The following is a 142,155-nucleotide window of genomic DNA, read 5'->3' as shown; positions in this document are numbered from 1 at the left end:
GGGATTTCTTTTCGTTCTCCAGCTAATGGAGAATCCTGTAGCCCCTCTCCATTCCCAGGCCCCTCCCTCTGTCCATGCACAGGTTGCCCAGACATTACCCCAACATCTGCACACAGTACCTTGGCATGTCCAGAGAGTTCCAGGGGGCCCTTCCAGGTATTCTCGGTAGGGGCATAATAGGCAACAAGAGTGCCTAGATCAGCACACAAAAAAACAGGTGTGGGAATTTTATCCAAGACCCCCACCTCCCTCATTCCCCTTCCCGCACCCCAGTCTATGAATACCTTGGCACAGGGTATGCGTGAACGGGTCCCCCCAACTCCTGTGAGGGTAATGAACTTTCATGGGATGAGGTTCCTTTGCTCAATCACCTAGTGAAGCATGCTTCTCACATCCTCTAGAACTTTGAAGGTCAGTAGCCAGGTTTTAACCTAGCAGCTCTCCCCCCACTTTGTGTCTTTTTGCCCCATGTTGGCATTGTGTCCACAGTAGCATTTGCTTTTGGTAGAGTAGGGTTTGGCCAGAAAGGTTTAGTTTGACGCAGTTGGCCAGCTTAAACATGTATTGCAATATGTGTGAACTAAAAATCTCTATGTTTATGGCAAAGTTTGCTGGAAAGGATATATAGCAGTGTGCAGAGGGTTCTGCCTGGATCTTCCCATGTCTGTGTGGAGCACAAAGGTGCCATTTTACAAGTGTGACAACGGTTGCACTGTAGGCCCTAGTGGAGCTCTGACAGAGTCCTCTTTGGGCTACTTGTTGGGATTTCTTGAAGGTGAGAGTCAAGCTTTCACCTGTAGCCTCTAGAGGTTCTCTAAAGGTTGGATGTTTCTGTGGATAATCTGTTGTAGAGAGGAGAAGAGCTTGGTACCAAAGCCAATGTCTGAGACAGGGAACCAGCTCAGCACCAGTGTCCTAGACAGTAGCGTCCGAGGCCCTGAAATAGGGGATGAACTCCACGCTAATGTTGGAGGCTCTACAAGACAAGTGTGAGAGGCCCTGAAACAGGGGATAAACTCCACTCTAATGTCGGAGGCTCCGCAGAGACACAGGAGTGCAAAGCCCTGAACATGGGGTACGAGCCTAGTATCTGGTCCAGATTAATGGCAAACTGAGCGGCCATGAGCTGCAGCCAAAGAGCGCGGGATGCCCTAGTGAAGCATGCTTCTCACATCCTCTAGAGCTTTGAAGGTCAGTAGCCAGGTTTTAACCTAGCAGCTCTCCCCCCACTTTGTGTCTTTTTGCCCCATGTTGGCATTGTGTCCACAGTAGCATTTGCTTTTGGTAGAGTAGGGTTTGGCCAGAAAGGTTTAGTTTGACGCAGTTGGCCAGCTTAAACATGTATTGCAATATGTGTGAACTAAAAATCTCTATGTTTATGGCAAAGTTTGCTGGAAAGGATATATAGCAGTGTGCAGAGGGTTCTGCCTGGATCTTCCCATGTCTGTGTGGAGCACAAAGGTGCCATTTTACAAATGTGACAACAGTTGCACTGTAGGCCCTAGTGGAGCTCTGACAGAGTCCTCTTTGGGCTACTTGTTGGGATTTCTTGAAGGTGAAAGTCAAGCTTTCGCCTGTAGCCTCTAGAGGTTCTCTAAAGGTTGGATGTTTCTCTGGATAATCTGTTGTAGGGAGGAGGAGAGCTTGGTACCAAAGCCAATGTCTGAGACAGGGAACCAGCTCAGCACCAGTGTCCTAGACAGTAGCGTCCGAGGCCCTGAAATAGGGGATGAACTCCGCGCTAATGTTGGAGGTTCTACAAGACAAGTGTGAGAAGCCCTGAAACGGGATAAACTCCACTCTAATGTCGGAGGCTCCGCAGAGAGAGGAGTGCAAAGCCCTGAATATGGGGTACGAGCCTAGTATCTGGTCCAGATTAATGGCAAACTGAGCAGCCATGAGCTGCAGCCAAAGAGCGCAGGACACCTCCAGCACTGGGGCAGGGGGGGACACCTCCAATACTCGGACAGTGGGGACATCTCCAGCACTGGGGCAGGGGGGACACCTTCAGCACGGGGGATACCTCCAGCACTGGGGCAGGGGGTACACCTCCAATACTCGGACAGTGGGGACATCTCCAGCACTGGGGCAGGGGGGACACCTTCAGCACAGGGGATACCTCCAGCACTGGGGCAGGGGGGACACCTCCAATACTCGGAAAGTGGGGACATCTCCAGCACTGGGGCAGGGGGGGCACCTGACACCTCCAGCAGGGTGGATACCTCCAGCACTAGGGCAGGGGGTACACCTCCAATACTCGGACAGTGGAGACATCTCCAGCACTGGGGCTGGGGGGGCACAGTTAATACCAGGGGCCACTCCAGTACTGGGGGGGGCAGCGGCCACCTCCAATGCTGCAAAAGGGGTGGACACTGCCAAATCTAGGACAGAGGGGATATGTCGGGGATCGTCGCGCCGCTGGGCTCGGCGCAGGCGCAGTACACCTCCCTGTACGCGAGCGCCGGGACTTGGCCGACCGCGGCAATCAGGTTCGCGCATGCACAGTAGTGACCGCGGGCGCGCGCCTGGCACCAATGACAGCGCAGGGCGGGATATTTAAACGGCCCTGAGCTGTCATTCAGTGCCTTTTGGTCTTTTGTATCCTGTGAACCTGTGAACCTGTTTGAAGTAAGTTGCTGACCCGGATTGTGCCCTGACCTTGCTGTTTTGTCCTGTTTTGACCCTTGCTTGCCTGACCTCTCTCCTGAATGCCCCCTATTGGATCTGACCTGCTGTTGCTGACCTGGCGTGTGACCCGACTATTCTCTGCCCGCTGCTCTGTACCGCACCGTCCCCATAGTTACCGACCCGGCTTGTATGACCCTGCTCCTGCTCAGCCATCCATCCATCCATCCATCCGTCCCTCTCTACGGGGTCTCCAGACCTCCTCATACCTGGCTCTCTCCCGTGGGAGCCCCTGGCGAATACCCCTACCACTGACGGGTGTCCTCAGTAGTCACGACCTGGTCCTGGGGTACTCCAAGTCCATCCCCACCATCAGGGGCCCTGGTGAACAAGTACTCTGGGGCTTAGACTCCGTGCGCTGGGAACATCCGATCAGTGGAGTGCTAGTGGTACCGCCGGGCGGTCCCTTACAGTACCAAAAGGCCATGACTGAGCCTAGAGGAGGGCCCTCCCCGCTAGAGGAAATTTGCAGGCACCTAGCTAATTTGACGCAGGCCGTAACGGTCCTGCAGGACAGATGCATGCAGCTGGAGAATCGCATCCAGACTGGCTCTATTTCTGCCCCTGCCCCACAGGCCCCGGTTTCTGCACCCCCGGCCCTGGTAGCTCAGGAGCCAGTCTCAGGGGCTTCCGCCCCGCTCCCTATGGCAGAACCCCGAGTACCCCTACCGGAGCGTTTTCACGGGGACCGCACACGCTTCCGGTCATTCCGCGATTCCTGTCTCTTGTTCTTTGAGCTACAACCCCGTACCTTCCTGACCGAAAACGTGAAGGTAGGATTCATTATTTCACTACTACAGGGTGAACCCCAGGATTGGGCCCACCGGCTAAGGGGAAACAATGATCCTCACCTGGGATCGGTCAATAGTTTCTTTGAAGCAATGGCCATCTTGTATGATGACCCACAGCGGGCAGCCTCTGCCGAAGCGACCTTATATGCGCTCCGACAGGGCCGGCGGGCGGCAGAGGAATACGCCTCTGATTTCAGGCGGTGGATGGGGGACACACGCTGGAATGAGTTCGCTCTATTACACCAGTTCCGTATGGGGCTCTCCGATCCCTTGAAAGATGAGCTGGCCCGGGTGGAGGTTCCCGAATCTCTAGAAGACCTTATTGCCCTGACAATTAAGATTGACCGAAGACTGCGGGAACGCAGGCTTGAGAGGTCCGGCCAGGGTCGCGGAAATACCTGGGGTCCATTCCTAGGCCCCAGCCCACCAACCCGACAAAGCATCCAGAACCCACCACCAGGAGATGTTCCGGAACCTATGCAGCTAGGTCTGGCACGGCCTAAACTATCACCGGAGGAACGCCAGCGCAGACGAGCCCAGAACCTCTGCCTTTACTGCGGTGAAGCTGGTCATATGGTGCGATCCTGCCCTCAGAAAATGAGTAAGTGCACCCGTTTTTCTTCCTTGTCTATTAGCAATACCTGTCCTTCGCAATACTTAGTAGTGCCCCTCTCCTTTCAGCTTCCAGGAAAGATCGTGGAGGTGACAGCCATAGTTGATTCGGGGGCATGCAGCTGTTTCCTGGATCTAGAGTTTGCTCACCAACAGGGTATCCCTCTCCAACACAGACAGAAGGGCTTCAACATCTTTTTGGCTGATGGTTCCCAGATAAAATCGGGGGTAGTTAATCAGGAAACTCCCCCCATTGCCACTATCATTGCCAACCAGCACCAGGAGTTCCTCCGCCTGGACGCTATTGCATCACCTCTTTTCCCAGTCATTCTGGGGCTCCCATGGTTACGGGCCCATAACCCCCAGATTGACTTGGAGACCGGGTCAATCTCGTTCCCTTCCCCATACTGTCGGGAACATTGTCGCACTTCGGGCCCCGCTGGGCCCCGAGTTCTCCTTTGCTCCGAAGGAGACTCCGACTTGAAACAGGTTATTCCCGCAGCCTATCATGGGTTCCTGGACGTGTTCAGTAAGCGGGGAGCCGACACTCTGCCCCCCCACCGCCCGTATGACTGTCCAATCGACCTGTTACCAGGCTCTGAAATCCCTTTTGGGCGTATTTTCCCCCTATCTGAGCTTGAATTGGGGGCCCTGAAGGAATATATCGAGGACAGCCTCCAGAAGGGATTCATCCGCCCCTCCACTTCTCCAGCAGGAGCGGGAATCTTCTTCGTGGAGAAAAAAGACAAAACCCTGAGACCTTGTATTGACTACCGGGAGCTGAACAGGGTCACGATAAAAAATCGTTACCCATTACCATTGGTACCAGAACTGTTTCAGAGCCTAAAGGCTGCGGTTATTTTCACAAAGCTTGATTTAAGGGGGGCCTATAACCTGGTACGCATAAGAGAGGGGGACGAGTGGAAAACTGCCTTCCGTACCCGGTTTGGCCACTTTGAATACTTGGTCATGCCATTTGGGCTGTGCAATGCACCAGCCACCTTCCAACACTTTGTGAACGACATCTTCAGGGATTTTTTGGATGTCTTCGTTATCGTCTACTTGGACGACATACTAATTTTTTCACCCTCTCTAGAGGATCATAGGATACATGTGGCAAAAGTTTTGGGGCGATTGCGGCAGCATGGGTTATATGCTAAGGCGGAGAAATGTTGCTTTGAGCAATCTAGCATCACGTTTCTAGGCCTGATTATCTCCACTGCGGGGGTCGCGATGGACCCCCAGAAGGTCTCTGCAATTTTAGATTGGCCTGAACCCACGGACAAAAAAGGTGTCCAACGGTTTATAGGGTTCGCGAACTTTTATCGGAAGTTCATCAAAAACTTCTCGGGTCTGGTCTCCCCCATTACCCAACTAACCAAACTTGGAACCCGGTTCAAATGGACACCAGAGGCTCAAAGAGCTTTCGAAGCTCTGAAAAGGCTGTTTACCTCGGCACCCATCCTGGGCCACCCGGACGCGGCCCTGCCCTACATCTTGGAGGTAGATGCATCGGAGAATGCGGTAGGATCCATCCTGTCTCAGCTGAAAGGCACCAAAGAGTTACTCCATCCCGTAGCATTCTTCTCGAGGAAACTCACCCCAGCAGAGAAGAATTACGATATTGGGGATCGAGAGCTGCTGGCTATCAAAGCAGCGCTAGAAGAATGGAGATACCTGCTGGAAGGTGCCTCACACCCTATATTGATCTTCACAGACCACAAGAATCTGGAATATCTGAGGACTGCCAAGCGTCTACGCCCACGGCAGGCAAGATGGGCCCTGTTCTTTTCCAGATTCAATTTTCATATTACTTACAGGCCCGGATCTAAAAATACGAAGCCTGACGCGCTATCTCGTATGTTTGAGGACTCCGAAGAAGAATTGGTACCCGACACTATCTTGTCCTCAGGGAACTTCTTGGCGCTCCAGACGGACCTTCGCTCCAAGTTAATAGAAGCATCTACGGCCACACCAACCCCAGTTGGGGTATCCCTCCAGAACAAAGGGGGACTCCTGTGGAAGGGGGATTCTATCGTGGTACCTGAGGAAGTCCGGACCCTGGTTTTGGGGCATTGCCACGATCACCCGCTGGCAGGTCACTTTGGCCCAGTCAAGACTCTGGAGCTTCTCCGGCGCTCGTTTTGGTGGCCAAACATGGCTAAGGATTGCAAGCGCTACGTGAGATCCTGTACCATCTGCCAGAGGAGCAAACCGTCAAGGAGCAAAGCCTGGGGGCTGTTGCGACCTTTGCCGATTCCCGAACGGCCTTGGCAGAAGATCGCGATGGACTTCATAGTCGAGCTCCCACCGTCACAAGACCACACAGCAATTCTGGTGGTCATTGATCGCCTATCCAAGATGGCTCACTTCGTGCCACTAAGGAAGACTCCGTCAGCAACCGAGACGGCGCGAATATTCATCCGGGAGATCGTTAGACTTCATGGAGTACCCGAGGACATCGTCTCTGATCGAGGGGTCCAATTTACTTCTAAGTTTTGGAGGGCTCTGTGCAAGGCCCTGGACATAAAGTTGTCCCTCTCCTCCGCGTTCCACCCTCAGACCAACGGTCAGACCGAGAGGACGAACCAGACCCTGGAGCAATACTTGCGTTGCTACACGTCTTTCCTGCAGGATGATTGGCTGTCTCTTTTACCCCTGGCGGAGTTCGCTTATAACAACGCAAGCCATTCGACAACGGGGCAGTCCCCATTCTTTTCGAATTATGGGTTTCACCCTGTCTTTCTCCCTGATTTGGTCTCTGAATGCCCAGTTCCAGCAACGCAGGATGCATTGACCTTCTTCTCCGTCAATAACAAATTACTCCAGGAAGCCATCGCTCAGGCCCAAGAGGACAATAAGAAGGAGTTTAACAGGAAACGAAGAGGGGATTTGGCGTTGCGGCCTGGGCAGAAGGTGTGGTTGGCCACAACCAACTTAAAGATGCTTTGTCCCTCGAAAAAATTGGGACCTAAATTTGTGGGGCCTTTTCAGGTAAAGCGGATGGTCAACGAAGTGGCATATGAGCTGATCCTTCCGGCCACGTTCAGAATTCATCCAGTCTTCCATGTATCTCTGCTGAAGCCAGTGATCCCAGATGCCTTCCCAGAACGAGAATCCAGACCCCCAGAGGCCATAACGGTCGAAGGACAAGAGGAATTTGAGGTGGAAACGATCCTTAAGTGCCGAAGAAGGGGGGGCCAGACCCAATTCCTAATTAAGTGGAAGGGCTATGGTCCTGAGGACAATTCCTGGGAACCGGCTCATAATGTCCACGCACCTAGACTAGTCCGGGAGTTTCTTCGTGATCACCCGTGGTGGAGAGATCGGGTGGGCATCCGGAGGTTGCCCGTAGGGGGGGAGCAATGTCGGGGATCGTCGCGCCGCTGGGCTCGGCGCAGGCGCAGTACACCTCCCTGTACGCGAGCGCCGGGACTTGGCCGACCGCGGCAATCAGGTTCGCGCATGCGCAGTAGTGACCGCGGGCGCGCGCCTGGCACCAATGACAGCGCAGGGCGGGATATTTAAACGGCCCTGAGCTGTCATTCAGTGCCTTTTGGTCTTTTGTATCCTGTGAACCTGTGAACCTGTTTGAAGTAAGTTGCTGACCCGGATTGTGCCCTGACCTTGCTGTTTTCTCCTGTTTTGACCCTTGCTTGCCTGACCTCTCTCCTGAATGCCCCCTATTGGATCTGACCTGCTGTTGCTGACCTGGCGTGTGACCCGACTATTCTCTGCCCGCTGCTCTGTACCGCACCGTCCCCATAGTTACCGACCCGGCTTGTATGACCCTGCTCCTGCTCAGCCATCCATCCATCCATCCGTCCCTCTCTACGGGGTCTCCAGACCTCCTCATACCTGGCTCTCTCCCGTGGGAGCCCCTGGCGAATACCCCTACCACTGACGGGTGTCCTCAGTAGTCACGACCTGGTCCTGGGGTACTCCAAGTCCATCCCCACCATCAGGGGCCCTGGTGAACAAGTACTCTGGGGCTTAGACTCCGTGCGCTGGGAACATCCGATCAGTGGAGTGCTAGTGGTACCGCCGGGCGGTCCCTTACAGGATACCTTCAATATGGGGAAAGAGGGGACACCTTCAATACTGGGAAGGGGGGGGACATGGAACATCTGACAGCTCTAATACCAGGACACATCCAATACCAGGGGCCACCTCTCCAGTACACCAGGATGGGGGGGACACTTGACACCTCCACAACCAGGACACGGGGCAGGTCCCCTCCAGTACACGGGGGCGATATCGGACACCTGAGATAATAGGACAAGGAGAACATCTCCAATACCAGGGTGGAGGGGGACCTGACGTCTCTTAATACTGCAATGGTGGGGGGGTGGAGGAACATCCAACACCAGGGAGACAACACTTCCAATACTGGGATGGAGGGGACACCTCCAATACTGGGGCAGGGTAGAAAAGTGATAACTCTAATACCAGGGGGATACCACCATTATTGGGACGGGGGCATCTGATACATCCAGTAATGGAATGGGGGAGGGGGCGGCATTTTAAATATCACAGAGACACTGCCATTTCTTGGGTGGGAGGTTCCCCACCAATACCTGGATGGGGGAAGGGGGTACACCACCAATACCAGCAACTCTCTAACACCAGGGAGACACCTCCAGTACTAGGATGGAGGGGACACCTAACACTAGGGGCACACTTCTAATACTAGGATCCCTCCAACACCAGGGAGACACCTCCAATACAAGGACAAATGGGACACTGCCAACACCAGGACAAGGGGTAGGGACACCTGACACCTTCAGTACCTGGATACGGGGTAATATCTGACACCTCCAATACAAAGGGGACCCCTATAGGACTGCTACTAATGATTGTTTTCATAATCGATTAGTTGGCCAATTATTGCTTTGATTAATCAGATAAAAAAAACCTTAACAAAAGTGTGGTGTGTAATTTAGTTAGTATGTAAAGTTTAAAATAGACAATTTCTTGGATATCAATATGCAGTGGTAAATATAAATAACCAGCTATGTGGTTAAGGAACAAGATATCTTATCCACTCTGAGAATGACAGAAGAGACTTATATACTATTAGAGGTTGAATCTGGTACATATCAGACTCAATTTTTATTTAACCACTTCAAGTCCGGACACTTTTGCCCCCTTCCTGTCCAGGCCAATTTTCAGCTTTCAGTGCTATCATATTTTGAATGACAACTGCGTGGTCATGCAACACTGTACCCATATGAATGTTTTTTAGGATTTTTTGGAGACCAATAAAGCTTTATTTTGGTGGTATTTATTCACCACTGGGATTTTTTTTGTTTTGCTATGTAAATGAAAAAGTCCAAAAATTTTGAGTGTTTTTCTTATAAAATTTTTCAAATAAATATTTCATCATAAATCTTGGCCGAAATTTATTCTGTTATCTTTTTTTTTTTTTACATACTGTCACTCTAGCAGTACAGTGTCACCATGGTGACACTGTACTACTTGTGGGGGATGATTTTTTATTTTTTTTTTACACTGATTGTTTTTACAGCCTTTATGGGTATAAAAGCAATCATTTCTCCTTCTCTCTGACTACATTCTTGCATCCATTGAGAACTACTGTGTGAGCTGTGATTGGTCCCAGCTTGTCACATGGTACAAGGCTGTTCACAACAGCCTTGTACCATGTGATCTCTGTGATCATTCACAGATTTCACACGTAGTAAGCAATGTTGTCAGAAGTGACATCTTACTTACTCCTAGATTATTAGCTCCGAGGAGCAGGGCCCTCGAACCCCTCGTGTATTGCATTGTATTGTTACTGTACCCCACTATAATGTACAGCGCTGAGCATACTCTTGGCGCTATATAAATACTGTATAGTAATAATACTTTGCATGTGATCACTGATTGGCCAATCAGTGATCACATAATCAGGACCTCGCACAGAGGTTCTGTCAAGGTCCTACCTTTTCCCAGAGGTTATGTTACTCCATGTGCTAGCATCCATCTTGGATTTCTGCTGAGCATGATGGGAATCTTTTATGCCTTCAGGTCTCTGAGGTCCATCCCCCAGAGGGGTGTGGCTGAGTACATATAAGCCTGGGATCTGCACATGCTCTTTGCACTTGTGTCTTGTGTCTTTGTCTTGCTACAGCTCTGTGTATACGCTCGTGACTCTTCTGGTATTCTGACTCGGCTTGTGACTAAGACCATTCTCTGCGTTTCCCTTTGATCTGACCTTCTGTTGCTGAACCCGGCCCGTGACCTGTGATTCTCTGTCTACTGTTCTGTACTGTTTTGTCCTGTTGTTATTGACCCGGCTTGTCTGACTACGCTATTGTCATTCTCACCAACTACACGCCATTGGCGGCGGCCATTACCGCAGCTGGGGTGTCTCGGGGGCCGCGACCTGGTCCCTGGTTGCGTCAAGTCCATCCCCACCATCAGGGGCCCTGGTGAAGGGCAGCCTGGGACTTAGACTCCGCGCCCTGAGGGACTTCAGTCTGTTGGTGGTGGTTGTCGTCAGCCAGTGCGTTACCCTGCCACTAGGCCTACCTGTCCGTTCCACAGCCCTGCCCTGACATTACACAAGTGCCATGAATCCTGACGGTGCAGGTACGCCTTCACTTCCTATGTTGGTTGCCAGACTGGATCAACAGGATCTCCTGTTGGATCAGTTCGCTCAGGCGTTGCAAACTCTGCTGGCACGCACCGCGCACCTTACTCCTGGTGTTATTAGGCCGGTTGTCACTCCGGTGGTCGCTCCCGCTGCTGTTCCGCTTGCTGTGCCTACCGCCGCGGCTGATGCGGCACCCGCGGTGTCCAGAGGTATGACCGGTTCAGCCCCTCTTCCACAGCGCTTTGGGGGGAGCCGAGTCAGTGTCGTGGGTTCCTTAACCAGGTGGGGATTTACTTTGAATTAATCCCCTACGCTTTTCCGACTGAGAGGTCAAAGGTGGGTTTCCTCATCTCACTACTCTCAGACAAGGCCTTGGCCTGGGCGAATCCCTTATGGGAGAGGAATGACCCCGTGATTCACGAGTTTTCCGGTTTTGTCGATGCCTTCCGTAGGGTATTCGATGTACCGGCTCGCTCCGCCTCGGCTGCCAAGCTGCTCATGTCTATGCATCAGGGTTCACGGACCGTGGCCGAGTACGCCATAGAGTTTCGTACCCTGGCAGCAGAGGTGGGTTGGAACAATGAGGCTCTGGTGGCTGCGTTTTCTCAGGGTCTTTCTGATGCATTGAAGGACGAGATCGCAGCCAAGGAATTGCCTGTGGAGCTGGAAGCACTAATTTCCTTCCTGATCCTGATTGATACCAGGCTCAGGGAGAGGCCTTCACTCAAGGAACGCCTGCGGAGGCCTTCCAATCGACTGGCACCTGCGTTTTCTATCCCACCCATTCCTCCCTCTCCTCCCACGCCTCCTGGGGATAGATTGTCTGGTGGTGAGCCCATGCAGCTGGGGTTTGCTCGCCTTTCCGAGGGGGAGCGGGCCGCTCGGCGTCGGGAGGGTCGCTGCCTGTACTGTGGTCTTGGTGGGCACTTTCGGCAGTCCTGTCCGGTCCGTCCGGGAAACGCTCGCACCTGAGATCCTGTCGGGGACAGATCTTGGGTGGAGTCTCCTCGTCCCCGGCGTTCCGCAGAGATAAGCCACTGATCACCGTTGTCCTCTCTTGGGCGGAGGGCTCGGTGACGGCCCAGGCGTTGGTAGATTCTGGGGCTGGCGGGTTGTTTATGGACAGCTCGTTTGCTGCCCAGCACTCCATTCCCCTGCAGGCTCGAGTTACCCCATTGGTTCTCGAGGCGATAGATGGCAGGCCCCTGCAACCACCGCAGGTTACCCACGAGACTATGCCAGTTGAGGTAGCTATTGGGGCTGTTCACAGGGAGTTGGCCTGTTTCCAGGTGATTTCTTCTCCGCACTATTCGGTGGTTTTGGGGTATCCCTGGCTCCAGATGCACAATCCAACCTTCAATTGGCAAACTGCCGAGATTCTCTCGTGGTCTTCACAGTGTGGGGCCGGGTGCATCCGTGGGCCGGTTAAGGTGTTGTGTGCCTCCTCAGACTCTGCGTTGCCCACTGATTATGGGGAGTACCAGGACGTGTTTGATAAGGTACGCGCTGGTGCCTTACCTGCTCATCGTCCTTACGACTGCGCCATATCCTTGCAACCCGGTGCCACTCCTCCGCGTGGCAGGGTGTATCCTCTCTCGGTTGCGGAGAATAAGGCCATGGAGGAGTACGTTGCGGATGCGCTTTCCCGGGGGCACATTCGTAAGTCTACTTCCCCAGCAGGAGCGGGCTTTTTCTTTGTAAAGAAGAAGGGTGGTGAATTGAGGCCTTGCATCGATTATAGGGGTCTCAATCGAATCACCACTAAGAATGCCTACCCGATTCCCTTGATTACTGAGTTGTTCGACCGCCTTAAGGGGGCAACAGTCTTTACCAAACTTGACCTTAGGGCGGCGTACAACCTCGTACGGATCAAACAGGGGGATGAGTGGAAGACCGCGTTTAACACCAGAACCGGTCACTACGAATACCTGGTGATGCCCTTCGGGTTGTGTAACGCGCCCGCAGTTTTTCAGGAATTCATAAATGATGTCCTTCGTGACTTGTTGCAGCAGTGCGTGGTAGTTTACTTGGATGACATCCTGGTTTACTCTGCCTCCATGGAGTCCCATATCCAGGATGTCAAGCAGGTGCTGCAACGATTACGTGAGAACGAACTTTTTTGTAAACTTGAGAAGTGCGAATTCCATCGATCCCAAGTTGCCTTTTTAGGCTACATCATTTCTGCGGAGGGATTCTCCATGGACCCTCAGAAGGTTTCGGCAGTTCTGCAGTGGCCTCGTCCCAATGGCCTTCGGCCCATTCAGCGCTTTTTAGGTTTTGCCAACTACTATCGGAAATTCATCAGAAATTTCTCCACGCTGGCAAAACCTCTCTCAGACCTAACCAAGAAGGGCAGCAATCCTCACGAGTGGCCATCCGAGGCCATCGTAGCTTTTGAGGCTCTGAAATCCGCCTTCGCTTCGGCTCCGATACTGTCTCATCCCAATCCTGGATTGCCTTTCGTCCTTGAGGTTGATGCATCCGAGACAGGAGTAGGCGCTCTCCTGTCTCAACGTCGGTCGCCCGATGGACCCCTACTTCCCTGTGGGTTCTACTCCAGGAAGCTTTCCTCTGCAGAGTGCAACTACCAGATTGGAGATAGGGAGTTGTTGGCAATCATTCTGGCTCTCAAGGAATGGAGGCACCTGCTCGAGGGCTCCGCAGTTCCGGTCCTCATTCTTACCGATCATAAGAACCTGACTTATCTTTCGGAGGCCAAAAGATTGACACCCCGTCAAGCCAGATGGGCCTTGTTCTTGTCGCGGTTCAACTATGTGGTCTCCTATTTGCCTGGTTCCAAGAATGTCAGGGCTGATGCATTATCGCGGCAATACTCTGAGTTGTCCAGGGAGGACTCTGAGCCAACCTCGGTCATACCTCCGGATCATATCCTGGCTGCCATTCGTACCAGTCTGACTTCTCCCCTTGGGGAGCAGATTTTGGCGGCTCAAACTGACGCTCCTCCCGAGAGACCGGAGGGTAGATGTTTTGTACCCGAGGGGTTGCGCACCCGTCTGCTGCGTACCTACCATAACTCCAAAACTGCCGGGCATCCGGGGAGGAACCAGTTGTCTTGGGTCGTCTCTCGGTTGTTCTGGTGGCCAACTCTCCGTGCCGACATCGCCTCTTATGTAGCGGCATGTTCGATCTGTGCCCAGAATAAATCTCCACGGCATCTTCCAATGGGTCTTCTGCAACCCATTCCCAATGGGGAGCGTCCTTGGTCACACCTGGGCATGGACTTTATTGTAGACCTCCCTGTGTCTCGGGGTCATACGGTCATCCTCATGGTCGTCGATCGTTTTTCCAAAATGTGCCATTGTATTCCACTCAGGAAATTACCAACAGCGCAAGAACTGGCCACGGTCTTTTCCAGGGAGATTTTTCGCCTGCATGGGTTGCCCAAGGTGATTGTCTCGGACCGCGGGAGTCAGTTCGTGTCCAGATTCTGGCGCGCCTTCTGCTCCCAGTTGGGCATTAGTCTCTCCTTTTCTTCAGCCTACCACCCGCAGTCCAATGGGGCTGCGGAGCGTTCCAATCAGGCCTTAGAACAATTCCTTCGGTGTTATATCTCGGACCATCAGGACGATTGGGCCGATCTCCTGCCTTGGGCTGAGTTTGCCAGGAACTCAGCGGTCAACTCCTCCTCCGGGATGTCCCCCTTCATGGCCAACTATGGGTACCAACCCGCGGTATTACCTGAGAGGTTCTCACCACAGGACATTCCGGCTGTGGAGAACCATCTTGCTGCCCTGCGTTCTTCATGGGGGCAGATCAAGAGGGCTTTGAGGGACTCGGCTCAGCGTCAGAAGTTCCAGGCTGATCGCAGACGGTTGCCCGCTCCTTCATACCAGGTCGGCGATCGGGTGTGGTTGTCTACTCGTAACCTCAATCTTCGGGTGCCCACACCCAAACTAGCTCCCCGTTTTGTCGGTCCTTTTCGCATTCTCCGCAAGGTGAATCCGGTGGCCTATGCCCTTGCCCTTCCACCTGGGATGCGGATCTCCAATATCTTTCATGTATCACTGTTGAAACCTCTGATCTGCAATCGCTTCACTACCTCTCTGCCTCGGCCCCGTCCCATTCGGGTTGACGGTCATGAGGAGTATGAGGTGAGCCGGATCCTGGACTCTCGATTGGTGCGCGGCCGATTACAGTTCCTGGTTCATTGGCGCGGTTATGGTCCCGAGGAGCGTTCCTGGGTTCCTTCCGCGGATGTCCATGCTCCTGCCCTCCTCCGCGCGTTTCATACCCGCTTTCCTCGGAAACCTTTTGTTGAGCCGCGGAGGGGGAGGGGCCCTTGAGGAGGAGGTACTGTCAAGGTCCTACCTTTTCCCAGAGGTTATGTTACTCCATGTGCTAGCATCCATCTTGGATTTCTGCTGAGCATGATGGGAATCTTTTATGCCTTCAGGTCTCTGAGGTCCATCCCCCAGAGGGGTGTGGCTGAGTACATATAAGCCTGGGATCTGCACATGCTCTTTGCACTTGTGTCTTGTGTCTTTGTCTTGCTACAGCTCTGTGTATACGCTCGTGACTCTTCTGGTATTCTGACTCGGCTTGTGACTAAGACCATTCTCTGCGTTTCCCTTTGATCTGACCTTCTGTTGCTGAACCCGGCCCGTGACCTGTGATTCTCTGTCTACTGTTCTGTACTGTTTTGTCCTGTTGTTATTGACCCGGCTTGTCTGACTACGCTATTGTCATTCTCACCAACTACACGCCATTGGCGGCGGCCATTACCGCAGCTGGGGTGTCTCGGGGGCCGCGACCTGGTCCCTGGTTGCGTCAAGTCCATCCCCACCATCAGGGGCCCTGGTGAAGGGCAGCCTGGGACTTAGACTCCGCGCCCTGAGGGACTTCAGTCTGTTGGTGGTGGTTGTCGTCAGCCAGTGCGTTACCCTGCCACTAGGCCTACCTGTCCGTTCCACAGCCCTGCCCTGACAGGTTCCGTATGACGATCGGTGTTTCACTGTGTCCGGAGGACACAGCGGGCACCGGATCGTGGTGCTGTGCGATCCCAGGGAGCACGCAAAAGCAGGGGGCGGGGAGGCCGTTTATAACCGGCCGCTCGACCTTGCACTGCCACAGTCCGGCCATTTATATACAACGGCCGGACGGGAGGTGGTTCAAGAAATGAACAGATCTAAAACACTGTTGCAGATTTTCAGACAGGACTGTACATGGCAGATTCCCTTGTCATAGGCAGGTAGCTTGATACAAGTTACCTGCTCCTGCTTTCACTTATGTTGGCCATAGACAAACACATTTTTCATTCGAAAATTTTTGTCCTAAGAATTTCTTTTCAATTTTTTAATTGTCAGTGGGGTCAAATTGATGTTTGTGGGGTCAAACAAATTTTTGGACAGTGCATGTGGTTTTCGTTCAGAAATTACTGTCATTGTAATATTGGTAAAAGCAAGTGCAATTATCGAACAACATCCTTCCGCTCATCTAATGTACAAATAATTTTTGTACGAATATTCTCGCCCAAAAATTACATGTGTACATCCAGCAGCACTTAGCAGCATGCTTTTATTTTCTTTCTTTTTTTTTATCACCTATCATGATGAGGTTAAAAAAGGCCTTTTATAGTACAAAATAGTAAATAATCACTATTAAGGGTTAAACTGTGTACTGAGCTGTATGTGTGCTGCACTGTACTGCCAATACATGGATGGAGGTGGCACCTCCAATAACAAGGCAAGGGGGGACAGGGGGTTCGGAGGAGACAACTAATATCGGGACACCTCCAATACCAGGGGACAGCTCCAGTACCAGAGGGGCACCTACAATACGGGGGGGGGAGGGGGGGTTGAAGGACTCCTGGCACCTCCAATACCTGGATAGGTGACACCTCCAATACCAGGGGGACTCCACCAATACCTGGATAGGGGCTAACATCTGACACTTCCAATACAAAGGGGACACCAGTAATACATGGATGGGGGGGGGGGTGTCCAATGCCAGGTTAGGACAGTAATCCTATAGATTGGCTGCTATTTCAGCAGTCAATGTCTCTGATCATTCACCACAGAATAACTACTGCATTGTTCTGGTGACAGTGATCCTTAGTAGTGCCTGCTGAGCTCAATGTGGTGAAATTCCTGCTGCAGCATGTGTACTTCCCTGACTGCTGCCCTCCCAGCTAAAGGGGGAAGAGTTGAGAGGTGGTAAAAATTTGACTCAACCGTAGCATTCCCCCACCCCCCCAGTTTAAATCACTATCTGCATTTGGGGCTGTACACCTGCAAGGATGTCAGATTGGGAGCAGGAGTTCTGTGCATCCCCATGCAGGCAGTCCTATTCGTTTGGGCGTTTCTGCTGTCCTTGTTCTCCAGGGCCTACATAAATGAGAGAGGTAGTGAGGAAATGAGATGCCTAATTTACACCCTTATAAAGCTTGAAGGTTCTACTTTGATTTTGCCCCCCCCCCCCCCCCATGTGGGTAAATTGTGAAAACGTCTCATGCATGTGCTATCCCCATACTAAGGAGGAGAAGCAGAATGTGTTGAGGTGTAATTGTAAGTGTGCCCATGCTGCTTATGTGAAAAAACTTTTTAAAATGACAACTTGGGGAAATGTTTTTTTTGTTTGTGTTTTTTTCTTTCATTTTCTGAACAATTACAACTTCAAAAATGTTACTATGCCTCTTACTAAATACCTTGGACTGTCTGATTTAAAATGAAAAAAAAGGGTAATTTGGGGGGTATTTGTACTGTCCTAGCATTTTAGGACCTCAAGAAATGAGTTGGGCAGTCAGTACATCAGAATTGATCATTTTATGGATATACAGTATATACCATAGTTTGTATGTAGTAGAATGTATTTTGGCCCACATTTATGAAGAAATATTATTGGCAAAACTTTACAGACCGGAAATGAAGAAATGGCAAAAAACTTTTTTCCATTTTATATAGTGCAAAAAACAAAACAAAAAAAAACAGTTGTGACTAAATGACTTAATACCACCAAAAGAAAGCTCTATCTGTCTCACAGATTGATATAAATTTCATATGGGTACAGTGTTGCATGACTGAGTAATTGTCATTCAAAGTACGACAGCGCTGAAATCAGAAAAATGGCCTGGGCAGGAAGGGGGTGAAACAGTCTGGTGTTCAAGCAGATAAAAAGTGTAACGTTTTGTATCTATAGTTGCTGCACTAAGCAAAAAAACTGTAAGATATAGAAACACAATTTATTTCCTACTGTAGCAAACCACTGGGCTGATTATTTTAAGTGACTTCTTATTTCTTTGCAGCTTTTTGGGAATATGGCTGCTAATCCTGAAAACGCTCAACTCTTGCCTTTACTAGAAACCTTGGAAGACACATCTACCTCACATACAGAACAGACAGATGCTTATCTTGCAATTGCAAAGTGAGTACAATTGCATTTTGGAGCTAGAAACATTCCAGATTGTTGCGGTGCAGAATATTGCAGTGGATGCAGGAATTGATTTACTAAGGAATACCTAGCCAATAAATGTTAGTGAACAAGGGGAGCTGTTTTCACTCAATACCAACTTTTCTAGTTGAACAGCCTATTCTTAAAGTGCATCTAAGCCACATAAAAATGAATATATTGCAGCTTTCTAGTCCTTAGATGTGGTGGCTGCACTAGTTTTCTTCCTTTATTTTTTCCCCTGATGATTCTCCAGTAACAAAACTGCCGTAGGATGACAATGCCTACTCTTCCTTTTGTATCAGCAGAAACAAGACAGGACTACAGAATGCTGTCCTTCTCTTATTGTACATACCGGAGGGGAGTGCTTCTGTACACCTTAGAGATAATAGTTAGCAGAGTGCACAGTAAGTTATCAGCTCACCAGATTTCTAACAAGATCAACAGGTATTTTTTGCACTTATCAAGCAGATATAACAAAACCCTTTCAGGCTGAATTCACACTAGAGCGGACAGCTGCCAGAGTGCTTTACCTCTTTGGCAAGCAAATTCAGCTAAAACAACCCCATGGTGTATAATCTTCCATTCTGATCTTTAGAACTATTTAGTGGTGAATATTCCTCCAAGTAGAACATTATATTCCACAATAAAATATTTAGGGTAATGTATATCAGTTTGTGTGTAATAATTTGACATTTGTCCTCTTTGTAGCCGTCTTAGTGGAGAAGATGGGAACGTTTTCAATGTCTTGGTTGGAAAGCAGTTCTCTCGTCTCTTTGAAGTTTTTAAGGTGAGAAGGAAAAAAGTCTTACCTTTTGTGTATGATTTATCTTAACATAAAATGTGTGATTATTGGGGATGAGCTATTAAAGCTGATCTCCGGGTTTTAGTGAACTTTGAATAGTTTGGACCAAGCTAGTCCAAATGTACTGTTTACATCATTAACAGATGCAGCACCTCTATAAACTGTATGTAGCATCAGCCACATATGCGTTGCTGTGTTCAGGCTATGGGACTATGAATGAATACAAAGGTTCCTCAGGCTGAGGTGGAGACTGTGAGGGCACCCAACCGCCTGTGAATGGCTGAGCAGCACTCAATCCAATTTGACAGCTGCTGGAACACAGTGCTGTATGTGGCTGAGACGACATACCTGTTTATACAGCGCTCACATCCACTTCATCTGTTAAGTGAAGTAAATTTGTTTATGCCAGCTTGGTCCAAATGACTTAAGTTCACTGAAATCTGCAGTTAGATTTGAATTCACCTACAGTTGACACCCATACATTTTTTCAGAAAATCTCTCATGCAAGAATGGGGATCGTACTTGAGATTGGTAGTCATAGGTTTAATTTCTGGCTAACTGCATTCATAGTACATTTTAAGGTCTTAACAGGCGTAGGGTAACATGCATGCATCAGCAATCATTGGAAAATAGACATCTAAATGTCTGACCAGCATTTGTGCTGCCTTAATGTTATCTAGTGCTTCACCTTGCAAATAAGCCCTATAATTGAAGAAACTACATTTCCCAGCAGGCAATGCAGCATTTCTGCATAGTGGGTGTGTCTCATGGGCGTGTCCTTGTTTTTGTGAGCAAACTGTCTGCATGTGATCTGCTCTGATGGGCAGGGATTGGAGTGCAGAGAGGGTCTGTTGTCGTGACATACGACACTGTCGTGTTCTCAGGGTATTCTGGGGAAGCAGAAGTGTAGTCATTGCACTCAAATCCTGAAAAAAAAAAAACAGGTTTTAATAGTACAGCGGGTAAAATAAGTATTGAAAACGTCACCGTTTTTCTAGATAAATATATTTCTAAAGGTGCTATTGACATAAAATTTTCCCGAGTCATCTTCTAGGACAGCTTCACTTGAGAGATAGGGCTCCTCCCAGGAAACACCCGCTCCACCTTTTCCCCTTTATAAGTATCCTCTCTCCCAGTGGGCCCTCGGTATTAGTGTTTCCTCCGGCCAGGACGGAGCTCTGCCCGGTTTGTTATTTTTTCCCGGCTGTCTGGCGAGGTACAGAGGGCCTCTGGCTGAGGGCCTCTGGCTGAGGCCCCCCCTTTCTCCTTTCTCTAAGGAAGGCAGGGGCCTTGTGGGGGGGTTTTCAGCCAGGCTCATCCTATTCATCCTATGGACAGACCCTTCGGGGTGGGGGTGACAGACCCCGGATGGTCCCAGCGGGGCTCTCCAGGGGGGTAGAGCCCGCTCCGCCAACCTGGGCAGTGGTGCCTTTCCCTGGGGGGGCTGAGGTAAGTCCTACCTGTTCCAGGATCCCGGCAGCATGGCCAGGGGGTGAGGCTGTCGGGGTCAGGACGCCGCAAACATGTCACTTCCAGCGCAGGAGGCATGGAGCGGCGGCCGCTATGTTGGAAATGGGCGGCGGACCGCGGAACGAGCCCACACCACGGCCGCTTCTCCACCTGCGGCCGTGAGAGGAAGGTCGGCGCGCAGGGACCCCAGGGAGGGGGCAGAGCCTGCCAAACCCTGAAAAACCGCCGCACTGAGGAGGAGTTCGCGGCAGGATGGAGGCAGATCTGTCTGGGCCGGGGGAGGCCTGCGGCAAGGTAAGGGCCTCCTTTTGCCGCCACTCACCCCCTCCCCCTTCCCCCCCTCCCCCCTCTGGGACCCTTGGGCACCCCCACACTCATCTCCCCCCCCCACTGCTGACTTTTTAGGGTGTTGGGGGAGTGCACGGGGGGGGCAATCCCTGGGGGGGGAGCCTCCGCGGTTAATGAATACCTATGTCTCCTTGTCCTCAGATGGGCCCACAGGAGGAGGATAGAGGGGAAAGAGAAGCTCCTTGCGAGCTGAAAAAGAAATGCGCCACTTGCAGAAAGAGGCTGGCGAGTTCCTGGTGGAAGCAGCTCTGCCAAGACTGCATAGATAAGCTTATCAAAAAGGAGTCTGGGTCCCTCTTTAAGGATTTCTTACAGAACATGATGCAAGAGATGTCCAAGACTTTTCAGAGCTTTAGGGAGCAGAAGCAGGGACAGGCCCAGGACGAGCCCCAACCGGGCACTTCAGGCAATGCCCAGGGGGGGGAAAAGAGGAAACAGGACCAGGTAACTGTCGCAAGGGGAGCCGAACCTTCGAGTACTTCAGACTCGGAGGAAGGCGAGGTCGAGGATCATGACCCAAAAGCACAAAGATTCCTTTTTCAGGCAGAAGACACGGAGGGCCTCTGAAAGTGATCTACGAGACTCTGGATCTGGAGGAGGAACAGCAGGACCTCTCTCTCCATGACCAGCTGTACGCAGGGCTACAAAGAGCAGTCGCACATTCCCAGTGCACTCTGCCCTATGGTCCACTATCAGGAGGGAATGGGAAGAGCCGGAGAAAAAGGCTTTCTTTCCCAAGAACCTTAAGAGGCGATTCCCGTTCAAGGAAGAAGACGCTTCCGTGTGGGAAATCTGCCCGAAGCCAGATGCCTACCTTTCTAGAATCTCGAAAGCGACGGACCTGTCCTTCGAAGACAGCGGGTCCCTGAATGACCCAATGGACCGGAAAGCGGATACATTCCTGAGGAGAGCATGGGAAGCGTCCACGGTGAATTTCAAGCCAGCAGTTGCGACGACGTGTGTCTCCAGAACTTTGGATGTATGGTTGGGGCAGCTCCGCTCACACCTGGAACAAGGCACCCCGGCGAAGGAAATCCTGAAGTCGCTGCTGGTACTGGAAAAAGCGGTGGCTTTTATTGCAGACGCATCAGCAGAAACTATCAGATTCTTAGCTAGATCAACGGCGCTCATAAATTCCGCGAGAAGAGCTATCTGGCTAAAGTCTTGGCAGGGGGACCTTGCCTCTAAGTCCAAACTCTGCGGTCTGCCCTTCGAGGGAAAACTCCTCTTTGGGCCGGAACTAACTTCGGTCATGGAAAGGTCGGCCGATAAAAAAAGAAGAGCTTTCCAGTCCTCAGCAGGCAAGTAGGACGAAAGGGGTTTCTCTTCAACAGGCAGTACACGACGATTTCAAAGCCAGCGCACAGGCTGGGGCGCAAGGAGGGGCAGGAACGAGTCAAGGGGCAGGGGAGGTTTCCTCTTCAACCCCAACCAGAATAGACCCAGCCCAAGTGACTGGAGAAGCCAGGTGGGAGGAAGGCTGGGGCACTTCCACACACAATGGCTGAAGATCACCCAGAACACTTACATTCTAGAGGCCATTCGCAGAGGTTACAAAATAGAGTTTTTAAGGCCCCCCCCCCCTCAAAGATTCTTCGCAACACCCCTTCCAAGGGACAGGGAGAAGGCAGATGCATTGGTGGAACTCCTGGAAGGGATGCTCAGGCAGAATGTGATTTGCCATCTGGAGGAGGAAGAAAAGGGAAGTGGGTTCTTCTCCCATTTCTTCCTAAGGAAGAAGTCGTCCGGTACCTACAGGATGATACTAAATCTGAAGAAAGTAAACAAGTTTGTGAGACCCAAGAAGTTCTGCATGGAGACCTTATACACGGTAAAAGAACTCTTGTCGCCAGGAGCATTCATGGCCTCAATAGATTTGAAAGATGCATATCTGCACGTCCCGATAAGGGAGGAATCGAGGAAGTTCCTGAGGTTTGCGCTGGAAGGCGCAAAAAGAGCGATTCTGTTTCAGTTCAATGCACTCCCCTTTGGCCTGTCATCAGCTCCAAGGATATTTACCAAGATCCTGGCGGAACCCCTAAGAGTCTTGAGGCTGGAAGGAATAAATATCATCCCCTACTTGGACGACCTGCTTCTATTTTCAGATACAGAAAGAGGCCTGGGGTCCCACGTCAAACGCACGATATCTTTTCTAGAGAGCTTGGGGTGGTTGATGAACGAGGAAAAATCACAGCTAGTACCCTCCAGGAGGATCATGTACTTGGGGTACGTCCTGGACTCACGCAAATGCTTGCTCATACCTGACAACGGAAAAAGCTCTCAAACTGCAGCAAGACACGAGAGCCTTCCGTAGGATGTCGACCTGCACAGTAAGGACCACAATGAAGCTAGTCGGGAGCATGACAGCCGCAATGCCAGGGGTGCAATGGGCACAGCTCCACTCCAGGGTACTACAGAATCACACCCTCTCCCACTGGGATGGCAGCCAAGCAGGTCTGAATTCCAGGATCTGCCTCACGCACAAGGTGAGGGAATCACTAAGGTGGTGGGGGAACATCCACACCTTGGAGGCGGGAAGGAAATGGAAGCAAGCCAGCCCAGTGAGGATCACCACGGATGCAAGCATGACCAGGTGTGGGGTGCTCATATGGGAGACTGCCTAGCCCAGGGCAGATGGGATGCAGAAAATTCAAGGAAATCATCGAACTACAAGGAGCTGTCGGCAATCTTCAAAGCGCTTACGGCTTTTCAGGAGAGGATAGAGGGGAGAGAAGTCCAGATTCTATCCAACAACACAACGGCAGTAGCATACTTGAACAGGCAGGGGGGCACGAGGTCCCCGAGGCTGATGGAATTGGCAGGAACCCTCCTGACCTGGGCAGAGAGGAACCTAGAGTCCATCACTGCGGTGCATCTAAAAGGGAATCTGAACCAGTTGGCGGACCAGTTGAGTCGGAAAGAGGTCACCCAGACAGAATGGTGCCTCAGCTGTCCAGCATTCAATCAAATATGCGCCAGATGGGGCACCCCCTCTATGGATCTCTTCGCCAACAGCCAAAATGTGAAGCTGGAGAGATACTTCTGCCTGCAGAAGGACCCCAGGAGTGCAGGGATAGACGCGCTAGCCCAGCATTGGGAAGGAAACCTCCTCTATGCCTTTCCTCCGTTCAGATTATTACCAAAGGTGGTACAGAAGATCCAGTCATCTCAAGCCACGGTCATCCTGATTGCACCATTTTGGCCCAAAAGATCATGGTTCTCCCGGCTGAGGGAACTAAGCTTAACAGACCAATGGATGATACACCTTCACACGATTTACTTGCCCAAGGGGGAGTGCTACATCCTCACCCAGAAAGGCTGTCCCTAGCAGCGTGGCTTCTGAACGGGACAGGCTAGTGGAGAAGGGACTGTCTGAAAGAGTGGTCGCCACCATCTTGGACGGAAGGAAGAAATCAACAAACGCCATATATGATAAAGTCTGGAAGAAATTTTCCGCCTGGAAGGACAGGAACGAGGAACCCGGGGCTCTCATCTTGCATACAGTGCTTGAATTCCTCCAAGCCGGGGCGGATAAGAATCTGGCCGCTAATACCCTTAAAGTGCAGGTAGCGGCTTTGTCAAGCTTTCTGGAGTTGAGGTTGGCGGTAGACCCGTTGATAATCAGGTTCCTGAGGGCTATCTCCAGGCGCTGAGCCCCGTCCACATCGAAGTACCATGGGACCTGGGCACGGTCCTGAAGAGCTTTCAGCAAGGGCCTTTCGAACCGCTGGAGGAATGTTCCCTCAGATTTCTAACTCTGAAAACTACCCTCCTTATAGCATTAGTTTCCGCCCGCAGAGTCAGCGAATTGCAGGCTCTATCAGTGATCGAACCATACTGCACGGTCCTGTCATCCTCTGCACAGATGCATGGAGACGTTCGTCCCGTCTTTTCATCCTATTCCAGGGTCCAAAGAAGGGGGACAGTGCCTCCAAAGGCACCATCGCAAGGTGGATAAGGGAGGCAATCTCAGAAGGTTATAGAACTGCGGCCCTGTCACCGCCGGCCGGCCCAAAAGCACACTCGACAAGGGCCACCGCGGCCTCCTGGGCGGAAAAGGCAGGGGCCTCCCCCATACAGATCTGCAGAGCCGCAACGTGGTCCAGTTTCACCACCTTTGCTAAGCACTACAGATTGGATCTGATTGGCAGCAATGACCAGGCGTTCGGCAGGAAGGTCCTACAAGCAAGGGGCCCTCCCTAATGTATGTATTTCTATTCAACTCCTCTCAAGTGAAGCTGTCCTAGAAGATGACACGGGAAAACGCAGTTATTTACCTATTAACTGTATTTCCAGGAATCTTCTAGGACAGCATAACTCCCTCCCGATTGCTGTGTGATTATGTACTGATGTCTAGGTATGTTATGAACCTGTGATGGGTTGTCTCTATTACCGTTTTTATTTTATGCTTTCTCCTAGGCCTTCGGTCATATTCTTATACTGAGGGCCCACTGGGAGAGAGGATACTTATAAAGGGGAAAAGGTGGAGCGGGTGTTTCCTGGGAGGAGCCCTATCTCTCAAGTGAAGCTGTCCTAGAAGATTCCTGGAAATACAGTTAACAGGTAAATAACTGCGTTTTCACCACATGTCAGTAATAATCCGTGCATACAAAAAAAAATAAATACTTCATCCAAAATCCTTGTTGGTAATGACAGCTTCAAGATGCCTCCTATATGGAGAAACTAGTCGCATTGCATTGCTCAGGTGTGATTTTTGGCCCATTCTTCCACACAAACGGGCTTCTAATCCTGAAGGTTCTGTGGGCCTCTTCTGTGAACTCTGATCTTTAGTTCTTTCCATAGATTTCCATAGGACTGTGTGTGTAAATCGCACACGTTCCCGCAGCCGCACAAAAAGTGTGTTGCTTTAAGGAAAGTGGTGTCAAAGCACCATGTGATTTCTGTGTGTCCAGCATTCCTAGTGCACAGTGTGGACACGGTCTATGCCTCGGACATTCCCGTTCTGTGGGGGTTCTCAGGTGGGTGAACGCATTGATAGGAAGAGCCAGCACATAAAAGGCTCTCGGTAGTTCGATTGGCTGAGGTGTCCGATGTGGTAGTTCATAATAATAATAAAAAAATGTATTTGGTGAAATAAAGTAATTGGATGTTCTACTAAAGCAGACGACTCCTGCCTATCCTTTGAACAACCACATTGGGTGTCTCTGCAAATCAAACTACTGATGGGCATTTTTTGCACTGACTTTCTGCCAATATCTTATTGTAGTCTTCTTTTGGATCTACCAATTATGTAATGCAAGGGCTTGATTGAATACAAACTGACTGGAATGTTTAGGAAGGTTCTCCTATTATGTTTTGATGTATTGCAGTCAGATTGTAACATGTATGGTGACCCCTAGAGTATTGGCGTATTTCATGAGGTTTTTTTTTCAGTTACTTCACCATAACTAATCCTTGCTTGCTTTACAGACCTGCCTGAAGCATCTGCCACAGCACCTGTGGAATCTGCAGCCACCCTAGACCTTGCTGCACAGATTAGTACACTTTCTTTGTTGGTGACTACAGAGGAGCTTGGAAAATATTCTGGAAGCCAGCTTTTTGAAATGCAGGAAAAACTTGGGACGATATCGAACAGCATTCTTCGGCATCTGCAGTCACGATGGAGTTCACCACCTCACGACAGCTCTGTTTAGTTCAGCTCCACGTGTCCTGTGAAATTGCCATTTATCAGGACGCTTTTACTTCCTTCTGATGAAGCATTTTTAATACAAAGACTGCCTACATTTGTAAGAGATCCATCATGTTTTGTTCCTCTTTGAGTTGTACCACTCTATACACTGCTTCAACTAGATGTTTAAACATATTGATTCATTATTGTAGGTTTAAGACAAAGAATGAAAGTGTTATGTAAAACAAGTCTTTATTGTATAGAGCAGTTCCAGGACACAATGCTGACATTTCTATATCCCTGGTAGCTCTGTGATTGGTCACCCTTTGGGAGAGGATTATCTGGACGTGAAAGAAAAGATATTAATTTGCATGCCCAAAGCAACCAGCCAGATGTCACCTGAAGTTTTCAAGGTTCAAAGGTGAAACTTGTGGGCAGTATGTTAATTTGTTTCTTCCCTTCAGTTTTATGAAATTGTAGTGTACAATGCTATTTTTAAATGTTCACCTTGGTATTCTGCTTATGTACCTAATATTGTAAATTTACTTTGGTGACATGTTTTCTTGTGGACTGGAAAGAGTATTTTTGGTAGCTTTTTGCTTCTGAAAGCTTTATTCGATACAAGTCTCAGAATACCACAGTATGCTAATTTTCATGTTGCCTTTGTTGTACTGATACACTTTGTCCTTTTTTTCTTTTTTGTAAATTCTGTAAATAGCCTCACTGAAGGTTACTAGTTTTGATAGTAATCCTCTCTGTACATATAATTTAAACAGTTGGTTCCAGCAGAATTCTTAATATTCACTTGCTGCATGTGTTCTCTTTTAGATCTAAAATGTAAAATTAAAACTTAATTTTAAAACTAATTAAAGTACTTTCTCAAGTTTGCAGTAATAGTTTTTTCCTTATGAACTGTTATGCATTTGTGGTATTTGTAAATGGGTGGCTTTGGAACTGCATTTTTTTTAATTGAACAATGCTGTATACAGATTCCATGTGAATGGGAACTGGGGATATCATTGGGGGAAAAAAAAACTTTTATATAAAAATACAAATCAACCTGAAGTCTTTATAATAACAGACCAACAGAGAGGCTCCAAACCTGGCCAAATTAGACTTTAACCACTTGATCTCCAGAAGGTTTTAACCCCTTCATGATCATGGCACTTTTTTGCTTTTCAGCACTGCAGCTTTAACTAGCAATTTCTTGGTCATGCAACACTGTACACAAATGAAATGTATATAAATTTCCCCCCCCCCCGGTTGTCTTCCAGGACAGACCTTGAACAATTGAGCTCCTTCAACCAGGACAGGAAACACATTGCTTCAAGCTTCTTAAGATGGTCCTACAGGAACATGGCCATTTTGTGTTTACTCTGTCTGGAAAAAGCATGTTGACTAGAAGAACTGCTTTTTAAGCAGCAAGCCATGTCTCAAGGGCTGCCCAGGAAATGTGCCCTCACCTGCAGTTCTTTACTTTTTGGCCTCAAGTCCCCTCTGCATCGGTGTAGGAATGTACCCGCTTCTACCTCTTTCCAGTGCCAGTGAAGGAGCTGGTTAGAATGGCATCCATCCTTGGCGCGTTTAGGTCAGGCAGTGCCTTCCTGGAGGCCGGATGTGACGCAGCTAGCCTGGAAGATGCTGGGTGTCATGATTCTGGGGGATGTGATGTCCTCTCTGCACCAGAGGCTTCTGGTTTCGGCCTCAGAGGCGTAAGAGAAAGGGCAGGGCTGATGCTTATTGCTGGACGCCGACAGCATGGGCCAAAGGGTGCTGGGTGCTAAAGAATGCAGGGGACATCATGGAGGCTTCCTCCTAGGCTCCTGCTATAAAACCGGTAGAAAAGCAGGCTATATACAGTATATTACCAAAAGTATTGGGACACCTGCCTTTACACGCACACTGGCATCCCAGTCTTAGTTCGTAGGGTTCAGTACTGAGTTGGCCCACCCTTTGCAGCTATAACAGCTTCAACTCTTCTGGGAAGGCTATCCATAAAGTTTAGGAGTGTCTATGGCAGCAATGGGCAAACTACGGCCCGCGGACCTTTTAATTCGGCCCGCGGAGCTAGGCTCCTCTCACAGTCCGCCTTGAAGACCGGTGTAGCATGAAAATCCGTCTCCTATGAGGATCTGTCCCCCTTGACGTATCTGCACATGTGCCGGAGATCGCCGATCGGCTGCTAATGCCTGAAACTGGCACATGCGCAGATACGTCGAGGGGGACAGATCCTCATAGGAGACAGATTTTCATGCTACACCGGAACGGCGAGAGGAACGCGCGGAGCAAAGGTAAGTGAATTGACACAGGGGGGACTTGGGGACTTAATATGGGGGATGAATTACTATTTGGGGGATGAATTACTATGGGGGATGAATTACTATATGGGGGATGAATTACTATGGGGGGGATGAATTACTATGGGGGGGATGAATTACTATATGGGGGATTAATTACTATGGGGGATGAATTACTATATGGCAGATTAATTACTATGCTTACTATGGGGGAATATTACTATACTTACTATGGATGACACATACACATCATTCATCTACTCTTGGTCCGGCCCCCGGGTCCAATATATGAACCCATTGCGGCCCTCAAGTCAAAAAGTTTGCCCACCCCTGGTCTATGGGAAGGTTTGACCATTCTTCCAGAAGTGCATTTGTGAGGTCAGACACTGATGTCAGACGAGAAGGCCTGGCTTGCAGTCTTCAATCTAATTCATCCCAAAGGTGTTCTATCAGGTTGAAATCAGGACTCTGTGCAGGCCAGCGAGATTCCTCCACCCCCATAATTTTATGGATCTTGCTTTGTGAACTTGTACACAGTCAGGTTGGAACATGAAGGGGCCATCCCCAAACTGTTCCCACAAAGTTGGGAGCATAGAATTGTCCAAAATGTCTTGGTTTGCTGATGCCTTAAGAGTTCCTTTCACTGGAACTAAAGCCAAGCTCAACCCCTGAAAACCACCACACCATAATCCCCCCTCCACCAAACTTTACACTTGGCATAATGCAGTCAAGCAAGTACCGTTCTCCTGGCAACTGCTAAACCGGGACACGTCCATCGAATTTTCAGATAGAGAAGGTGAAAAGTCCTCCATAGAACATGTGTCTACTGCTCTAAAGTCTGGTGGCGGCATGCTTTACACCACTGCATCCGATGCTTTGCATTGCACTTGGTGATGTAAGGCTTGGATGCAGCTACATGGCCATGGAAGCCCATTCCATGAAGCTCAATATGCACTGTTGCTGTGCTAATCTGAAGGCCACGTGAAGTTTGGAGGTCTTTTGCTATCGACTCTGCAGACAGTTGGCAACATCTGTACACTGTGCGCTTCAGCTTGCACTGACCCCGCTCTACCATTTTACCTGGCCTACCACTTGGCTGAGTTGCTGTTCCCACTTGCTTCCACTTTATCATAATACCACTCACAGTTGACCATGGAATATTCAATAACAAGGAAATTTCACGGATGGACTTATTGCACAGGTGGTGACCTATCACGGTACCACGCTTGAATTCACTGATCTCCTGATAGCGACCCATTCTTTCACAAATGTATGTAGAAGCAGTCTGCAAGCCTAGGTGCTTGATTCTATACACCTGTGGCCATGGAGGTGATTTTAACACCTAAATCCAATGACTTGGAGGGGTGTCCCAAATGTTTTAGTAATATAGTATATGTGCTGTGTGCTTTTGGTGGAGGTGGTTGGTACTTCTGGGGTTCCTTGAGGGGTGTCTCAAGCAGTCTTCTAGACATTTGTTTTTTTGACATAGGCAGCACTGGGTGCAGGGGTGGTGCTCCTGACCTAATAAGGACCTGGCTTTTAACTTGGAGCCCTCCTCCCCTCTCTTTTTGTCTTAGGCTAAAGAGGATAAGTTCACCTCTAAAAGAAAATGTGCTAACTGGAGCACTAAATTATCTTCTAATTATAACAAGTCTTTTGCTGCAGTGTATTTCTAACTTCTTGAAAGCAGAAGCTGAATCTCCTTATGCAAAGTTTCTAAGTTCCTTTTAGAGAGCAGGTGCAGTGCACCTTTCAGGCATCTCTGATGTCAAATGGCCTACCACTTCTTCCAGTCAGCCTGATCATGTGCAATACTCCCTACTTCCAGGGGCTTCTGGCTCAGCAGAGTCAGCTGGTGTAGGGTATGCAGCCCAGGGATAGGTGACCCAGATTTCTGACTCAGATTCGGGACTGGAAGAAGGTCATGTGGAAGCGACTAAAGTGGCAAAGTTTAGGCACTCTCTAGAGGAAGTCTGACATTTTTGGGGATTCATTTATTCTGTATGAGACCTTTTGAGATTCAGGATGGGGTAGCTCCGCTCTCCAAACATGATTTAATGTACCAAGGCTTAAACAAAAAAAGTCTAAAGTTTCTCCTTTCCAGTCATGGCAGACATGATTATGAAGGAATGGTCAGAATCATGGGGGAGAGGCCCTGAAATGGGATAAACTCCACGCTAATGTCGGAGGCCCGCAGAGACAGAGGAGTGCAAATCCCTGAATATGGGGTACGAGCCCAGTATCTGTTCCAGATTAATGGCAAACTGACCGGCCATGAGCTGCAGCCAAAGAGCGCGGGATGCCCTAGCGAAGCATGCTTCTCACATCCTCTACAGCTTTGAAGGTCAGTAGCCAGGTTTTAACCTAGCAGCTCTCCCCCCACTTTGTGTCTTTTTGCCCCATGTTGGCATTGTGTCCACAGTAGCATTTGCTTTTGGTAGAGTAGGACTGGCCAGAAAGGTTTAGTTTGACGCAGTTGGCCAGCTTAAACATGTATCGCAATATGTGTGAACTAAAAATGTCTATGTTTATGGCAGTTTGCTGGAAAGGATATATAGCAGTGTGCAGAGGGTTGTTCCTGGATCTTCCCATGTCTGTGTGGAGCACAAAGGTGCCATTTTACAAATGTAAGAGCGGTTGCACAAGTCCAGATGAATACTAGTACTAGCCATGCTGTAACCCGGATAAATAAGAACCTTCACAGACGGTAATCATGGAAGAATTGATTATTTTATTATACAGTCACAGGAACAACACAGATGGATCTTGTATCAGGCCCTTGTTACATACAGGCCACTACACAACTTACTGGCCATTTTGATGGCAACAAATCCTTTGTAGGCAGCCCGTACCACGCCTTCATTTCCCCAGCTCTCCGCCATCTGCACAGACTGTTCATCGTCCCCTGTAAGTAGATGATGGGACAGGAAAAAAAAAAACAGAAAAGGACTGCTCTCTCGGTCCCTGTCCCCTCTTCTCTCAGTCCCCCTCTCCAAGTCCCTGGTCTTCGGTCTCTCCGATCTCCAGGGCTGCTGATAAAATGGTAGAGCCGGCCCTCCTGTATCGGGCCTGACCAGCTCAACAGGGGGCCCCGCCACCTGACAGGAGGGCTGGCTGTACTGCCTTATCACTGAAACCGATTCCACTGTGTCTTGGCCTGCAGCACAGCGAGCAGCTCCTCCTCCAGACAGCTTTTAGTTGCTGCAGGGAGCCACGGGAGGATCAGTTCCAGTATCTGCACCCCCTCTGGCAGTTCCGATCACTCTGTGTGTTCCCATCCCCCCAAGTCAAGTCCCCCAACCAATCATCCTTTGTGTGCTGACTCCAGAGGTGAGGGAGTTGGGGACGGGGAGAGCTGTGACCGAACCTTACCTAATGCCCATCCCCCAATCATAGAGCTCTGCCAGTCTGTCTACCTTACATTCCAGCTTCCTGCCCGGTTCATCCTCACACTGCTGTCTGCCTGCTATCCTACTAACTACACCTTCCTGTAGCCTGCTATCCTACTAACTATCCCTCCCTTTACCCTGCTATTCAACTAACTACCCCTCCCTGTATCTTGCCACTGAATGCTGCTATCCTACTAACTACCCCACCCTGCCACTGAGTGAACGCTATCCTAACTACCCCTCCCTATACCCCACCACTGTGTGCCTGCTATCCTACTAACTACCCTCCCTGTACCCTGCTATCCTACTAACTACCCCTTCCTGCCACTGTGGAGGGAGGGGGGTCTCTGTAACAGCAGCCCAGCCTTCCTGTCAGTCTGGCCCCCTTGTGTCTCTTAAGTTGTCCCGGAAGTCCACAGGAGGTCCATGCTGAGACTTGCAGTCCCCCCGCCGAGTCCCGGGCTCCTCCTCACCCCCTGAAGACGGAGCTCATCTCTCTGGCCAAGGCTCTATCCTCCGGGAGAGAAGCACAGCATGTCCCCGGTCTGGTAACCTCCCGCCCTCACAGCACTTCTGGGAACAGGGTAAGCCACGCCCCTGCATGAAAAGGGGGCAGAGCTCCAGCAGAGGCAGCTGCGCACACAGAACCTCCATGTCACCCCATCCCCCCACCAGTTTCGATCGCCCTGTGTGACCCCATACCCCCCCCCCAGTTTTAATTGCCCTGTGTGACCCCATACCACCCCCCACCCAGTCATAGAGCTCTGCCAGTCTGACTACCTTACATTCCAGCTTCCTGCATTCTGCCCGGGTCATCCTCACACTGCTGTCTGCCTGCTATCCTACTAACTACACCTCCCTGTACCCTGCGGCTGAGTGTCTGCTATCCTACTAACTACACCTCCCTGTACCCTGCCGCTGAATGTCTGCTATCCTACTAACTACACCTCCCTGTACCCTGCGGCTGAGTGTCTGCTATCCTACTAACTACACCTCCCTGTACCCTGCCGCTGAATGTCTGCTATCCTACTAACTACACCTTCCTGTACCCTGCCGCTGAATGTCTGCTATCCTACTAACTACACCTTCCTGTACCCTGCGGCTGAGTGTCTGCTATCCTACTAACTACACCTCCCTATACCCCGCCACCGAGTGCCTGCTATCTTTACTAGCCCTACCTGGACCCAGTGGTGTATTTTGGTTTTGTGCTGCCCTAGGCAAGACGGCGGACAGGATACAGGAGACGGTCAGAGACTGCTGACATACTAAAGGAGATAGTCAGAGACTATGGACAGGATACAGGGGATGGTCCGAGATTGTAGACATGATACAGGAGATGATCAGCGTCTGCTGACATACTATAGGAGATGGTCGGAGACGGTGGACAGGATATGATCAGGGACGGCGGACAAGAGACGGTCAGAGACTGCTGACATACTAAAGGAGACAGTCAAGAGACTGCGGACAGGATACAGCAGACGGTCAAGAGACTGCGGACAGGATACAGCAGACGGTCAAGAGACTGCGGACAGGATACAGCAGACGGTCAAGAGACTGCGGACAGGATACAGCAGACGGTCAAGAGACTGCGGACAGGATACAGCAGACGGTCAAGAGACTGCGGACAGGATACAGCAGACGGTCAAGAGACTGCGGACAGGATACAGCAGACGGTCAAGAGACTGCGGACAGGATACAGCAGACGGTCAAGAGACTGCGGACAGGATACAGCAGACGGTCAAGAGACTGCGGACAGGATACAGCAGACGGTCAAGAGACTGCGGACAGGATACAGCAGACGGTCAAGAGACTGCGGACAGGATACAGCAGACGGTCAAGAGACTGCGGACAGGATACAGCAGACGGTCAAGAGACTGCGGACAGGATACAGCAGACGGTCAAGAGACTGCGGACAGGATACAGCAGACGGTCAAGAGACTGCGGACAGGATACAGCAGACGGTCAAGAGACTGCGGACAGGATACAGCAGACGGTCAAGAGACTGCGGACAGGATACAGCAGACGGTCAAGAGACTGCGGACAGGATACAGCAGACGGTCAAGAGACTGAGGACAGGATACAGCAGACGGTCAAGAGACTGCGGACAGGATACAGCAGACGGTCAAGAGACTGCGGACAGGATACAGCAGACGGTCAGAGACTGCGGACAGGATACAGCAGACGGGCAAGAGACTGCGGACAGGAGACGGTCAGAGGCTGCGGACAGGATACAGCAGCCGGTCAGAGGCTGCGGACAGAATACAGCAGCCGGTCAGAGGCTGCGGACAGGATACAGCAGACGGTCAGAGGCTGCGGACAGGATACAGCAGACGGTCAGAGACTGCGGACAGGATACAGCAGACGGTCAGAGACTGCGGACAGGATACAGCAGACGGTCAGAGACTGCGGACAGGATACAGCAGCCGGTCAGAGGCTGCGGACAGAATACAGCAGACGGTCAGAGGCTGCGGACAGGATACAGCAGACGGTCAGAGGCTGCGGACAGGATACAGCAGACGGTCAGAGACTGCGGACGGGATACAGCAGACGGTCAGAGACTGTGAACCAGCTGGAGAGGCCCGGTCTATACCACGAACTATAGATATCTGGTTTGCCTACACGCATTAGATGGGTGCTGCACAACCTGTTAGACCCTGAAGCCACTCAAAGGTCTAGTCTACATCAAGCTTTCACCAATATAGTTAAACATCCAGCACCTCAGAGAAGACTCACATACTGCACCTCCTAGTAAAACGAGTAGAACCTCGAGATCCTGATAGACGTTGTGCCCTTTATTGGTCATGGCCAGGCCAGGACTGGGACAAAAAATAAGCCCGGGCACTTTGGACTGAGTAGCCCAAAGCCCAGGGACCCTTTCCTCAGAGCCTGGTGGTGGAACGCAAGGATCTGGTCGCAAGAGCGGCCTTTGCAAACCTGGTAGTTTCGCCACTAGTGTCAAGAGAGAGAAGAGAGATGGGGAGGGGGGAGAGAGAAGAGAGATGGGGAGGGGGGAGAGAGAAGAGAGATGGGGGGGGGGAGAGAGAAGAGAGATGGGGGGGGAGAGAGAAGAGAGATGGGGGGGGGAGGAGAAGAGAGATGGGGGGTGGAGGAGAAGAGAGATGGGGGGGGGAGGAGAAGAGGAGAGAGATGGGGGGGGGGAGGAGAAGAGGAGAGAGATGGGGGGGGGAGGAGAAGAGGAGAGAGATGGGGGGAGGAGAAGAGGAGAGAGATGGGGGGGAGAAGAGGAGAGAGATGGGGGGGGAGAAGAGGAGAGAGATGGGGGGAAGGGAGAAGAGGAGAGAGATGGGGGGGGGGAGAAGAGGAGAGAGATGGGGGGGGAGAAGAGGAGAGAGATGAGGGGGGGGGAGGAGAAGAGGAAAGAGATGGGGGGGGGAGAAGAGGAGAGAGATGGGGGGGGGGGAGAAGAGGAGAGAGATGGGGGGGAGGAGAAGAGGAGAGAGATGGGGGGGGGGAGGAGAAGAGGAGAGAGATGGGGGGGGGAGGAGAAGAGGAGAGAGATGGGGGGGGGGGGAGGAGAAGAGGAGAGAGATGGGGGGGGGGGGAGGAGAAGAGGAGAGAGATGGGGGGGAGGAGAAGAGGAGAGAGTGGGGGGGAGAGGAGAGCGATGGGGGGGGAGAGAAGAGGAGAGCGATGGGGGGGGGGGGAGAGAAGAGGAGAGCGATGGGGGGGGAGAGAAGAGGAGAGCGATGGGGGGGGAGAGAAGAGGAGAGCGATGGGGGGGGGGAGAGAAGAGGAGAGCGATGGGGGGGGCGGAGAAGAGCGATGGGGGGGGGAGAGAAGAGGAGAGCGAATTGGGGGGGGGGAGAGAAGAGGAGAGCGATGGGGGGGGGGGGAGAAGAGGAGAGCCGATGGGGGGGGGGGAGAAGAGGAGAGCGATGGGGGGGGGGGAGAAGAGGAGAGCGATGGGGGGGGAGGAGAAGAGGAGAGCGATGGGGGGGGAGGAGAAGAGGAGAGCGATGGGGGGGGGAGGAGAAGAGGAGAGCGATGGGGGGGGGGGGGGAGAAGAGGAGAGCGATGGGGGGGGGGAGAAGAGGAGAGCGATGGGGGGGGGAGAGAAGAGGAGAGCGATGGGGGGGGGGAGAGAAGAGGAGAGCGATGGGGGGGGGAGAGAAGAGGAGAGCGATTGGGGGGGGGAGAGAAGAGGAGAGCGATGGGGGGGGGAGAGAAGAGGAGAGCGATGGGGGGGGGGGGAGAGAAGAGGAGAGCGATGGGGGGGGGGGGGAGAGAAGAGGAGAGCGATGGGGGGGGAGAGAAGAGGAGAGAGATGGGGGGGAGGAGAGGAGAGAGATGGGGGGGAGAAGAGGAGAGCGATGGGGGGGGGGAGAAGAGGAGAGCGATGGGGGGGGGGGAGAAGAGGAGAGCGATGGGGGGGGGGAGAAGAGGAGAGCGATGGGGGGGGGGAGAAGAGGAGAGCGATGGGGGGGGGGGAGAAGAGGAGAGCGATGGGGGGGGGGGGGAGAAGAGGAGAGCGATGGGGGGGGGGGGAGAAGAGGAGAGCGATGGGGGGGGGGGGAGAAGAGGAGAGCGATGGGGGGGAGAAGAGGAGAGCGATGGGGGGGGGAGAAGAGGAGAGCAATGGGGGGGGGGAGAAGAGGAGAGCGATGGGGGGGGGGAGAAGAGGAGAGCGATGGGGGGGGGAGAAGAGGAGAGCGACGGGGGGGGGGGAGAAGAGGAGAGCGATGGGGGGGGGAGAGAAGAGGAGAGCGATGGGGGGGAGGAGAGAAGAGGAGAGGAGAGCGATGGGGGGGAGGGAGAAGAGGAGAGCGATGGGGGGGGGGGGAGAAGAGGAGAGCGATGGGGGGAGGGAGAAGAGGAGAGCGATGGGGGGGAGGGAGAAGAGGAGAGCGATGGGGGGGGGGGGAGAAGAGGAGAGCGATGGGGGGGGGAGAAGAGGAGAGCGATGGGGGGGGGGGAAGAAGAGGAGAGGGGGGGGGGAAGAAGAGGAGAGAGGTGGGGGGGAAGAAGAGGAGAGGTGTGGGGGGGGAGAGGAGAGGGGGGGAAGCATACACAAGGCTGGCTGGAAGTGTGGGCAGGGGAGACACAGGAGGAGGAGAGGCAGCTTACTCTCTGCTCTCCCGCCTGTATATGGGGGGAGGGGGGGGGAAGTGAGGAGAGGGGGGGAGAGAGGAGAGGGGGGATAGGATATAGATGGGGGGGAGAAGAGGAGAGAGATGGGGGGGAGAAGAGGAGAGAGATGGGGGGGAGAAGAGGAGAGAGATGGGGGGGAGAAGAGGGGGGAGAGAGAAAGAGGGGGGGGGAAGAGAGGGGAGAGAGAAAGAGGGGGGGAAGAGGGAGGGGGAGTGAAGAGAGAGAGGGGGGAGAAGAGGAGAGAGATGGGGGGGGGAAGAGGAGAGAGATGAGGGAGAGGAGAGGGGGGAGAAATGGAGAGAGAAAGAGGGGGGGAGGGGAAAGAGGGGGGGGGAGAGGGGGGGGGAGAGAGGGGGGGAAAGAGGGGGGGAGGGGAGAGAGAGGGAGGGGGAAGCATACACAAGGCTGGCTGGAAGTGTGGGCAGGGGAGACATAGGAGGAGGAGAGGCAGCTTTCTCTCTGCTCTCCCGCCTGTATGTGGGGGGAGGGGGGGGACTGTCAGCACTGGGGAGTGAATATGCTGACAGATCCCCTGCAGTGCTGGAGGGGGGGCCGTGGGGGTGCATGCAGGAGATGGATAGCGGAGGCACATAGAGCAAACAAGAAATGCACAGTCCTCTATGTGCCACCCGTCTCCCTCTCCAGCCGGCTCCATGGCTGACAGGTTCTCTGTCTCCTCACCACCTGTTAAGTTGTCCCGGAGGTCCAAGTTGAGACTTGCAGTCCCCCCGGGCTCCTCCTCACCCCCAGAAGACGGAGCTCAGCTGTCTGGCCGAAGCTCTATCCTCCGGAAGAGAATCACAGCATGTCCCCAATCTTGTAACCACCCGGCTTCACAGCACTTCCGGGAACGGGGCAAGCCACGCCCCCGCACGAAAAAGGGGCGGAGTTCTAGCAGAGGCACCTGCGCACAACAGAACTGCGCACACAGGACCTCAGTCAGAGCCGGGATTTGCTGAGAGGAGGACGCAGACTGGAGAGCGGGAGGAGGCGGAGTCCGGAGGAGGAGCGGCACACCCCCGGCCATTACCTTCTATCCAATACATGTAAATATTGTGCCACAGATTCACCGCCAATCACCGGATGTCCGGGAACGGGTAACGCTACACCCCGAGAACTCACTGAACAGGGGCGGAGTCCACTAACAGGCACACCCACTTGTTGCCATGGTGACAGACGCTGTCCTTTATTTCTCCCCCAGAACAGATCCTTCCTCACCAATGGACGGGAGTTCTGTTTGGGAAGTTTGCTGGTCATGTGTGCCGTCCAATCACATCTCTCCCATCTCCGATGACGAGCCCCCTATAAGTACTACAAGTCCCAGCATGCCCACCTTAGTCAAGAAGAGGACTTCTGCCGCTGGATGGATCCTCCCTCCCAATGTCCGTATACAGCGCCGTCCTCTGAGAGCCGGGCTGAGGGGAGGACGGAGAGCCAGAGTTGCCTGAGCCAGGAGCGGGGAGCCCGGTAAGAAATCCCCTTCTATCTCCTATTATTCTTCTGTCTGTGATTGGGGGGATTTTATTATTGTCTGTTATTAGCGATTCTGTCTACTGCTAATATTTGATTATTGTTTATATCTATTATTCTTCATTATATGTAATACTATTCTATTTATTGTTTATTAATATTGATTATAGCAATAACTGCTATTTATATAATAAATAAAACAACAATATAGATTTAAACAAGAAATAGAGATTAAACAATACATAAAATAATACGATATAAATAGTAATAATAATATTGATTATACTTATGATTATTTTATTATTATCTAATATTAATATCATTGATGAGATCTGGTATTGTTATTTTATTATTGATTTATTGTATTTTTATTATTTATTATTGACTATTTATATCTTTTTTTTTAATTATAAAGCATAAAAATAAGTTAACAATAGTACATATAGACATAATCAATATCTAGCTTATTGATCAATATTTATTGCATTATCTATTTTATTAATTATCAATTATTATTGATTATATCTGCTATTATTATTATTATTGACTTTTGTATTATCTTTTATTATTATTGATTATATCTATTAATATAGTACTGATTACAGTTAAATTACTATTATATCTATCTGTTCTTTATTGTCTTAGTTTATTGATTATATCTGTTGTTAATATGGTATTATTAATATTGTTCATTATTGATTATCTTTTATTGTTTTATTTATTTTTAGATTTTTTTTTTGTATTTTACCTATAATTTTTATTGATGCAGTAAACCGCTTGCCGCCCTGCCACTGTATATATATACGTGTGCAGGGCGGCACTCAGGCACAAAACCACGTTTTAAAACGGGTTCTGCGCTCCCTACGTTTTCACCGGCAGGGGGCGCGCGCGCATGCTCCCGCCGACCCGCGGGTGACACCATTCGATCCCGGAGGGATCAATCATTAGATTTCAGCCAGTTATGTCTGGCTGAAATCAGATGATCGGTCCCTGTCCTATCCTGTCCTGTGTTGAAGTTTACACAGGACAGGATATGATGTCATTCTTCTCTGCCTGGGCACATTCGTCCCAGACAGAGAAGAAGACACAGTAAAAGTGAGTAAAACAGCACATACCCACAGTCAGAACACACCTAGGTCACATTTAACCCCTTGATCGCCCCCCCCAGTTAACCCCTTCACTGCCCTATCACTAGTGTCACTGATCAATGAACCGATTTTTACTGATCACTGTATCAGTGTCGCTGGTGACTTCCGATAGTGTTAGCGCCCCTCCCAGGTAGCGCCAGTTTGCCCGCCACTACACCAGTAATCCTGTTTAACCCCTTAATCCCCCCCCCAGTTAACCCCTTCACTGCCCTGTCACCAGTGTCCTTGATTACAGTGAACAGATTTTTACTGATCACTGTATTAGTGTCACTGGCGACTTCCGATATTGTTTGCGCCCCTCCCATATAGCGCCAGTTTGCCCGCTAATGCACAGGATTTTTTTTTTACCAAAAACATGTAGCAGAATACATTTTGGTTTATATTTATGACTAACTGAGTTTACAATATATTTTTTATAGCTGAAAGTAGAAAATATAGTTTTTTTTTCAAAATTTTTGTGTTTTTTTTTGTTTATAGCGCAAAAAAATAAAAGCGCACAGGTGATAAAATACCACCAAAAGAAAGCTCTATTTGTGTGAAAAAAGGACGTAAATTTAGTTTGGGTACAGCATTGCATGACCGCGCAATTATCATTTGAATTAGTGTAGTGCCAAACAGCAAAAAAAGGCCTGGTCATTAAGGGGGGTAAATCCTCAGGATCTCAAGTGGTTAATATTTTATGTATTATCTATTATTTGATTGCTTGTTATATCTATTATGGATCTCTCATGGATGTCACATATGGAGTAGCTGCTGTGTCCCAACTGACATCAATTGGACTGCCTGCATGGGGATGCATGGAACATCTGTGCATCCCCAAGCAGGTTAAAACAGCTTCTCATGGGTATTTGCTGTGGGATGCCCCATGTGAATATGGCCATTTTTTTTTGTGTTGCAATTAGGGTCAAATTTATTTATTTATTTTTTAGGCTAGCTGGTAAGCGTGCTGGGAAATTTCAGTTTGCTTATATTGTGCAATGCCCTCCCATGTGCACCTTACTTCAAAAGCTAGTTATTAATTGAGGTGGTTAAAATGCCTGTATAGCTTGTTCGCTGGATTTGGTGTGGGGGGACACCTTTAACCCTTTCACTGCCAGGTCTGTGGATGGGGGCGTCTGTATATCTGACAAGTATACCAGTATGGCCGGGAAAGACTGTAATGCAGTGCGATCTGGACTGGATTCCATTAAGTGGAGCACAGGGGAAATATCAGATGTTACATGAAAGAGTATGTGTCACCAGAAAAATCACCACATTAGGGGACGTTTTGTCCACTGTGAAAAAAAAAAAGTAAAAAAAAAAGTTTTCAATTGTAAAAAATGTAAATTTACACCCAAGCATCCCCCCCCCCCACATGCAAAGTCAGGGGTGCCTACGCATAAAACGTTGATTGTGCTACACGTTACGTATCCCGGCCCACGCCGGGAGTGAGAGCAGTCATTCTAACACCAGACTCTGACGAATGCGGCGTCAGACCCCTGACCTCCTCACCAAACTCAAGACCGAAGGACTTGCCAATCTAAAACCGCGATGTCACGTGCGTAACAATGCCAAGCCCAGCTGCACTCTGCACAACAATTTTCCAGCTAATTGGACCACAATCTGTGTACCGGCAGCCTGGGAGCGATTGTTACTGGGTCAAGTTAATTACGCAGTTAACCCTTCACACTGCCACCACCTCCTTTTTTGTACAGAGAATGAGGAAACTCGATGATATCAGCTATAACACTATAATGGTTGAGATAATCGTCTGTATAACACGGTCACCGCAGGCCGGTTATACAGAGGGTCAAACAAACAGAGTAGCGCTCTTTTTAGAGGCAGGAATTTGTAAATTGCAATAAAGAGCTATACAAACAGTTCAACGCTTTCAGAAGGAAAGATTTATTACTAAAAGGTCAAAAGGGTGCAATAAAAATATTTAGAGAAAAGATGTAACTAATATATATACAAAAATATACAGAGAACAACAGCACAGCAAAGGGATAACAGAGAGAAGTTAGAGGGTTAAAGTACTTGCCAAAGTCCTGGGTTAGCAGATCAAGTTTCAGAGCGATAGGGCATGGGTCTCCCCAGGTGGTTCTGATGTTAAAAGGGAGAATTCTTCAACTTCCTTTCTTAGGATTGACAGCCCATTTTGTTGTTCCCTAGCAAGGGGTGTCTCTGAAGTCAAGGACCAATACCTCGTTTACGGAGGGAAGGTCTGGGCGTAGACCTAAACTAGAGCCAAAATCTCTTATAGTTCAAATTTTGGCTCATAACTTTCTCTATGCAGAAGTGACATTCCACCCGCGGGTAAATTATTATGCAGACACATCTGAGGAGCGGGTAGATATGAAATATGAAATACATATTTGAAGGGTTCCAGAGATGTAGTTTTCTGCTTCCCTAGGTATTCCAGACAGGGAGTGTGACCTATCAAACTGTTTGTCTCCTCTGAAGATATGCCTGGTTTTTATGTAGGTCAGGTCCATAAATATTGGGACATCGACACAATTCTAACATTTGTGGCTCTATACACCACCACAATGGATTTGAAATGAAACGAACAAGAGGTGCTTTAACTGCAGACTGTCAGCTTTATTTAAGGGTATTTACATCCAAATCAGGTGAACGGTGTAGGAATTACAACAGTTTGCATTGTCTTGGAAATTTGTTTTCAACAAATTTTTCCTTACCGTGAGTAGCTCTTTTGAGATGTGGGGAAAAATGGAGCTCCCGTGACCCAGGAAAAATCAGATGATACTCTCAGGTTGGAGGTTGAATTCACTCTGTCTCTGGCTCTAACCCCAGACTCTTGTTTTATTAAAAGCACACACACGCCCCCCCACACGGGGGGTCAGGTCAATCCCCTCCCACAGAACAATGTATAGGGGGTGTCCAAACACGAGAATGTCCATCCTGCTTGGAGTGTAGTATTTCCTCTTATCTATACTGAAAACCAGTTAAACCAGTCCTCCCCTCCCCCATAAGCTCTCTGGAGAGCAAGTTTCCCATCCTTTACATGCTATCAGCTCCTAGTAGTATGTTCACTCTCTGTACAAGCATCCCCTAGATTAAACCGTGTCAGTCTGTATCTGAATGGGCCCGATACGATCTTTATTAAAACACATCCATCCAGATACAGTTCAGGTCGGTAGTGGCTTGTAAGATATACATGAGCCTACACGCGGTGTTCGCACTGCCCGGCGCCTGGCCATACGAAGTCCATGTGGTACTATGCTGCTGATATGTGGATACAGGCCCGCGGCATTCGCATCGAATGCCGTGGTGGCATACACGCCAGTCTATAAGCGCAGATCTGCCATCTCATCCATTACCGAGCTGAGTACTGTAATATATACATTGTAAATGCGCATGGCCTAATTGCAGCTGTTAGGAATGGACTGGCCAGCAATGGTGGGACTCACCTGCCTTTTGATCTGCAGTACCAGGGCTGGCCAGCGGGTGCTCCCAGCAATCAGAGACTCAACCTTTCAGCCAGCTAACACCTGGAACTGATGATACTGGTGTATTTAAGGGATGGCCAGACTTGCAGACTCTGCCTTGGTGTTGTGTTTGTCCTGGGCCCTGTATCTGTCCTGCATCCTGTTTCTGTTCCTTTGCTGACTTCTCCTGCTCTGATCCTGGCTTGTGACCCTGACCATCCCTCTGTCTGACCCTCTGTACTACGCTGCTTGCTACCTGTTCTGATCCCTGGCTTGTGACCCGGACCATCCCTCTGCCTGACCCTCTGTACTACGCTGCTTGCTACCTGCTGAACCTGGCCTGTGACCCCGACCATTCTCCGCTTGCTCCCCCTGTACCTACCTGCCCAATTGATATTGACCCGGCCTGCCTGACGACGCTTGCTTGTATATACTGTTATCTGTGGGTGGTTTGGTTTGGTTTGTTTGCACCGTATTATGTTTTAGTATTGCACTGCGTTTATGTTTGTACTGTTAGTGTTAATAAATTATATTGTTTATAACATATCTGAGGTCTGCGTTTCCCTGCTTCAGTCACACACCTCTGGTCATACCTGGGAGCCCTGACAGCAGCCTTCAGAGCTTTAATTAAGCCACACAAGAGACATATGAATAACACTAATATATGACACATTTAAAGTTCAACCTGTAATACAAAATTTCCATGACAGCACATGTGCCTCCCACTTGTTAAGGGACCAAAAGTAATTTGACAGAATAATAATTATAAATCAAACTTTCACTTTTTAATACTTGGTTACAAATCCTTTGCAGTCAATTACAGCCTGAAGTCTGGAATGCATAGACATCACCAGACGCTGGGTTTCATCCCTGGTGATGCTCTGCCAGGCCTCTACTGCAACTGTCTTCAGTTCCTGCTATTTATTGGGGCATTTTCCCTTCAGTTTTGTCTTCAGCAAGTGAAATGCATGCTCAATCGGATTCAGGTCAGGTGATTGACTTGGCCATTGCATAACATTCCACTTCTTTCCCTTAAAAAACTCTTTGGCTGCTTTTGCAGTATGCTTTGGGTCATCGTCCATCTGCATTGTGAAGCGGCGTCCAAGGAGTTCTGAAGCATTTGGCTGCATATGAGCAGATAATATTGCCCGAAACACTTCAGAATTCATCCTGCTGCTTTTGTCAGCAGTCACATCATCAATAAACACAAGAGAACCAGTTCCATTGGCAGCCATACATGCCCACGCCATGACACTACCACCACCATGCTTCACTGATGAGGTGGTATGCTTAGGATCATGAGCAGTTCCTTTCCTTCTCCATACTCTTCTCTTCCCATCACTCTGGTACAAGTTGATCTTGGTCTCATCTGTCCATAGGATGTTGTTCCAGAACTGTGAAGGCTTTTTTAGATGTCGTTTGGCAAACTCTAATCTGGCCTTCCTGTTTTTGAGGCTCACCAATGGTTTACATCTTGTGGTGAACCCTCTGTATTCACTCTGGTGAAGTCTTCTCTTGATTATTGACTTTGACACACATACACCTACCTCCTGGAGAGTGTTCTTGATCTGGCCAACTGTTGTGAAGGGTGTTTTCTTCACCAGGGAAAGAATTCTTCGCTCATCCACCACAGTTGTTTTCCGTGGTCTTCAGGGTCTTTTGGTGTTGCTGAGCTCACCGGTGCGTTCCTTCTTTTTAAGAATGTTCCAAACAGTTGTTTTTGGCCACGTCTAATGTTTTTGCTATCTCTCTAATAGGTTTGTTTTGTTTTTTCAGCCTAATGATGGCTTGCTTCACTGATAGGAACAGCTCTTTGGATCTCATCTTGAGAGTAGCACACTTGAAATGAACTCTGGACCTTTTATCTGCTCATTGTAATTGGGATAATGAGGGAAAAACACACACCTGGCCATGGAACAGCTGAGAAGCCAATTGTCCCATTACTTTTGGTCCCTTAACAAGTGAGAGGCACATATGCAAACTGTTGTAACTCCTACACCGTTCACCTGATTTGGATGTAAATACCATCAAATTAAAGCTGACAGTCTGCAGTTAAAGCACATCTTGTTCGTTTCATTTCAAATCCATTGTGCTGGTGTATAGAGCCAAAAATGTTAGAATTGTGTCGATATCCCAATATTTATGGACCTGACTGTAAGTCTCTCATATTCCAAGATATGAGACATAGGGGAAAAATGGATTTTAAAAGTGTTATCTGGTTCGTGCTTCTCTGGAATGGCTTTGAACTCCTGGGAAGGCTTGCGTTATCTTTTACGAGGTGCTAGATTGCACAGCTCTCTTAGACAACCAGGCGCTTTAGCTCAAAAATGTTTTATAGCTCTGGGTTCCCTGCTGTGCCCTGGCCGGCCTGTAACACTCCTAACACACAGGCCATATGTCAATGTGTATGAACAGAGAGGAAGGGGGGAGAATGAGGGGGAAATATGTTTGTCAGGATGGTTGACCCTTTCTCAAGATGGAAAATGGTTGAACCGCGTCCATCTCTGGGTGTATGCCTGCTACACAGACCACCTCCATAACGCTAAACTCATGACCTAGAAGTGGCTTTTAAAGCATCACCTATAGAAAATATAGGGTACTAAAGTTGGTCACCATTTCATGGCCACAAGCAAATTTAAGGTTTAACACATTGGGTATCTGTGAGGTGCAACCTTATCTTTTATATCTTACAAAAATTAAATTGGGTAATTTATTCAGCTTGTGTGCCCTAAAATTTACTTTTTGTGTATTTTTTATTAATATTATAATCCATGATTTATATAGCACCAACAGTTTGCTCAGCGCTTTACAATATGAAGGGAGACAATACAGCAACAATACAGTTCAATACAAGAGGGTTAGGAGGGCCTTACAATCTAAGAGGGAGGGACTGGTGGTACAGAAGGTAATAACTGTGGGGGATGAACTGATAGGAGAAATAGAAGATTTGGTTATTAGCTGAAGGTAGGATAGGCTTCCTTAAAGAGAGGTTTTCGGAGATCGCGTAAAAGTGGGCAGAGTAGGCAATAGTCGGAAAGATTGGGGTAGAGAGTGCCAGAGGATGGGGGAGGCTCTGAAGAAGTCCTGGAGACAAGCATAGGAGGAGGAGACAAGGGAGCTAGAGGACAGAAGGTTGTGGGTGGAGCGGAGAAGACGTTTTGGGTGATATTTGGAGACAAGATTGGTGATGTAATTGGGGGCAGAGTTAGAAATGGCTTTATTTGTTATTGTTAATGTTTTGAATTTTATCCGTTTGGCAATGGGAGGCCAGTGGAGGGATTGGCAGAGAGGGATGGCAGACATGGAACAGTTGGCAAGGTGAATGAGTCTGGCAGCAACATTCATCATAGACTGAAGAGGGGATAGCTTGTGATGAGGTAGGACAGTGAGGAGGGAGTTACAATAGTCAAAGCGAGAGATAACAAGGGAGTGAATAAGTTGCTTAGTGGTTTCGGTGGCTAAAAACGGGCGTATTTTGGAGATGTTGCGGAGGTGAAGTCTACAAGATTTGGACAGTGACTGGATTTGGGGCTGAAAGGACAGATGGGAGTCCAGGATTACACCTAGTACCCTGGCATGAGGGGAGGGACTGATGGTTGTATAATTGATCTTGATGGAGAAGTGGCGAGGAGGAGACAGAGTTATAGGTAACACTGAAGGAGTGCTGCGATAGGTAGAAGGAGAACCATTAAAGTCTCGGAGGCCAAGGGAGTGGAGTTTTTTTGAGGAGGAGGGGATGGTCAATAGTATCAAAAGCCGCAGAGAGGTCAAGAGTATGGAGTAGTGGCCATTGGTTTTAGTAGTTAGTAAATCATTCGTGAGTTTTAGTAGGGCAGTTTCAGTGGAGTGGAGTGAGCGAAAGCCAGACTCTAAAGGGTCAAGAAGGTTGTTGTCAGTGAGGTAGGAGCTTAGAGGTAAATGGGAGCAGGGAGATGGGTCTTAAGTTGTTCAGGTTGGTGGGGTCCAGTGAGGGCTTTTTAAGTACGGGAGTGATCTGTGCATGCTTAGAGGGGAGAGGAAGGTGTCAGTAGAGAGGGAGAGATTGAAGATGTGAGTGAGGGAACATAGAATAGAAGAAGAAGGTGATCGTAGTAGTTGCGAGGGGACAGGATCCAGAGGGCAGGTGGTGAGATGGGCTTCTGAGAAAACTTTAGTGACCTCTTCGGTAGTAGCCAGGTTAAAAGAGAAGTGTTGAGGGAGGTTTAGTATAAGGTATGCTAAGTGGGATAGATGTCTGTGCAGTGGAGATGACCTCACACATTGCATCAATCTTGATTTTGAAATGATTGGCAATCTCGTAAGCAGTGAGTTACTGGGTGGAGATGGAGAAAGTAGAGACATGGGTAGGGGGGCAGTGTCAGTGACATGGTGGGGGCGGGCAAAGTGTCAGTGACATGGTGGGGGCAGGGCAGTGATAGTAACATTGAGTAGAACAGTCCTCCCCAAAGTCACTATCACTGCCCCCCCCCATAACACCATTCTCCCCAGGTCACTTACACTATCCCCCCCAAAAGAAAAAATCACTGCCCCCCCCCCCCCCCCCCCCGATGTCACTGACACTGTCCGATGTCGCTGCAGATAATTTGGCATGTAACAGCCCCGACGACCACTCAGCATGTAAGGGGTTAATAATTCTGTTTCCCCGGCCGATCCTGTGTCCTGCTGCCGACCACTCGGCATGTAAAGTGTTAATTTAACTCCGGTACATGTTCGGCTGCAGTAGTTCGGTGATCGGCTTGTCGTGCCTTATAAACTGGGGATTCAGGGGATACTGACTTTCATGGGATACTCATCTTGGCCCTACACCTTTCTCCTTTCTCTCTCCTTTCTCAGTCTGGGACCCCCTGGCTCTCTCTGTCACAGAAAACCCCCAGGTCCATGCTGAGACATGTAGTCCCCCGTCTCCCCCTTCACACACTCCCGTCTCAGCCGCAGCCAAGGACTTCACCATATCCTCCTAACCTGCTCTGAAAGGACTTTCAGAAATAGGAGAAGCCACTCTCAGAGACAGAGCATGGCAGGGGCGGAGTCCAAGCTAAGGCAACGCCCACATACGTCACCTGTGGCACGCACTAAAAATCTCTATTTTTATGGCAAAGTTTGCTGGAAAGGATATATAGCAGTGTGCAGAGGGTTGTTCCTGGATCTTCCCATGTCTGTGTGGAGCACAAAGGTGCCATTTTACAAATGTGACAACGGTTGCACTGTAGGCCCTAGTGGAGCTCTGACAGAGTCCTCTTTGGGCTACTTGTTGGGATTTCTTGAAGGTGAAAGTCAAGCTTTCGCCTGTAGCCTCTAGAGGTTCTCTAAAGGTTGGATGTTTCTTTGGATAATCTGTTGTAGAGAGGAGGAGAGCTTGGTACCAAAGCCAATGTCTGAGACAGGGAACCAGCTCAGCACCAGTGTCCTAGACAGTAGCGTCCGAGGCCCTGAAATAGGGGATGAACTCCGCGCTAATGTTGGAGGCTCTACAAGACAAGTGTGAGAGGCCCTGAAACAGGGGATAAACTCCACTCTAATGTCGGAGGCTCCGCAGAGACACAGGAGTGCAAAGCCCTGAATATGAGGTACGAGCCTAGTATCTGGTCCAGATTAATGGCAAACTGACCGGCCATGAGCTGCAGCCAAAGAGCGCGGGATGCCCTAGTGAAGCATGCTTCTCATATCCTCTAGAGCTTTGAAGGTCAGTAGCCAGGTTTTAACCTAGCAGCTCTCCCCCCACTTTGTGTCTTTTTGCCCCATGTTGGCATTGTGTCCACAGTAGCATTTGCTTTTGGTAGAGTAGGGTTTGGCCAGAAAGGTTTAGTTTGACGCAGTTGGCCAGCTTAAACATGTATTGCAATATGTGTGAACTAAAAATCTCTATGTTTATGGCAAAGTTTGCTGGAAAGGATATATAGCAGTGTGCAGAGGGTTCTGCCTGGATCTTCCCATGTCTGTGTGGAGCACAAAGGTGCCATTTTACAAATGTGACAACGGTTGCACTGTAGGCCCTAGTGGAGCTCTGACAGAGTCCTCTTTGGGCTACTTGTTGGGATTTCTTGAAGGTGAAAGTCAAGCTTTCGCCTGTAGCCTCTAGAGGTTCTCTAAAGGTTGGATGTTTCTCTGGATAATCTGTTGTAGAGAGGAGGAGAGCTTGGTACCAAAGCCAATGTCTGAGACAGGGAACCAGCTCAGCACCAGTGTCCTAGACAGTAGCATCCGAGGCCCTGAAATAGGGGATGAACTCCGCGCTAATGTTGGAGGCTCTACAAGACAAGTGTGAGAGGCCCTGAAACAGGGGATAAACTCCACTCTAATGTCGGAGGCTCCGCAGAGACACAGGAGTGCAAAGCCCTGAATATGAGGTACGAGCCTAGTATCTGGTCCAGATTAATGGCAAACTGACCGGCCATGAGCTGCAGCCAAAGAGCGTGGGATGCCCTAGTGAAGCATGCTTCTCACATCCTCTAGAGCTTTGAAGGTCAGTAGCCAGGTTTTAACCTAGCAGCTCTCCCCCCACTTTGTGTCTTTTTGCCCCATGTTGGCATTGTGTCCACAGTAGCATTTGCTTTTGGTAGAGTAGGGTTTGGCCAGAAAGGTTTAGTTTGACGCAGTTGGCCAGTTTAAACATGTATTGCAATATGTGTGAACTAAAAATCTCAATGTTTATGGCAAAGTTTGCTGGAAAGGATATATAGCAGTGTGCAGAGGGTTGTTCCTGGATCTTCCCATGTCTGTGTGGAGCACAAAGGTGCCATTTTACAAATGTGACAACGGTTGCACTGTAGGCCCTAGTGGAGCTCTGACAGAGTCCTCTTTGGGCTACTTGTTGGGATTTCTTGAAGGTGAAAGTCAAGCTTTCGCCTGTAGCCTCTAGAGGATCTCTAAAGGTTGGATGTTTCTCTGGATAATCTGTTGTAGAGAGGAGGAGAGCTTGGTACCAAAGCCAATGTCTGAGACAGGGAACCAGCTCAGCACCATTGTCCTAGACAGTAGCGTCCGAGGCCCTGAAATAGGGGATGAACTCCGCGCTAATGTTGGAGGCTCTACAAGACAAGTGTGAGAGGCCCTGAAACAGGGGATAAACTCCACTCTAATGTCGGAGGCTCCGCAGAGACACAGGAGTGCAAAGCCCTGAATATGAGGTACGAGCCTAGTATCTGGTCCAGATTAATGGCAAACTGACCGGCCATGAGCTGCAGCCAAAGAGCGCGGGATGCCCTAGTGAAGCATGCTTCTCACATCCTCTAGAGCAGCGGTTCTCAACCTGGGGGTCGCGACCCCTTTGGGGGTCGAACGACCATTTCCCAGGGGTCGCCTAAGACCATCGGAAAACACATATTTCCGATGGTCTTAGGAACCGAGACACCGCTCCTCCGTCTCAGGCGATGTGTGGGCGGGATGATACGCTGCTCCTGTCACCTGGCCACACCTCCGGGATCGCTCAGCAGCTCCGCCTCCTCGCCGCTGATTGGCCACCGGAACTGTAGCTCAGGAGAGGCACACAGGCGGCCAATCACCGGCGAGGAGGTGGAGCTTGGAGAGGAGGAGCCGAGCGGCAGCGCGCGTACATCAAAGAAGATCGAGGGAGCTGCCGGAGCGAGTGAAGAGGAGAGCGGCCAGAGAAGGAAGACAGCTGACAGGTAAGTGAGAGAGCGAGCCCAGGCTGGAGCAGGGGTCAGCAAAGTAAGTATCATTGGTGTCAGTGGGAGGAATAGTGCCCCATCATTTGTGTCACTAATACCAACGATGGGGCACTATTCCTCCCCCCACTGACACCAACGATGGGGCACTATTCCTCCCCCCACTGACACCAACGATGTGGCACTATTCCTCCCCCCACTGACACCAACGATGGGGCACTATTCCTCCCCCCACTGACACCAACGATGGGGCACTATTCCTCCCCCCACTGACACCAACGATGGGGCACTATTCCTCCCCCCACTGACACCAACGATGGGGCACTATTCCTCCCCCCACTGACACCAACGATGGGGCACTATTTCCCCCCCCCCCCGACCCCAATGATGGGGCACTATTCTCCCCTCCACCACACTGACATCAATGATGGGGCACTATTCCTCCCACTGACACCAATGATGGGGCACTATTCCTCCCCCCACTGACACCAACGATGGGACACTATTTCCCCCCCCCCCCGACCTCAATGATGGGGCACTATTCTCCCCTCCACCACACTGACATCAATGATGGGGCACTATTCCTCCCACTGACACCAATGATGGGGCACTATTCCTCCCACTGACACCAATGATGGGGCACTATTCCTCCCACTGACACCAATGATGTGGCACTATTCCTCCCACTGACACCAGTGATGGGGCACTACTCCCACTGATACCAATGATGGGGCACTATTCCTCCCACTGACACCAATGATGGGGCACTATTCCTCCCACTGACACCAATGATGTGGCACTATTCCTCCCACTGACACCAGTGATGGGGCACTACTCCCACTGACACCAGTGATGGGGCACTACTCCCCCCACTGACACCAGTGATGGGGCACTATTCCTCCCACTGACACCAATGATGGGGCACTACTCCCCCCACTGACACCAATGATGGGGCACTACTCCCCCCACTGACACCAATGATGGGGCACTACTCCCCCCACTGACACCAATGATGGGGCACTACTCCCCCCACTGACACCAATGATGGGGCACTATTCCTCCCACTGACACCAATGATGGGGCACTATTCCTCCCACTGACACCAACGATGGGGCACTATTCCTCCCACTGACACCAGTGATGGGGCACTATTCCTCCCACTGACACCAGTGATGGGGCACTATTCCTCCCACTGACACCAGTGATGGGGCACTATTCCTCCCACTGACACCAGTGATGGGGCACTATTCCTCCCACTGACACCAGTGATGGGGCACTATTCCTCCCACTGACACCAGTGATGGGGCACTATTCCTCCCACTGACACCAGTGATGGGGCACTATTCATCCCACTGACATCAGTGATGGGGCACTATTCCTCCCACTGATACCAACGATGGGGCACTATGCATCCCACTGACATCAGTGATGGGGCACTATTCCTCCCACTGACACCAGTGACGGGGCACTATTCATCCCACTGACATCAGTGATGGGGCACTATTCATCCCACTGACATCAGTGATGGGGCACTATTCATCCCACTGACATCAGTGATGGGGCACTATTCCTCCCACTGACATCAGTGATGGGGCACTATTCCTCCCACTGATACCAACGATGGGGCACTATTCCTCCCACTGATACCAATGATGGGGCACTATTCATCCCACTGACATCAGTGATGGGGCACTACTCCTTCCACTGACACCAATGACGTGGCACTACTCCTCCCACTGCAAAATTACAGTTATGAAGTAGCAACGAAAATAATTTTATGGTTGGGGGTCACCACAACATGAGGAACTGTATTAAGGGGTCGCGGCATTAGAAAGGTTGAGAACCACTGCTCTAGAGCTTTGAAGGTCAGTAGCCAGGTTTTAACCTAGCAGCTCTCCCCCCACTTTGTGTCTTTTTGCCCCATGTTGGCATTGTGTCCACAGTAGCATTTGCTTTTGGTAGAGTAGGGTTTGGCCAGAAAGGTTTAGTTTGACGCAGTTGGCCAGTTTAAACATGTATTGCAATATGTGTGAACTAAAAATCTCTATGTTTATGGCAAAGTTTGCTGGAAAGGATTAATAGCAGTGTGCAGAGGGTTGTTCCTGGATCTTCCCATGTCTGTGTGGAGCACAAAGGTGCCATTTTACAAATGTGACAACGGTTGCACTGTAGGCCCTAGTGGAGCTCTTACAGAGTCCTCTTTGGGCTACTTGTTGGGATTTCTTGAAGGTGAAAGTCAAGCTTTCGCCTGTAGCCTCTAGAGGTTCTCTAAAGGTTGGATGTTTCTTTGGATAATCTGTTGTAGAGAGGAGGAGAGCTTGGTACCAAAGCCAATGTCTGAGACAGGGAACCAGCTCAGCACCAGTGTCCTAGACAGTAGCGTCCGAGGCCCTGAAATAGGGGATGAACTCCGCGCTAATGTTGGAGGCTCTACAAGACAAGTGTGAGAGGCCCTGAAACAGGGGATAAACTCCACTCTAATGTCGGAGGCTCCGCAGAGACACAGGAGTGCAAAGCCCTGAATATGAGGTACGAGCCTAGTATCTGGTCCAGATTAATGGCAAACTGACCGGCCATGAGCTGCAGCCAAAGAGCGCGGGATGCCCTAGTGAAGCATGCTTCTCACATCCTCTAGAGCTTTGAAGGTCAGTAGCCAGGTTTTAACCTAGCAGCTCTCCCCCCACTTTGTGTCTTTTTGCCCCATGTTGGCATTGTGTCCACAGTAGCATTTGCTTTTGGTAGAGTAGGGTTTGGCCAGAAAGGTTTAGTTTGACGCAGTTGGCCAGTTTAAACATGTATTGCAATATGTGTGAACTAAAAATCTCTGTTTATGGCAAAGTTTGCTGGAAAGGATTAATAGCAGTGTGCAGAGGGTTGTTCCTGGATCTTCCCATGTCTGTGTGGAGCACAAAGGTGCCATTTTACAAATGTGACAACGGTTGCACTGTAGGCCCTAGTGGAGCTCTTACAGAGTCCTCTTTGGGCTACTTGTTGGGATTTCTTGAAGGTGAAAGTCAAGCTTTCGCCTGTAGCCTCTAGAGGTTCTCTAAAGGTTGGATGTTTCTCTGGATAATCTGTTGTAGAGAGGAGGAGAGCTTGGTACCAAAGCCAATGTCTGAGACAGGGAACCAGCTCAGCACCAGTGTCCTAGACAGTAGCGTCCGAGGCCCTGAAATAGGGGATGAACTCCGCGCTAATGTTGGAGGCTCTACAAGACAAGTGTGAGAGGCCCTGAAACAGGGGATAAACTCCACTCTAATGTCGGAGGCTCCGCAGAGACACAGGAGTGCAAAGCCCTGAATATGAGGTACGAGCCTAGTATCTGGTCCAGATTAATGGCAAACTGACCGGCCATGAGCTGCAGCCAAAGAGCGCGGGATGCCCTAGTGAAGCATGCTTCTCACATCCTCTAGAGCTTTGAAGGTCAGTAGCCAGGTTTTAACCTAGCAGCTCTCCCCCCACTTTGTGTCTTTTTGCCCCATGTTGGCATTGTGTCCACAGTAGCATTTGCTTTTGGTAGAGTAGGGTTTGGCCAGAAAGGTTTAGTTTGACGCAGTTGGCCAGTTTAAACATGTATTGCAATATGTGTGAACTAAAAATCTCTATGTTTATGGCAAAGTTTGCTGGAAAGGATATATAGCAGTGTGCAGAGGGTTGTTCCTGGATCTTCCCATGTCTGTGTGGAGCACAAAGGTGCCATTTTACAAATGTGACAACGGTTGCACTGTAGGCCCTAGTGGAGCTCTGACAGAGTCCTCTTTGGGCTACTTGTTGGGATTTCTTGAAGGTGAAAGTCAAGCTTTCGCCTGTAGCCTCTAGAGGATCTCTAAAGGTTGGATGTTTCTCTGGATAATCTGTTGTAGAGAGGAGGAGAGCTTGGTACCAAAGCCAATGTCTGAGACAGGGAACCAGCTCAGCACCATTGTCCTAGACAGTAGCGTCCGAGGCCCTGAAATAGGGGATGAACTCCGCGCTAATGTTGGAGGCTCTACAAGACAAGTGTGAGAGGCCCTGAAACAGGGGATAAACTCCACTCTAATGTCGGAGGCTCCGCAGAGACACAGGAGTGCAAAGCCCTGAATATGAGGTACGAGCCTAGTATCTGGTCCAGATTAATGGCAAACTGACCGGCCATGAGCTGCAGCCAAAGAGCGCGGGATGCCCTAGTGAAGCATGCTTCTCACATCCTCTAGAGCAGCGGTTCTCAACCTGGGGGTCGCGACCCCTTTGGGGGTCGAACGACCATTTCCCAGGGGTCGCCTAAGACCATCGGAAAACACATATTTCCGATGGTCTTAGGAACCGAGACACCGCTCCTCCGTCTCAGGCGATGTGTGGGCGGGATGATACGCTGCTCCTGTCACCTGGCCACACCTCCGGGATCGCTCAGCAGCTCCGCCTCCTCGCCGCTGATTGGCCACCGGAACTGTAGCTCAGGAGAGGCACACAGGCGGCCAATCACCGGCGAGGAGGTGGAGCTTGGAGAGGAGGAGCCGAGCGGCAGCGCGCGTACATCAAAGAAGATCGAGGGAGCTGCCGGAGCGAGTGAAGAGGAGAGCGGCCAGAGAAGGAAGACAGCTGACAGGTAAGTGAGAGAGCGAGCCCAGGCTGGAGCAGGGGTCAGCAAAGTAAGTATCATTGGTGTCAGTGGGAGGAATAGTGCCCCATCATTTGTGTCACTAATACCAACGATGGGGCACTATTCCTCCCCCCACTGACACCAACGATGGGGCACTATTCCTCCCCCCACTGACACCAACGATGTGGCACTATTCCTCCCCCCACTGACACCAACGATGGGGCACTATTCCTCCCCCCACTGACACCAACGATGGGGCACTATTCCTCCCCCCACTGACACCAACGATGGGGCACTATTCCTCCCCCCACTGACACCAACGATGGGGCACTATTCCTCCCCCCACTGACACCAACGATGGGGCACTATTTCCCCCCCCCCCCGACCCCAATGATGGGGCACTATTCTCCCCTCCACCACACTGACATCAATGATGGGGCACTATTCCTCCCACTGACACCAATGATGGGGCACTATTCCTCCCCCCACTGACACCAACGATGGGACACTATTTCCCCCCCCCCCCGACCTCAATGATGGGGCACTATTCTCCCCTCCACCACACTGACATCAATGATGGGGCACTATTCCTCCCACTGACACCAATGATGGGGCACTATTCCTCCCACTGACACCAATGATGGGGCACTATTCCTCCCACTGACACCAATGATGTGGCACTATTCCTCCCACTGACACCAGTGATGGGGCACTACTCCCACTGATACCAATGATGGGGCACTATTCCTCCCACTGACACCAATGATGGGGCACTATTCCTCCCACTGACACCAATGATGTGGCACTATTCCTCCCACTGACACCAGTGATGGGGCACTACTCCCACTGACACCAGTGATGGGGCACTACTCCCCCCACTGACACCAGTGATGGGGCACTATTCCTCCCACTGACACCAATGATGGGGCACTACTCCCCCCACTGACACCAATGATGGGGCACTACTCCCCCCACTGACACCAATGATGGGGCACTACTCCCCCCACTGACACCAATGATGGGGCACTACTCCCCCCACTGACACCAATGATGGGGCACTATTCCTCCCACTGACACCAATGATGGGGCACTATTCCTCCCACTGACACCAACGATGGGGCACTATTCCTCCCACTGACACCAGTGATGGGGCACTATTCCTCCCACTGACACCAGTGATGGGGCACTATTCCTCCCACTGACACCAGTGATGGGGCACTATTCCTCCCACTGACACCAGTGATGGGGCACTATTCCTCCCACTGACACCAGTGATGGGGCACTATTCCTCCCACTGACACCAGTGATGGGGCACTATTCCTCCCACTGACACCAGTGATGGGGCACTATTCATCCCACTGACATCAGTGATGGGGCACTATTCCTCCCACTGATACCAACGATGGGGCACTATGCATCCCACTGACATCAGTGATGGGGCACTATTCCTCCCACTGACACCAGTGACGGGGCACTATTCATCCCACTGACATCAGTGATGGGGCACTATTCATCCCACTGACATCAGTGATGGGGCACTATTCATCCCACTGACATCAGTGATGGGGCACTATTCCTCCCACTGACATCAGTGATGGGGCACTATTCCTCCCACTGATACCAACGATGGGGCACTATTCCTCCCACTGATACCAATGATGGGGCACTATTCATCCCACTGACATCAGTGATGGGGCACTACTCCTTCCACTGACACCAATGACGTGGCACTACTCCTCCCACTGCAAAATTACAGTTATGAAGTAGCAACGAAAATAATTTTATGGTTGGGGGTCACCACAACATGAGGAACTGTATTAAGGGGTCGCGGCATTAGAAAGGTTGAGAACCACTGCTCTAGAGCTTTGAAGGTCAGTAGCCAGGTTTTAACCTAGCAGCTCTCCCCCCACTTTGTGTCTTTTTGCCCCATGTTGGCATTGTGTCCACAGTAGCATTTGCTTTTGGTAGAGTAGGGTTTGGCCAGAAAGGTTTAGTTTGACGCAGTTGGCCAGTTTAAACATGTATTGCAATATGTGTGAACTAAAAATCTCTATGTTTATGGCAAAGTTTGCTGGAAAGGATTAATAGCAGTGTGCAGAGGGTTGTTCCTGGATCTTCCCATGTCTGTGTGGAGCACAAAGGTGCCATTTTACAAATGTGACAACGGTTGCACTGTAGGCCCTAGTGGAGCTCTTACAGAGTCCTCTTTGGGCTACTTGTTGGGATTTCTTGAAGGTGAAAGTCAAGCTTTCGCCTGTAGCCTCTAGAGGTTCTCTAAAGGTTGGATGTTTCTTTGGATAATCTGTTGTAGAGAGGAGGAGAGCTTGGTACCAAAGCCAATGTCTGAGACAGGGAACCAGCTCAGCACCAGTGTCCTAGACAGTAGCGTCCGAGGCCCTGAAATAGGGGATGAACTCCGCGCTAATGTTGGAGGCTCTACAAGACAAGTGTGAGAGGCCCTGAAACAGGGGATAAACTCCACTCTAATGTCGGAGGCTCCGCAGAGACACAGGAGTGCAAAGCCCTGAATATGAGGTACGAGCCTAGTATCTGGTCCAGATTAATGGCAAACTGACCGGCCATGAGCTGCAGCCAAAGAGCGCGGGATGCCCTAGTGAAGCATGCTTCTCACATCCTCTAGAGCTTTGAAGGTCAGTAGCCAGGTTTTAACCTAGCAGCTCTCCCCCCACTTTGTGTCTTTTTGCCCCATGTTGGCATTGTGTCCACAGTAGCATTTGCTTTTGGTAGAGTAGGGTTTGGCCAGAAAGGTTTAGTTTGACGCAGTTGGCCAGTTTAAACATGTATTGCAATATGTGTGAACTAAAAATCTCTGTTTATGGCAAAGTTTGCTGGAAAGGATTAATAGCAGTGTGCAGAGGGTTGTTCCTGGATCTTCCCATGTCTGTGTGGAGCACAAAGGTGCCATTTTACAAATGTGACAACGGTTGCACTGTAGGCCCTAGTGGAGCTCTTACAGAGTCCTCTTTGGGCTACTTGTTGGGATTTCTTGAAGGTGAAAGTCAAGCTTTCGCCTGTAGCCTCTAGAGGTTCTCTAAAGGTTGGATGTTTCTCTGGATAATCTGTTGTAGAGAGGAGGAGAGCTTGGTACCAAAGCCAATGTCTGAGACAGGGAACCAGCTCAGCACCAGTGTCCTAGACAGTAGCGTCCGAGGCCCTGAAATAGGGGATGAACTCCGCGCTAATGTTGGAGGCTCTACAAGACAAGTGTGAGAGGCCCTGAAACAGGGGATAAACTCCACTCTAATGTCGGAGGCTCCGCAGAGACACAGGAGTGCAAAGCCCTGAATATGAGGTACGAGCCTAGTATCTGGTCCAGATTAATGGCAAACTGACCGGCCATGAGCTGCAGCCAAAGAGCGCGGGATGCCCTAGTGAAGCATGCTTCTCACATCCTCTAGAGCTTTGAAGGTCAGTAGCCAGGTTTTAACCTAGCAGCTCTCCCCCCACTTTGTGTCTTTTTGCCCCATGTTGGCATTGTGTCCACAGTAGCATTTGCTTTTGGTAGAGTAGGGTTTGGCCAGAAAGGTTTAGTTTGACGCAGTTGGCCAGTTTAAACATGTATTGCAATATGTGTGAACTAAAAATCTCTATGTTTATGGCAAAGTTTGCTGGAAAGGATATATAGCAGTGTGCAGAGGGTTGTTCCTGGATCTTCCCATGTCTGTGTGGAGCACAAAGGTGCCATTTTACAAATGTGACAACGGTTGCACTGTAGGCCCTAGTGGAGCTCTGACAGAGTCCTCTTTGGGCTACTTGTTGGGATTTCTTGAAGGTGAAAGTCAAGCTTTCGCCTGTAGCCTCTAGAGGTTCTCTAAAGGTTGGATGTTTCTTTGGATAATCTGTTGCAGAGAGGAGGAGAGCTTGGTACCAAAGCCAATGTCTGAGACAGGGAACCAGCTCAGCACCAGTGTCCTAGACAGTAGCGTCCGAGGCCCTGAAATAGGGGATGAACTCCGCGCTAATGTTGGAGGCTCTACAAGACAAGTGTGAGAGGCCCTGAAACAGGGGATAAACTCCACTCTAATGTCGGAGGCTCCGCAGAGACACAGGAGTGCAAAGCCCTGAATATGAGGTACGAGCCTAGTATCTGGTCCAGATTAATGGCAAACTGACCGGCCATGAGCTGCAGCCAAAGAGCGCGGGATGCCCTAGTGAAGCATGCTTCTCACATCCTCTAGAGCTTTGAAGGTCAGTAGCCAGGTTTTAACCTAGCAGCTCTCCCCCCACTTTGTGTCTTTTTGCCCCATGTTGGCATTGTGTCCACAGTAGCATTTGCTTTTGGTAGAGTAGGGTTTGGCCAGAAAGGTTTAGTTTGACGCAGTTGGCCAGTTTAAACATGTATTGCAATATGTGTGAACTAAAAATCTCTATGTTTATGGCAAAGTTTGCTGGAAAGGATTAATAGCAGTGTGCAGAGGGTTGTTCCTGGATCTTCCCATGTCTGTGTGGAGCACAAAGGTGCCATTTTACAAATGTGACAACGGTTGCACTGTAGGCCCTAGTGGAGCTCTTACAGAGTCCTCTTTGGGCTACTTGTTGGGATTTCTTGAAGGTGAAAGTCAAGCTTTCGCCTGTAGCCTCTAGAGGTTCTCTAAAGGTTGGATGTTTCTCTGGATAATCTGTTGTAGAGAGGAGGAGAGCTTGGTACCAAAGCCAATGTCTGAGACAGGGAACCAGCTCAGCACCAGTGTCCTAGACAGTAGCGTCCGAGGCCCTGAAATAGGGGATGAACTCCGCGCTAATGTTGGAGGCTCTACAAGACAAGTGTGAGAGGCCCTGAAACAGGGGATAAACTCCACTCTAATGTCGGAGGCTCCGCAGAGACACAGGAGTGCAAAGCCCTGAATATGAGGTACGAGCCTAGTATCTGGTCCAGATTAATGGCAAACTGACCGGCCATGAGCTGCAGCCAAAGAGCGCGGGATGCCCTAGTGAAGCATGCTTCTCACATCCTCTAGAGCTTTGAAGGTCAGTAGCCAGGTTTTAACCTAGCAGCTCTCCCCCCACTTTGTGTCTTTTTGCCCCATGTTGGCATTGTGTCCACAGTAGCATTTGCTTTTGGTAGAGTAGGGTTTGGCCAGAAAGGTTTAGTTTGACGCAGTTGGCCAGTTTAAACATGTATTGCAATATGTGTGAACTAAAAATCTCTATGTTTATGGCAAAGTTTGCTGGAAAGGATATATAGCAGTGTGCAGAGGGTTGTTCCTGGATCTTCCCATGTCTGTGTGGAGCACAAAGGTGCCATTTTACAAATATGACAACGGTTGCACTGGTTGGTTTGCCATGAGCTGCAGCCAAAGAGTGCGGGACACCTCCAGCACTGGGGCAGGGGGGACACCTCCAATACTCGGACAGTGGGGACACCTCAAGCACTGGGGCAGGGGGACACCTCCAATACTCGGACAGTGGGGACACCTCCAGCACTGGGGCAGGGGGGACACCTCCAGCACTGGGGCAGGGGGGACACCTCCAATACTCGGACAGTGGGGACACCTCCAGCACTGGGGCAGGGGGGACACCTCCAATACTCGGACAGGGGGGACACCTCCAGCACTGGGGCAGGGGGGACACCTCCAGCACTGGGGACACCTCCAGCACTGGGGCAGGGGGGACACCTCCAATACTCGGACAGTGGGGACACCTCCAGCACTGGGGCAGTGGGGACACCTCCAATACTCGGACAGTGGGGACACCTCCAGCACTGGGGCAGGGGGGACACCTCCAGCACTGGGGCAGGGGGGACACCTCCAATACTCGGACAGTGGGGACACCTCCAGCACTGGGGCAGGGGGGACACCTCCAATACTCGGACAGGGGGGACACCTCCAGCACTGGGGCAGGGGGGACACCTCCAGCACTGGGGACACCTCCAGCACTGGGGCAGGGGGGACACCTCCAATACTCGGAAAGTGGGGACACCTCCAGCACTGGGGCAGGGGGGACACCTCTAATACTCGGACAGTGGGGACATCTCTAGCACTGGGGCAGGGGGGACACCTTCAGCACGGGGGATACCTCCAGCACTGGGGCAGGGGGTACACCTCCAATACTCGGACAGTGGGGACATCTCCAGCACTGGGGCAGGGGGGGCACCTGACACCCCCAGCAGGGGGGATACCTCCAGCCCTCCAGTACACGGGTGCGATATCGGACACCTGAGATAATAGGACAAGGAGAACATCTCCAATACCAGGGTGGAGGGGGACCTGACGTCTCTTAATACTGCAATGGTGGGGGGGTGGAGGAACATGCAACACCAGGGAGACAACGCTTCCAGTACTGGGATGGAGGGGACACCTCCAATACTGGGGCAGGGTAGAAAAGTGATACCTCTAATACCAGGGGGATACCACCATTATTGGGATGGGGGCATCTGATACATCCAGTAATGGAATGGGGGATGGGGCGGCATTTTAAATATCGCAGAGACACTGCCATTTGTTGGGTGGGAGGTTCCCCACCAATACCTGGATGGGGGAAGGGGATACACCACCAATACCAGGAACTCTCTAACACCAGGGAGACACCTCCAATACTAGGATGGAGGGGACACCTAACACTAGGGGCACACTACTAATACTAGGATCCCTCCAACACCAGGGAGACACCACCAATACAAGGACAAATGGGACACTGTCAACACCAGGACAAGGAGTAGGGACACCTCCAGTACCTGGATACGGGGTAATATCTGACACCTCCAATACAAAGGGGACCCCTATAGGACTGCTACTAATGATTGTTTTCATAATCGATTAGTTGGCCAATTATTGCTTTGATTAATCAGATTAAAAAAAACCTTAACAAAAGTGTGGTGTGTAATTTAGTTAGTATGTAAAGTTTAAAATAGACAATTTCTTGGATATCAATATGCAGTGGTAAATATAAATAACCAGCTATGTGGTTAAGGAACAAGATATCTTATCCACTCTGAGAATGACAGAAGAGACTTATATACTATTAGAGGTTGAATCTGGTACATATCAGACTCAATTTTTATTTAACCACTTCAAGTCCGGACACTTTTGCCCCCTTCCTGTCCAGGCCAATTTTCAGCTTTCAGTGCTATCATATTTTGAATGACAACTGCGTGGTCATGCAACACTGTACCCATATGAATGTTTTTTAGGATTTTTTGGAGACCAATAAAGCTTTATTTTGGTGGTATTTATTCACCACTGGGATTTTTTTTGTTTTGCTATGTAAATTAAAAAGTCCAAAAATTTGGAGTGTTTTTCTTATAATATTTTTCAAATAAATATTTCATCATAAATCTTGGCCAAAATTTATTCTGTTATCTTTTTAGTAAAAAAAAAAAAGCCAAATTAGTTTATAACCAAAAATTAACATTTTAAAAAATGTTTTACATTTTATTTATTTATTTTTTTTTACATACTGTCACTCTAGCGGTACAGTGTCACCATGGTGACACTGTACTACTTGTGGGGCATGATTTTTTTTTTTTTTTTTTTACACTGATTGCTTTTATACCCATAAAGGCTGTAAAAACAATCATTTCTCCTTCTCTCTGACTACATTCTTGCATCCATTGAGAACTACTGTGTGAGCTGTGATTGGTCCCAGCTTGTCACATGGTACAAGGCTGTTCACAACAGCCTTGTACCATGTGATCTCTGTGATCATTCACAGATTTCACACGTAGTAAGCAATGATGTCAGAAGTGACATCTTACTTACTCCTAGATTGTTAGCTCCGAGGAGCAGGGCCCTCGAACCCCTCGTGTATCGCATTGTATTGTTACTGTACCCCACTATAATGTACAGCGCTGAGCAAACTCTTAGCGCTATATAAATACTGTATAGTAATAATACTTTGCATGTGATCACTGATTGGCCAATCAGTGATCACATAATCTGGACCTCGCACAGAGGTTCCGTATGACGATCGGTGTTTCACTGTGTCCGGAGGGCACAGCGGGCATCGGATCGTGGTGCTGTGCGATCCCAGGGAGCGCGCAAAAGCAGGGGGCGGGGAGGCCGTTTATAACCAGCCACCCGACTCTGCACTGCCACAGTCCGGCCATTTATATACAACGGCCGGACGGGAGGTGGTTCAAGAAATGAACAGATCTAAAACACTGTTGCAGATTTTCAGACAGGACTGTACATGGCAGATTCCCTTGTCATAGGCAGGTAGCTTGATACAAGTTACCTGCTCCTGCTTTCACTTATGTTGGCCATAGACAAACACATTTTTCATTCGAAAATTTTTGTCCTAAGAATTTCTTTTCAATTTTTTACTTGTCAGTGGGTTGATGTTTGTGGGGTCAAACAAATTTTTGGACAGTGCATGTGGTTTTCGTTCAGAAATTACTGTCATTGTAATATTGGTAAAAGCAAGTGCAATTATCGAACAACATCCTTCCGTTCATCTAATCTACAAATAATTTTTGTACGAATATTCTCGCCCAAAAATTACATGTGTACATCCAGCAGCACTTAGCAGCATGCTTTTATATTCTTTTTTTTTATCACCTATCATGATGAGGTTAAAAAAGGCCTTTTATAGTACAAAATAGTAAATAATCACTATTAAGGGTTAAACTGTGTACTGAGCTGTATGTGTGCTGCACTGTACTGCCAATACATGGATGGAGGTGGCGCCTCCAATAACAAGGCAAGGGGGGACAGGGGGTTCGGAGGAGACAATTATTATCGGGACACCTCCAATACCAGGGGACAGCTCCAGTACCAGAGGGGCACCTACAATACTGGGGGGGGGGGTTTAAGGACTCCTGGCACCTCCAATACCTGGATAGGGGACACCTCCAATACCAGGGGGTCTCCGCCAATACCTGGATAGGGGCTTACATCTGACACTTCCAATACAAAGGGGACACCAGTAATACATGGATGGGGGGGGTGGTGTCCAATACCACGTTAGGACAGTAATCTTAGAGATTGGCTGCTATTTCAGCAGTCAATGTCTCTGATCATTCACCACAGAATAACTACTGCATTGTTCTGGTGACAGTGATCCTTAGTAGTGCCTGCTGAGCTCAATGTGGTGAAATTCCTGCTGCAGCATGTGTACTTCCCTGACTGCTGCCCTCCCAGCTAAAGGGGGAAGAGTTGAGAGGTGGTAAAAATTTGACTCAACCGTAGCATTCCCCCACCCCCCCAGTGTAAATACACCATTACCACACCAGTGCAGCCAGTCAGTGTCCCTGAACATCTCTATGTCACATCTGCCCCAGTGTTGACGTAAGGTTTTGTTCACAAGGGGCTTATCGATGCATACCTTGTGCAAGGGCCATGTTTACCTGCACAGGTGCTCTGTGCATCCCATGCAGGCAGTCACATTGATTATTGGGACACAACAGCTGCATGGACACAGCCGCTTTTCCCAATCCAACATCAGTGCAGGTGCATGTCCCCGAACTCACTGTCTGCATTTTGGGCTGTACACCTGCAAGGATGTCAAACTGGGAGCAGGAGTTCTGTGCATCCCCATGCAGGCAGTCCTATTCGTTTGGGTGTTTCTGCTGTTCTTGTGCTCCAGGGCCTACATAAATGAGAGAGGTAGTGAGGAAATGAGATGCCTAATTTACACCCTTATAAAGCTTGAAGGTTCTACTTTGATTTTGGGCCCCCCCCCCATGTGGGTAAGTTGTGAAAATGTCTCATGCATGTGCTATCCCCATACTAAGGAGGAGAAGCAGAATGTGTTGAGGTGTAATTGTAAGTGTGCCCATGCTGCTTATGTGAAAAAACTTTTTAAAATGACAACTTGGGGAAATGTTTTTTTTTTTTTTTTCTTTCATTTTCTGAACAATTACAACTTCAAAAATGTTACTATGCCTCTTACTAAATACCTTGGACTGTCTGATTTAAAATATAAAAAAAGGGTAATTTGGAGGGTATTTGTACTGTCCTAGCATTTTAGGGCCTCAAGAAATGAGTTGGGCAGTCAGTACATCAGAATTGATCATTTTATGGATATACAGTATATACCATAGTTTGTATGTAGTAGAATGTATTTTGGCCCACATTTATGAAGAAATATTATTGGCAAAACTTTACAGACAGGAAATGAAGAAATGGCAAAAAACTTTTTTCCATTTTATATAGCGCAAAAAAACAAAACAAAAAGAAACAGTTGTGACTAAATGACTTAATACCACCAAAAGAAAGCTCTATCTGTCTCACAAATTGATATAAATTTCATATGGGTACAGTGTTGCATGACTGAGTAATTGTCATTCAAAGTACTACAGCGCTGAAATCTGAAAAATGGCCTGGGCAGGAAGGGGGTGAAACAGTCTGGTGTTCAAGCAGATAAAAAGTGTAACGTTTTGTATCTATAGTTGCTGCACTAAGCAAAAAAACTGTAAGATATAGAAACACAATTTATTTCCTACTGTAGCAAACCACTGGGCTGATTATTTTAAGTGACTTCTTATTTCTTTGCAGTTTTTTGGGAATATGGCTGCTAATCCTGAAAACGCTCAACTCTTGCCTTTACTAGAAACCTTGGAAGACACATCTACCTCACATACAGAACAGACAGATGCTTATCTTGCAATTGCAAAGTGAGTACAATTGCATTTTGGAGCTAGAAACATTCCAGATTGTTGCGGTGCAGAATATTGCAGTGGATGCAGGAATTGATTTACTAAGGAATACCTAGCCAATAAATGTTAGTGAACAAGGGGAGCTGTTTTCACTCAATACCAACTTTTCTAGTTGAACAGCCTATTCTTAAAGTGCATCTAAGCCACATAAAAATGAATATATTGCAGCTTTCTAGTCCTTAGATGTGGTGGCTGCACTAGTTTTCTTCCTTTATTTTTTCCCCTGATGATTCTCCAGTAACAAAACTGCCGTAGGATGACAATGCCTACTCTTCCTTTTGTATCAACAGAAACAAGACAGGACTACAGAATGCTGTCCTTCTCTTATTGTACATACCGGAGGGGAGTGCTTCTGTACACCTTAGAGATAATAGTTAGCAGAGTGCACAGTAAGTTATCAGCTCACCAGATTTCTAACAAGATCAACAGGTATTTTTTTCACTTATCAAGCAGATATAACAAAACCCTTTCAGGCTGAATTCACACTAGAGCGGACAGCTGCCAGAGTGCTTTACCTCTTTGGCAAGCAAATTCAGCTAAAACAACCCCATGGTGTATAATCTTCCATTCTGATCTTTAGAACTATTTAGTGGTGAATATTCCTCCAAGTAGAACATTATATTCCACAATAAAATATTTAGGGTAATGTATATCAGTTTGTGTGTAATAATTTGACATTTGTCCTCTTTGTAGCCGTCTTAGTGGAGAAGATGGGAACGTTTTCAATGTCTTGGTTGGAAAGCAGTTCTCTCGTCTCTTTGAAGTTTTTAAGGTGAGAAGGATAAAAGTCTTACCTTTTGTGTATGATTAATCTTAACATAAAATGTGTGATTATTGGGGATGAGCGATTAAAGCTGATCTCCAGGTTTTAGTGAACTTTGAATAGTTTGGACCAAGCTAGTCCAAATGTACTGTTTACATCATTAACAGATGCAGCACCTCTATAAACTGTATGTAGCATCAGCCACATATGCGTTGCTGTGTTCAGGCTATGGGACTATGAATGAATACAAAGGTTCCTCAGGCTGAGGTGGAGACTGTGAGGGCACCCAACCGCCTGTGAATGGCTGAGCAGCACTCAATCCAATTTGACAGCTGCTGGAACACAGTGCTGTATGTGGCTGAGACGACATACCTGTTTATACAGCGCTCACATCCACTTCATCTGTTAAGTGAAGTAAATTTGTTTATGCCAGCTTGGTCCAAATGACTTAAGTTCACTGAAATCTGCAGTTAGATTTGAATTCACCTACAGTTGACACCCATACATTTTTGCGGAAAATCTCTCATGCAAGAATGGGGATCGTACTTGAGATTGGTAGTCATAGGTTTAATTTCTGGCTAACTGCATTCATAGTACATTTTAAGGTCTTAACAGGCGTAGGGTAACATGCATGCATCAGCAATTGCTGGAAAATAGACATCTAAGTGTCTGACCGGCATTTGTGCTGCCTTAATGTAATCTAGTGCTTCACCTTGCAAATAAGCCCTATAATTGAAGTAAGAAACTACATTTCCCAGCAGGCAATGCAGCATTTCTGCATAGTGGGTGTGTCTCATGGGCGTGTCCTTGTTTTTGTAAGCAAACTGTCTGCATGTGATCTGCTCTGATGGGCAGGGATTGGAGTGCAGAGAGGGTCTGTTGTCGTGACATACGACACTGTCGTGTTCTCAGGGTATTCTGGGGCAGCAGAAGTGTAGTCATTGCACTCAAATCCTGAAAAAAAAAAACAGGTTTTAATAGTACAGCGGGTAAAATAAGTATTGAAAACGTCACCGTTTTTCTAGGTAAATATATTTCTAAAGGTGCTATTGACATAAAATTTTCCCGAGTCATCTTCTAGGACAGCTTCACTTGAGAGATGGGGCTCCTCCCAGGAAACACCCGCTCCACCTTTTCCCCTTTATAAGTATCCTCTCTCCCAGTGGGCCCTCAGTATTAGTGTTTCCTCCGGCCAGGACGTAGCTACACCGGTTTTTTATTTTTTTCCCGGCTGTCTGGCGAGGTACAGAGGGCCCCTGGCTGAGGCCCCCCCTTCCTCCTTTCTCTAAGGAAGGCAGGGGCCTTGTGGGGGGGTTTTCAGCCAGGCTCATCCTATGGACAGACCCTTCGGGGGGGGGGTGACAGACCCCGGATGGTCCCAGCGGGGCTCTCCCTGGGGGGGCTGAGGCAAGTCCTGGGATCCCGGCAGCATGGCCAGGGGGTGAGGCTGTCGGGGTCAGGACACCGCAAACGCGTCACTTCCAGGCGCGGGACGGCGTCACTTCCGGCGCAGGAAGCATGGAGCTGCGGCCGCCATGTTGGAAATGGGCGGCGGACCGCGGAACGAGCCCACACCACGGCCGCTTTTCCACGTGTGGCCGTGAGAGGAAGGTCGGCACGCAGGGACCCCAGGGAGGGGGCAGAGCCCGCCAAACCGTGAAAAACCGCCGCACTGAGGAGGAGTTCGCGGCAGATCTGTCTGGGCCGGGGGAGGCCTGCGGCAAGGTAAGGGCCTCCTTTGGCCGCCACTCGCCCCCTCCCCTCCCCCCTCTGGGACCCTTGGGCACCTCCACACTCATCTCCCCCCCCCACTGCTGACTTTTTAGGATGTTGGGGGAGTGCACGGGGGGGGAAATCCCTGGGGGGGAAGCCTCCGCGGTTGATGAATACCTATGTCTCCTTGTCCCCAGATGGGCCCACAGGAGGAGGATAGAGGGGAAAGAGAAGCTCCTTGCGAGCTGAAAAAGAAATGCGCCACTTGCAGAAAGAGGCTGGCGAGTTCTTGGCGGAAGCAACTCTGCCAAGACTGCATAGATAAGCTTATCAAAAAGGAGTCTGGGTCCCTCTTTAAGGATTTCTTACAGAACATGATGCAAGAGATGTCCAAGACTTTTCAGAGCTTTAGGGAGCAGAAGCAGGGACCGGCCCAGGACGAGCCCCGACCGGGCACTTCAGGCAATGCCCAGGGGGGGAAAAAGAGGAAGCAGGACCAGGTAACTTTCGCAAGGGGAGCCGAACCGTCGAGTACTTCAGACTCGGAGGAAGGCGAGGTCGAGGATCATGACCCAAAAGCACAAAGATTCCTTTTTCAGGCAGAAGACACGGAGGGCCTTCTGAAAGTGATCTACGAGACTCTGGATCTGGAGGAGGAACAGCAGGACCTCTCTCTCCATGACCAGCTGTACGCAGGGCTACAAAGAGCAGCCGCACATTCCCAGTGCACCCTGCCCTATGGTCTACTATCAGGAGGGAATGGAAAGAGCCGGAGAAAAAGGCTTTCTTTCCCAAGAACCTTAAGAGGCGATTCCCGTTCAAGGAAGAAGACGCTTTCGTGTGGGAAATCTGCCCGAAGCCAGATGCCCCCCTTTCTAGAATCTCGAAAGCGACGGACCTGTCCTTCGAGGACAGCGGGTCCCTGAATGACCCAATGGACCGGAAAGCAGATACATTCCTGAGGAGGGCATGGGAAGCGTCCGCGGTGAATTTCAAGCCAGCAGTTGCAACGACGTGTGTCTCCATAACTTTGGATGTATGGTTGGGGCAGCTCCGCTCGCACCTGGAACAAGGCACCCCGGCGGAGGAACTCCTGAAGTCGCTGCCGGTACTGGAAAAAGCGGTGGCTTTTATTGCAGACGCATCAGCAGAAACGATCAGATTCTTAGCTAGATCAACGGCAATCATAAATTCCGCGAGAAGAGCTATCTGGCTAAAGTCTTGGCAGGGGGACCTTGCCTCTAAGTCCAAACTCTGCGGTCTCCCCTTCGAGGGAAAACTCCTCTTCGGGCCGGTACTAACTTCGGTCTTGGAAAGGTCGGCCGATTTAAAAAAAGAAGAGCTTTCCAGTCCCCAGCAGGCAAGTAGGACGAAAGGGGTTTCTCCTCAACAGGCAGTACACGACGATTTCAAAGCCAGCGCACAGGCTGGGGCGCAAGGAGGGGCAGGAACGAGTCAAGGGGCAAGGGAGGTTTCCTCTACAACCCCAACCAGAATAGACCCAAGACCCAGCCCAAGTGATTGGAGAAGCCAGGTGGGAGGCAGGCTGGGGCACTTCCACACACAATGGCTGAAGATCACCCAGAACACTTACATTCTAGAGGCCATTCGCAGAGGTTACAAAATAGAGTTTTTAAGGCCCCCCCCTCAAAGATTCTTCGCAGCACCCCTGCCAAGGGACAGGGAGAAGGCAGATGCATTGGTGGACCTCCTGGAAGGGATGCTCAGGCAGAATGTGATTTGCCAGCTGGAGGAGGAAGAGAAGGGAAGTGGGTTCTACTCCCATTTCTTCCTAAGGAAGAAGTCGTCCGGTACCTACAGGATGATACTAAATCTGAAGAAGGTAAACAAGTTCGTGAGACCCAAGAAGTTCTGCATGGAGACCTTATACACGTTAAAAGAACTCTTGTCGCCAGGAGCATTCATGGCCTCAATAGATTTGAAAGATGCATATCTGCACGTCCCGATAAGGGAGGAATCGAGGAAGTTCCTGAGGTTTGCGCTGGAAGGCGCAAAAAGAACGATTCTGTTTCAGTTCAATGCACTCCCCTTTGGCCTGTCATCAGCTCCAAGGATATTTACCAAGATCCTGGCGGAACCCCTAAGCATCTTGAGGCTGGAAGGAATAAATATCATCCCCTACTTGGACGACCTGCTTCTATTTTCAGATACAGAAAGAGGCCTGGGGTCCCACGTCGAACGCACAATATCTTTTCTAGAGAGCTTGGGGTGGTTGATAAACGAGGAAAAATCACAGCTAGTAACCTCCAGGAGGATCACGTACTTGGGGTACGTCCTGGACTCCGCAAATGTTTGCTCATACCTGACAACGGAAAAAGCTCTCAAACTGCAGCAAGACACAAGAGCCTTCCGGAGGATGTCGACCTGCACAGTAAGGACCACAATGAAGCTAGTCGGGAGCATGACAGCCGCAATGCCAGGGGTGCAATGGGCACAGCTCCACTCCAGGGTACTACAGAATCACACCCTCTCCCACTGGGATGGCAGCCAAGCAGGTCTGAATTCCAGGATCTGCCTCACGCACAAGGTGAGGGAATCACTAAGGTGGTGGGGGAACATCCACACCTTGGAGGCGGGAAGGAAATGGAAGCAAGCCAGCCCAGTGAGGATCACCACAGATGCAAGCATGACCAGGTGTGGGGTGCTCATATGGGAGACTGCCTAGCCCAGGGCAGATGGGATGCAGAAAATTCAAGGAAATCAACGAACTACAAGGAGCTGTCGGCAATCTTCAAAGCGCTTACGGCTTTTCAGGAGAGGATAGAGGGGAGAGAAGTCCAGATTCTATCCAACAACACAACGGCAGTAGCATACTTGAACAGGCAGGGGGGCACGAGGTCCCCGAGGCTGATGGAATTGGCAGGAACCCTCCTGACCTGGGCAGGAACCTAGAGTCCATCACTGCGGTGCATCTAAAAGGGAATCTGAACCAGTTGGCGGACCAGTTGAGTCGGAAAGAGGTCACCCAGACAGAATGGTGCCTCAGCCGTTCAGCATTCAATCAAATATGCGCCAGATGGGGCACCCCCTCTACGGATCTCTTCGCCAACAGCCAAAATGTGAAGCTGGAGAGATACTTCTGCCTGCAGAAGGACCCCAGGAGTGCAGGGATAGACGCGCTAGCCCAGCATTGGGAAGGAAACCTCCTCTATGCCTTTCCTCCGTTCAGATTATTACCAAAGGTGGTACAGAAGATCCAGTCATCTCAAGCCACGGTCATCCTGATTGCACCATTTTGGCCCAAAAGATCATGGTTCTCCCGGCTGAGGGAACTAAGCTTAACAGACCTATGGATGATACACCTTCACACGATTTACTTGCCCAAGGGGGAGTGCTACATCCTCACCCAGAAAGGCTGCCCCTAGCAGCGTGGCTTCTGAACGGGACAGGCTAGTGGAGAAGGGACTGTCTGAAAGAGTGGTCGCCACCATCTTGGACGGAAGGAAGAAATCAACAAACGCCATATATGATAAAGTCTGGAAGAAATTTTCCACCTGGAAGGACAGGAACGAGGAAACCGAGGCTCCCATCTTGCATACAGTGCTTGAATTCCTCCAAGCCGGGGCGGATAAGAACCTGGCCGCTAATACCCTTAAAGTGCAGGTAGCGGCTTTGTCAAGCTTTCTGGAGTTGAGGTTGGCGGCAGACCCGTTTGATAATCAGGTTCCTGAGGGCTATCTCCAGGCGCCGAGCCCCGTCCACATCGAAGTACCCCACATGGGACCTGGGCACGGTCCTGAAGAGCTTTCAGCAAGGGCCTTTCGAACCACTGGAGGAATGTTCCCTCATATTTCTAACTCTGAAAACTACCCTCCTTATAGCATTAGTTTCCGCCCGCAGAGTCAGCGAATTGCAGGCTCTATCAGTGATCGAACCATACTGCACGGTCCTGTTGGACAGAATCATCCTCCGCACAGATGCGGCATTTCTACCTAAGGTCGCGTCACATTTCCATAGGTCACAGGAAATAATACCTTCCCTTGATGTCATCCCAGGCAGCACGGAAGAAGGGGACTATAGCAAAATCGATGTGAGAAGATGTTTGATTGCATACATCGAACGCACAAAAGCATGGAGACGTTTGTCCCGTCTTTTCATCCTATTCCAGGGTCCAAAGAAGGGGGACAGTGCCTCCAAAGGCACCATCGCAAGGTGGATAAGAGAGGCAATCTCAGAAGGTTATAGAACTGCGGCCCTGTCACCTCCGGCCAGCCTAAAAGCACACTCGACAAGGGCCACCGCGGTCTCCTGGGCGGAAAAGGCGGGGGCCTCCCCCGGACAGATCTGCAGAGCCGCAACGTAGTCCAGTTTCGCCACCTTTGCTAAGCACTACAGATTGGATCTGATTGGCAGCAATGACCAGGCGTTCGGCAGTAAGGTCCTACAAGCAAGGGGCCCACCCTAATGTATGTATTTCTATTCAACTCCTCTCAAGTGAAGCTGTCCTAGAAGATGACACGGGAAAACGCAGTTATTTACCTATTAACTGTATTTCCAGGAATCTTCTAGGACAGCATAACTCCCTCCCGATTGCTGTGTGATTATGTACTGATGTCTAGGTATGTTATGAATCTGTGATGGGTTGTCTCTATTACCGTTTTTATTTTAAGTGAAGCTGTCCTAGAAGATTCCTGGAAATACAGTTAACAGGTAAATAACTGCGTTTTCACCACGTCAGTAATAATCCGTGCATACAAAAAAAAATAAATACTTCATCCAAAATCCTTGTTGGTAATGACAGCTTCAAGATGCCTCCTATATGGAGAAACTAGTCGCATTGCATTGCTCAGGTGTGATTTTTGGCCCATTCTTCCACACAAGCGGTCTTCTAATCTTGAAGGTTCTGTGGGCCTCTTCTGTGAACTCTGATCTTTAGTTCTTTCCATAGATTTCCATAGGACTGTGTGTGTAAATCGCACACGTTCCCGCAGCCGCACAAAAAGTGTGTTGCTTTAAGGAAAGTGGTGTCAAAGCACCATGTGATTTCTGTGCGTCCATGTTTTTAAAAAAGATTGCAGGAAACGCAGCTGTGCCCTTGCAAACGTGACACGCAGAACTGCGAAGTTGTGGAACCTACGCTTAATGATGAAGCTGCTTTTTAAGACCCGTGAGCTGTACTTAAAGCTATGGGGCTTTAAATTATTAATCTGCTAATTTTTCTTGCTTTTTAAAATTGAATTTAAAGATTGCCTCAATTAAAATTAAAAAAAAGCAGTCCAGGTTATAGGCCATTTTATCTATTCTGTTCTCAGTTTAATTCTGTCTGATCCAGGCTGCGTAATTCCATGAATTCTGAGCCTGCAACATTGCAGCAGATTGCTGCGATTTTAGTTCCACCATTCCTCCCAAGCTCTTTCCATTCCTGCATTTTCCAGTTTAGGCACGTACTGTATGGCAGTGCTGTGCAAGTACCATTGATACTACTGTATATTACAATTGAGACTCTAAAAAGGTGACCACCGATAGTTGTAAAGCTTTCCACACACATTACAATCTTATTGTAGGGTCTGGGGTTTGGTGGAACATTGTAGACTGAAATATCCTGAGGAGCTGACCAGGGGTCTTTCGTTTCCATTGAAAAAGAGAGGGAGGTGGGAGAGCCCTTATCGTGTACTAAACTCAGAAACAAGGGTACAACGGTTCCACAATAAAGAAAAAGGTCAAAATGGACTTGCAGCTGTTGACTGGTCACCCAGCAAGGGGGGTGGGGGACATGCAGCATTCCTAGTGCACAGTGTGGACACGGTCTATGCCTCGGGCATTCCCGTTCTGTGGGGGTTCTCAGGTGGGTGAATGCATTGATAGGAAGAGCCAGCACATAAAAGGCTCTCGGTAGTTCCGATTGGCTGAGGTGTCCGATGTGGTAGTTCATAATAATAATAAAAAAATGTATTTGGTGAAATAAAGTAATTGGATGTTCTACTAAAGCAGACGACTCCTGCCTATCCTTTGAACAACCACATTGGGTGTCTCTGCAAATCAAACAACTGATGGGCATTTTTTGCACTGACTTTCTGCCAATATCTTATTGTAGTCTTCTTTTGGATCTACCAATTATGTAATGCAAGGGCTTGATTGAATACAAACTGACTGGAATGTTTAGGAAGGTTCTCCTATTATGTTTTGATGTATTGCAGTCAGATTGTAACATGTATGGTGACCCCTAGAGTATTGGTGTATTTCATGAGTTTTTTTTTTCAGTTACTTCACCATAACTAATCCTTGCTTGCTTTACAGACCTGCCTGAAGCATCTGCCACAGCACCTGTAGAATCTGCAGCCACCCTAGACCTTGCTGCACAGATTAGTACACTTTCTTTGTTGGTGACTACAGAGGAGCTTGGAAAATATTCTGGAAGCCAGCTTTTTGAAATGCAGGAAAAACTTGGGACGATATCGAACAGCATTCTTCGGCATCTGCAGTCACGATGGAGTTCACCACCTCACGACAGCTCTGTTTAGTTCAGCTCCACGTGTCCTGTGAAATTGCCATTTATCAGGACGCTTTTACTTCCTTCTGATGAAGCATTTTTAATACAAAGACTGCCTACATTTGTAAGAGATCCATCATGTTTTGTTCCTCTTTGAGTTGTACCACTCTATACACTGGTTCAACTAGATGTTTAAACATATTGATTCATTATTGTAGGTTTAAGACAAAGAATGAAAGTGTTATTTAAAACAAGTCTTTATTGTATAGAGCAGTTCCAGGACACAATGCTGACATTTCTATATCCCTGGTAGCTCTGTGATTGGTCACCCTTTGGGAGAGGATTATCTGGACGTAAAAGAAAAGATATTAATTTGCATGCCCAAAGCAACCAGCCAGATGTCACCTGAAGTTTTCAAGGTTCAAAGGTGAAACTTGTGGGCAGTATGTTAATTTGTTTCTTCCCTTCAGTTTTATGAAATTGTAGTGTACAATGCTATTTTTAAATGTTCACCTTGGTATTCTGCTTCTGTACCTAATATTGTAAATTTACTTTGGTGACATGTTTTCTCGTGGACTGGAAAGAGTATTTTTGGTAGCTTTTTGCTTCTGAAAGCTTTATTCGATACAAGTCTCAGAATACCACAGTATGCTAATTTTCATGTTGCCTTTGTTGTACTGATACACTTTGTCCTTTTTTTTTTTTTGTAAATTCTGTAAATAGCCTCACTGAAGGTTACTAGTTTTGATAGTAATCCTCTCTGTACATATAATTTAAACAGTTGGTTCCAGCAGAATTCTTAATATTCACTTGCTGCATGTGTTCTCTTTTAGATCTAAAATGTAAAATTAAAACTTAATTTTAAAACGAATTAAAGTACTTTCTCAAGTTTGCAGTAATAGTTTTTTCCTTATGAACTGTTATGCATTTGTGGTATTTGTAAATGGGTGGCTTTGGAACTGCATTTTTTTTAATTGAACAATGCTGTATACAGATTCCATGTGAATGGGAACTAGGGATATCATTGGGGGAAAAAAAACTTTTATATAAAAATACAAATCAACCTGAAGTCTTTATATTAACAGACCAACAGAGAGGCTCCAAACCTGGCCAAATTAGACTTTAACCACTTAATCTCCAGAAGGTTTTAACCCCTTCATGATCATGGCACTTTTTTGCTTTTCAGCACTGCAGCTTTAACTAGCAATTTCTTGGTCATGCAACACTGTACACAAATGAAATGTATATAATTTTTTCCCCCCCGGTTGTCTTCCAGGACAGACCTTGAACGATTGAGCTCCTTCAACCAGGACAGGAAACACATTGCTTCAAGCTTCTTAAGATGGTCCTACAGGAACATGGCCATTTTGTGTTTACTCTGTCGGGAAAAAGCATGTTGACTAGAAGAACTGCTTTTTAAGCAGCAAGCCATGTCTCAAGGGCTGCCCAGGAAATGTGCCCTCACCTGCAGTTCTTTACTTTTTGGCCTCAAGTCCCCTCTGCATCGGTGTAGGAATGTACCCGCTTCTACCTCTTTCCAGTGCCAGTGAAGGAGCTGGTTAGAATGGCATCCATCCTTGGCGCGTTTAGGTCAGGCAGTGCTGAGGGAGTGCCTTCCTGGAGGCCGGATGTGACGCAGCTAGCCTGGAAGATGCTGGGTGTCATGATTCTGGGGGATGTGATGTCCTCTCTGCACCAGAGGCTTCTGGTTTCGGCCTCAGAGGCGCAAGAGAAAGGGCAGGGCTGATGCTTATTGCTGGACGCCGACAGCATAGGCCAAAGGGTGCTGGGCGCTAAAGAATGCAGGGGACATCATGGAGGCTTCCTCCTAGGCTCCTGCTATAAAACCAGTAGAAAAGCAGGCTATATACAGTATATTACCAAAAGTATTGGGACACCTGCCTTTACACGCACACTGGCATCCCAGTCTTAGTCCGTAGGGTTCAGTACTGAGTTGGCCCACCCTTTATTATTAATATTATTATTATTATTATACAGTATTTATAAAGCGCCAATAGTTCGCTCAGTGCTGTACATTACAGAGGGGGACAGAACATGTGACAGAACAATACCAATACAATACAAAACATGAGGGGATTGAGGGCCCTGCTCTTTCGAGCTTACAATCTAGGAGGGAGGGGATGGTGACACAGGAGGAGATAGCTGGGGGGGATGGAGTGGTAGGCAGAGTGGAGGAGGTCGGCAAGTTAGCAGGGGGTGGTGTAGGCTTCCCTGAAGAGATGGGTTTTCAGGGTGCGCCTAAAGGAGAGGAGAGTAGGTGATAATCTGATGGGTTGGGGCAGGGAGTTCCAGAGGATGGGTGACACCCTGGAGAAGTCCTGGAGGCAGGCATGGGAGGAGGAGACCAGGGAACTAGAGAGAAGGAAGTCTTGTGAGGAGCGGAGTGTGCATGCTGGGCGGTACTTGGATATTAGGTCAGTGATGTAGTTCGGGGCAGTATGGTAGACAGCTTTGTACGTCAGCGTTAGGATTTTGAATTTGATCCATTGTGCAATCGGAAGCCAGTGGAGGGATTGGCAGAGGGGGGTGGCGGAAACGGAGCGGTTGGAAAGGTGAATGAGTCTGGCAGCCGTATTCAGGATGGACTGAAGGAGGGAGTTGCAGTAGTCGAGTCGTGATATGATGAGGGAGTGGATGAGCTGTTTAGTGGTTTCTGGAGTTAGGAACGTGCGGATTTCGGCGATGTTGCGGAGGTGGAGTCTGCACGAGTTTGTTAAAGAGTGGACTTGGGGCTGGAAGGATAGGTTGGAGTCCAAAATGACACCAAGTACTCTGGCCTGCGGGGCGGGTGTGATGGTAGCATTGTTCGATGTGATAGAGAAGTCAATGGGGGGGTGGTGTCCGGGCTGGGGGGAAGACAAGAAACTCGGTTTTGGAGAGGTTCAGTTTAAGGAAGTGGAGCGACATCCAGTCTGATATGTCGCTCAACAGGTGTGTGATTCGGGCGGAGACCGAGGGGGTGAGGTGGGGGGTTGAGAGATAGATTTGTGTGTCGTCGGCATAGATGTGGTAGTTGAAGCCGTGAGAGTGTATGAGTTGGCCAAGGGAGGAGGTGTAGATGGAGAAGAGAAGGGGCCCGAGGACAGAGCCTTGAGGGACCCCAATAGAGAGGGGGAGTAAGAGGGAGGTGGTAGCATTATAGGTAACGCTGAAAGAGCGTTGTGAAAGGTAGGATGAGAGCCAGGAGAGAGCAGAATCTCTGAGGCCGAGGGAGTGTAGTTTTTTTATTATTGCTATTATTTTATTTATTATCTATTATTATTGATTATATCTGGTGTTATTATTGACTTTTATTTATCATTTTATTATTATTGATATTTATTAATATAGTATTGATTACTATTTTATTACTATTATATCTGTTATTTATTACTGTCTTAGTTTATTGATTACATATGTTCTTAATATTTTATTATTCATATTGTTTATTATTGTCTTTTATTGTTTTATCTATTTTTAGATTTTTTTTTTGTATTTTACCTATGTTTATTGATACAGTCAATATTTTATGTATTATCTATTATTGTTATTTGATTTATTAGTTTTTTTTTTATCTATTATGGATCCCTCATGGATGTCCATTGGGACATCAGTCGGACTGCCTGCATTGAACATCTGTGCATCCCCAAGCAGGTTAAAACAGCTTCTCCTGGGTATTTGCTGTGGGATGCCCCCTGTGAATAAGGAATTTTTTTTTTGTGTTGCAATGTTATTATTACAGCCCTGTTGGGGGATCTTTGGTGAGATATCAGTGGGCAGCACAGTGGCTAAATGGTTTGCACTTCCGCCTGGCAGTACTAGGGTCGTTGGTTCGAATCCCAGCCACGGCACCTCCTGCCTGGAGTTTGCATGTTCTCCCTGTGCCTGCGTGGGTTTCCTTCCACACTCCAAAGACATGCTGCTAGGTTAATTGGCTCCTGTCTAAATTGTCCCTAGTATGTATGAATGTGAGTTAGGGACCTTAGATTGTACGCCCCTTGAGGGTTAGGGACTGATGTGAATGTACAATATATATGTAAAGCGCTGCGTAAATTGATGGCGCTATATAAGTACCTGAAATAAATAAATAATAATAAATATCAGGGGTCCAAATAGACCACCAAAATCTTTATTGAGACGCAGAAAAAGGGACTGAGGATGGAGTCTTTATTATTTTTTCTCTGCAGCCTCAGGTGCACCGCAGATAATTAGGAAGTTTCTGCTTTCTATTTATTTATAAACAGAAGCATAGAAAAGTAAAAACTATGCTTCAGTGATGAATAAACACAGCAGCGATTGCTCACTGTCTTCATTCAAGAAAGGAAGGGGCTGGTAATCCTGATGTGTATACCATCGCCCCACCCCCCTGCACATTCTTATGCAATGCCCCTCCCTGCCTGCTCGCTGTCCTGTCACCTGAGCTGCACATACTCAGCTCAGCTTACAGCACTGGGCCTGTCTCTGTATGCCAGAATGACTAGCCTCATCCCAAGCTGACCAACGAAGATAGCCTGACACAGGAGAAGATGCTGGGAGGCAGTGCAGCTTCCACATACGTGTACAACTAAAACCTCTGTTTTGTAATGTATATTTTTAGGGTCAGATTGTGTTTTGTTTAAGGCTAGCTGGTAAGCGTGCTGGGAAATTTCAGTTTGTTTGTACTGTGCAATGCCCTCCCATGTGCACCTTACTTCAAAAGCTAGTTATTGATTGAGGTGCATCAAATTCCTGTATAGCTTGTTCAATGGATTTGGTGTGGGGGACATACTGGACACCTTTTAACCCTTTCACTGCCAGGTCTTTGGATGGGGGCATTTGTATATCTGACAAGTATACCAGTATGGCCGGGAAAGACTAGTGCAATGCGATCTGCACTGGATTCCATTAAGTGGAGCACAGGGGAGAGATCAGATGTTTCATTAAAGAGTACTTTTCATCAGAAAAAAAGTTCATGGACTTACTGTGCAATGGGCTAAAGAGAGCTTTTAGACAGTCCTCCTTTGGGCTACCTCGAGGGGAATTTACTTAAAATGGGTGCAGACAGGATCCGGAGTAGTTGTGCATCGTAAGCAATCAGCTTCTCACTTCAGCTTGTTGAGTGAAGGTTTGAAATGGACACAAGGAGCTGAGTGGTTGCCATACTCAGTGGCTCCAGATTCTGTCTTCTCCCTTTTTAGTAAACGCCCCCTCAAAATACTACAAAGCTCTTTACTGCTGTCCCGTCTGTGTGTGCACGCTCGACTGTAAAACGGGGAAGAAGGTGTACCCCTTTACGGAGGATAGACAGCAGGACCTGTTCGCCTAAAGTGTGGTTTTCCCATGGGCGTGGTCAACCTGGTTCTTTACACAACAGCCACTGTTTTTAGAGAGAGGTGGGTGGTCAAAGTTGGCCAGACAAGCGACAAACCGCTGGCCGTTTTATTGCAGCACGGGTAGGGCGGTTGCGTGCCTCGTGCGCACCCCCTACTTGTTTTGCAATATCACGTTTTAAACATGATTTTGCCCAGCGGTGCCACCTTGTGGCTGTTTTTCCACATTGGCTGGGTGGCAAGCAGTTAAATGCCCCTACCTGCCTGCTCGATGTCCTCTCCAGCTCTGTAACCTGATCTGCACATGCACAGCTCAGCCTACGGCTCCGGGCCAGTCTCTGTGTGTCAGAATGACTAGCTCCTGTGCATGCGCAGAAGTGATGTCATCTCGTGCCAGCCAATGAAGATGGAGAAGATGCAGGACAGGATTGTTGGCGGAAACATGAGTATATTGCTCCTTTTGGTTCCATTTTTATTTCTGTTGTGAATGCTCCAACAGGAAGACTCTCACATTTATGAGTTGGACCGCACTTTACAGAGGAGCCTTGGTGAGGCAGTGCGGCTTCCACATACATTTGCAAATGTCTGCAACTAAAATCTCTGTTTTTAATGTAAATTATTAGGTTGAGTAATTTTTCTTTTTCAAGCTAGCTGGTAAGTGTGCTGGGAAATTTTCTGTTTGAACTGTGCCATGCCCTCCATGTGCATCTTCAATAGCTAGTTATAAATTGGGATTGTTGTCATTTTTTTTTTTATAGCTTGTTCACTGGATTTACTGTGGAGACACATTGTAGGCCTTCAGGTGCCATTGTGCTCCTGCTGGGCTTCTATTGGGAGGAAGGGGCTCCCTCCAGGTATACTTGCCTTTAACCGCTTGATGTCAAATCACGTATGTACATGTATGCCATTTAGTGTTAAGTGGTTGTACTGGGATGATAAATGTAGCTTCATGCAGGCATCATCCCGGTACCAATTTTTAGAGCCGACGGTCTAAAAACAAGCAGCTGGAGGGGACACCCCCACCGAGACACCCGATCAACCAGTCCGCGCTTCTGCCGGCTGATCACAGAGCCGAACAAGGAGGGGAACCGCTCCATTCGGCTCTGTGATTTAGTGAACTGGAAACGATGACCTTACATCACTTCCTATTTATCTGGATGTAAACGGCACCATTTTTAAAAATGAAAAGCATGTGATCAAATACTTTTAAGGGCAGAAGAGGGATTTGGGGTCTTATTGACCTCAGAACCCTCCATAAAGTGTACCTGTCACATGCCTTTTGTTGTCACAAGGGATATTTACATTTCTTGTGACAGCAATAAAATTGCTAAAAGGAAATTAAAGTGACAGTGTAAATATAAAAAAAAAACACATTCAAGTGCTCTCATTCCCTTGTGCTTGTGCGCAAAGGCAAATGCACTCATCAGTCACACGCAAATGCCCTCATCAGTCACGCACTCAGGCAGTGATCGTCCCACACATGAGGTATCACTGCGAACGTCAGGCACTAATTCTAGCCTATGGACAGTCAAATTTTCATCTTTGTCGCACAGGCATGCAAAATTTTAAAGCGTGACATGTTTGGTATCTATGTGCTTGGCGTAACATCATCTTTTATATTTTGCCCCAAAACATTGGGTTATGTATTGTTTTTGCATTAAAATGAACAAAAATATATATTTTTTTCCCCAAAAAAATTGCATTTGAAAACTGCTGCGCAAATACCGTGTGACATAAAAAATTGCAACAACTGTGAATTTATTTTCTAGAGCAGGGGTGTCGAACTGGCGGCCCTCCAGCTGTTGCCAAACTTCCAAGTCCCATCATGCCTCTACCTTTTGGAGTCATGCTTGTAACCGTCAGTCTTGCAATGCCTCATGGGACTTGTGGTTTGGCAACAGCTGGAGGGCTGCCAGTTTGACACCTCTGCTCTAGGGCATCTGCTTTAGAAAAATATATCATGTGTTTTGGGGTTTGTGACGGGAGTCACTTAGGGTGGGGGGGGCCATGGAACCCAGCTCACTTAGGAGAGGTGGGGAGACCCCTGTCTCAGCTCCCCATATCCCTCTTATGTGTAAATCACCCTGTGCCTGTTAGGGGTACAGGGTGATCTGTCCTAATATTGGGGTGGGGGGGTGGTTGTAAATAATAAATACATTTTAGTAAATTGTTTGACTGGACAATCGAGAGTATGTGTATGCACATTTTTTTGCACATTCAATGCATGAACAAATGAAGTTTGAAAAATTCACTTGCTTTTAACATTAAATTTTAAAATAAATATAATTTTTTAATGAAAACCACATAAAGCGTTCAACCCACTAACGATTAGGAAATCGAACGAATGTTCTGAAGGTAAAAATTTTCATACAAAAATTGTATATTTGTATGGCCAGCTTAATAGATGGACAAGCCGAAATATCAGACAAGTGTTTTTGAATCTGCGGATTCCCGCTGATAATAAGGGGACGCGAGCAATTCTATCCCTTGACCCTGCCGAAGAGTTTGACAGCATTGAGTGGCATTATTTTTGGCAGGTGCTCTCTGCATTTCAGTTTGGCCCATGTTTCATAAAATGGATATGGTGACTGTATACCACCAATGTACGTATAAAATTGATAATGTATTGTAGGACCCCATTTCCTCTGCATGGGGAATGAGGCAGGGGTGTCTTATTATCGTCCTTGCTCCTTGGTACTGGTACGTCACTGTATTGGAAGAGTGATATCTCTTTCATTGCTGCAGCTACAAAAATGATGGCGATATAATTTTCTTCTGCCAGCAATCCCCTTCCCTGTAAAAGCAATCCTAAGAAGCTGCTGGATTACTGTTACCTGTGACGGAAGCTGGTCCCACTCCCGCCGCAGTTGCCGCCTTTACCTGGCTCTTCTGACCAATCAGGGAGCCCCTTAAGGATGCCACTGGCAGCATCGGCTTCCCTGAACACAGAGGAACTGATCTTACTCCTCCCACTGTATAATGTCAGAAACCGGCTGGTTTCTGACGTCACACAGTGGGACGAACAAGATTTCAGTTTTTTTGTTTGCAAGCCATTCCTAGCTTGTGTAGCAGCAGATCAAACCAATCTCAGTTTTTTGTCTGCTGCTTTGGAGGCCAGAGGAGAGATCTGGGGTCTCAGAGACCCCAGATGTCTCCATAAAGAGGACCTGTCATGGTCCATGCTATTACAAGGGCTGTTGTTCATCCTTTGTGATAGCAATATAGGTGATAAAAAAAAAATATAAAAGGTACAGTGTAAAAACAAAATAAATAAATAAATGAAATTGAACCACTTTGCAGCCGACTTATAGCAGCAGTAATGCTACAGGGCGGCAGGGCTGCGCAGTCACGTGTGTGTATATATATATATATATATATATATATATATATATATATACTGTATGTGATTTAGTACAATTGTAGAAAGTGCAGCGCTAATAATAAGACTGGATAAGTAACTGGATATTATCCAAATAAAGTGCTTAGTAATAACAAAACAAAATGCTTAATATCCAGATAAAGTGCTTAGTAAATAACCACCTTAGGAAATAATTGATATGCAAATCAATGAATAAATATTAATTAATAATGTCCAGATATATAATAAATAAAAACAGTCCCAATAAGTGTAAGTGATTTGGATATGAACTAATAAATCTTGTTATCCCAGTGGCATATAAACAGATATTCCGGAGACGTGTGGAGTATGGTAAAAATGCACACTCACCAGATGCGCATTTTAAATGTGCAGTGTATAAATATGTTGTCAGCCAGAGGTCCCCTTTAGGGTGGGATGAAATACAGCCTGGTCTGGATATCCTTCCTCTGGAGTCTGGGGTGGTTAGAAGTCAGCCAGAGGTCCCCCTTAGATATTCCATCCCACCTAAAGGGGACCTCTGGCTGAAGGTTGTCTGAAAGTACTTCAAGTTACCCTTTTCTTTTACCATTAGATTGTCACATGAATGGACTTTCTTGATTGAAAACTGCATACACTGTTAGAAATGAGTTTCATGACTCACTGCATTTCAAAACAAACATCAAATTGACCAATTAGTAAATGAAAGGAATGTTCTTAAGATGAAAAGTCACAAACACAATTCTTGTCAGGGAAGAAGATTGTTACAGCTGCGCACACGTGCATGTACTGACGAGCACAGGCGGGCTATTTAAACCCCTGCTGCAAACAGAATGGTGCCTTCTGATCTACTACTTCCTGTTTCCTGTATCTTGACTCCTGTGACCTCCTTGCTTAATTCCTGACAAACAATTGAACTCCACCTGCACTGACCCGGCTCTCCCTTGACTATCTGCTTTCTTGTTCCTCTGTACCTGATCCGTCCGATTGACCCTGCCCCGGCCTGCCTGACTATTCTACTCTGCCTGTGACTATCCTTGGCTACCAGCTGACACGGTCATCCACATCTCAGCTACACGTCTCTGCTGCACCTGCTCACCTGCATCCTGCTACCCGCATCCTGGTATTCTGGGTCTCCACCTGCCAGCTGTCACCGCAGACCCGTCAGGCACTCATGCCTCTCCAAGCTCGTTACTTCCTGTCTACCTTATCAGGGGTCCCAAACAGGAGTGGAAAGAGGACACCCTCTCTCCACATCAGGCTCCACCACCAGGTATGTTACAATTCTTTTCCTATATGAGCAGATATAGATTTTTTCCGTAGGTTACCGTGGTTATATAGCTTGTAAAGTTCATGGACTTACTGTGCAATGGGCTAAAGAGAGCTTGTAGACAGTCCTCCTTTGGGCTACCTCGAGGGGAATTTACTTAAAATGGGTGCAGACAGGATCCGGAGTAGTTGTGCATCGTAATCAATCAGCTTCTCACTTCAGCTTGTTGAGTGAAGGTTTGAAATGGACACAAGGAGCTGAGTGGTTGCCATACTCAGTGGCTCCAGATTCTGTCTTCTCCCTTTTTAGTAAACTCCCCCTCAAAATACTACAAAGCCCTTTACTGCTGTCCCGTCTGTGTGTGCACGCTCGACTGTAAAACGGGGAAGAAGGTGTACCCCTTTACGGAGGATAGACAGCAGGACCTGTTCGCCTAAAGCGTGGTTTCCCATGGACGTGGTGAACCCATCATTCTTTATAAAACAGCCACTGTTGTTAAGGTGGTGGAAAGTCAAGGTAGCCAGACAAGCGAGAAACCATTGGCCGTTTTATTGCAGCAAGCTCAGACGATCTCCATACTGCTTTATGGGGAACAGAGAGCAAGACCTGTTCTTCCAAAGTGCAGAAAAGCGGTATGGTATGGTATTGTATGTGATATGCATGCAAAAGAGATGAGGCTTATAGTTTGTAAACTTCTCAAAGAAGATCTACAGTCATAAAAAGAAAAAAGCATCTACAAGTACTGCAGCTGATAATTTTTAAAAACGGATATCTCCCGGTCTAGGGATCCAGCACTGTCCTCACCCAGGCCGGTTCTTTGCCAGTCTTTGGGTCCCAAGTGCTGCCATGTTGACTGTTTTAAGCCTGCTGTGACTCCTTGCGGCTTCACAGCTGGCTCCCCACCATGCATGCATGAGCTGCACTGTGATCTGTGAGTGGTCCTGCAGCTTCCTAGGACCTTTGAAGTGTCCCAGGAGACTGCAGGCGGTGAGGAGGGGGACACATTTCCTCTGGGATCACCCAGACAATGCCAGCAGAAGTGAGTGGGTACTTGTTAAAACCAAGTACCCACTCCCCTTCCTCCTCCAAAATAAAACAGCTTTGCATTAGTGGCAGAGTAGGGAGGAAAGGAGTAGGAACAGCAGAACTTGCAAAAGAGTTTACATCAAAATCAACATTTATTCCTTTAGTCTTCCTAGGACCAATGTTTTTTGAATCTTCAATCCATTTCTGTGTTTGTTTAGCACCAGAGAGATTTAGAGAATCCCAGCTTGGGAAACATTGTCTGCAGCACAACCCATCTCCACCTAAGAGCCCTGGAGAACCACCGAAAGAAAGCTCAATTCATGGGGAAAAAAATATGTAAATTTAATTTTGGTGCAGTGTTGCATGACTGCGCAATTGTCAGTTAAAGTAACGCAGCGCCGTAACACAAACCGCTTATGTAACCGCTTCCTGACCGCCCTGTAGCAGAAATACATGGGTGCGCAAAATCACATATCTATACATGATTCGCTCTTCCTTGGTTTTCAGGCCCCTCTCAGATAGCGTCAGATTGCCCGTCAGTACACCAGTCATCTTATTTAACCCCTTGATTGCCAGGAAGACGCTCATACACAGTAAACCTTCATCGCTAGTATAATGTCTGAACAGATCAATATCTTGATTCAGATCAGTACTATACCAGCGTTCACATTAGTATAGCATCCCCAAAAACGTAGCGTTAGCGGGACCAGCCCCGGCACCTGCCAACACCTGCATTTACCCCCTACACTTACCCCCCCCTCCCTTCTCCCCAGCAAGTGCAATGTCAGTAGGTCACTGTCACTTGATACATTGTACACAAAACCGTTTTGTTGGCAGAATCAGGCCTGATCTCTGTTAGCACTTTTCAGTAAATTTTGATGACTCTAAAATGCAGCAGAGTGCCAGTGCTAGTGCCATACTACCTTTTGGTGAACTGGCGAGCACCAGCGGTCTAGTACATCCTGGTCTTTCACATACCTCTTAGATTGTAAGCTCCCAGGATCAGGCCCTCCTAACCCTCTTGTGTTGAACTGTATTATCTCCCGTTATATTGTAAAGCACTGAGCAAACTGTTGGCGCTATATAAATCCTGTATAATAATACCAGCACTGCAGTATGATTTGGCAACATGGTAAGTCCCATAAGCGTAGTGCAAGCTGGCGCAGTGGTGAGCACAAGTATTGTCCGGCAACCACCAAGAATTCACACACAGGCCCGTAGAGCCGCCAACCCAAATTCAAACCTTGCCAGACCATTCAAATGGAAACCCATTACGGTTTCTGAATTAAATTTTTATTTTTTTTTTTGGACCTAACCCTCAACATTGGCATTACTAAAAAAAATGAACTGCGGTTGTATTGGTCCGCAGACCCGATTCATCATATGCCCGTCTTCGCTGCTGCCATGGCCAGGCATAGATATGAGAGTATAATGTGTTTTATGCATTTAAATTACATTACACTCTGTCGTCCTCGGGGTGACCTTGCATTTGATCGGCTCCACAAAATTCAGCCCCTCACAAATCATCTTAACCAAAAATTTGCAGATGTCTATACTCCCCAGCAAAACATCTGCGTTGATGAGTCCCTCATTAATTTTTCTGGCCGCCTTGCATTCAAACAATTTCTCCCCAGCAAGCGTGCCAGATATGGGGTCAAGGTGTATAAGACCCGTGAGAGGACAACAGGCTATACTTATAAGTTTCGGATTTACGAGAGAAAAGATAGTCACGTGGAGCCCCCCAGATGCCCAGACTAAATGGGGAGCAGTGGCATGATAGTTTGGGACTTGGTGTCATCCTTTTTCCATATGGGGTACCACTTATACATGGACAATTTTTATTCAAGCGTGCCACTATTTAGACATTTGTACAATCTTGGAACTGGCGTATGTGGCAAAGTGTGACCTAATGTGTGCCCACCATTAGAAGTGGGTGGATGCAGGGCGGTATATTCTAATGGTGGGCATATCACATACTTTTTCTGGCAGAGATTTCTTCTCTTTTTTTTTATTCAGTCCACAGGCTGCATACAAAAAAAAAAAAAAAGAACATAGCATATACAGTAATACCTCGGTTTACAAATGTCTATGTTAACGTAATTTTCTGTTTACGAATAAAAATCCACTGAAAATAATGCCTCGTTTGCAAATTTTTTACAAATTGTTTTCATAATACTAAGTGTATGTCAGTGCTGATTTTCAAATGCAATTGCCATCTTTTTTTTTTTTTTCTTCAGTATAGCTCACAACATTAGCTGTCAGTTTCCGAGAGCTAAAGGATACTTTGTATATTTTAAGAAACTGAAAGGAAACATTGTATCTTTGAACTTGGGGAAATAAACTAAAAGAAACTCTCTTTCAGCTGGAGGGGGAAAGTGACAGCTGAATTTCTGAACTACTGTATAGTGAAGGGAAAAAAACCAAAACTGTAATTACATTTAAAAACTGGCACCTGACAGCTGAGTGAATTGCCTGCAATTAAAATTTTTATTTAATTACCAGCAATTCTTTTACATTCATCTGTCAGTGGGGAACCCCGCTGACAGCTGAAACATTAACACATGGTTGTCACTACTAAAATACCGCATGAGTTAATAAAATAACTCATGCAGTATTTTAGTAGCGTTTACTGTTTTTCTGACCATCTGAACGGATTAATTGGTTTTCAATGTATTCCTATGGGAAACAGTGTTTCGGTTTACAAATTTTTCGCTATATGAAATGTCCTGCAGAACGAATTAAATTTGTACACCGAGGTACTGGACTTTAAATGGTTATACCAGGATGATGCCTACAGCTGCAGGCATCATCCTGGTATCATTTCTTTTCAGCCGGCGATCGGCTTTCATGTAAAAGCAATCCTAGTGGCTAATTAGCTGCAGGATTGCTTTTACAAGCAGCAGAAGACGATGCCCCCCTCCCCCACTGCCTTCCACGGCCTTCTCGGGCAGCCCCGTGCCATCGGGGGAACCCGAGAATGCAGCCGGTGTTTCTGCCAGCTGACCATAGAGCTGATTGGAGACCAGTATGGTGCCAATCATCTCTATAGCCTAAGAAATCAGAAGTTACGAGCATTTCATCACTTCAGTTTTGCAGGATATAAACAGCGCCATTTGTAAATTGGGAAACCATCTGATCACACCGATCTTGGTTTCATTAGATAATGTAAGGGCAGAGGAGATATCTAGAGTCTGATTTCTGAAAAAAGAATATATGACAATGCCCACTGAAGTTATAGGGGATATTTGCATTCCCTGTGATAGCATTAAAAGTGATAAAAAAAAGGGACAGTGTAAAAATAATAAAAAAAATCAAAATATCTTAAAAAAAAAAAAAAAAAAGTACCCTCACCCTCCCACGCACACCTGCATTCGTGAGCCTTGACCCTGTGCCAGTATGGAAACAGCAGTTGCACCATGCATGTGAGGTATCGCCACAAACGTCAAATCAAGGGCAGTAATTCTGACACTAGACCTCCTCTGTACATCTAAAATGGTAGCTTGTAAAGGCTTTTAAAATGTTGCCTATGGATATTAAAAACGTATGCAGTTTGTCGCCATTGCACGGAGCATGCAGTTTTAAAGCATGTCATGTTTGGTATCTATTTGCTCGGCATACCATCATCTTTTATATTTTACCAAATAATTGGCCAATATATTGTGTTTTTGTGCATTAAAAGTAAAAAAAAGTGTATTTTTTTTTTTAAATTGCGTTTGAAAAATCGCTGCACGAGTACTATGTAACATAAAAAATTGCAGCACCCACCATTTAATTCACTAGGGTGTTTGCTTTAAAAATTATATAATGTGTGGGGTTTAAATTAATTTCCTAGCAAAAAAATACTGATTTTTTCATGTGAACAAACAGTGGCAGAAAAGGCTTGGTCTTCAGGTGGTTAGAAGAGTGAGTGATGTGTGGCATAAACTTCTAATGCCCCCACCCCCCAAAACGACCCCTTTTTGAAAAGTAGACACCCCAAACTATTTGCTGAGAGGCATGTTAAATCAATAGAAGAATTTATTTTTTTACCACAAGTTTTTGGAAAATTACAATTATTTTTTTTTTTTACATAAAATTGTCACTTAAATGATTTATTGCTCACACATGCCATGGGTATATGTGGAATTACTCCTCAAAATACATTCTGCTACTTCTCCCGAATATGGGGGTACCACATGTGAGAGACGTTTTGGCAGTCTAGCCAAGTACAGGACCCCAAAATCCAAACCCCCCCCCCAAATAACCACTTTTTAGAAAGTAGACACCCCAAGAAATTTGATAAGAAGCATGGTGAGTATTTTGCAGATCTCGTTTGTTGCCACAAGTTTTTGGAAAATGAAGAAAAAAAACCAAAAACATATTTTTTCTTTTCTTTTTTTATATTTCAAAACCTTGTGAGAAAAAATGAGATCTGCAAAATACTCATCATGCCTCTTTTTAAATTCCTTGTGTCTACTTTCCAAAAAGGGGTAATTTGGAGGGGTTTGGGGCTATCCTGGCATTTCAGGGCCTTCGAAACTGTGATAGGTAGTAAGGAAGTGAAATGAGGAAGTTACGCACCTGCAGGATTTCAAAGTGGTCATTGGATTTCAGGCTTCTGTATATGGCTAGGCTCCCAAAAAGTCTCACCCATGTGGTATCCCCATACTCGGTAGAAGTAGCAGAATGTATTTTAGGGTGTAATTCCACATATGCCCATGGCTTGTGCGAGAAATATATAATTTAAATGACAACTTTGTGTAAAAAAAAAAAAAAAGTTTTTGTCATATTCCAGAAACTTGTGGAAAAAATAAATCTTCCATGGACTCTATATGCCTCTCAGCAGATAGCGTAGGGTGTCTACTTTCCGAAAAGGGGTCATTTGGGGGTGTTTGTACTGTCCTGGTATTTTAGCACCTCAAGAAATGTGATGGGCAGTCAGAAAGGAAAAGCTGTGTAAATTCCAGTATCTATACCATAGTTTGTAGACGCTATAACTTTCACACAAAGCAATCAATATACACTTATTGGGATTTTTTTTACCAAAAACATGTAGCAGAATACATTTTGGCCTAAATTTATAACTAACTTTGAGTTTACTATATATTTTGTATAGCCGAAAGTAAAAAATATTGTTTTTCTTCAAAATTTTCGGTCTTTTTTGTTTATAGCGCAACAAATAAAAAGCGCACAGGTGATCAAATACCACCGAAAGAAAGCTCTATTTGTGCAAAAAAAAGGACGTAAATTTTGTTTGGGTACAGCATTGCATGACTGCGCAATTATTAGTTGAATTAGTGCAGCGCCGAGTAGCAAAAAGAGGCCTGGTCATTAATGGGGGTAAATCCTCTAGAGGGCAAGTGGTTAAAAACACGTGCTGTGTGTTTACATTAGAGGGCTGGCATCTGCTTTCATGGGGGGGGGGGGGGGGAAATAACTAAGATTTCAATGCCTGTGTTGTGAAATTTGAAATTGAATTTCTGTACAGTGCTTGTAGATACAGATGTAAGGGCATGTTTGAATATACTTTTACTGCTTGTCCAGAATATGTAAATACTTGGGTGTGCATGATCTGGGCACAGGTGCACTTTAGGGATCACAGGAGCTTTTTGTGGCTGCTATTAAAAGAAAAGTAAAGGAATGATTTTAATTTAAAAATCATACTTACCTAGGTGGATGCAGCATCGGTCCGATGGCGCATCTGTCCCCTGCCGGCTTGAAGGGTGAGAAGTCAGAAATCACATGACCACTGATCGGTGAGTTTTTGCTGCCCCTCTGAGCAGAGAGCGGTGACCGTCGGTAACCACCATCTGCTCAGAGGCAACGCTGCCAACCCCAACCCCCCCTCCCCCGCACTCACTGGAGCGCTGGGCTGTGGAGGGGGAGGGAGTGGCTGGCTCAGGCTCTCAGTGCTTTGCTGAGAGGCTGAGCCAGGTCCCGCTCCAGACTCGGGTGGATCCTGACTTTAAAGTCGGGATTTTTTTCCCACCGAGTAACGTCAGCCAACAGTGGACTTCAGCCTGCTGCCAGCTGAAGATGGGTCACAGGAGTGCAGAACGAACTGCACTCCTGTGATCCACAGGAGAAGTACAGCCAAAAACGCTTAGGTCAGGTCACCGAATCCTCCTTTCATAGAAGAATAAAACTATATGCCTGACAAGATCAGAGTGTTTACCACTGGTTTTTATATTCAGATGAGTTAGGAATGCCTGAAAATAAAATACAGGCGTACCTCGGTTTACGAACGCCACAGTTAATGTCATTTTCGGTTTACGAATAAAAATCCATTGAAAATAATGCCTCAGTTTGCAAATTTTTTTCTCAATATGAACAGATTAATTAGTTTTCAATGCATTTACAATTTTTTTTTATCATGTCCCTGTACAGTATTTATACCTTTTAACCACTTGCCGCCCTGCCACTGCATATATACGTGTGCAGGGCGGCAGTGGGGCGCAAAAGCACGTTTTAAAAAGGGGTCCGCGCTCCCGACGTTTTCGCTGGCAGGGGGCGCGCGCGCTCCCGCCAGCCCGCGGGTGACACCATTTGATCCCGGAGGGATCAATCATTCGATTTCAGCCAGTGATGTCTGGCTGAAATCGGATGATCGGTCCCTGTCCTATCCTGTCCTGTGTTGACAGTTACACAGGACAGGATATGATGTCATTCTTCTCTGGCTGGACACATTCCATTCCAGACACAGAAGAAGACATACAAATTGTGAGTAAAACAGCACATACCCACAGTTAGAACACTCTAGGACACATTAAACCCCCTGATCGCCCCCCCCAGTAAACCCCTTCACTGCCCTGTCACCAGTGTCACTGATCAGTGAACCGATTTTTACTGATCACTGTATCAGTGTCGCTGGCGACTTCCAATAGTGTTAGCGCCCCTCCCAGATAGCGCCAGTTTGCCCGCCAGTACACCATTAATCCCATTTAACCCCTTGGTCCCCCCCCAGTTAACCCCTTCACTGCCCTGTCACCAGTGTCATTGATTACAGTGAACAGATTTTTACTGATCACTGTATTAGTGTCACTGGTGACTTCCGATAGTGTTAGCGCCCCTCCCAGATAGCGCCAGTTTGCCGCTAGTACACAAGTAATCACATTTGACCCCTTGATTGCCAGGAACATGCTTACTTGCACGCTAAACCTCCATTGCTAGTATAGTGTCTGATTGGAACAATATCTTTGATCAGATCAGCGCTATACCAGCGTTCACATTACTATAGTATCCCCAAAAATGCAGCGTTAGCGGGATCAGCCCCGACACCTGCCAGCACCTGCGTTTAGCCCCTACGCCCCCCCCCTTCTCCCCCAGCAAGTGCAGTGTCAGTAGATAACTGTCACTTGATACATATTACACACAAAACCGCAGTATTCACAGACTCAGGCCTGATCTCTGTTAGCACTTGTCGGTAAATTTTTTGTAGCGGTTCAAGCAGTCCCTGACAGCCAGGCGCTCTTTTTCCTGTGAGTCGCACTAGGTACCTGTAAATTTAGTGGCCAAAATGTCCAAGCAAAGGTACTCTAGTGAAGAGCCCTATAGGATTCTGAGCATGTCAAGTGAGAGCGAAGGGGAAGACTCACTGGCAGAATCAGGCTCAGAATACGAACCTATAGACAGCAGCGGCACCCTGACAGGTAGCTCAGACAACGAGGAAGAGGTCCCTGCTAAGATCAGGTGTACCCGATCCCATTCCCAGGTTGCTGAGGTGGTACAAATGCATGATGACTCTCATATGCAGCAGAGTGCCAGTACTAGTGCCGCACTACCTTTTGGTGAACGGGCGAGCACCAGCGGCCTAGTACATCCTGGTCTTATGCATACCAGTACTGCAGTATCACTTGGTGACGTGGCAAGTCCCATAAGTGCAGTACAAGCTGGTGTGGTGGCGAGCACAGGTAGTGTCCCGCGGCCACCGAGAATTTGCAGACAGGCCCGTAGAGCCCCTAGTATCCTTCCGGATGTGCTTGCAAATCCCGATTGGCAGCCCACAAATTCTGCAGCACACTTACTTCCCCCATTCACTGCCCAACCCGGAATTCAGGTGGAAACAGAAAATTTAAATACTCCCCTTGATTTTTTTGAGCTGTTTTCACAGAAGATCTTTATGCATTGATTGTGGATCAAAGCAATTTATATGCACGACAATATATCGCCGCCAACCCAAATTCAAACCTTGCCAGACCATTCGCATGGAAACCCATTACGGTTTCCGAATTTGAAGTTTTTTTGGGCCTAACCCTCAACATGGGCATTAATAAAAAAAATCAGTTGCGGTTGTACTGGTCCACAGACCCACTTGTTCACATGTCCGTGTTCTCTGGAAGGACAAAACGGGATGTTTACCTCCTGTCTGCCATTCACGCAGATACGACCGTCCAAATTGCCACGGCAGCTGGTGTTGTTGAGAAGCCCCTCTTTGTCCACGATTATAACCTTAACATGGGAGGGGTGGACTTCAACGACCAGATGAGGAAGCTGTACTTAGTTTCCCGAAAAGCCAGACGCTGGTACATAAAAGTGTCTGTTTATTTCAATTGGCTGTATATAACACTTTTGTTCTCTATAAAGCAACTGGACATAGTGGATCATACCTAAATTTCCAGTTAGAGATCAACAGGGCCCTTTTGTATCCAGAAGGTGCTGCGCCCCAAACCCCCATCCCAGATGCAGTTAGCCGTCTGCATGAGAGACATTTTCCCGATACCATTCCAACCCAAAGAAGACCCCAAAAAAGATGTCGTGTCTGCAGCAAACGTGGAATTAGGCGTGACAGCCGCTATTGTTGTCCCTGCTGTCCTGGCCAACCTGGCCTCTGCGTCAAGCCCTGCTTCCGCCTCTACCATACACTAGTGGACTATTAGTATAGGGTACAGCACGGCACAGTTCAGGGCACATTTACACAGGGTCTCGAAAGATGTTAGGTAGTCAGAAAACTGGCTATCGCATTTGGAGAGACCCTACCAGCTGTTTTAAAAATGTTTAAAGTTTGAAAAAAAAGTGTTAAAAAAAAAATATGTAAAAGTACAAATCCCCCCCAAAAAAATAAAAAAATTTAAAAACCAAAAATAGTTATAGTTTTTTTTGTTGTCATTTTTGTGATTGTTCTACTTTTACTGTTTTATTGTTACTGTTTTATTGTTAACCATTTCTGTTTGCAGGAATGCTTTCAGCTGCAGCACTGACCTGTTTATTCTGACAGCAACAGGAACCTGCTCTCAGAATAGACATAAGTCAGCGTGGGCAGCGCTGTTGGATGAGATTTTTCATCCGCAGTTAAAAAAAAGAGAATATATGCCAAAGCATGGGGGCCTGGGATGGCCAGTGGGTGGATGGCCCCTATGCTTCGGCATATATATTTTATATTTGTTGGCACATTTCATGTGTGCCCACCATTAGAAGTGGGTGGATGCAGGGAGGTTTCTAATGGTGGGCATACCACCACACACTTTTCCTTGCAGAGATATTTCAATTATAAAGTTGTTTTATTGAGTTTATGTTTTATTGTTAACCATTGTGGATTTCTTTGCAGGAATGTCAAACTGCAGCACTGACCTGTTTATTCTGACAGCAACAGGGTCTTGCTTTCAGAATAGACATAAGTAGGTGTGTGCAGTGCTGTCGGATGAGATTTTTCATCTGCAGTTAAAAAAAGAGAGAATATATGCCAAAGCATGGAGGCCTGGGGTGGCCAGTGGGTGGATGGCCCCTATGCTTCGGCATATATATTTTATATTTGTCGGCACATTTCATGTGTGCCCACCATTAGAAGTGGGTGGATGTAGGGAGGTTTCTAATGGTGGGCATACACACACTTTTTCTGGCAGAGATTTCTTTTTTTTTTTTCATTCAGCCCACAGGCTACATAAAGAAAAAAAGAACATAGCATATACACCCAACAAGGACCAGCGACGTACTGGTACATCACTGGACTTTGAATGGTTATACCAGGGTGATGCCTGCAGCTGCAGGCATCATCCTGTTATAATTTTTTTCAGCCGGCAATGGGCTTTCATGTAAAAGCATTCCTAGTGGTTAATTAGCTGCAGGATTGCCTTTACAAGCAGCGGGAGAAAATGCCCCCCCCTCCCCCTCCCTGAGATAGCATTAAAAGTGATTAAAAAAATTAAAGGGACAGTGTAAAAATAATTAAATCAGAAAAAAAAGGAAAAAAAAGGACCCTCGCCCATCCGCGCACACCTGCGGTCGTGAGTGTTGACCCTGTGCCAGTATGGAAACAGCGATTGCACCATGCATGTGAGGTATCGCCACGAACGTCAGATCAAGGGCAGTAATTATAGCTCTAGACTTCCTCTGTAAATCTAAAATGGTAGCTTGTAAAGGCTTTTAAAGCGTTGCCTATAGATATTTAATATGTATGCAGTTTGTCGCCATTGCACAGGGCATGCGTAATTTTAAAGCATGTCATGTTTGGTATCTATTTACTCAGCATAGCATCATCTTTTATTTCATACCAAATAATTGGCCAATATATTGTGTTTTTGTGCATTAAAATTTAAAAAAGTGTAATTTTTCAAAAAAATTGCGTTTAAAAAATCGCTGTGTAAGTAATATGTGAGATAAAAAATTGCACCACCCACCATTTTATTTACTAGGGTGTCTGCTCTAAAAAAAATATATAATGTTTGGGGGTTCACTTTATTTTCATAGCAAAAATACTGATTTTTTTAATGTGAACAAAAAGTGTCAGAAAAGGCTTGGTCTTCAGGTGGTTAGAAGAGTGAGTGATGTGTGGCATAAACTTCTAATGCTGGGCATAAAATGCCCTCACCCCTCAAAATGACCCCTTTTTGGAAAGTAGACACCCCAAACTATTTGCTGAGAGGTATGTTGAATCAATAGAAGAATTTATTTTTTTACCACAAGTTTTTGGAAAATGACAAAAAAAAATTACACAAAATTGTCATTTAAATAATTTATTGCTCACACAAGCCATATGTATATGTGGAATTACTCCCCAAAATACATTCTGCTACTTCTCCCAAGTATGGGGGTACCACAGGTGAGAGACATTTTGGCAGTCTAGCCAAGTACAGGACCCCAAAATCCAATAAGCACCTTTCAGGCTTTTAAAGGGCTTTATTTCCTCATTACACTTCCTGACTACCTATCACAGTTTCGGAGGCCCTGGAATGCCAGAAAAGCACCAAACCCCCCCAAATGACCAATTTTTGGAAAGTAGACACCCAAAGGAATTTGATAAGAAGCATGGTAAGTATTTTGCAGATCTCATTTATTGCCACAAGTTTTTGGAAAATGAAGAAAACAAAAACTTATTTTTTCTTTTCTTTTTTATATTTCAAAACCTTGTGAGAAAAAATGAGATCTGCAAAATACTTACCATGCCTCTCTTTAAATTCCTTGGAGTGTCTACTTTCCAAAAAGGGGTCATTTGGGGGGGGGGGGGGGGTTGGTGCTATCCTGGCATTTCAGGGCCTCCGAAACTGTGATAGGTAGTGGGGAAGTGAAATGAAGAAGTTACGCACCTTCAGGCTTTCAAAGTGGTCATTGGATTTCAGGCTCCTGTATGTGGCTAGGCTCCCAAAAAGTGTCACATGTGTGGTATCCTCATACTCGGTAGAAGTAGCAAAATGTATTTTGGGGTGTAATTCCACATATACCCATGGCTTGTGCAAGAAATAAATCATTTAAATGACAACTTTGTGTAAAAAAAAAAAAAAAAGTTTTTGTCATTTTCCAGAAACTTGTGGAAAAAAAAATAAATCTTCCATGGACACAATATGTCTCTCAGCAGATAGCTTAGGGTGTCTACTTTCCAAAAAGGGGTCATTTGGGGGTGTTTGTTCTATCCTGGTATTTTAGCACCTCAAGAGATGTGATGGGCGGTCAGAAAGTAAAAGCTGTGTAAATTTCAAATTATCTATACCATAGTTTGTAGACGCTATAACTTTCACACAAAGCAATCAATATACACTTATTGGGATTTTTTTTTACCAAAAACATGTAGCAGAATACATTTTGGCTTAAATTTATGACCAACTTTGAGTTTACGATATATTTTTTTATAGCTGAAAGTAGAAAATATTGTTTTTTTTCAAAATTTGTGTTTTTTTGTTTATAGCGCAAAAAATAAAAAGTGCACAGGTGATAAAATACCACCAAAAGAAAGCTCTATTTGTGTGAAAAAAAGGATGTAAATTTTGTTTGGGTACAGCATTGCATGACCGCGCAATTATCATTTGAATTAGTGCAGCGCCAAACAGCAAAAAAAGGCCTGGTCATTAAGGGGGGTAAATCCTCAGGAGCTCAAGTGGTTAAAGTGCACTTTATAAAGAGTTTTGAACAAATAAAATACTTTTTTTTTTACTTTTTTCTGACCTCCGGACTAACTAATATTGCTATAATTTTATTGGTTATTATCATTCATGAGATCTGGTATTGTTATTTTATTTTTGATTTATGTATTTTTATTATTGAATATATTTATATCTATTATTTTTTATTATAAAGCATAAAAATAAATTAACAATATTACATGAAGACATAATCTATAGCTAGGTTATTGATCAATATTTATCGCATTGATTATTTATTATTGCTATTATTTTATTTATTATCTACCAGACCCCAACAGAGAGGGGGAGTGAGAGGGAGGTGGTAGCATTATAGGTAACGCTGAAAGAGCGTTGTGACAGGTAGGATGAGAGCCAGGAGAGAGCAGAATCTCTGAGTGTAGTTTTTTTATTATTGCTATTATTTTATTTATTATCTATTATTATTGATTATATCTGGTTTTATTATTGACTTTTATTTATCATTTTATTATTATTGATATCTATTAATATAGTATTGATTACTATTTTATTACTATTATATCTGTTATTGATTATTGTCTTAGTTTATTGATTACATATGTTCTTAATATTTTATTATTAATATTGTTTATTATTGTCTTTTATTGTTTTATCTATTTTTAGATTATTTTTTTTTAATTTTACCTAGAAAGTTTATTGATACAGTCAATATTTTATGTATTATCTATTATTGTTATTTGATTTATTCGTTTTTTTATCTATTATGGATCCCTCATGGATGTCCATTGGGACATCAGTCGGACTGCCTGCATTGAACATCTGTGCATCCCCAAGCAGGTTAAAACAGCTTCTCCTGGGTATTTGCTGTGGGATGCCCCCTGTGAATAAGGACATTTTTTTTGTGTTGCAATGTTATTATTACAGCCCTGTTGGGGGATCTTTGGTGAGATATCAGTGGGCAGCACAGGGGCTAAATGGTTTGTACTTCTGCCTGGCAGTACTAGGGTCGTTGGTTCGAATCCCAGCCATGGCACCTCCTGCCTGGAGTTTGCATGTTCTCCCTGTGCCTGCGTGGGTTTCCTCCCACACTCCAAAGACATGCTGCTAGGTTAATTGGCTCCTGTCTAAATTGTCCCTAGTATGTATGTGTATGTATGAATGTGAGTTAGGGACCTTAGATTGTATGCCCCTTGAGGGTTAGGGACTGATGTGAATCTACAATATATATGTAAAGCGTTGCGTAAATTGATGGCGCAATATAAGTACCTGAAATAAATAATAATAAATATCATGGGTCCAAATAGACCAGCAAAATCTTTTTTGAGACACAGAAAAAGGGACTGAGGATGGAGTCTTTACTTATTTTTTCTCTGCAGCCTCAGGTGCACCGCAGATAATTAGGAAGCTTCTGCTTTCTATTTCTTTATAAACGGAAGCATAGTAAAGTAAAAACTATGCTTCAGTGATACATAAACACAGCAGCGATTGCTCACTGTAGAGTAGTGTAGTGTAGGTTAGGGTAGAGTAGTGTAGTGTAGATTAGGGTAGAATAGTGTAGGTTAGGGTAGTGTAGTGTAGGTTAGGGTAGAGTAGTGTAGATTAGGGTAGAGTAGTGTAGATTAGGGTAGAGTAGTGTAGTGAAGATTAGGGTAGAGTAGTGTAGATTAGGGTAGAGTAGTGTAGGTTAGGGTAGAGTAGTGTAGATTAGGGTAGAGTAGTGTAGTGTAGGTTGGGGTAGAGTAGAGTAGATTAGAGTAGTGTAGATTAGGGTTGTATAGTGTAGTGTAGATTAGGGTAGAGTAGTGTAGATTAGGGTAGAGTAGTGTAGTGTAGTGTAGATTAGGGTAGAGTAGTGTAGATTAGGGTAGAGTAGTGTAGGTTAGGGTAGAGTAGTGTAGTGTAGATTAGGGTATATTAGTATAGGTTAGGGTAGAGTAGTGTAGGTTAGGGTAATGTAGATTAGGGTAGAGTAGTGTAGATTAGGGTAGAGTAGTGTAGGTTAGGGTAGAGTAGTTTAGGTTAGGGTAGGGTAATGTAGATTAGGGTAGAGTAGTGTAGTAAAGATTAGGGTAGTCTAGATTAGGGTAGAGTAGTGTAGTGTAGAGTAGTGTAGATTAGGGTAGAGTAGTGCAGGTAAGGGTAGTGTAGATTAGGGGAGAGCAGTGCAGGTTAGGGTAGAGTAGAGTAGTGTAGATTAGGGTAGAGTAGAGTAGTGTAGGTTAGGGTAGTGTAGATTAGGGTAGAGTAGTGTAGATTAGGGTAGAGTAGTGTAGATTAGGGTAGAGTAGTTTAGGTTAGGGTAGGGTAGTTTAGATTAGGGTAGAGTAGTGTAGTATAGATTAGGGTAGTTTAGATTAGGGTACAGTAGTGTAGTGTAGATTAGGGTAGAGTAGTGTAAATTAGGGTAGAGTAGTGCAGGTTAGGGTAGTGTAGATTAGGGTAGAGCAGTGCAGGTTAGGGTAGAGTAGTGTAGATTAGGGTAGAATAGTATAGTGTAGGCTAGGGTAGTGTAGATTAGGATAGTGTAGATTAGGGTAGAGTAGTGTAGGTTAGGGTAGAGTAGTGTAGTGTAGATTAGGGTAGAGTAGTGTAGATTAGGGTTGAGTAGTGTTGATTAGGGTTGAGTAGTGTAGTGTAGGTTAGGGTAGAGGAGATTAGGGTAGAGTAGTGTAGATTAAGGTTGAGTAGTGTAGATTAGGGTAGAGTAGTGTAGATTAGGGTAGAGTAGTGTAGGTTAGGGTAGAGTAGTGTAGGTTAGGGTAGTGTAGATTAGGGTAGAGTAGTGTAGATTAGGGTACAGTAGTGTAGGTTAGGGTAGAGTAGTGTAGGTTAGAGTAGAGTAGTGTAGATTAGGATTGAGTAGTGTAGTGTAGATTAGGGAAGAGTAGTGTAGATTAGGGTAGAGTAGAGTAGTGTAGTGTAGATTAGGGTAGAGTAGTGTAGGTTAGGGTAGAGTAGTGTAGATTAGGGTAGAGTAGTGTAGGTTAGGGTAGAGTAGTGTAGATTAGGATTGAGTAGTGTAGTGTAGATTAGGGAAGAGTAGTGTAGATTAGGGTAGAGTAGAGTAGTGTAGTGTAGATTAGGGTAGCGTAGTATAGGTTAGGGTAGAGTAGTGTAGGTTATGGTAGTGTAGATTAGGGTAGAGAAGTGTAGATTAGGGTAGAGTAGTGTAGGTTAGGGGAGAGTAGTGTAGGTTAGGGTAGAGTAGTTTAGCTTAGGGTAGTGTAGTGTAGATTAGGGTAGAGTAGTGTAGTAAAGATTAGGGTAGTTTAGATTAGGGTAGAGTAGTGTAGTGTAGATTAGGGTAGAGTAGTGTAGATTAGGGTAGAGTAGTGCAGGTTAGGGTAGTGTAGATTAGGGTAGAGCAGTGCAGGTTAGGGTAGAGTAATGTAGATTAGGGTAGAGTAGTGTATAATAGGGTAGAGTAGTGTAGTGTAAATTAGGGTAGAGTAGTATAGTGTAGGCTAGGGTAGTGTACATTAGGGTAGTGTAGATTAGGGTAGGGTAGTGTAGGTTAGGGTAGAGTAGTGTAGTGAAGATTAGGGTAGATTAGGGTAGAGTAGTGTAGGTTAGGGTAGAGTAGTGTAGTGTAGGTTAGGGTAGAGTAGATTAGAGTAGTGTAGGTTAGGGTAGAGTAGTGTAGTGTAGATTAGGGTAGAGTAGTGTAGGTTAGGGTAGAGTAGTGTAGGTTAGGGTAGAGTAGTGTAGATTAGGGTAGAGTAGTGTAGGTTAGGGTAGAGTAGGGTAGAGTAGTATAGGTTAGGGTAGAGTAGTGTAGGTTAGGGTAGAGTAATGTAGATTAGGGTAGAATAGTGTAGGTTAGGGTAGAGTAGTGTAGGTTAGGGTAGGGTAGTGTAGATTAGGGTAGAGTAGTGTAGTATAGATTAGGGTAGTCTAGATTAGGGTAGAGTAGTGTAGTGTAGATTAGGGTAGAGTAGTGCAGGTTAGGGTAGTGTAGTTTAGGGTAGAGCAGAGCAGGTTAGGGTAGAGTAGTGTAGATTAGGGTAGAGTAGTGTATAATAGGGTAGAGTGGTGTATAATAGGGTAGAGTAGTGTAGATTAGGGTAGAGTAGTATAGTGTAGGCTAGGGTAGTGTAGATTAGGGTAGTGTAGATTAGGGTAGAGTAGTGTAGGTTACGGTAGAGTAGTGTAGTGAAGATTAGGGTAGAGTAGTGTAGATTAGGGTAGAGTAGTGTAGGTTTGGGTAGAGTAGTGTAGATTTGGGTAGAGTAGTGTAGTGTAGGTTAGGGTAGAGTAGAGTAGATTAGAGTAGTGTAGATTAGGGTTGTGTAGTGTAGATTATGGTAGAGTAGTGTAGGTTAGGGTAGAGCAGTGCAGGTTAGGGTAGAGTAGTGTAGAGTAGTGTAGTGTAGATTAGGGTAGAGTAGTATAGGTTAGGGTAGAGTAGTGTAGGTTAGGGTAGAGTAGTGTAGTATAGATTAGGGTAGTGTAGATTAGGGTAGAGTAGTGTAGATTAGCGTACAATAGGGTAGAGTAGTGTAGATTAGCGTACAATAGGGTAGAGTAGTGTAGTGTAGAGTAGTGTAGATTAGAGGAGAGTAGTGTAGGTTAGGGTAGAGTAGTGTAGTGCAGATTAGGGTAGAGTAGTGTAGGTTCGGGTAAAGTAGTGTAGGTTAGGGTAGAGTAGTTTAGGGTAGGGTAGTCTAGATTAGGGTAGAGTAGTGTAGTGTAGATTAGGGTAGAGCAGTGTAGATTAGGGTAGAGTAGTGTAGGTTCGGGTAAAGTAGTGTAGGTTAGGGTAGAGTAGTTTAGGTTAGGGTAGGGTAGTGTAGATTAGGGTAGAGTAGTGTAGTATAGATTAGGGTAGTCTAGATTAGGGTTAGAGTAGTGTAGTGTAGATTAGGGTAGAGTAGTGCAGGTTAGGGTAGTGTAGATTAGGGTAGAGCAGTGCAGGTTAGGGTAGAGTAGTGTATAATAGGGTAGAGTAGTGTAGGGTAGAGTAGTATAATGTATACTAGGGTAGTGTAGAATAGGGTAGTGTAGATTAGGGTAGAGTAGTGTAGGTTAGGGTAGAGTAGTTTAGGTTAGGGTAGGGTAGTGTAGATTAGGGTAGAGTAGTGTAGTATAGATTAGGGTAGTGTAGATTAGGGTAGAGTAGTGTAGATTAGCGTAGAATAGGGTAGAGTAGTGTAGTGTATATTAGGGTCGAGTAGTGTAGTGTAGATTAGGGTAGAGTAGTGTAGTGTAGATTTGGGTAGAGTAGTGTAGATTAGGGTAGAGTAGTGTAGGGTAGATTAGGGTAGAGTAGTGTAGATTAGGGTAGGGTAGGTTAGGGTAGAGTAGTGTAGTGTAGGTTAGGGTAGAGTAGTGTAGGTTAGGGTAGAGTAGTGTAGATTAGGGTAGAGTAGTGTAGGTTAGGGTAGAGTAGTGTAGTGTAGATTAGGGTAGAGAAATATAGGTTAGGGTAGAGTAGTGTAGGTTAGGGTAGGGTAGTGTAGATTAGGGTAGAGTAGTGTAGTATAGATTAGGGTAGTCTAGATTAGGGTAGAGTAGTGTAGTGTAGATTAGGGTAGAGTAGTGCAGGTTAGGGTAGTGTAGATTAGGGTAGAGCAGTGCAGGTTAGGGTAGAGTAGTGTAGATTAGGGTAGAGTAGTGTATAATAGGGTAGAGTAGTGTAGTGTAGTGTAGATTAGGGTAGTGTAGATTAGGGTAGTGTAGATTAGGGTAGAGTAGTGTAGGTTAGGGTAGAGTAGTGTAGGATACGGTAGAGTAGGTTAGGGTAGGGTAGTTTAGATTAGGGTAGTGTAGTGTAGTATAGATTAGGGTAGTGTAGAATAGGGTAGAGTAGTGTAGATTAGCGTAGAATAGGGTAGAGTAGAGTAGTGTAGATTAGGGTAGTCTAGATTAGGGTAGAGTAGTGTAGTGTAGATTAGGGTAGAGTAATGTAGTCTAGATTAGGGTAGAGTAGTGTAGGTTAGGGTAGAGTAGTGTAGTGTAGGTTAGGGTAGAGTAGTTTAGGTTAGGGTAGGGTAGAGTAGTGTAGTATAGATTAGGGTAGTCTAGATTAGGGTAGAGTAGTGTAGTGTAAATTAGGGTAAAGTAGTGTAGATTAGGGTAGAGTAGTGTAGGTTAGGGTAGAGTAGTGTAGTGTAGATTAGGGTAGAGTAGTGTAGATTAGGGTAGAGTAGTGTAGGTGAGGGTAGAGTAGTGTAGGTTAGGGAAGAGTAGTGTAGGTTAGGGTAGAATAGTGTAGTGTAAATTAGGGTAGAGTAGTGTAGGTTAGGGTAGAGTAGTGTAGGTTAGGGAAGAGTAGTGTAGGTTAGGGTAGAGTAGTGTAGGTTAGGGTAGAGTAGTTTAGGTTAGGGTAGTGTAGATTAGGGTAGAGTAGTGTAGTATAGATTAGGGTAGTCTAGATTAGGGTAGAGTAGTGTAGTGTAGATTAGGGTAGAGTAGTGCAGGTTAGGGTAGTGTAGAATAGGGTAGAGCAGTGCAGGTTAGGGTAGAGTAGTGTAGATTAGGGTAGAGTAGTGTATAATAGGGTAGAGTAGTGTAGTGTAGATTAGGGAAGAGTAGCATAGTGTAGACTAGGGTAGTGTAGATTAGCGTAGAGTAGTGTAGGTTTGGGTAGAGTAGTGTAGAATAGGGTAGTATAGATTAGGGTAGTCTAGATTAGGGTAGAGTAGTGTAGTGTAGATTAGGGTAGAGTTGTGTAGATTAGGGTAGAGTAGTGTAGGTTAGGGTAGAGTAGTGTAGTGTAGATTAGGGTAGAGTAGTGTAGGTTCGGGTAAAGTAGTGTAGGTTAGGGTAGAGTAGTTTAGGTTAGGGTAGGGTAGTGTAGATTAGGGTAGAGTAGTGTAGTGTAGATTAGGGTAGAGTAGTGCAGGTTAGGGTAGTGTAGATTAGGGTAGAGCAGTGCAGGTTAGGGTAGAGTAGTGTAGATTAGGGTAGAGTAGTGTATTATAGGGTAGAGTAGTGTAGGTTAGGGTAGAGTAGTGTAGGTTAGGGTAAAGTAGTGTAGGTTAGGGTAGAGTAGTGTAGGTTAGGGTAGTTTAGATTAGGGTAGAGTAGTGTAGTATAGATTAGGGTAGTGTAGATTTGGGTCGAGTAGTGTAGTGTAGATTAGGGTAGAGTAGTGTAGTGTAGATTTGGGTAGAGTAGTGTAGATTAGGGTAGAGTAGTATAGGGTAGATTAGGGTAGAGTAGTGTAGATTAGCGTAGAGTAGTGTAGGTTAGGGTAGAGTAGTGTAGTGTAGATTAGGGTAGAGTAGTATAGGTTAGGGTAGAGTAGTGTAGGTTAGGGTAGAGTAGTGTAGATTAGGGTAGAGTAGTGTAGGTTAGGGTAGAGTAGTGTAGTGTAGATTAGGGTAGAGTAGTAAAGGTTAGGGTAGAGTAGTGTAGGTTAGGGTAGAGTAGTGTAGATTAGGGTACAGTAGTGTAGGTTAGGGTAGAGTAGTGTAGGTTAGGGTAGAGTAGTTTAGGTTAGGGTAGGGTAGTGTGGATTAGGGTAGAGTAGTGTAGTATAGATTAGGGTAGTCTAGATTAGGGTAGAGTAGTGTAGTGTAGATTAGGGTAGAGTAGTGTAAATTAGGGTAGAGTAGTGCAGGTTAGGGTAGTGTAGTTTAGGGTAGAGCAGTGCAGGTTAGGGTAGAGTAGTGTAGATTATGGTAGAGTAGTGTATAATAGGGTAGAGTAGTGTATAATAGGGTAGAGTAGTGTATAATAGGGTAGAGTAGTGTAGATTAGGGTAGAGTAGTATAGTGTAGGCTAGGGTAGTGCAGATTAGGGTAGTGTAGATTAGGTAGATTAGGGTAGAGTAGTGTAGGTTACGGCAGAGTAGTGTAGTGAAGATTAGGGTAGAGTAGTGTAGATTAGGGTACAGTAGTGTAGGTTAGGGTAGAGTAGTGTAGATTTGGGTAGAGTAGTGTAGTGTAGGTTAGGGGTAGAGTAGAGTAGATTAGAGTAGTGTAGATTAGGGTTGTGTAGTGTAGATTATGGTAGAGTAGTGTAGGTTAGGGTAGAGCAGTGCAGGTTAGGGTAGAGTAGAGTAGAGTAGTGTAGTGTAGATTAGGTTAGAGTAGTATAGGTTAGGGTAGAGTAGTGTAGGTTAGGGTAATGTAGATTAGGGTAGAGTAGTGTAGATTAGGGTAGAGTAGTGTAGGTTAGGGTAGAGTAGTGTAGGTTAGGGTAGAGTAGTGTAGGTTAGGGTAGGGTAGTGTAGATTAGGGTAGAGTAGTGTAGTATAGATTAGGGTAGTCTAGATTAGGGTAGAGTAGTGTAGTGTAGATTAGGGTAGAGTAGTGTAGATAAGGGTAGAGTAGTGCAGGTAAGGGTAGTGTAGATTAGGGTAGAGCAGTGCAGGTTAGGGTAGTGTAGTGTAGATTAGGGGAGAGTAGTATAGTGTAGGTTAGGGTAGTGTAGATTAGGGTAGAGTAGTGTAGGTTAGGGTAGAGTAGTGTAGTGAAGATTAGGGTAGAGTAGTGTAGATTAGGGTAGAGTAGTGTAGGTTAGGGTAGAGTAGTGTAGGTTAGGGTAGAGTAGTGTAGTGTAGACTAGGGTAGAGTAGTGTAGATTAGGGTAGAGTAGTGTAGATTAGCGTAGAGTAGTGTAGATTTTGGTAGAGTAGTGTAGTTTAGATTAGGGTCGAGTAGTGTAGTGTAGATTAGGGTAAAGTAGTGTAGTGTAGTGTAGATTTGGGTAGAGTAGTGTAGATTAGGGTAGAGTAGTGTAGTGCAGGTTAGGGTAGAGTAGTGTTGATTAGGGTAGAGTAGTGTATAATAGGGTAGAGTAGTGTAGTGTAGATTAGGGTAGAGTAGTATAGTGTAGACTAGGGTAGTGTAGATTAGGGTAGTGTAGATTAGGGTAGTGTAGGTTAGGGTAGAGTAGTGTAGGTTAGGGTAGAGTAGTGTAGGTTAGGGTAGAGTAGTTTAGATTAGGGTAGAGTAGTGTATTATAGATTAGGGTAGTGTAGATTAGGGTAGAGTAGGTGTAGATTAGCGTAGAATAGGGAACAGTAGTGTAGTGTAGATTAGGGTCGAGTAGTGTAGTGTAGATTAGGGTAGAGTAGTGTAGTGTAGATTTGGGTAGAGTAGTGTAGATTAGGGTAGAGTAGCGTAGTGTAGATTAGGGTAGAGTAGTGTAGATTAGGGTAGAGTAGTGTAGGTTAGGTAGAGTAGTGTAGTGTAGATTAGGGTAGAGTAGTATAGGTTAGGGTAGAGTAGTGTAGATTAGGGTAGAGTAGTGTAGATTTGGGTAGAGTAGTGTAGGTTAGGGTAGTGTAGTGTAGGTTAGGGTAGAGTAGTGTAGGTTAGGGTAGAGTAGTGTAGGTTAGGGTAGAGTAGTTTAGGTTAGGGTAGGGTAGTGTAGATTAGGGTAGAGTAGTGTAGTGTAGATTAGGGTAGAGTAGTGTAAATTAGGGTAGAGTAGTGCAAGTTAGGGTAGTGTAGATTAGGGTAGAGTATTGTATAATAGGGTAGAGTAGTGTAGTGTAGATTAGGGTAGAGTAGTATAGTGTAGACTAGGGTAGTGTAGATTAGGGTAGTGTAGATTAGGGTAGAGTAGTGTAGGCTAGGGTAGAGTAGTGTAGGATAGGGTAGAGTAGTGTAGGATAGGGTAGTCTAGATTAGGGTAGAGTAGTGTAGATTAGCGTAGAATAGGGTAGTGTAGTGTAGATTAGGGTAGTCTAGATTAGGGTAGAGTAGTGTAGTGTAGATTAGGGTAGAGTAGTGTAGATTAGAGGAGAGTAGTGTAGGTTAGGGTAGAGTAGTGTAGTGTAGATTAGGGTAGAGTAGTGCCGGTTACGGGTATAGTAGTGTAGGTTCGGGTAGAGTAGTTTAGGTTAGGGTAGGGTAGTGTAGATTAGGGTAGAGTAGTGAGGTATAGATTAGGGTAGTCTAGATTAGGGTAGAGTAGTGTAGTGTAGATTAGGGTAGAGTAGTGCAGGTTAGGGTAGTGTAGATTAGGGTAGAGCAGTGCAGGTTAGGGTAGAGTAGTGTATAATAGGGTAGAGTAGTGTAGTGTAGATTAGGGTAGAGTAGTATAGTGTAGACTAAGGTAGTGTAGATTAGGGTAGTGTAGATTAGGATAGAACAGTGTAGGTTAAGGTAGAGTAGTGTAGGTTAGGGTAGAGTAGTTTAGGTTAGGGTAGTTTAGATTAGGGTAGAGTAGTGTAGTTTAGATTAGGTTAGTGTAGATTAGGGTAGAGTAGTGTAGATTAGCGTAGAATAGGGTAGAGTAGTGTAGAGTAGATTAGGGTCGAGTAGTGTAGTGTAGATTAGGGTGTGAAGTGTGTAGTGTAGATTAGGGGAGTAGTGTAGTGTAGGTTAGGGTAGTAGTGTAGTGTAGATTAGGGTCGAGTAGTGTAGTGTAGATTAGGGTCGAGTAGTGTAGGTTAGGGTAGAGTAGTGTAGGTTAGGTAGAGTAGTGTAGTATAGATTAGGGTAGACTAGATTAGGGTAGAGTAGTGTAGTGTAGATTAGGGTAGAGTAGTGTAAATTAGGGAAGAGTAGTGCAGGTTAGGGTAGTGTAGTTTAGGGTAGAGCAGTGCAGGTTAGGGTAGAGTAGTGTAGATTAGGGTAGAGTAGTATAGTGTAGATTAGGGTAGAGTAGTGTAGGTTAGGGTAGAGAAGTGTAGGGAAGATTAGGGTAGAGTAGTGTAGATTAGGGTAGAGTAGTGTAGGTTAGGGTAGAGTAGTGTAGATTAGGGTAGAGTAGTGTAGATTAGGGTAGAGTAGTGTAGATTAGGTTAGAGTAGTGTAGTGTAGGTTAGGTAGAGTAGTATAATGTAGGTTAGGGTAGAGTAGTTTTGTATAGATTAGGGTAATGTAGATTAGGGTAGAGTAGTGTAGTGTAGATTAGGGTAGAGTAGTGTAGTGTAGACTAGGTAGAGTAGTGTAGATTAGGGTAGAGTAGTGTAGAATTAGCGTAGAGTAGTGTAGATTTTGGTAGAGTAGTGTAGTTTAGATTAGGGTCGAGCAGTGTAGTGTAGATTAGGGTAGAGTAGTGTAGTGTAGTGTAGATTTGGGTAGAGTAGTGTAGATTAGGGTAGAGTAGTGTAGTGTAGATTAGGGTAGAGTAGTGTAGGTTAGGGTAGAGTAGTGTAGTGTAGATTAGGGTAGCGTAGTATAGGTTAGGGTAGAGTAGTGTAGTTTAGGGTAGTGTAGATTAGGGTAGAGTAGTGTAGATTAGGGTAGAGTAGTGTAGGTTAGGGTATAGTAGTTTAGGTTAGGGTAGAGTAGTTTAGGTTAGGGTAGAGTAGTGTAGTATAGATTAGGGTAGTTTAGATTAGGGTAGAGTAGTGTAGTGTAGTTTAGGGTAGAGTAGTGTAGTGTAGGTTAGGGTAGAGTAGTTTAGGTTAGGATAGGGTAGTTTAGATTAGTATAGATTAGGGTAGTTAGATTGGGGTAGAGTAGTGTAGTGTAGATTAGGGTAGAGTAGTGTAGATTAGGGTAGAGTAGTGCAGGTTAGGGTAGTGTAGAGTAGGGTAGAGCAGAGCAGGTTAGGGTAGAGTAGTGTACTGTAGGTTAGGGTAGAGTGGAGTAGATTAGAGTAGTGTAGATTAGGGTAGAGTAGAGTAGATTAGAGTAGTGTAGATTAGGGTAGAGTAGTGTAGGTTAGGGTAGAGTAGTGTAGATTAGGGTAGAGTAGTGCAGGTTAGGGTAGTGTAGATTAGGGTAGAGCAGTGCAGGTTAGGGTAGAGCAGTGTAGATTAGGGTAGAGTAGTGTATAATAGGGTAGAGTAGTGTAGTGTAGATTAGGGTAGAGTAGTGTAGTGTAGACTAGGGTAGAATAGTGTAGATTAGGGTAGAGTAGTGTAGATTAGCGTAGAGTAGTGTAGATTTTGGTAGAGTAGTGTAGTTTAGATTAGGGTCGAGTAGTGTAGTGTAGATTAGGGTAGAGTAGTGTAGTGTAGTGCAGGTTAGGGTAGAGTAGTGTAGATTAGGGTAGAGTAGTGTATAATAGGGTAGAGTAGTGTAGTGTAGATTAGGGTAGAGTAGTATAGTGTAGACTAGGGTAGTGTAGATTAGGGTAGTGTAGGTTAGGGTAGAGTAGGTTAGGGTAGAGTAGTGTAGGTTAGGGTAGAATAGTGTAGGTTAGGGTAGAGTAGTTTAGATTAGGGTAGAGTAGTGTAGTATAGATTAGGGTAGTGTAGATTAGGGTAGAGTAGTGTAGATTAGCGTAGAATAGGGAACAGTAGTGTAGTGTAGATTAGGGTCGAGTAGTGTAGTGTAGATTAGGGTAGAGTAGTGTAGTGTAGATTTGGGTAGAGTAGTGTAGATTAGGGTAGAGTAGCGTAGTGTAGATTAGGGTAGAGTAGTGTAGATTAGGGTAGAGTAGTGTAGATTAGGGTAGAGTAGTGTAGGTTAGGGTAGAGTAGTGTAGTGTAGATTAGGGTAGAGTAGTAAAGGTTAGGGTAGAGTAGTGTAGGTTAGGGTAGAGTAGTGTAGATTTGGGTAGAGTAGTGTAGGTTAGGGTAGTGTAGTGTAGGTTAGGGTAGAGTAGTGTAGGTTAGGGTAGAGTAGTGTAGGTTAGGGTAGAGTAGTTTAGGTTTGGGTAGGGTAGTGTAGATTAGGGTAGAGTAGTGTAGTGTAGATTAGGGTAGAGTAGTGTAAATTAGGGTAGAGTAGTGCAAGTTAGGGTAGTGTAGATTAGAGTAGAGCAGTGCAGGTTAGGGTAGAGTAGTGTAGATTAGGGTAGAGTAGTGTATAATAGGGTAGCGTAGTGTAGTGTAGATTAGGGTAGAGTAGTATAGTGTAGACTAGGGTAGTGTAGATTAGGGTAGTGTAGATTAGGGTAGAGTAGTGTAGGCTAGGGTAGAGTAGTGTAGGATAGGGTAGAGTAGTTTTGGGTAGTTTAGATTAAGGTAGATAGTGTAGTATAGATTAGGGTATTGTAGATTAGGGTAGAGTAGTGTAGATTAGCGTAGAATAGGGTAGTGTAGTGTAGATTAGGGTAGTCTAGATTAGGGTAGAGTAGAGTAGTGTAATTAGGGTAGAGTAGTGTAGATTAGAGGAGATGTGTAGGTTAGGGTAGGGTAGTGTAGTGTAGATTAGGGTAGAGTAGTGCAGGTACGGGTATAGTAGTGTAGGTTAGGGTAGAGTAGTTTAGGTTAGGGTAGCGTAGTGTAGATTAGGGTAGAGTAGTGTAGATTAGGGTAGAGTAGTGTAGATTAGGGTAGAGTAGTGTAGGTTAGGGTAGAGTAGTGTAGTGTAGATTAGGGTAGAGTAGTAAAGGTTAGGGTAGAGTAGTGTAGGTTAGGGTAGAGTAGTGTAGATTTGGGTAGAGTAGTGTAGGTTAGGGTAGTGTAGTGTAGGTTAGGGTAGAGTAGTGTAGGTTAGGGTAGAGTAGTGGTAGGTTAGGGTAGAGTAGTGTAGGTTAGGGTAGAGTAGTTTAGGTTTGGGTAGGGTAGTGTTAGATTGGGTAGAGTAGTGTAGTGTAGATTAGGGTAGAGTAGTGTAAATTAGGGTAGAGTAGTGCAAGTTAGGGTAGTGTAGATTAGAGTAGAGCAGTGCAGGTTAGGGTAGAGTAGTGTAGATTAGGGTAGAGTAGTGTATAATAGGGTAGCGTAGTGTAGTGTAGATTAGGGTAGAGTAGTATAGTGTAGACTAGGGTAGTGTAGATTAGGGTAGTGTAGATTAGGGTAGAGTAGTGTAGGCTAGGGTAGAGTAGTGTAGGTAGGGTAGAGTAGTTTTGGGTAGTTTAGATTAAGGTAGAGTAGTGTAGTATAGATTAGGGTATTGTAGATTAGGGTAGAGTAGTGTAGATTAGCGTAGAATAGGGTAGTGTAGTGTAGAGTAGGGTAGTCTAGATTAGGGTAGAGTAGTGTAGTGTAGATTAGGGTAGAGTAGTGTAGATTAGAGGAGAGTAGTGTAGGTTAGGGTAGAGTAGTGTAGTGTAGATTAGGGTAGAGTAGTGCAGGTACGGGTATAGTAGTGTAGGTTAGGGTAGAGTAGTTTAGGTTAGGGTAGGGTAGTGTAGATTAGGGTAGAGTAGTGAGGTATAGATTAGGGTAGTCTAGATTAGGGTAGAGTAGTGTAGTGTAGATTAGGTTAGAGTAGTGCAGGTTAGGGTAGTGTAGATTAGGGTAGAGCAGTGCAGGTTAGGGTAGAGTAGTGTAGATTATTGTAGAGTAGTGTATAATAGGGTAGAGTAGTGTAGTGTAGATTAGGGTAGAGTAGTATAGTGTAGACTAGGGTAGTGTAGATTAGGATAGAGCAGTGTAGGTTAGGGTAGAGTAGTGTAGGTTAGGGTAGAGTAGTGTAGGTTAGGGAGAGTAGTTTAGGTTAGGGTAGTTTAGATTAGGGTAGAGTAGTGTAGTTTAGATTAGGTTAGTGTAGATTAGGGTAGAGTAGTGTAGATTAGCGTAGAATAGGGTAGAGTAGTGTAGAGTAGATTAGGGTCGAGTAGTGTAGTGTAGATTAGGGTAGAGTAGTGTAGTGTAGATTAGGGTAGAGTAGTGTAGTGTAGATTAGGGTCGAGTAGTGTAGTGTAGATTAGGGTAGAGTAGTTTAGGTTAGGGTAGAGTAGTGTAGGTTAGGGTAGAGTAGTGTAGGTATAGATTAGGGTAGACTAGATTAGGGTAGAGTAGTGTAAATTAGGTTAGAGTAGTGCAGGTTAGGGTAGTGTAGTTTAGGGTAGAGCAGTGCAGGTTAGGGTAGAGTAGTGTAGATTAGGGTAGAGTAGTATAGTGTAGGCTAGGGTAGTGTAGATTAGGGTAGAGTAGTGTAGGATAGGGTAGAGAAGTGTAGGGAAGATTAGGGTAGAGTAGTGTAGATTAGGGTAGAGTAGTGTAGGTTAGGGTAGAGTAGTGTAGATTAGGGTAGAGTAGTGTTGATTAGGGTAGAGTAGTGTAGATTAGGGTAGAGTAGTTTAGTGTAGGTTAGGGTAGAGTAGTATAATGTAGGTTGGGTAGAGTAGTTTTGTATAGATTAGGGTAATGTAGATTAGGGTAGACTAGTGTAGTGTAGATTAGGGTAGAGTAGTGTAGTGTAGACTAGGGTAGAGTAGTGTAGATTAGGGTAGAATAGTGTAGATTAGCGTAGAGTAGTGTAGATTTTGGTAGAGTAGTGTAGTTTAGATTAGGGTCGAGCAGTGTAGTGTAGATTAGGGTAGAGTAGTGTAGTGTAGTGTAGATTTGGGTAGAGTAGTGTAGATTAGGGTAGAGTAGTGTAGTGTAGATTAGGGTAGAGTAGTGTAGGGTTAGGGTAGAGTAGTGTAGTGTAGATTAGGGTAGCGTAGTATAGGTTAGGGTAGAGTAGTGTAGTTTAGGGTAGTGTAGATTAGGGTAGAGTAGTGTAGATTAGGGTAGAGTAGTGTAGGTTAGGGTAGAGTAGTTTAGGTTAGGGTAGAGTAGTTTAGATTAGGGTAGAGTAGTATAGTATAGATTAGGGTAGTGTAGGTTAGGGTAGAGTAGTGTAGTGTAGGTTAGGGTAGAGTAGTGTAGTGTAGGTTAGGGTAGAGTAGTTTAGGTTAGGATAGGGTAGTTTAGATTAGTATAGATTAGGGTAGTTAGATTGGGGTAGAGTAGTGTAGTGTAGATTAGGGTAGAGTAGTGTAGATTAGGGTAGAGTAGTGCAGGTTAGGGTAGTGTAGATTAGGGTAGAGCAGAGCAGGTTAGGGTAGAGTAGTGTACTGTAGGTTAGGGTAGAGTGGAGTAGATTAGAGTAGTGTAGATTAGGGTTGAGTAGTGTAGGTTAGGGTAGAGTAGAGTAGATTAGAGTAGTGTAGATTAGGGTAGAGTAGTGTAGGTTAGGGTAGAGTAGTGTAGATTAGGGTAGAGTAGTGCAGGTTAGGGTAGTGTAGATTAGGGTAGAGCAGTGCAGGTTAGGGTAGAGCAGTGTAGATTAGGGTAGAGTAGTGTATAATAGGGTAGAGTAGTGTAGTGTAGGCTAGGGTAGTGTAGATTATGGTAGTGTAGATTAGGGTAGAGTAGTTGTAGGTTAGGGTAGAGTAGTGTAGTGAAGATAAGGGTAGAGTAGTGTAGATTAGGGTAGAGTAGTGTAGGTTAGGGTAGAGTAGTGTAGATTAGGGTAGAGTAGAGTAGATTAGTGTAAATTAGGGTTGAGTAGTGTAGTGTAGTGTAGATTAGGGTAGAGTAGTGTAGGTTAGGGTAGAGTAGTGTAGAGTAGTGTAGGATAGGGTAGAGTAGTGTAGTGTAGATTAGGGTAGCGTAGTATAGGTTAGGGTAGAGTAGTGTAGGTTAGAGTAGTGTAGATTAAGGTAGAGTAGTGTAGATTAGGGTAGAGTAGTGTAGGTTAGGGTAGAGTAGTTTAGGTTAGGGTAGTGTTAGGTTAGGGTAGGTGTAGATTAGGTTAGAGTAGTGTAGTATAGATTAGGTTAGTTTAGATTAGGGTAGAGTAGTGTAGATTAGGGTAGAGTAGTGCAGGTTAGGGTAGTGTAGATTAGGGTAGAGCAGTGCAGGTTAGGGTAGAGTAGTGTAGATTAGGGTAGAGTAGTGTATAATAGGGTAGAGTAGTGTAGATTAGGGTAGAGTAGTGTAGATTAGGGCAGAGTAGTGTAGTGAAGATTAGGGTAGAGTAGTGCAGGTTAGGGTAGTGTAGATTAGGGTAGAGCAGTGCAGGTTAGGGTAGAGTAGTGTAGAATTAGGTAGAGTAGTGTATAATAGGGTAGAGTAGTGTAGTGTAGACTAGGGTAGTGTAGATTAGGGTAGTGTAGATTAGGGTAGAGCAGTGCAGGTTAGGGTAGAGCAGTGTAGATTAGGGTAGAGTAGTGTATAATAGGGTAGAGTAGTGTAGTGTAGATTAGGGTAGAGTAGTGTAGTGTAGACTAGGGTAGAGTAGTGTAGATTAGGGTAGAGTAGTGTAGATTAGCGTAGAGTAGTGTAGATTTTGGTAGAGTAGTGTAGTTTAGATTAGGGTCGAGTAGTGTAGTGTAGATTAGGGTAGAGTAGTGTAGTGTAGTGCAGGTTAGGGTAGAGTAGTGTAGATTAGGGTAGAGTAGTGTATAATAGGGTAGAGTAGTGTAGTGTAGATTAGGGTAGAGTAGTATAGTGTAGACTAGGGTAGTGTAGATTAGGGTAGTGTAGGTTAGGGTAGAGTAGGTTAGGGTAGAGTAGTGTAGGTTAGGGTAGAATAGTGTAGGTTAGGGTAGAGTAGTTTAGATTAGGGTAGAGTAGTGTAGTATAGATTAGGGTAGTGTAGATTAGGGTAGAGTAGTGTAGATTAGCGTAGAATAGGGAACAGTAGTGTAGTGTAGATTAGGGTCGAGTAGTGTAGTGTAGATTAGGGTAGAGTAGTGTAGTGTAGATTTGGGTAGAGTAGTGTAGATTAGGGTTGAGTAGCGTAGTGTAGATTAGGGTAGAGTAGTGTAGATTAGGGTAGAGTAGTGTAGATTAGGGTAGAGTAGTGTAGGTTGGGTAGAGTAGTGTAGTGTAGATTAGGGTAGAGTAGTAAAGGTTAGGGTAGAGTAGTGTAGGTTAGGGTAGAGTAGTGTAGATTTGGGTAGAGTAGTGTAGGTTAGGGTAGTGTAGTGTAGGTTAGGGTAGAGTAGTGTAGGTTAGGGTAGAGTAGTGTAGGTTAGGGTAGAGTAGTGTAGGTTTGGGTAGGGTAGTGTAGATTAGGGTAGAGTAGTGTAGTGTAGATTAGGGTAGAGTAGTGTAAATTAGGGTAGAGTAGTGCAAGTTAGGGTAGTGTAGATTAGAGTAGAGCAGTGCAGGTTAGGGTTGAGTAGTGTAGATTAGGGTAGAGTAGTGTATAATAGGGTAGCGTAGTGTAGTGTAGATTAGGGTAGAGTAGTATAGTGTAGACTAGGGTAGTGTAGATTAGGGTAGTGTAGATTAGGGTAGAGTAGTGTAGGCTAGGGTAGAGTAGTGTAGGATAGGGTAGAGTAGTTTTGGGTAGCTTAGATTAAGGTAGAGTAGTGTAGTATAGATTAGGGTATTGTAGATTAGGGTAGAGTAGTGTAGATTAGCGTAGAATAGGGTAGTGTAGTGTAGATTAGGGTAGTCTAGATTAGGGTAGAGTAGTGTAGTGTAGATTAGGGTAGAGTAGTGTAGATTAGGAGAGAGTAGTGTAGGTTAGGGTAGAGTAGTGTAGTGTAGATTAGGGTAGAGTAGTGCAGGTACGGGTATAGTAGTGTAGGTTAGGGTAGAGTAGTTTAGGTTAGGGTAGCGTAGTGTAGATTAGGGTAGAGTAGTGTAGATTAGGGTAGAGTAGTGTAGATTAGGGTAGAGTAGTGTAGGTTAGGGTAGTAGTGTAGTGTAGATTAGGGTAGAGTAGTAAAGGTTAGGGTAGAGTAGTGTAGGTTAGGGTAGAGTAGTGTAGATTTGGGTAGAGTAGTGTAGGTTAGGGTAGTGTAGTGTAGGTTAGGGTAGAGTAGTGTAGGTTAGGGTAGAGTAGTGTAGGTTAGGGTAGAGTAGTGTAGGTTAGGGTAGAGTAGTTTAGGTTTGGGTAGGGTAGTGTAGATTAGGGTAGAGTAGTGTAGTGTAGATTAGGGTAGAGTAGTGTAAATTAGGGTAGAGTAGTGCAAGTTAGGGTAGTGTAGATTAGAGTAGAGCAGTGCAGGTTAGGGTAGAGTAGTGTAGATTAGGGTAGAGTAGTGTATAATAGGGTAGCGTAGTGTAGTGTAGATTAGGGTAGAGTAGTATAGTGTAGACTAGGGTAGTGTAGATTAGGGTAGTGTAGATTAGGGTAGAGTAGTGTAGGCTAGGGTAGAGTAGTAGGATAGGGTAGAGTAGTTTTGGGTAGTTTAGATTAAGGTAGAGTAGTGTAGTATAGATTAGGGTATTGTAGATTAGGGTAGAGTAGTGTAGATTAGCGTAGAATAGGGTAGTGTAGTGTAGATTAGGGTAGTCTAGATTAGGGTAGAGTAGTGTAGTGTAGATTAGGGTAGAGTAGTGTAGATTAGAGGAGAGTAGTGTAGGTTAGGGTAGAGTAGTGTAGTGTAGATTAGGGTAGAGTAGTGCAGGTACGGGTATAGTAGTGTAGGTTAGGGTAGAGTAGTTTAGGTTAGGGTAGGGTAGTGTAGATTAGGGTAGAGTAGTGAGGTATAGATTAGGGTAGTCTAGATTAGGGTAGAGTAGTGTAGTGTAGATTAGGTTAGAGTAGTGCAGGTTAGGGTAGTGTAGATTAGGGTAGAGCAGTGCAGGTTAGGGTAGAGTAGTGTAGATTATTGTAGAGTAGTGTATAATAGGGTAGAGTAGTGTAGTGTAGATTAGGGTAGAGTAGTATAGTGTAGACTAGGGTAGTGTAGATTAGGGTAGTGTAGATTAGGATAGAGCAGTGTAGGTTAGGGTAGAGTAGTGTAGGTTAGGGTAGAGTAGTTTAGGTTAGGGTAGTTTAGATTAGGGTAGAGTAGTGTAGTTTAGATTAGGTTAGTGTAGATTAGGGTAGAGTAGTGTAGATTAGCGTAGAATAGGGTAGAGTAGTGTAGAGTAGATTAGGGTCGAGTAGTGTAGTGTAGATTAGGGTAGAGTAGTGTAGTGTAGATTAGGGTAGAGTAGTGTAGTGTAGATTAGGGTCGAGTAGTGTAGTGTAGATTAGGGTAGAGTAGTTTAGGTTAGGGTAGAGTAGTGTAGGTTAGGGTAGAGTAGTGTAGTATAGATTAGGGTAGACTAGATTAGGGTAGAGTAGTGTAAATTAGGGAAGAGTAGTGCAGGTTAGGGTAGTGTAGTTTAGGGTAGAGCAGTGCAGGTTAGGGTAGAGTAGTGTAGATTAGGGTAGAGTAGTATAGTGTAGGCTAGGGTAGTGTAGATTAGGGTAGAGTAGTGTAGGATAGGGTAGAGAAGTGTAGGGAAGATTAGGGTAGAGTAGTGTAGATTAGGGTAGAGTAGTGTAGGTTAGGGTAGAGTAGTGTAGATTAGGGTAGAGTAGTGTAGATTAGGGTAGAGTAGTGTAGATTAGGGTAGAGTAGTTTAGTGTAGGTTAGGGTAGAGTAGTATAATGTAGGTTAGGGTAGAGTAGTTTTGTATAGATTAGGGTAATGTAGATTAGGGTAGACTAGTGTAGTGTAGATTAGGGTAGAGTAGTGTAGTGTAGACTAGGGTAGAGTAGTGTAGATTAGGGTAGAGTAGTGTAGATTAGCGTAGAGTAGTGTAGATTTTGGTAGAGTAGTGTAGTTTAGATTAGGGTCGAGCAGTGTAGTGTAGATTAGGGTAGAGTAGTGTAGTGTAGTGTAGATTTGGGTAGAGTAGTGTAGATTAGGGTAGAGTAGTGTAGTGTAGATTAGGGTAGAGTAGTGTAGGTTAGGGTAGAGTAGTGTAGTGTAGATTAGGGTAGCGTAGTATAGGTTAGGGTAGAGTAGTGTAGTTTAGGGTAGTGTAGATTAGGGTAGAGTAGTGTAGATTAGGGTAGAGTAGTGTAGGTTAGGGTAGAGTAGTTTAGGTTAAGGTAGAGTAGTTTAGATTAGGGTAGAGTAGTATAGTATAGATTAGGGTAGTGTAGGTTAGGGTAGAGTAGTGTAGTGTAGGTTAGGGTAGAGTAGTGTAGTGTAGGTTAGGGTAGAGTAGTTTAGGTTAGGATAGGGTAGTTTAGATTTAGTATAGATTAGGGTAGTTAGATTGGGGTAGAGTAGTGTAGTGTAGATTAGGGTAGAGTAGTGTAGATTAGGGTAGAGTAGTGCAGGTTAGGGTAGTGTAGATTAGGGTAGAGCAGAGCAGGTTAGGGTAGAGTAGTGTACTGTAGGTTAGGGTAGAGTGGAGTAGATTAGAGTAGTGTAGATTAGGGTTGAGTAGTGTAGGTTAGGGTAGAGTAGAGTAGATTAGAGTAGTGTAGAATAGGGTAGAGTAGTGTAGGTTAGGGTAGAGTAGTGTAGATTAGGGTAGAGTAGTGCAGGTTAGGGTAGTGTAGATTAGGGTAGAGCAGTGCAGGTTAGGGTAGAGCAGTGCAGGTTAGGGTAGAGCAGTGTAGATTAGGGTAGAGTAGTGTATAATAGGGTAGAGTAGTGTAGTGTAGGCTAGGGTAGTGTAGATTATGGTAGTGTAGATTAGGGTAGAGTAGTGTAGGTTAGGGTAGAGTAGTGTAGTGAAGATAAGGGTAGAGTAGTGTAAATTAGGGTAGAGTAGTGTAGGTTAGGGTAGAGTAGTGTAGATTAGGGTAGAGTAGAGTAGATTAGTGTAAATTAGGGTTGAGTAGTGTAGTGTAGTGTAGATTAGGGTAGAGTAGTGTAGGTTAGGGTAGAGTAGTGTAGAGTAGTGTAGGATAGGGTAGAGTAGTGTAGTGTAGATTAGGGTAGCGTAGTATAGGTTAGGGTAGAGTAGTGTAGGTTAGAGTAGTGTAGATTAAGGTAGAGTAGTGTAGATTAGGGTAGAGTAGTGTAGGTTAGGGTAGAGTAGTTTAGGTTAGGGTAGAGTAGTTTAGGTTAGGGTAGTGTAGATTAGGTTAGAGTAGTGTAGTATAGATTAGGTTAGTTTAGATTAGGGTAGAGTAGTGTAGATTAGGGTAGAGTAGTGCAGGTTAGGGTAGTGTAGATTAGGGTAGAGCAGTGCAGGTTAGGGTAGAGTAGTGTAGATTAGGGTAGAGTAGTGTATAATAGGGTAGAGTAGTGTAGATTAGGGTAGAGTAGTGTAGATTAGGGCAGAGTAGTGTAGTGAAGATTAGGGTAGAGTAGTGCAGGTTAGGGTAGTGTAGATTAGGGTAGAGCAGTGCAGGTTAGGGTAGAGTAGTGTAGATTAGGGTAGAGTAGTGTATAATAGGGTAGAGTAGTGTAGTGTAGACTAGGGTAGTGTAGATTAGGGTAGTGTAGATTAGGATAGAGCAGTGTAGGTTAGGGTAGAGTAGTGTAGGTTAGGGTAGAGTAGTTTAGGTTAGGGTAGTTTATATTAGGGTAGAGTAGTGTAGTTTAGATTAGGTTAGTGTAGATTAGGGTAGAGTAGTGTAGATTAGCGTAGAATAGGGTAGAGTAGTGTAGAGTAGATTAGGGTCGAGTAGTGTAGTGTAGATTAGGGTAGAGTAGTGTAGTGTAGCTTAGGGTCGAGTAGTGTAGTGTAGATTAGGGTAGAGTAGTGTAGGTTAGGGTAGAGTAGTGTAGTATAGATTAGGGTAGACTAGATTAGGGTAGAGTAGTGTAGTGTAGATTAGGGTAGAGTAGTGTAAATTAGGGAAGAGTAGTGCAGGTTAGGGTAGTGTAGTTTAGGGTAGAGCAGTGCAGGTTAGGGTAGAGTAGTGTATATTAGGGTAGAGTAGTATAGTGTAGGCTAGGGTAGTGTAGATTAGGGTAGAGTAGTGTAGGTTAGGGTAGAGAAGTGTAGGGAAGATTAGGGTAGAGTAGTGTAGATTAGGGTAGAGTAGTGTAGGTTAGGGTAGAGTAGTGTAGATTAGGGTAGAGTAGTGTAGATTAGGGTAGAGTAGTATAGTGTAGGTTAGGGTAGAGTAGTATAATGTAGGTTAGGGTAGAGTAGTTTTGTATAGATTAGGGTAATGTAGATTAGGGTAGACTAGTGTAGTGTAGATTAGGGTAGAGTAGTGTAGTGTAGACTAGGGTAGAGTAGTGTAGATTAGGGTAGAGTAGTGTAGATTAGCGTAGAGTAGTGTAGATTTTGGTAGAGTAGTGTAGTTTAGATTAGGGTCGAGCAGTGTAGTGTAGATTAGGGTAGAGTAGTGTAGTGTAGTGTAGATTTGGGTAGAGTAGTGTAGATTAGGGTAGAGTAGTGTAGTGTAGATTAGGGTAGAGTAGTGTAGGTTAGGGTAGAGTAGTGTAGTGTAGATTAGGGTAGCGTAGTATAGGTTAGGGTAGAGTAGTGTAGTTTAGGGTAGTGTAGATTAGGGTAGAGTAGTGTAGATTAGGGTAGAGTAGTGTAGGTTAGGGTAGAGTAGTTTAGGTTAGGGTAGAGTAGTATAGTATAGATTAGGGTAGTGTAGGTTAGGGTAGAGTAGTGTAGTGTAGGTTAGGGTAGAGTAGTGTAGTGTAGGTTAGGGTAGAGTAGTTTAGGTTAGGATAGGGTAGTTAGATTAGTATAGATTAGGGTAGTTAGATTGGGGTTAGAGTAGTGTAGTGTAGATTAGGGTAGAGTAGTGTAGATTAGGGTAGAGTAGTGCAGGTTAGGGTAGTGTAGATTAGGGTAGAGCAGAGCAGGTTAGGGTAGAGTAGTGTACTGTAGGTTAGGGTAGAGTGGAGTAGATTAGAGTAGTGTAGATTAGGGTTGAGTAGTGTAGGTTAGGGTAGAGTAGAGTAGATTAGAGTAGTGTAGATTAGGTAGAGTAGTGTAGGTTAGGGTAGAGTAGTGTAGATTAGGGTAGAGTAGTGCAGGTTAGGGTAGTGTAGATTAGGGTAGAGCAGTGCAGGTTAGGGTAGAGCAGTGTAGATTAGGGTAGAGTAGTGTATAATAGGGTAGAGTAGTGTAGTGTAGGCTAGGGTAGTGTAGATTATGGTAGTGTAGATTAGGGTAGAGTAGTGTAGGTTAGGGTAGAGTAGTGTAGTGAAGATAAGGGTAGAGTAGTGTAGATTAGGGTAGAGTAGTGTAGGTTAGGGTAGAGTAGTGTAGATTAGGGTAGAGTAGAGTAGATTAGTGTAAATTAGGGTTGAGTAGTGTAGTGTAGTGTAGATTAGGTAGAGTAGTGTAGGTTAGGGTAGAGTAGTGTAGAGTAGTGTAGGATTAGGGTAGAGTAGTGTAGTGTAGATTAGGGTAGCGTAGTATAGGTTAGGGTAGAGTAGTGTAGGTTAGAGTAGTGTAGATTAAGGTAGAGTAGTGTAGATTAGGGTAGAGTAGTGTAGGTTAGGGTAGAGTAGTTTAGGTTAGGGTAGGTAGTTTAGGTTAGGGTAGTGTAGATTAGGTTAGAGTAGTGTAGTATAGATTAGGTTAGTTTAGATTAGGGTAGAGTAGTGTAGATTAGGGTAGAGTAGTGCAGGTTAGGGTAGTGTAGATTAGGGTAGAGCAGTGCAGGTTAGGGTAGAGTAGTGTAGATTAGGGTAGAGTAGTGTATAATAGGGTAGAGTAGTGTATAATAGGGTAGAGTAGTGTAGATTAGGGCAGAGTAGTGTAGTGAAGATTAGGGTAGAGTAGTGCAGGTTAGGGTAGTGTAGATTAGGGTAGAGCAGTGCAGGTTAGGGTAGAGTAGTGTAGATTAGGGTAGAGTAGTGTATAATAGGGTAGAGTAGTGTAGTGTAGACTAGGGTAGTGTAGATTAGGGTAGTGTAGATTAGGATAGAGCAGTGTAGGTTAGGGTAGAGTAGTGTAGGTTAGGGTAGAGTAGTTTAGGTTAGGGTAGTTTATATTAGGGTAGAGTAGTGTAGTTTAGATTAGGTTAGTGTAGATTAGGGTAGAGTAGTGTAGATTAGCGTAGAATAGGGTAGAGTAGTGTAGAGTAGATTAGGGTCGAGTAGTGTAGTGTAGATTAGGGTAGAGTAGTGTAGTGTAGCTTAGGGTCGAGTAGTGTAGTGTAGATTAGGGTAGAGTAGTGTAGGTTAGGGTAGAGTAGTGTAGTATAGATTAGGGTAGACTAGATTAGGGTAGAGTAGTGTAGTGTAGATTAGGGTAGAGTAGTGTAAATTAGGGAAGAGTAGTGCAGGTTAGGGTAGTGTAGTTTAGGGTAGAGCAGTGCAGGTTAGGGTAGAGTAGTGTATATTAGGGTAGAGTAGTGTAGGTTAGGGTAGAGAAGTGTAGGGAAGATTAGGGTAGAGTAGTGTAGATTAGGGTAGAGTAGTGTAGGTTAGGGTAGAGTAGTGTAGATTAGGGTAGAGTAGTGTAGATTAGGGTAGAGTAGTATAGTGTAGGTTAGGGTAGAGTAGTATAATGTAGGTTAGGGTAGAGTAGTTTTGTATAGATTAGGGTAATGTAGATTAGGGTAGAGTAGTGTAGTGTAGATTAGGGTAGAGTAGTGTAGTGTAGACTAGGTAGAGTAGTGTAGATTAGGGTAGAGTAGTGTAGATTAGCTTAGAGTAGTGTAGATTTTGGTTGAGTAGTGTAGTTTAGATTAGGGTCGAGCAGTGTAGTGTAGATTAGGGTAGAGTAGTGTAGTGTAGTGTAGATTTGGGTAGAGTAGTGTAGATTAGGGTAGAGTAGTGTAGTGTAGATTAGGGTAGAGTAGTGTAGGTTAGGGTAGAGTAGTGTAGTGTAGATTAGGGTAGCGTAGTATAGGTTAGGGTAGAGTAGTGTAGTTTAGGGTAGTGTAGATTAGGGTAGAGTAGTGTAGATTAGGGTAGAGTAGTGTAGATTAGGGTATAGTAGTTTAGGTTAGGGTAGAGTAGTTTAGATTAGGGTAGAGTAGTGTAGTATAGATTAGGGTAGTTTAGATTAGGGTAGAGTAGTGTAGTGTAGGTTAGGGTAGAATAGTGTAGTGTAGGTTAGGGTAGAGTAGTTTAGGTTAGGATAGGGTAGTTTAGATTAGTATAGATTAGGGTAGTTAGATTGGGGTAGAGTAGTGTAGTGTAGATTAGGGTAGAGTAGTGTAGATTAGGGTAGAGTAGTGCAGGTTAGGGTAGTGTAGATTAGGGTAGAGCAGAGCAGGTTAGGGTAGAGTAGTGTACTGTAGGTTAGGGTTAGAGTGGAGTAGATTAGAGTAGTGTAGATTAGGGTTGAGTAGTGTAGGTTAGGGTAGAGTAGAGTAGATTAGAGTAGTGTAGATTAGGGTAGAGTAGTGTAGGTTAGGGTAGAGTAGTGTAGATTAGGGTAGAGTAGTGCAGGTTAGGGTAGTGTAGATTAGGGTAGAGCAGTGCAGGTTAGGGTAGAGCAGTGTAGATTAGGGTAGAGTAGTGTATAATAGGGTAGAGTAGTGTAGTGTAAATTAGGGTAGAGTAGTATAGTGTAGGCTAGGGTAGTGTAGATTAGGGTAGTGTAGATTAGGGTAGAGTAGTGTAGGTTAGGGTAGAGTAGTGTAGTGAAGATAAGGGTAGAGTAGTGTAGATTAGGGTTAGTGTAGGTTAGGGTAGAGTAGTGTAGATTAGGGTAGAGTAGTGTAGTGTAGGATAGGGTAGAGTAGAGTAGATTAGTGTAAATTAGGGTTGAGTAGTGTAGCGTAGTGTAGATTAGGGTAGTGTAGGTTAGGGTAGAGTAGTGTAGAGTAGTGTAGATTAGGGTTGAGTAGTGTAGGTTAGGGTAGAGTAGTGTAGTGTAGATTAGGGTAGCGTAGTATAGGTTAGGGTAGAGTAGAGTAGGTTAGAGTAGTGTAGATTAAGGTAGAGTAGTGTAGATTAGGGTAGAGTAGTGTAGGTTAGGGTAGAGTAGTTTAGGTTAGGGTAGAGTAGTTTAGGTTAGGGTAGTGTAGATTAGGTTAGAGTAGTGTAGTATAGATTAGGTTAGTTTAGATTAGGGTAGAGTAGTGTAGATTAGGGTAGAGTAGTGTAGATTAGGGTAGAGTAGTGCAGGTTAGGGTAGTGTAGATTAGGGTAGAGCAGTGCAGGTTAGGGTAGAGTAGTGTAGATTAGGGTAGAGTAGTGTATAATAGGGTAGAGTAGTGTAGATTAGGGTAGAGTAGTGTAGATTAGGGTAGAGTAGTGTAGGTTAGGGCAGAGTAGTGTAGTGAAGATTAGGGTAGAGTAGTGTAGATTAGGGTAGAGTAGTGTAGGCTAGGGTAGCGTAGTGTAGATTAGGGTAGAGTAGTGTAATGTAGGTTAGGGTAGAGTAGAGTAGATTAAAGTAATGTAGATTAGGGTTGAGTAGTGTAGTGTAGATTAGGGTAGAGTAGTGTAGATTAGGGTAGAGTAGTGTAGGTTAGGGTAGAGTAGTGTAGATTAGGGTAGAGTAGTATAGTGTAGATTAGGGTAGCGTAGTATAGGTTAGGGTAGAGTAGTGTAGGTTAGAGTAGTGTAGATTAGGGTAGAGTAGTGTAGATTAGGGTAGAGTAGTGTAGGTTAGGGAAGAGTAGTGTAGGTTAGGGTAGTGTAGATTAGGGTAGAGTAGTGTAGTATAGATTAGGGTAGTTTAGATTAGGGTAGAGTAGTGTAGTGCAGATTAGGGTAGAGTAGTGCAGGTTAGGGTAGTGTAGATTAGGGTAGAGCAGTGCAAGGTAGGGTAGAGTAGTGTAGATTAGGGTAGAGTAGTGTATAATAGGGTAGAGTAGTGTAGTGTAGATTAGGGTAGAGTAGTATAGTGTAGGCTAGGGTAGTGTAGTTTAGGGTAGTGTAGATTAGGGTAGAGTAGTGTAGGTTAGGGTAGAGTAGTGTAGTGAAGATTAGGGTAGAGTAGTGTAGATTAGGGTAGAGTAGTGTAGGTTAGGGTAGAGTAGTGTAGTGTAGGTTAGGGTAGAGTAGAGAAGATTAGAGTAGTGTAGATTAGGGTTGTGTAGTGTAGTGTAGATTAGGGTAGAGTAGTGTAGATTAGGGTAGAGTAGTGTAGGTTAGGGTAGAGCAGTGCAGGTTAGGGTAGAGTAGTGTAGTGTAGATTAGGGTAGAGTAGTATAGGTTAGGGTAGAGTAGTGTAGGTTAGGGTAGTGTAGATTAGGGTAGGGTAGTGTAGATTAGGGTAGGGTAGTGTAGATTAGGGTAGAGTAGTGTAGATTAGGGTAGAGTAGTGTAGGTTAGGGTAGAGTAGTGTAGTGTAGGTTAGGGTAGAGTAGTGTAGGTTAGGGTAGAGTAGTGTAGGTTAGGGTAGTGTAGATTAGGGTAGGGTAGTGTAGATTAGGGTAGAGTAGTGTAGATTAGGGTAGAGTAGTGTAGGTTAGGGTAGAGTAGTGTAGTGTAGGTTAGGGTAAAGTAGTTTAGGTTAGGGTAGTGTAGATTAGGGTAGAGTAGTGTAGTATAGAATAGGGTAGTCTAGATTAGGGTAGAGTAGTGCAGGTTAGGGTACTGTAGATTAGGGTAGAGCAATGCAGGTTAGGGTAGAGTAGTTTAGATTAGGGTAGAGTAGTGTATAATAGGGTAGAGTAGTGTAGTGTAGATTAGGGTAGAGTAGTGTAGGCTAGGGTAGTGTAGATTAGGTTAGTGTAGATTAGGGTAGAGTAGTGTAGGTTAGGGTAGAGTAGTGTAGTGAAGATTAGGGTAGAGTAGTGTAGATTAGGGTAGAGTAGTGTAGGTTAGGGTAGAGTAGTGTAGTGTAGACTAGGGTAGAGTAGTGTAATGTAGGTTAGGGTACAGTAGTTTTGTATAGATTAGGGTAATGTAGATTAGGGTAGAGTAGTGTAGTGTAGATTAGGGTAGAGTAGTGTAGTGTAGATTAGGGTAGAGTAGTTTAGTTTAGGGTCGAGTAGGGTAGTGTAGATTAGGGTAGAGTAGTGTAGTGTAGATTCGAGTACAGTAGTGTAGATTAGGGTAGAGTAGTGTAGTGTAGATTAGGGTAGAGTAGTGTAGATTAGGGTAGAGTAGTGTAGGTTAGGGTAGAGTAGTGCAGTGTAGATTAGGGTAGCGTAGTATAGGTTAGGGTAGAGTAGTGCAGGTTAGGGCAGTGTAGATTAGGGTAGATTAGGGTAGAGTAGTGCAGGTTAGGGTAGAGTAGTGTAGTGTAGGTTAGGGTAGAGTAGTGTAGGTTAGGGTACAGTAGTTTAGGTTAGGGTAGGGTAGTGTAGATTAGGGCAGAGTAGGGTAGTTTAGATTAGGGTAGAGTAGTGTAGATTAGGGTAGAGTAGTGCAGGTTAGGGTAGAGTAGTGCAGGTTAGGGTAGTGTAGATTAGGGTAGAGCAGTGCAGGTTAGTGTAGAGTAGTGTAGATTAGGGTAGAGTAGTGTAGTGTAGATTAGGGTAGAGTAGTATAGTGTAGGCTAGGGTAGTGTAGATTAGGGTAGAGTAGTATAGGTTAGGGTAGAGTAGTGTAGTGAAGATTAGGGTAGAGTAGTGTAGATTAGGGTAGAGTAGTGTAGGTTAGGGTAGAGTAGTGTAGATTAGGGTAGAGTAGTGTAGTGTAGGTTAGGGTAGAGTAGAGTAGATTAGAGTAGTGTAGATTAGGGTTGTGTAGTGTAGATTAGGGTAGAGTAGTGTAGATTAGGGTAGAGTAGTGTAGGTTAGGGTAGAGCAGTGCAGGTTAGGGAAGAGTAGTGTATTGTAGATTAGGGTAGAGTCGTATAGGTTAGGGTAGAGTAGTGTAGGTTAGGGTAGTGTAGATTAGGGTAGAGTAGTGTAGATTAGGGTAGAGTAGTGTAGGTTAGGGTAGTGTAGTGTAGGTTAGGGTAGAGTAGTGTAGGTTAGGGTGGAGTAGTGTAGGTTAGAGTAGAGTAGTTTAGGTTAGGGTAGGGTTTTGTAGATTAGGGTAGAGTAGTGTAGTATAGATTAGGGTAGTCTAGATTAGGGTAGAGTAGTGTAGTGTAGATTAGGGTAGAGTAGTGTAGATTAGAGTAGTGTAGATTAGGGTTGAGTAGTGTAGTGTAGATTAGGGTAGAGTAGTGTAGATTAGGGTAGAGTAGTGTAGGTTAGGGTAGAGCAGTGTAGATTAGGGTAGAGTAGTATAGTGTAGATTAGGGTAGCGTAGTATAGGTTAGGGTAGAGTAGTGTAGGTTAGAGTAGTGTAGATTAGGGTAGAGTAGTGTAGATTAGGGTAGAGTAGTGTAGGTTAGAGAAGAGAAGTTTAGGTTAGGGTAGGGTAGTGTAGTGTAGATTAGGGTAGAGTAGTGTAGTATAGATTAGGGTAGTTTAGATTAGGGTAGAGTAGTGTAGTGTAGATTAGGGTAGAGTAGTGTAGATTAGGGTAGAGTAGTGCAGGTTAGGGTAGTGTAGATTAGGGTAGAGTAGTGCAGGGTAGGGTAGAGTAGTGTAGATTAGGGTAGAGTAGTACAGTGTAGGCTAGGGTAGTGTAGTTTAGGGTAGTGTAGATTAGGGTACAGTAGTGTAGGTTAGGGTAGAGTAGTGTAGTGAAGATTAGGGAAGAGTAGTGTTGATTAGGGTAGAGTAGTGTAGGTTAGGGTAGAGTAGTGTAGGTTAGGGTAGAGTAGTGTAGTGTAAGTTAGGGTAGAGTAGAGAAGATTAGAGTAGTGTAGATTAGGGTTGTGTAGTGTAGTGTAGATTAGGGTAGAGTAGTGTAGATTAGGGTAGAGTAGTGTAGGTTAGGGTAGAGCAGTGCAGGTTAGGGTAGAGTAGTGTAGTGTAGATTAGGGTAGAGTAGTATAGGTTTGGGTAGAGTAGTGTAGGTTAGGGTAGTGTAGATTAGGGTAGGGTAGTGTAGATTAGGGTAGAGTAGTGTAGGTTAGGGTAGAGTAGTGTAGTGTAGGTTAGGGTAGAGTAGTGTAGGTTAGGGTAGAGTAGTGTAGGTTAGGGTAAAGTAGTTTAGGTTAGGGTAGGGTAGTGTAGATTAGGGTAGAGTAGTGTAGTATAAAATAGGGTAGTCTAGATTAGGGTAGAGTAGTGTAGTGTAGATTAGGGTAGAGTAGTGTAGATTAGGGTAGAGTAGTGCAGGTTAGGGTAGTGTAGATTAGGGTAGAGCAGTGCAGGTTAGGGTAGAGTAGTGTAGATTAGGGTAGAGTAGTGTATAATAGGGTAGAGTAGTGTAGATTAGGGTAGAGTAGTGTAGGTTAGGGCAGAGTAGTGTAGTGAAAATTAGGGTAGAGTAGTGTAGATTAGGGTAGAGTAGTGTAGGTTAGGGTAGAGTAGTGTAGATTAGGGTAGAGTAGTATAGTGTAGATTAGGGTAGCGTAGTATAGGTTAGGGTAGAGTAGTGTAGGTTAGAGTAGTGTAGATTAGGGTAGAGTAGTGTAGATTAGGGTAGTGTAGATTAGGGTAGAGTAGTGTAGTATAGATTAGGGTAGTTTAGATTAGGGTAGAGTAGTGTAGTGCAGATTAGGGTAGAGTAGTGCAGGTTAGGGTAGTGTAGATTAGGGTTGAGTAGTGTTGTGTAGATTAGGGTAGAGTAGTGTAGATTAGGGTAGAGTAGTGTAGGTTAGGGTAGAGCAGTGTAGATTAGGGTAGAGTAGTATAGTGTAGATTAGGGTAGCGTAGTATAGGTTAGGGTAGAGTAGTATAGGTTAGAGTAGTGTAGCTTAGGGTAGAGTAGTGTAGATTAGGGTAGAGTAGTGTAGATTAGGGTAGAGTAGTATAGTGTAGGTTAGGGTAGAGTAGTATAATGTAGGTTAGGGTAGAGTAGTTTTGTATAGATTAGGGTAATGTAGATTAGGGTAGAGTAGTGTAGTGTAGATTAGGGTAGAGTAGTGTAGTGTAGACTAGGGTAGAATAGTGTAGATTAGGGTAGAGTAGTGTAGATTAGCTTAGAGTAGTGTAGATTTTGGTTGAGTAGTGTAGTTTAGATTAGGGTCGAGCAGTGTAGTTTAGATTAGGGTAGAGTAGTGTAGTGTAGTGTAGATTTGGGTAGAGTAGTGTAGATTAGGGTAGAGTAGTGTAGTGTAGATTAGGGTAGAGTAGTGTAGGTTAGGGTAGAGTAGTGTAGTGTAGATTAGGGTAGCGTAGTATAGGTTAGGGTAGAGTAGTGTAGTTTAGGGTAGTGTAGATTAGGGTAGAGTAGTGTAGATTAGGGTAGAGTAGTGTAGGTTAGGGTATAGTAGTTTAGGTTAGGGTAGAGTAGTTTAGATTAGGGTAGAGTAGTGTAGTATAGATTAGGGTAGTTTAGATTAGGGTAGAGTAGTGTAGTGTAGGTTAGGGTAGAATAGTGTAGTGTAGGTTAGGGTAGAGTAGTTTAGGTTAGGATAGGGTAGTTTAGATTAGTATAGATTAGGGTAGTTAGATTGGGGTAGAGTAGTGTAGTGTAGATTAGGGTAGAGTAGTGTAGATTAGGGTAGAGTAGTGCAGGTTAGGGTAGTGTAGATTAGGGTAGAGCAGAGCAGGTTAGGGTAGAGTAGTGTACTGTAGGTTAGGGTAGAGTGGAGTAGATTAGAGTAGTGTAGATTAGGATTGAGTAGTGTAGGTTAGGGTAGAGTAGTGTAGATTAGGGTAGAGTAGTGTAGGTTAGGGTAGAGTAGTGTAGATTAGGGTAGAGTAGTGCAGGTTAGGGTAGTGTAGATTAGGGTAGAGCAGTGCAGGTTAGGGTAGAGCAGTGTAGATTAGGGTAGAGTAGTGTATAATAGGGTAGAGTAGTGTAGTGTAAATTAGGGTAGAGTAGTATAGTGTAGGCTAGGGTAGTGTAGATTAGGGTAGTGTAGATTAGGGTAGAGTAGTGTAGGTTAGGGTAGAGTAGTGTAGTGAAGATAAGGGTAGAGTAGTGTAGATTAGGGTAGTGTAGGTTAGGGTAGAGTAGTGTAGATTAGGGTAGAGTAGTGTAGTGTAGGATAGGGTAGAGTAGAGTAGATTAGTGTAAATTAGGGTTGAGTAGTGTAGCGTAGTGTAGATTAGGGTAGTGTAGGTTAGGGTAGAGTAGTGTAGAGTAGTGTAGATTAGGGTTGAGTAGTGTAGGTTAGGGTAGAGTAGTGTAGTGTAGATTAGGGTAGCGTAGTATAGGTTTGGGTAGAGTAGAGTAGGTTAGAGTAGTGTAGATTAAGGTAGAGTAGTGTAGATTAGGGTAGAGTAGTGTAGGTTAGGGTAGAGTAGTTTAGGTTAGGGTAGAGTAGTTTAGGTTAGGGTAGTGTAGATTAGGTTAGAGTAGTGTAGTATAGATTAGGTTAGTTTAGATTAGGGTAGAGTAGTGTAGATTAGGGTAGAGTAGTGTAGATTAGGGTAGAGTAGTGCAGGTTAGGGTAGTGTAGATTAGGGTAGAGCAGTGCAGGTTAGGGTAGAGTAGTGTAGATTAGGGTAGAGTAGTGTATAATAGGGTAGAGTAGTGTAGATTAGGGTAGAGTAGTGTAGATTAGGGTAGAGTAGTGTAGGTTAGGGCAGAGTAGTGTAGTGAAGATTAGGGTAGAGTAGTGTAGATTAGGGTAGAGTAGTGTAGGCTAGGGTAGCGTAGTGTAGATTAGGGTAGAGTAGTGTAATGTAGGTTAGGGTAGAGTAGAGTAGATTAAAGTAATGTAGATTAGGGTTGAGTAGTGTAGTGTAGATTAGGGTAGAGTAGTGTAGATTAGGGTAGAGTAGTGTAGGTTAGGGTAGAGTAGTGTAGATTAGGGTAGAGTAGTATAGTGTAGATTAGGGTAGCGTAGTATAGGTTAGGGTAGAGTAGTGTAGGTTAGAGTAGTGTAGATTAGGGTAGAGTAGTGTAGATTAGGGTAGAGTAGTGTAGGTTAGGGAAGAGTAGTGTAGGTTAGGGTAGTGTAGATTAGGGTAGAGTAGTGTAGTATAGATTAGGGTAGTTTAGATTAGGGTAGAGTAGTGTAGTGCAGATTAGGGTAGAGTAGTGCAGGTTAGGGTAGTGTAGATTAGGGTAGAGCAGTGCAAGGTAGGGTAGAGTAGTGTAGATTAGGGTAGAGTAGTGTATAATAGGGTAGAGTAGTGTAGTGTAGATTAGGGTAGAGTAGTATAGTGTAGGCTAGGGTAGTGTAGTTTAGGGTAGTGTAGATTAGGGTAGAGTAGTGTAGGTTAGGGTAGAGTAGTGTAGTGAAGATTAGGGTAGAGTAGTGTAGATTAGGGTAGAGTAGTGTAGGTTAGGGTAGAGTAGTGTAGTGTAGGTTAGGGTAGAGTAGAGAAGATTAGAGTAGTGTAGATTAGGTTGTGTAGTGTAGTGTAGATTAGGGTAGAGTAGTGTAGATTAGGGTAGAGTAGTGTAGGTTAGGGTAGAGCAGTGCAGGTTAGGGTAGAGTAGTGTAGTGTAGATTAGGGTAGAGTAGTATAGGTTAGGGTAGAGTAGTGTAGGTTAGGGTAGTGTAGATTAGGGTAGGGTAGTGTAGATTAGGGTAGAGTAGTGTAGATTAGGGTAGAGTAGTGTAGGTTAGGGTAGAGTAGTGTAGTGTAGGTTAGGGTAGAGTAGTGTAGGTTAGGGTAGAGTAGTGTAGGTTAGGGTAGTGTAGATTAGGGTAGGGTAGTGTAGATTAGGGTAGAGTAGTGTAGATTAGGGTAGAGTAGTGTAGGTTAGGGTAGAGTAGTGTAGTGTAGGTTAGGGTAAAGTAGTTTAGGTTAGGGTAGTGTAGATTAGGGTAGAGTAGTGTAGTATAGAATAGGGTAGTCTAGATTAGGGTAGAGTAGTGCAGGTTAGGGTACTGTAGATTAGGGTAGAGCAATGCAGGTTAGGGTAGAGTAGTTTAGATTAGGGTAGAGTAGTGTATAATAGGGTAGAGTAGTGTAGTGTAGATTAGGGTAGAGTAGTGTAGGCTAGGGTAGTGTAGATTAGGTTAGTGTAGATTAGGGTAGAGTAGTGTAGGTTAGGGTAGAGTAGTGTAGTGAAGATTAGGGTAGAGTAGTGTAGATTAGGGTAGAGTAGTGTAGGTTAGGGTAGAGTAGTGTAGTGTAGACTAGGGTAGAGTAGTGTAATGTAGGTTAGGGTACAGTAGTTTTGTATAGATTAGGGTAATGTAGATTAGGGTAGAGTAGTGTAGTGTAGATTAGGGTAGAGTAGTGTAGTGTAGATTAGGGTAGAGTAGTTTAGTTTAGGGTCGAGTAGGGTAGTGTAGATTAGGGTAGAGTAGTGTAGTGTAGATTCGAGTACAGTAGTGTAGATTAGGGTAGAGTAGTGTAGTGTAGATTAGGGTAGAGTAGTGTAGATTAGGGTAGAGTAGTGTAGGTTAGGGTAGAGTAGTGCAGTGTAGATTAGGGTAGCGTAGTATAGGTTAGGGTAGAGTAGTGCAGGTTAGGGCAGTGTAGATTAGGGTAGATTAGGGTAGAGTAGTGCAGGTTAGGGTAGAGTAGTGTAGTGTAGGTTAGGGTAGAGTAGTGTAGGTTAGGGTACAGTAGTTTAGGTTAGGGTAGGGTAGTGTAGATTAGGGCAGAGTAGGGTAGTTTAGATTAGGGTAGAGTAGTGTAGATTAGGGTAGAGTAGTGCAGGTTAGGGTAGAGTAGTGCAGGTTAGGGTAGTGTAGATTAGGGTAGAGCAGTGCAGGTTAGTGTAGAGTAGTGTAGATTAGGGTTGAGTAGTGTAGTGTAGATTAGGGTAGAGTAGTATAGTGTAGGCTAGGGTAGTGTAGATTAGGGTAGAGTAGTATAGGTTAGGGTAGAGTAGTGTAGTGAAGATTAGGGTAGAGTAGTGTAGATTAGGGTAGAGTAGTGTAGGTTAGGGTAGAGTAGTGTAGATTAGGGTAGAGTAGTGTAGTGTAGGTTAGGGTAGAGTAGAGTAGATTAGAGTAGTGTAGATTAGGGTTGTGTAGTGTAGATTAGGGTAGAGTAGTGTAGATTAGGGTAGAGTAGTGTAGGTTAGGGTAGAGCAGTGCAGGTTAGGGAAGAGTAGTGTATTGTAGATTAGGGTAGAGTCGTATAGGTTAGGGTAGAGTAGTGTAGGTTAGGGTAGTGTAGATTAGGGTAGAGTAGGTGTAGATTAGGGTAGAGTAGTGTAGGTTAGGGTAGTGTAGTGTAGGTTAGGGTAGAGTAGTGTAGGTTAGGGTGGAGTAGTGTAGGTTAGAGTAGAGTAGTTTAGGTTAGGGTAGGGTTTTGTAGATTAGGGTAGAGTAGTGTAGTATAGATTAGGGTAGTCTAGATTAGGGTAGAGTAGTGTAGTGTAGATTAGGGTAGAGTAGTGTAGATTAGAGTAGTGTAGATTAGGGTTGAGTAGTGTAGTGTAGATTAGGGTAGAGTAGTGTAGATTAGGGTAGAGTAGTGTAGGTTAGGGTAGAGCAGTGTAGATTAGGGTAGAGTAGTGTAGTGTAGATTAGGGTAGAGTAGTGTAGGTTAGGGTAGAGTAGTGTAGTGTAGATTAGGGTAGCGTAGTATAGGTTAGGGTAGAGTAGTGTAGTTTAGGGTAGTGTAGATTAGGGTAGAGTAGTGTAGATTAGGGTAGAGTAGTGTAGGTTAGGGTATAGTAGTTTAGGTTAGGGTAGAGTAGTTTAGATTAGGGTAGAGTAGTGTAGTATAGATTAGGGTAGTTTAGATTAGGGTAGAGTAGTGTAGTGTAGGTTAGGGTAGAATAGTGTAGTGTAGGTTAGGGTAGAGTAGTTTAGGTTAGGATAGGGTAGTTTAGATTAGTATAGATTAGGGTAGTTAGATTGGGGTAGAGTAGTGTAGTGTAGATTAGGGTAGAGTAGTGTAGATTAGGGTAGAGTAGTGCAGGTTAGGGTAGTGTAGATTAGGGTAGAGCAGAGCAGGTTAGGGTAGAGTAGTGTACTGTAGGTTAGGGTAGAGTGGAGTAGATTAGAGTAGTGTAGATTAGGATTGAGTAGTGTAGGTTAGGGTAGAGTAGAGTAGATTAGAGTAGTGTAGATTAGGGTAGAGTAGTGTAGGTTAGGGTAGAGTAGTGTAGATTAGGGTAGAGTAGTGCAGGTTAGGGTAGTGTAGATTAGGGTAGAGCAGTGCAGGTTAGGGTAGAGCAGTGTAGATTAGGGTAGAGTAGTGTATAATAGGGTAGAGTAGTGTAGTGTAAATTAGGTAGAGTAGTATAGTGTAGGCTAGGGTAGTGTAGATTAGGGTAGTGTAGATTAGGGTAGAGTAGTGTAGGTTAGGGTAGAGTAGTGTAGTGAAGATAAGGGTAGAGTAGTGTAGATTAGGGTAGTGTAGGTTAGGGTAGAGTAGTGTAGATTAGGGTAGAGTAGTGTAGTGTAGGATAGGGTAGAGTAGAGTAGATTAGTGTAAATTAGGGTTGAGTAGTGTAGCGTAGTGTAGATTTGGGTAGTGTAGGTTAGGGTAGAGTAGTGTAGAGTAGTGTAGATTAGGGTTGAGTAGTGTAGGTTAGGGTAGAGTAGTGTAGTGTAGATTAGGGTAGCGTAGTATAGGTTAGGGTAGAGTAGAGTAGGTTAGAGTAGTGTAGATTAAGGTAGAGTAGTGTAGATTAGGGTAGAGTAGTGTAGGTTAGGGTAGAGTAGTTTAGGTTAGGGTAGAGTAGTTTAGGTTAGGGTAGTGTAGATTAGGTTAGAGTAGTGTAGTATAGATTAGGTTAGTTTAGATTAGGGTAGAGTAGTGTAGATTAGGGTAGAGTAGTGTAGATTAGGGTAGAGTAGTGCAGGTTAGGGTAGTGTAGATTAGGGTAGAGCAGTGCAGGTTAGGGTAGAGTAGTGTAGATTAGGGTAGAGTAGTGTATAATAGGGTAGAGTAGTGTAGATTAGGGTAGAGTAGTGTAGATTAGGGTAGAGTAGTGTAGGTTAGGGCAGAGTAGTGTAGTGAAGATTAAGGTAGAGTAGTGTAGGCTAGGGTAGCGTAGTGTAGATTAGGGTAGAGTAGTGTAATGTAGGTTAGGGTAGAGTAGAGTAGATTAAAGTAATGTAGATTAGGGTTGAGTAGTGTAGTGTAGATTAGGGTAGAGTAGTGTAGATTAGGGTAGAGTAGTGTAGGTTAGGGTAGAGTAGTGTAGATTAGGGTAGAGTAGTATAGTGTAGATTAGGGTAGCGTAGTATAGGTTAGGGTAGAGTAGTGTAGGTTAGAGTAGTGTAGATTAGGGTAGAGTAGTGTAGATTAGGGTAGAGTAGTGTAGGTTAGGGAAGAGTAGTGTAGGTTAGGGTAGTGTAGATTAGGGTAGAGTAGTGTAGTATAGATTAGGGTAGTTAGATTAGGGTAGAGTAGTGTAGTGCAGATTAGGGTAGAGTAGTGCAGGTTAGGGTAGTGTAGATTAGGGTAGAGCAGTGCAAGGTAGGGTAGAGTAGTGTAGATTAAGGTAGAGTAGTGTATAATAGGGTAGAGTAGTGTAGTGTAGATTAGGGTAGAGTAGTATAGTGTAGGCTAGGGTAGTGTAGTTTAGGGTAGTGTAGATTAGGGTAGAGTAGTGTAGGTTAGGGTAGAGTAGTGTAGTGAAGATTAGGGTAGAGTAGTGTAGATTAGGGTAGAGTAGTGTAGGTTAGGGTAGAGTAGTGTAGTGTAGGTTAGGGTAGAGTAGAGAAGATTAGAGTAGTGTAGATTAGGGTTGTGTAGTGTAGTGTAGATTAGGGTAGAGTAGTGTAGATTAGGGTAGAGTAGTGTAGGTTAGGGTAGAGCAGTGCAGGTTAGGGTAGAGTAGTGTAGTGTAGATTAGGGTAGAGTAGTATAGGTTAGGGTAGAGTAGTGTAGGTTAGGGTAGTGTAGATTAGGGTAGGGTAGTGTAGATTAGGGTAGAGTAGTGTAGATTAGGGTAGAGTAGTGTAGGTTAGGGTAGAGTAGTGTAGTGTAGGGTTAGGGTAGAGTAGTGTAGGTTAGGGTAGAGTAGTGTAGGTTAGGGTAAAGTAGTTTAGGTTAGGGTAGTGTAGATTAGGGTAGAGTAGTGTAGTATAGAATAGGGTAGTCTAGATTAGGGTAGAGTAGTGCAGGTTAGGGTACTGTAGATTAGGGTAGAGCAATGCAGGTTAGGGTAGAGTAGTTTAGATTAGGGTAGAGTAGTGTATAATAGGGTAGAGTAGTGTAGTGTAGATTAGGGTAGAGTAGTATAGTGTAGGCTAGGGTAGTGTAGATTAGGTTAGTGTAGATTAGGGTAGAGTAGTGTAGGTTAGGGTAGAGTAGTGTAGTGAAGATTAGGGTAGAGTAGTGTAGATTAGGGTAGAGTAGTGTAGGTTAGGGTAGAGTAGTGTAGTGTAGACTAGGGTAGAGTAGTGTAATGTAGGTTAGGGTACAGTAGTTTTGTATAGATTAGGGTAATGTAGATTAGGGTAGAGTAGTGTAGTGTAGATTAGGGTAGAGTAGTGTAGTGTAGATTAGGGTAGAGTAGTTTAGTTTAGGGTCGAGTAGGGTAGTGTAGATTAGGGTAGAGTAGTGTAGTGTAGATTCGAGTACAGTAGTGTAGATTAGGGTAGAGTAGTGTAGTGTAGATTAGGGTAGAGTAGTGTAGATTAGGGTAGAGTAGTGTAGGTTAGGGTAGAGTAGTGCAGTGTAGATTAGGGTAGCGTAGTATAGGTTAGGGTAGAGTAGTGCAGGTTAGGGCAGTGTAGATTAGGGTAGATTAGGGTAGAGTAGTGTAGGTTAGGGTAGAGTAGTGTAGTGTAGGTTAGGGTAGAGTAGTGTAGGTTAGGGTACAGTAGTTTAGGTTAGGGTAGGGTAGTGTAGATTAGGGCAGAGTAGGGTAGTTTAGATTAGGGTAGAGTAGTGTAGATTAGGGTAGAGTAGTGCAGGTTAGGGTAGAGTAGTGCAGGTTAGGGTAGTGTAGATTAGGGTAGAGCAGTGCAGGTTAGGGTAGAGTAGTGTAGATTAGGGTAGAGTAGTGTAGTGTAGATTAGGGTAGAGTAGTATAGTGTAGGCTAGGGTAGTGTAGATTAGGGTAGAGTAGTATAGGTTAGGGTAGAGTAGTGTAGTGAAGATTAGGGTAGAGTAGTGTAGATTAGGGTAGAGTAGTGTAGGTTAGGGTAGAGTAGTGTAGATTAGGGTAGAGTAGTGTAGTGTAGGTTAGGGTAGAGTAGAGTAGATTAGAGTAGTGTAGATTAGGGTTGTGTAGTGTAGATTAGGGTAGAGTAGTGTAGATTAGGGTAGAGTAGTGTAGGTTAGGGTAGAGCAGTGCAGGTTAGGGAAGAGTAGTGTATTGTAGATTAGGGTAGAGTCGTATAGGTTAGGGTAGAGTAGTGTAGGTTAGGGTAGTGTAGATTAGGGTAGAGTAGTGTAGATTAGGGTAGAGTAGTGTAGGTTAGGGTAGTGTAGTGTAGGTTAGGGTAGAGTAGTGTAGGTTAGGGTGGAGTAGTGTAGGTTAGAGTAGAGTAGTTTAGGTTAGGGTAGGGTTTTGTAGATTAGGGTAGAGTAGTGTAGTATAGATTAGGGTAGTCTAGATTAGGGTAGAGTAGTGTAGTGTAGATTAGGGTAGAGTAGTGTAGATTAGAGTAGTGTAGATTAGGGTTGAGTAGTGTAGTGTAGATTAGGGTAGAGTAGTGTAGATTAGGGTAGAGTAGTGTAGGTTAGGGTAGAGCAGTGTAGATTAGGGTAGAGTAGTATAGTGTAGATTAGGGTAGCGTAGTATAGGTTAGGGTAGAGTAGTGTAGGTTAGAGTAGTGTAGATTAGGGTAGAGTAGTGTAGGTTAGAGAAGAGAAGTTTAGGTTAGGGTAGGGTAGTGTAGTGTAGATTAGGGTAGAGTAGTGTAGTATAGATTAGGGTAGTTTAGATTAGGGTAGAGTAGTGTAGTGTAGATTAGGGTAGAGTAGTGTAGATTAGGGTAGAGTAGTGCAGGTTAGGGTAGTGTAGATTAGGGTAGAGTAGTGCAGGGTAGGGTAGAGTAGTGTAGATTAGGGTAGAGTAGTACAGTGTAGGCTAGGGTAGTGTAGTTTAGGGTAGTGTAGATTAGGGTACAGTAGTGTAGGTTAGGGTAGAGTAGTGTAGTGAAGATTAGGGAAGAGTAGTGTTGATTAGGGTAGAGTAGTGTAGGTTAGGGTAGAGTAGTGTAGGTTAGGGTAGAGTAGTGTAGTGTAAGTTAGGGTAGAGTAGAGAAGATTAGAGTAGTGTAGATTAGGGTTGTGTAGTGTAGTGTAGATTAGGGTAGAGTAGTGTAGATTAGGGTAGAGTAGTGTAGGTTAGGGTAGAGCAGTGCAGGTTAGGGTAGAGCAGTGTAGTGTAGATTAGGTTAGAGTAGTATAGGTTTGGGTAGAGTAGTGTAGGTTAGGGTAGTGTAGATTAGGGTAGGGTAGTGTAGATTAGGGTAGAGTAGTGTAGGTTAGGGTAGAGTAGTGTAGTGTAGGTTAGGGTAGAGTAGTGTAGGTTAGGGTAGAGTAGTGTAGGTTAGGGTAGAGTAGTGTAGGTTAGGGTAAAGTAGTTTAGGTTAGGGTAGGGTAGTGTAGATTAGGGTAGAGTAGTGTAGTATAAAATAGGGTAGTCTAGATTAGGGTAGAGTAGTGTAGTGTAGATTAGGGTAGAGTAGTGTAGATTAGGGTAGAGTAGTGCAGGTTAGGGTAGTGTAGATTAGGGTAGAGCAGTGCAGGTTAGGGTAGAGTAGTGTAGATTAGGGTAGAGTAGTGTATAATAGGGTAGAGTAGTGTAGATTAGGGTAGAGTAGTGTAGGTTAGGGCAGAGTAGTGTAGTGAAAATTAGGGTAGAGTAGTGTAGATTAGGGTAGAGTAGTGTAGGTTAGGGTAGAGTAGTGTAGATTAGGGTAGAGTAGTATAGTGCAGATTAGGGTAGCGTAGTATAGGTTAGGGTAGAGTAGTGTAGGTTAGAGTAGTGTAGATTAGGGTAGAGTAGTGTAGATTAGGGTAGTGTAGATTAGGGTAGAGTAGTGTAGTATAGATTAGGGTAGTTTAGATTAGGGTAGAGTAGTGTAGTGCAGATTAGGGTAGAGTAGTGCAGGTTAGGGTAGTGTAGATTAGGGTTGAGTAGTGTAGTGTAGATTAGGGTAGAGTAGTGTAGATTAGGGTAGAGTAGTGCAGGTTAGGGTAGTGTAGATTAGGGTAGAGTAGTGCAGGGTAGGGTAGAGTAGTGTAGATTAGGGTAGAGTAGTATAGTGTAGGCTAGGGTAGTGTAGTTTAGGGTAGTGTAGATTAGGGTAGAGTAGTGTAGGTTAGGGTAGAGTAGTGTAGTGAAGATTAGGGAAGAGTAGTGTAGATTAGGGTAGAGTAGTGTAGATTAGGGTAGAGTAGTGTAGGTTAGGGTAGAGCAGTGCAGGTTAGGGTAGAGTAGTGTAGTGTAGATTAGGGTAGAGTAGTATAGGTTAGGGTAGAGTAGTGTAGGGTAGGGTAGTGTAGATTAGGGTAGAGTAGTGTAGATTAGGGTAGAGTAGTGTAGTTTAGGGTAGAGTAGTGTAGGTTAGGGTAGAGTAGTGTAGTGTAGGTTAGGGTAGAGTAGTGTAGTTTAGGGTAGAGTAGTGTAGGTTAGGGTAGAGTAGTGTAGTGTAGGTTAGGGTAGGGTAGTGTAGATTAGGGTAGAGTAGTGTAGTATAAAATAGGGTAGTCTAGATTAGGGTAGAGTAGTGTAGTGTAGATTAGGGTAGAGTAGTGTAGATTAGGGTAGAGTAGTGCAGGTTAGGGTAGTGTAGATTAGGGTAGAGCAGTGCAGGTTAGGGTAGAGTAGTGTAGATTAGGGTAGAGTAGTGTATAATAGGGTAGAGTAGTGTAGATTAGGGTAGAGTAGTGTAGGTTAGAGCAGAGTAGTGTAGTGAAGATTAGGGTAGAGTAGTGTAGATTAGGGTAGAGTAGTGTAGGCTAGGGTAGCGTAGTGTAGATTAGGGTAGAGTAGTGTAGTGTAGGTTAGGGTAGAGTAGAGTAGATAAAAGTAGTGTAGATTAGGGTTGAGTAGTGTAGTGTAGATTAGGGTAGAGTAGTGTAGATTAGGGTAGAGTAGTGTAGGTTAGGGTAGAGTAGTGTAGATTAGGGTAGAGTAGTGTAGATTAGGGTAGAGTAGTATAGTGTAGATTAGGGTAGCGTAGTATAGGTTAGGGTAGAGTAGTGTAGGTTAGGGTAAAGTAGTGTAGGTTAGAGTTGTGTAGATTAGGGTAGAGTAGTGTAGATTAGGGTAGAGTAGTGTAGGTTAGGGAAGAGTAGTGTAGGTTAGGGAAGAGTAGTGTAGGTTAGGGTAGTGTAGATTAGGGTAGAGTAGTGTAGTATAGATTAGGGTAGTTTAGATTAGGTTAGAGTAGTGTAGTGCAGATTAGGGTAGAGTAGTGCAGGTTAGGGTAGTGTAGATTAGGGTAGAGCAGTGCAGGGTAGGGTAGAGTAGTGTAGATTAGGGTAGAGTAGTATAGTGTAGGCTAGGGTAGTGTAGTTTAGGGTAGTGTAGATTAGGGTAGAGTAGTGTAGGTTAGGGTAGAGTAGTGTAGTGAAGATTAGGGTAGAGTAGTGTAGGTTAGGGTAGAGTAGTGTAGTGTAGTGTACGTTAGGGTAGAGTAGAGAAGATTAGAGTAGTGTAGATTAGGGTTGTGTAGTGTAGTGTAGATTAGGGTAGAGTAGTGTAGATTAGGGTAGAGTAGTGTAGGTTAGGGTAGAGCAGTGCAGGTTAGGGTAGAGTAGTGTAGTGTAGATTAGGGTAGAGTAGTATAGGTTAGGGTAGAGTAGTGTAGGTTAGGGTAGTGTAGATTAGGGTAGGGTAGTGTAGATTAGGGTAGAGTAGTGTAGGTTAGGGTAGAGTAGTGTAGTGTAGGTTAGGGTAAAGTAGTTTAGGTTAGGGTAGGGTAGTGTAGATTAGGGTAGAGTAGTGTAGTATAGAATAGGGTAGTCTAGATTAGGGTAGAGTAGTGTAGATTATGGTAGAGTAGTGCAGGTTAGGGTAGTGTAGATTAGGGTAGAGCAGTGCAGGTTAGGGTAGAGTAGTTTAGATTAGGGTAGAGTAGTGTATAATAGGGTAGAGTAGTGTAGTGTAGATTAGGGTAGAGTAGTATAGTGTAGGCTAGGGTAGTGTAGATTAGGGTAGTGTAGATTAGGGTAGAGTACTGTAGGTTAGGGTAGAGTAGTGTAGTGTAGACTAGGGTAGAGTAGTGTAATGTAGGTTAGGGTACAGTAGTTTTGTATAGATTAGGGTAATGTAGATTAGGGTAGAGTAGTGTAGTGTAGATTAGGGTAGAGTAGTGTAGTGTAGACTAGGGTAGAGTAGTGTAGATTAGCGTAGAGTAGTGTAGATTAGGGTAGAGTAGTTTAGTTTAGATTAGGGTCGAGTAGGGTAGTGTAGATTAGGGTAGAGTAGTGTAGTGTAGATTTGGGTAGAGTAGTGTAGATTAGGGTAGAGTAGTGTAGTGTAGATTAGGGTAGAGTAGTGTAGATTAGGGTAGTGCAGTGTAGGTTAGGGTAGAGTAGTGCAGTGTAGATTAGGGTAGCGTAGTATAGGTTAGGGTAGAGTAGTGTAGGTTAGGGCAGTGTAGATTAGGGTAGATTAGGGTAGAGTAGTGTAGGTTAGGGTAGAGTAGTGTAGTGTAGGTTAGGGTAGAGTAGTGTAGGTTAGGGTACAGTAGTTTAGGCTAGGCTAGGGTAGTGTAGATTAGGGCAGAGTAGGGTAGTTTAGATTAGGGTAGAGTAGTGTAGATTAGGGTAGAGTAGTGCAGGTTAGGGTAGAGTAGTGCAGGTTAGGGTAGTGTAGATTAGGGTAGAGCAGTGCAGGTTAGGGTAGAGAAGTGTAGATTAGGGTAGAGTAGTGTAGTGTAGATTAGGGTAGAGTAGTATAGTGTAGGCTAGGGTAGTGTAGATTAGGGTAGAGTAGTATAGGTTAGGGTAGAGTAGTGTAGTGAAGATTAGGGTAGAGTAGTGTAGATTATGGTAGAGTAGTGTAGGTTAGGGTAGAGTAGTGTAGATTAGGGTAGAGTAGTGTAGTGTAGGTTAGGGTAGAGTAGAGTAGATTAGAGTAGTGTAGATTAGGGTTGTGTAGTGTAGATTAGGGTAGAGTAGTGTAGATTAGGGTAGAGTAGTGTAGGTTAGGGTAGAGCAGTGCAGGTTAGGGAAGAGTAGTGTATTGTAGATTAGGGT

The 142,155-nt window shown here is 45.9% G+C and overlaps 3 long non-coding RNA genes across 4 annotated transcripts; all 3 read left to right on the top strand.

Moving 5' to 3' along the window:
• Positions 1-17,954: 17,954 nt before the first annotated feature.
• On the top strand, positions 17,955-27,225 carry LOC149440453 (uncharacterized). 2 transcript variants are annotated; one of them, XR_016307622.1, is made up of 2 exons: positions 17,955-18,880; positions 26,144-27,225. It is a non-coding gene; the product is annotated as an uncharacterized LOC149440453 (long non-coding RNA). The 2 variants fall into 2 exon arrangements; XR_016307621.1 differs by lacking the exon at positions 17,955-18,880 and adding an exon at positions 25,137-25,276.
• A 10,408-nt stretch (positions 27,226-37,633) lies between these two features.
• On the top strand, positions 37,634-65,960 carry LOC149440452 (uncharacterized). The gene is made up of 2 exons (XR_016307620.1): positions 37,634-38,604; positions 65,842-65,960. It is a non-coding gene; the product is annotated as an uncharacterized LOC149440452 (long non-coding RNA).
• Positions 65,961-66,509: 549 nt separating this feature from the next.
• Positions 66,510-75,817, top strand: LOC149440451 (uncharacterized). The gene is made up of 2 exons (XR_016307618.1): positions 66,510-66,774; positions 74,737-75,817. It is a non-coding gene; the product is annotated as an uncharacterized LOC149440451 (long non-coding RNA).
• Positions 75,818-142,155: the final 66,338 nt, after the last annotated feature.

Source organism: Staurois parvus, unplaced genomic scaffold (genome assembly GCF_062004578.1).
Source record: "Staurois parvus isolate SC_StPar_1 unplaced genomic scaffold, SC_StPar_1.0 ptg001082l, whole genome shotgun sequence".
In the NCBI taxonomy this organism is placed as follows: domain Eukaryota; kingdom Metazoa; phylum Chordata; class Amphibia; order Anura; family Ranidae; genus Staurois; species Staurois parvus.
Note: the sequence above shows the minus strand (reverse complement) of the source record. Positions and strands in the feature narration are given on the sequence as shown.